This window comes from Rhinolophus hipposideros (assembly GCF_964194185.1).
Source record: "Rhinolophus hipposideros genome assembly, chromosome: 26".
NCBI lineage: Eukaryota > Metazoa > Chordata > Mammalia > Chiroptera > Rhinolophidae > Rhinolophus > Rhinolophus hipposideros.
Genome location: NC_138072.1, coordinates 4,143,828 through 4,288,006, shown reverse-complemented (window position 1 = coordinate 4,288,006; position 144,179 = coordinate 4,143,828).

The window sequence follows — 144,179 nt, the reverse complement described above, 5'->3', positions numbered from 1 at the left end:
CATTGTTGCTCATGTGTCAGCTGCGTTCTGTTCCCTCGTGTGGACAAACTCATCCTTTCCTATTCTGTATCTGGAGAACTCACTTTACCTACTTCTCTGCTAAGGCACTGTTTCCTAACGCACTTACCGGGCCAGATTTTGGCCCTCTCCCCTGTGCTGCCTACATGAAATACTCGCATGGTTCTTTCTATACTATGATGTCACAATTTAGTTACTTACTGTCCAGCTCTCACATGGCTGTGAAATAATGGGGTACAGGGACTATAACTGTTTTTCTCTGTGCCTGACATAAATGTTTTGGCAACAAATTCTCAAAAAAAAAAAACCAAAAAAAAAAAACCCCAAAAAACAACAACAACAACAAATTGTGTTAAAAACTGTGCATCCTGAATCAGCAAATAAATTAATGAGTTCATTACTAAGTAATCAATAGGATGGATAGGAGTCTGTCCATTGGACCCTAATTCTTCTTGTGATATAGAGTATGAAGCGGTCACACATATTTCAGTTACAGTCAGCTAATAGGACAGTACAGGGATCTCAAAATGCTATTTGGAAAATTGCACTTGGTCTCATTAGCATTATTTTTTTATGAGAAACTGAGCTAAAGGTCTTCACAAAAGGTCATACCATAACAGCAGGTACTAGCTTCCTGGAGTTGGGTGTCTTTCTTTTAGAAAAAAAAGCTAATCTTATGAATCCCCATCAATTTAAATTCTAATTTCTCAGACAATAAGAGCCATTAATGATTCTTTAATTCAATTCAGACTATCAGAATAATAGATACACACCACAGAATGCAATGCACTCGTCATCTAAGCAGATTAGATAACAAGTGATGATATGCCAAATTCAACTGAAAAGAAAGCTATGAAGACAACATGTTTTATAACCTTTTCTTTTTTTAAATGGAAATTTTGGTTCTTCAGTCTCTAAGGAAACCTGAAAAACAAACAGATTAACTAATCCTGGATTTGGTTTAGAACAGATTGTTGTGAAGAATACAGTGTTTCAATATGGTGTGAGTTCTCCAATGGTGTAAACACATGGAGTTGAACAATAAGAGCATTGTAGGATGGGCTCAGTGCTGTGTACACTGCAGGCTCAGAAGTTCACGATCTCGTGTTCTCTTTGTCCCACAATTCTGAACAATGAAACCTACGTAGGCTTTTCAGTCTAATAAATACAGAGGAAACTCTACAATAGATTCCATGACAAATACTTAGACTATTGTTTTCTCCAACTGGCACCATCCATTATTTAGGATGATTTCTTAATATTTTATCAATGTATCTGTATCTGAAACATCTTTTCTCAACAACAGATATTATATATAATATTTCTAAATAATTTAGGCTTCCATTTGTAGTTAGAGATTATCTTCTTTCTGGAGTGTCATTCCATAGGGAACTGATTTATTTAAAAACAAAAGACTTTCAGAAGTGACAAGACAATGAAATATTTTTATGAATAATCCCTTAAATCATTATTTGTGTTTTTGTGTGTGTGTGTGTGTGTGTGTGTGTGTGTGACAGTTTCTTTGCTGTGACAGATTACCATAAATTTAATTCTTAAAGTAGCTCAGATTTATTATTGTACAATTCTGGAGGCCAGAAGTCTGAAACAGCTCTTACCAGCTAACATCGCAAAGGCTGTTTCCCCTTTGGAGGCTCTAGGGGAGAATCCATTCCTTGTCTTTTTTGGTTTCTCAAGGCTGCCTGAATTCCTTAGCCCCTGGTTGCAGCATTGTAACCTCTGCTTCTGAGGTTACCTCACCTCTCTGCTTCTATTGTCATATTGTCTTTTCTCTCTCTCTAACCCTGCCGCCTGCCTCTTACAGTGACCCTTGTGATTCCATTGTGCCTACCCAGATAATCCAGGATAATCTCCCCATCTCCAAACCCTTCATTTAGTCACATTTGAAAGTCTATTTTGGCAGGTAAAATAACATACTCACCGGTTCCTAATCCCTGGAAATATCCACCTCTGGCAGGCATTATTCAGCTGACAATGTGCAAGAGCTTTATTGGGGGAAATGACAATGATGGAGAAAGGGAAGAAAAGAAACAAACCGGCAAAGTGGAGACAGCCATCAGACTTCACCTCTGTGAAAGAAGAGGGAGGAGGAAGGAGAACTGGGTGGGAGGAATCTGATCGCAGCGCAGTGCTCAAGAAAGGTTTGCCAGGTCTGTGGGGAGTCCTCAAGGCAATGTTACCTGTTAGAGAGGTAAATGAATAAACATGAAACATCCTCTTGCTGGAAGAAGCCTACATCAGTGCCCCCACTGTGCTCAGTCACTGGTCAGAAGCCGCATGAGGAGCATGGTACAAAGGTCAAGGTGAATCCAGAAGGTCAACAGCTGGAAAGCAGCCCAGACAAGTTTGTTCCCTGAAACGGGATCTGAGTGGTGCATTTTCATAGCCATTACCACGGCTGAGTGCCTTTATAATTTAAAGGAGCCTTTGGTTTTATCTCTTCCAGCTCCTTCTTTTCCGTATTTATATATTCACTCATTTCAGTATGCATTTATATAGTGCCACACACTGAGGCCCAGAATCAAAAGACATAATCACTACCTAGGAAGCTCGCAGTACAGTGGAAAACAAAAAATAATTTCAATGCTGCCCCAGAATAAATATACTATAGCATGACCATACCTCCTGATTTACCCAAGAAAGTTCATTTATGCCTGTTCCCCAGCACCCCATCCAATTAGCACCCCTTTTGATTCTTGAATGTCCCCGCTGGGATCACAATTTATATTAATATAATCACTATAATTATGGGAGCACATACACTTAAGACAGACTGGGAAGAAGGAATAATTAGTTAAAATGTTCTGGGTGAAGTGGAGACTCAGACAACAGAAGATGCAGAAGTTCTCCAGACAGATGGTTGTGGGGGCATGAGAGGCATCCTGGGGGCAGCTGCTGCAAGGGACAAATTTCATACAAACAACAATATTTCAAGAAGCCAATGGCCTCTATCGATAAAGGCCAACATTTCAGAATAACGATACAAGTTACTTCACTTTAGAAATTAGTTTTGAAATATTACATGCTGTGAATCTTTTGAATGAGTGACTACTTAGAATGTGTTTTTTACCAATAAATTATTGTTATATAACCTACATAACCTCCACCTACCATGTTTATAGTAAAACAAGACCGGGTCGTGTATTAATTTTTGCTCCAAAAGACACATTAGAGCCGATGGTCTGGCTAGGTCTTCTTTTCGGGGAAACACGGTACACATATGGTTGTGAACCGTTCATGTACCATACACATGTAGCTGCCATTTTGCATGATTCATTTTTATAATATTTTAGCAGTTAAATCATTATTTTCCTTTTAAGGATATAGGTAATTATAAAGACATTTGATTTCCTCAAATATAAAAAGGGGGACAATGAGAAAATTTTTCTGAGAGTGGATTATTCTATCATTCTATTCAAAATACTTCCTTCTATTTCTCAACTTCACTCCATAAGGACTCACCTACCTTCTTCACTGAAGCCTAGACAAGAATTATGTCTTCTATAGATGTATATAGAACAGTGTTAATAGTCTTTAAATTGTAAAATGTTACCTCAAACACTTTCGGTTAGACAGTTGGTGACATTCTGAATACTATTATTCTGTAGAAATTCTTATTCATGTCAGATTTTATTATACATATCAAATCATCTTAAATTCACCTTGTGAATTGACACTATGGTGTTAATCATTTTTGTCTTTTATTAAAAGATTCTGTTATCAGATAGATAGATAGTTTCCCACAAACTGAAAAAGGGTGTTTGTTCTGATTAGTTTTTAATGAAGTCACTCTCATCCCTTGAAATTGGTGCTTTGAAATGTTGCCATTAACACTTCCTTTCATAAGTGTTAAAATTATAATGGTCCCCCATGAATAAGTGGGAGGTGCTAATGGGCACTTTATTTTTCCTGGGTGCAGAATATCTATCAGAAAAAAAGAAGCTGCATAGCGTTTATAAAGCTTAGTGTTTTCTTATTAACTGAATTTTACATGAATAGTAAAAAGGTAGTGCCATCAACTTTTATTCTGTGCAAAACAGAGGGAGAAAGATAGAATATAAACGTTATAAAAATGTAAAGCATGAGCTTAGTGTTATTGCATATGGATACAAATTATTTTTTGTCTGGATTTATAATGGAATGACCTACCTCTGACATAGTTAAACATTTGTGGACTCTAGGCTTATCACACATTCATGATATACCAGAGACAAATCTATGTACCTATTAACTGTTACTGAGACTAACATAAAGATAGAGCATGAACAATAATAGTTTTAATCGTTTGGGGATGAACTATACCATATGTTTCTATCTGGACCTCTGAGATTGCCAGTCTCCCAGAAGCCTGAACAGCTGCGGCCGTTTTGCAGCTAACTGCTCTACGATGCATTCTGTCCTCCCCTGTATGGACACTGCCTTCTGTTTCTGGCAGTCCACCTGAATGCTCGTCACATTCTCCCTTCCAAATATGTCTGCTTTCCTCCTGCATTGACTTTGCAAACAAAATACTTTCATCCAGGAAAAATCCTTCCAGGTGTGTATCTTTCCAAGGGGTATGAGAGCTGATGATAAAGATTTATCCTTCTGCTTACTTTGTATTCTCCACAAATATTTAGATTAGGTCTAACCTTTAAAAATGTAGCATGCCTTCCCATCTTTGAATAATGGATTATGATTTTTCTCCAGAGTTGCCTTGTGATGCAAAGCATTGAGAACTTGTGAGCCAAGGGGGAGAAGGTTGTCTTTTTTTTTTCCTTTTGTTTGCTTGCTCTTAAAAATTTAAAGAGCTTTTCTAAATCTGAAACGTTTTGTTTAAATATTAATTTTAGGGAAATAGAAACAGAGTTTGACTGCAAAAGAAGAATGGCAATATTGAATAATTAGTGATTATCAGAAAGCCTTTTCTCCTTACATATATCTGACGTGAGTAATGTAAGTTATATAATTATATTTCACATCAACATATATAATCCTCTGATCATTTTATTGGGAAAAGACTGGATATCAGGTTTTTCTTCTTTAAATTTCTTCTCAACTTCTAAGCTTTGCAATTTTAGAAATAAAGAGTGATTGGAAGAATGTAATAGTGTGAAACATAAATTGCTTTTCTGAGCTTTTAAGATCATTAATAATATTGAGAACAGTACCTATGAAAAGAGTGTTTATTTTCCTTTCAGAAGAGACAGCCTGGGGTCTGGGCTCATATATGACGAGGTCACAGAGGTTCTTGGGTTATACTGGGCTAAGAAACGAACACTTGCAAAGCTGTGACATTAGCAAGGATGAGTGATTTCTCTCTTCTAGTCAAACACTTCCTTTAACATGGAAACTACAGTGTTGTCTTCAGTGACCTTTTATCAAGCATACTTCTCAAGCATTGTTGGAAAAGGTTACATCCACAAAATTATTTCCATTAAAACGTGAGGATCAATTTTGTTGTAATGCCCATCCTCCCAAGAGAATTTACCTATCTGAAATGGATGAAAGCCTGGAAAAGGGGAAAGGCAAGAAGAAAGAGGTCTGTTTGAAGAATCAGACTTGCAACTGCTTAAATCATATGGCCTGGTTAACAGTCTGATTTGTTTCACTGTAATTTACCTTTCATCAAACAATGGACGGAAACTTCTTTCCTTGGTTGACATTTTTACTTGGTCTGTGTTTTTCTGCACTTACAAATAATGGTTTACAGTTGCACTACAAAAGATTATTCTACTAAGGGTTGAAAATTGAAGCAAGTGGCAAGCATCCTTGTTTCGTCTGTTAGTTGGTGGATTTCACTCCACCCAAATAATACTTAGCCTCTAAAAGATGGTAACTAGGGTAGAAGGGAGAGCAAGTATTTTTTTTTGATCCTAAGATGAAATATTACTGCTAAATAAGGCACGCATTCCTCAGTTTAGGGACTGGCTGAGTATTTGTGGATAGGAGGAATCTCATGAATGGGGACTACTCGGAACATTTCATACAATTAGCCAGATTTAGGAATCCTTTCTTCTACCTTCTGGAAATAAATCTTGCTAAAATCAGTGAGGAGATACCCTTGATTATTTCTGACTCATTCACATATTTAAGATAAAGACATTTCTGCTTAGACAATTGAAAGATAATTCTACAGTGATGAAATTGCATACAGAGTGATTCTATTATTATTGAATATTTAACATATTTTCCCCAAATGTTTAATAAATAAGCAATTATACAAAAGTGCTGTTTTAACTTTTTCAAGGATTGGTTGACTATATATGTCCGTGAGTTATAATTTGAGTAATGCAATGATTGCTATGTCTAATTTAAATAAATCATGCAACAACATGTGAGTGTTTTCAAATCTTCTTATCCTTATTTTTGTGGATTTCAAATGCATAAAATTAGATCAATTTAATCATAATCTGTGGTTTATGGTTTCCTTATCATCAGTTTATGTGGCCCTCATATTTTATTGTACTTAGTCATATCTTATTAATATGATCCTAAGATGCTAATAAGATACTATACTACACACTTCTGCACTATACTATATACTATACTATATACTTTATACTATACTATACTCTATACTTTATAGTATACTATACTGTGTACTGTACTATACTATATACTATACTATACACTTTACTATACAGTATACTATATTATACTCTACTATACTGTGTTATACTGTATATCCTGAACAAGACAGCCTTAACAGTCCCCTGAGCTTGACTAAACTTTAAAAGGTTCTTCCGACCTCAGGCCCCTGACCTCCATTTTCTTAGACCATTTACTTCAGAAAACTTGAGATGGTAAAGTCCTTCTCTGCCCTGCTGAGATGTAAATCTTACATCCCCTTGCTGTTTTGCAGTCCAGAAATGTCTTTCTCAAGGACCTGCTATCGATCCCTTTGCAATGTGGTCATTAAGGAAGACCGGGCCCCTGCCTTCTAGATACGGTGGGAGGGTATGAGTCTAAGGTCAGTAAGTACTAATTAGCAAACACAGATGGCCAAGTCACAGGGACAAACCGCATCCTGAATGCAGGAACCTAGTGGAGTTTTGGTGGTCAAACTGGGACTGGGTTCCCCTAGAATTTTTAAGTCTCAGACTTGTCCATACGGAGCCTCCCGCATTCTGCTAAGCACAGTTCAGCTTTTCCTATCTCGGCCATGGTTCTTGCAGTGGTTTCTGCTTGTAAATCATTGCTCTGATGGGTAAGTGGTGACTCTGTCTGTCTGCAACCTTAGTGGTCAGTGGGTAGCCCTGTGTCCTCCCCTCTCTGTAGACCCCAAGGGAGTTGTTGATTTGGTGCTCTGTTCAGCTTTTCCATATTGTTAGGTTGTAAGGATGACTTCTAAGCTCCTTACATATGGTCCTAGAAACTGGAAGTCTTTTTGTTTTTTAAGAAAAAGTTTCAACTTGTGAAAAAGGGATTCCACTTCAGGAAATAGAAGAGAAGGAAGAAAAGGAACAAGGAAAAGTGTGTCAGATGGTTAACAATGGGAACTAGGGGCCGACATCAGGGGTTTGAATCCCAGCTTCGCCACACACTAGCCTGCCTGGGGTGAAATCCCCTTGGCTATAAAATTGAGTAATAAGATTACCTATTTTAGGGTGTTGTGGATTTAAGATTTAATGAAACTTGCATATTTTAGAGCAATCCCTGACTCATGCTAAGTACTCTGTAAAAGTTAGCTGTATGTATAGGGTTGATATTAGCTGTTAGTAGAGTATCAGTTTGGTAACTATTGAATAATTTGACTTCCTAGCTTTAATAGTATTTTCAGAGTCCCAGAAAGTGGTGCATCATTCATTTCTAGTATGTTCTTATGAGTCTCAGCCTTATCCACATTTACACTCACTGAATTAAAACCCTTTCATATGTTTTACAGAAAACTATAATGCCAGGAATAGCATAAGATCTTACGTCCCTACCCAACTTCTCACCCTAAGTAGAAGGGTATTTTATAACACACTGTATGGATTATTATATTCACAATGGAAAAACACTGTATGATAGAATCATCTGCCTCTTCAAGAAAATCATTCAACTTTGTGGATGATTTTAATTATGTGCCTTCTAACACACACAGACACACACACACACACACACACACACACACACACACACCACTGTTGTTTAAGTTTTTTTTTTTTTTTTTTTTTTTGCCAGATAAGTCACAATTTCTATCATCAGTTAGTACAAGTAACTGAAAATTCTAATGGAGGTTTTTTTTCCCACCGTCTTTGTACCACTTCATAGTGTATTATTTTTTATACAAAGTACTTTGAACTTTGCTTATTTAAAAAAAAAATTATTCTGGTATCTAAGATATCCACAGTATTGCCAGTTTCATGCATTAACTTGTCATATTTTCTTACAGTCTTCTCTTTTACAATGAAATTAAACCTTGACTCCATAGCAGCTAGGAAACATTTCACAAATCAGGGGGAGGATATCTGGTCAGGTCAAGAAGGTCTAGTGAATTATTAAGGAGGCTCCAAGGTTGATTTTTCAAGCTACAGTTGCTTTTTTTCATGCAGCCCTGGAGTTAAAGAGCAAGGCTTTTGACTGCCATCCCTCCTGATTCAAGGATGGAAAATATTGGATAAAGATAGAAACTTGGACATAGTTACGATGAGGAATTATTTCTTGTTTGAAAGGTGAGGCCACAGATCCCTTAGCTGTTAGCAAGAGAAAAGAGCTGAAACAAGGCAATTCCAAAAAGGGGGTACATTTGAAAATTCACAAAAGAAGTTCATACACAAAACTGAGGTGAAGAAATAGGAAAAAAATCAAGGTAAAAACACAAAAACTGGGTATGTAGATAGAACCATATAGAGTGGTATATCTACCTGGGGAAAGAGATGCTCAGATACTGTGTATTTTCAGTTGCCCTATCACCTAATCCAAAATATAAGTCTGAAGGTATTCTTACATACTCATTGTATCCATCTCTTTGAGTAGTATTCCTTTTTGAGTAGTTTTTGTTTAATATGTAATTTTAGTATTTCAGTTTCTTCTGTGCTCAGTGTTTAAGTTTTGTGTCTTTTTAAGCACATAGCAATGTATCAGGAATTAAGCTATATCACTGGGATTTGATATTTCCTTTCCAATGGTATTCTTTTATACATTAGCCAGTTAAGAAGGGTTCCATGTACATGAGACAACTAATAACGATCTCTGCAAACACTGAGATCTTTTAAAACTAATTATCATGTAAATATATCACATAATTTATGCTTAACATTATTCAGAGCAATCAAGATTAACGGTTTATTTAATGCTCCAGCCATCACTGTAAACATCTGTCACTGCAGTCTGCAGTGAGCTTATTCTGCGACTACTTTCAACATTTCTTAGCTCTGATCTCTTTGTCACGTTCTGCTCCTCATGTCTCCTGCCATCACCATTCCTGCTTTTAAGAGTTGTCTGTACACACAGTATTTCCTCTCACTCACGGAGTAAAAGCTACTGTCACCTGGGGATTACTTTGAGTGGTCAGAGTTCTTTTTTATGACAGAGTGAAATTGTGAAGAGAAACATTTGATGATGGTCAGAAAGCTGATCTCTGAGTAAGAAAACGTTGCTTCTTATAATTTTTAATATTTTAAATTAGTTAGCACCTTGTTGCATTAGGTGATATTAAAAAAAAACGAATTACAGTTTAAATTATTTTCCCCGTCTTTCAGAGTTTACAAAAAATAGTACATGATACAAGTGTCTCCAATTTGGGAACAGATGTAAAACTCTGGTTAAAGGATGCGAACAGCTCTCTTATATTTCAAATTAGTAGGAAATGACTCACAAAGCTGCTTATGATCTGCTTTAGCACAAAGAATATAATCAGAGCTTGCCAAGTCAATCTACTTAGAATTATGGTACAATGTAAGGAAAGTTTGATGATGATGAAGCTAAATCTTATGTAATGGTTTAAAAAGACATTCTTCATCAATACCACAGTAATATGTCAATGTTTTATTATAAGTATATCAATTCATAGTCAAGCATTAATATCACTACACAATCATAAATATACTTTACAGATCTTTTCCAAGCACTTACTGACTTTTTACTTTATCAAAATGAATTGAAATCTTTTTACTTTATCAAAATGAAGTGAATGAATTGAAATCTACACACATATGTGTAGACATATAGAGGGTGCCAAAAAATGTATACATTTTCAGAAAGGAAAAAAAAACTGTATTAAAATTGTAATACTCAATATAGGCCAATAACAAAAGATGAATACAAGTCATGTGTCTACATTTTTTGGCCCCCCTGGTGTATAGAGCCCCCATGTATGTGTATGCGTGTATGTGTGTGTGTGGATACACAGACACAAATTGTATTCAAAGCGAACATGATGAAAATAATTCTGCCTCACACCCAAGACCCACAGTTACACCTAACAGAGATAATCTGGCATAGAAATGAGACCATATGAGACCTCTCTGCTGAACCATTTTCTTCACCTATCTTGGAGACTGCTCAATTCATGTATATACAGACCTAATTATTTATTTTAGTCACATAATAGTATGTTTCATTCTCATGTCATTTAATGTTGATCAGCATTAGGTTTCTACTTACAGTACCACTTATATTGCAAAAATATTATAACTCATCCGTCTTTGTATATACACATTTCTGAAACAAAAAATTTGAAGTGGATTTTTGGATGAAAGCTATCTGTGAATTATTCTCCTGTGATAGAGCTTCATTTATTATCCCACTTACAAGGTATGTGTTTCTCTTTGTTTTCTAACCCTTTTTAGCACTAGTTATTGTGGAAGTTTTTAATCAACTTTTCATTTGACTGAAAGTCATTGCATCTTTCCACATACGTTGCTAGGTCATAATGTCTTCCATTTTCTAATGAGTTATTTATCTGTTACCAATTTTTAAGAGATATTAATTGTAACATGGGTAATACTTAGGATATATCAAATCGACGTATTTTCAATTTATCCTTGCTTATTGTTTCAGAGATGGCAGAGATAGGTCCCATCTAGAAAGATAAATTTATGATTTATTTGATTTTTAAGTAGTCAATGACCTTGGCAAGAAAAAATAAAGTTACTCTAGACAATGTCAAGGAAGAAAAAAAGACGTTCTAAATAAATCATTTACTTAACCCTTAACATTCTAAGAGCCCAACACATATCATGCAGGACAAAAAAAAAGAAAGAGAGAGGGAGGGAGGGAGGGAGGGAGGGAGGGAGGGAGGGAGGAAAGAGAGAGAGAGAGAGAGAGAGAGAGAGAGAGAGAGAGAGAGAGAGAGAGAGAGAGAGAGAGAAAGAAAGAAAGAAAGAAAGAAAGAAAGAAAGAAAGAAAGAAAGAAAGAAAGAAAGAAAGAAAGAATAACAGAAATAAAAACAGAATGAGAAAAGATTGCCCTGAGAACAGTGTCCATTTCCTTATGGCTGGTAGGCGTTGCTTCTCAACGTTGTGTTCTTCAGATGTTACATACATGTTCACTACGGATCCTCATGAAGGAATCTATACATTATAAATGGAATTTACTCTTATTTGGTTACTTAATAATTTTGATCCTAAAATTAAACTTGTGTGCTGTTGAGTTGGGGATTTCTTCTGGCTTCTCGTCCTCCTTCCTTTTCTCCCCTTTATCTGCTCTCTCACTTGTTTTTATCTTCCTCTTGTTGTTGCTCTCTTTAACTCTTACATCCCTGTTCTTAACCATAATATTGGAAAGGGCATGTTTATTTTGTTTCTTTTCATGGGCACAGCTGGGTTGGTGTTTGCTGCCTTCTCGCCTCTGCTGACTTTCCTCGGCTGAGTGAGGCAGGTGTATCTTCTGCCCTCCCACAGCCTTGGTTCCATCTTCATCCCACACATCACCCTGCTTCCTGATGTGATTCAGTAGGAAGGTGCGTTTCTCTGCTCTGCTCCCTTTTCCCTCCCTTTGTTTTTCTGTTTTGTTTTAGAAAGGGACAGTGTTAGAGAAAATTTTTTTGTACCATCTTTAATCTAAAATCATTGTTTTGTAACATATATTATTGTCAAAACAGCATGGGAAATATTCTTCTTCTAACAATAGTATCTTTAATGGATCTTATGTAGGTGCCTTTAAAAAAAATAACACCTTAAAGCAAAACTTTTAATAGTAAATAACAGTTTGTCCATACTGACCAAGGAGAAGAATAAATGTCATGTTCAATGGTTATTACGTTAGATCTGTCTGTAAAGTTGTTTAAAGACAGCTTTAATATGAACTATTTACTGGGCTTTCACTTCATTTTGTAAGAGTGGCAATTGTTTTAGGAGACTCCAGTAACTTGAATGCAACCATTGATATCAAAGAAACCTAAGTGTATACCAAGTACATTTGAAAACAAAGCACATATGAGTATAAAACCTTACAGGTATGAAATTCCATCCATAGTCATGTTGTGAAGACTAGAGATGCAGTTATAAAGCGTCCCATTCTGGCTGTAACTTAAATATGCCTTTGTGTCTGAAACCCCAGACTATCATTTTGTGAATAGTTTCAAATAGTCCCTTATCTCCTTAAATACATTAAAGTTGTCTTGAATATCAAGATTACCAAACTGACTCCTACATTGTGTATTTATGTCATGCATATGTATTTACTTTCAAGTTAATTTGCTAGTTCAGTACCAAATAGATGGAATCAGAGCATCGCTCTTTCTATGTGGTGCAAAAGTAATTACGGTGTAAAAGGTTAAAAAATTGCAAAAACCACCATTACTTTTGCAACAACCTAATACATACATATATATATATATATATATATATATATATATATATATATATATATATATATATATATAGAGAGAGAGAGAGAGAGAGAGAGAGAGAGAGAGAGAGAGCCAAAAAATGTGTACACATTTTAAGAAAGGAAAAAAAAACTATTAAAATTGTAATATTTAATGTATACTGGTAACAAAAGATGAATACAAATCATGTGTATGCATTTTTTGGGCATATATATATATATATATATATACACACACACATACATACGTGTTTATATATTTTTACCAACTGTTTTTCTAGATCTTATAAATAGTATAAGATATGGGGTGTGTGCTAATGTCTTAACTGAAAATAACCAGCTCCTGGCTCTGAAATTCAATTTCCATAAGGTTCTGGAGGTTCTACAGAGTTTATTCCTCAATGACCCCACCATGAGGACAACTCTTTTATTATAATACTGCAGCACTTCCCTGTTATTCTCTTAAAGGCGTGTAAAATTATTTTTGTATACATGATTTATAACTCTTAAATAAAGGCTAAAAAGCTAATCAAATTTACATTTGGAGAGTTCTCATTAACTGAAATAGAAACGTTTGAGGAGTTCCGAAGCCAGCCCCACACGCGGTCTGTGCTTGTACATATCTCATTGACAGCCTTTATCAATGTGAATGTGAAGTTCTTAAAATACGTCATAATCCACGAATTTATAAAGAAGAGAAAATATTTGTGAAGCATCTGGAAGCCTATTGTTTAGAGACAGCCACCGTTACAATGCATCTCTATTGCCTCCCATTTCCCTCTGTTTAAATATGTCAACACAAATATCTGTAATTGAGATCTTATGTTGAGGGTTATAACCTGAAGATGGTGATTAAATTTAACCATGATAGTTTCTCCTGTAACGAATGTCAGAAAACCCATTTTAAACAGCCCTTTACTGTCTTATTTATGGATGCTTGTTAATTGATTCAACCATTTCTTTAGTACCCCATCCTTTTCCTCCCGAATATATGTGTGTATAAGTATGAGATAAACCATTTTATTCAAGGATATTTGTATGTCCTTTTTTGATTCCTCGTGATAAGCTTTTACACACACACACGCACACACACACACACACACAAAACCCCAAAGAAAATACAAAAACAGCCAAACCACTGAGCAATAGCATATAATTATTTTTCAAACTTATGATATATATTTTAAACTTGCTATCAGAACACTTTATAGTTGGCACTTCATATCCAAGGGTTCCCTGTCTGTGGATTCAACCAACTGGGAGTTGAAAATACTAAATAAAAAAAGAAAGTCACATGTTGCTGATGTGTGCTGTGTAGTTAGGCCCAAGATGGCTGCCTCCGTACTGAGCACGCACAGGCTTTTCTTCTTCTCATTATTTCCTAAATAGTATAGTATAGCAACCAATTACATAGCTCTTATACTGTATTAAGTATTATAAGTAATCTAAAAATGATTTAAAGTGCATGGGAGGATGTGCGTAGGTTATGTGCAAATACTGCGCCATATTATATAAGGGATGTGAACATCCCTGGGTTTTGGCGTCCACGGGGGTTCCTGGAATCCATCCCCCATCGATGCCAAGGGAATATACCATTCCTCAAGCCATGAATGGAGGTATTGGTTCTGCCTCATCTTCACTCTAGGTCTTATTTTTATTTTTAAAACTCTTCTCATTGTTAAGACATACGTTTTAATAGTAGAACGGTTGAAAATGTTTTCTCATGTTTAATAGGTATTACTGTTTTTGTGATTTGTGTATCAATAAATTGAGCTCATTTGATGTATTTGTCTTTTGAGTAAATTATTTTATGGCTATTGCCTTGATATACATACTTTTAATATCAGCAGAGTTCCTTCTCTTTTGAGGGATGGCGAAAGATCGAGCATTCATAGAGATTGATGAACATGTCTATCTTTCCAGTGTATCACTAAAGTCCTCTGCTTACTTGTTTCATAACTGGAAATAATGAAAATTATGAAAGCCACCACCAAATGATTGTAACCTCCTATAATCAGGTTAACACAGATTATTTAGACTTCTACTCAGGTGCTTTGTGACTGCAATTTAATTGCAAGAAAATCACACTGTCAATTAAAAACAGTGAAAAGTGGGTCGTGACTGAATGGTAGTTTCTTTAGAAGCAAAGGAAATAAGGTATAATTAATAAAATCCTAATTAGACACTGTGAAAACACTGATAATTTGTCTCCTCTTTTGTTCATCTATAATTGAACATATAGCATTTGAATAATGATATAAATCAAATAGATGCATAAAATTATATTCTGATGAGAACAGTAAAATTATACTTTTGAATTGACTTAATTTTGTTCAAGCTCAATGCTGGGACTTCCTGTTTAAAATAGGATCTTGTTCAGGGTTGAGCATATGAATTAAAAAAGGCTTATCAGGTGTCTCCTGACATGTGAAGAGTAAAGAGAGAAAAGAAAAAATAAAACTTCCTTAGGATTGTTAAACTCGGAGATATAGGCCTGGTTTTGACCTGCAGGGAAAGAAAGTGTGCTATGCCATCATTCTGAGTGCCACTTGTCACAGAGAACAAGTGAGCAGACAAGTCACACATATTGCTTGCATGGTCATACTTCTTTAGGGGAAGCTATAAAGTCCATCCTGCATACTTTTTCTCACATACGTTATCAATTTAAAGAGTTAGAGTTAGAAGGTGACGTCAAGGACAGGTCTACCGGAGAACACTGGAAACCTAACAGATGATACAATTCTAGAAAGGGGACGTTGTTCCAGAGCTGCTTGTAAGAGCAGATAGGAAAGCAATTTCATATTTCAGAATTAGAATTTGACAGACCTGCAAATGTATTGAAAGTAATTCACAGGGAGGGAAAGTGGAAGGGGGGGATTGGATGTGGGCAGGAGGGAAGAAGAAAAGGAGTGAATTATTTGATTTACCTGTTATAAAATTAAATGTTTAAAAAGTATACCATTTGATGATTTCTTGCCCTCACTTCCTCACACAAAAACGTTTACAGTAATCTACAAGTATCTAGAAACCATGTGGGTGTGGTGGACCACAAATATCGTTTGGGGATGATTTTCTTTGTCAAAATGGTCACTCGTACTCCCTTGAAATCAGGAAAAGGAAAAAATACATCCCCTTTTCTAGTGTGAGAAAATTAAGAGGTATTCATGTCTCAGACTAAACAAGAGAAAATGCTTTATTTTCTTTTTCTGGAAAATGATTTCTAAGCTCACTTCTAATTTTAAATAATTAAAAAAATTGCATGTCGCCCACTGTTGTCACTCTGCCAGCCTTCATCCCCATCCCCCCAACCCCCCTCCAGGCTCTCTTTTCCACTCTGTATCCCAAACTCTTCACGGAATAAGAAGGTTCTTCATCTGCTCATGACCCACTGGGGAGGTCAAAGCTTTTTATTTCAGTGACAGAGATCATGAACAAAAACAGGAAACATAGGAATCAGGAAACCTAAATGGTTTTTTTACGCCAAAAAGTGTTGAAATCTATCTGTAGAAAAAAGAATAGACTCCAAAAAGTAAGCAGAAAATTATTATGTTTTTTGTTGTTTTATTTTGGCTTTTAACTTTCTATGTTTTGGGGTAGGAAAGAATAATGAAGAAAGTCAGGAGAAGAATTTTTTTTCTCTAAAATTTGAATTTTTAAAAATGTGTGAACATGCAGTCAAAAGTTGAAACTTAAAATTATCTATCTCTTCTAATGTTTTGCAGATTTGGATCCTGAAGTAATGTTGCATAATTTTAAAAATAATAACACATTGCTGTTAGTCTTATGAATATTTTTAGATCTAAATGTGTCTTGAAACACCTTACCCTAAAGTTAACAAATGAGTATTTTCTAGCAATGTCATGAACTAATTTCAGAATAACCCCCAATGCATCAGAGAAAGATCTGATGCATTTTCCATGGTATAAAATAAACCATTTTGGAAGTAGTTCATGCATTATAATTTTTCTTGCTTCTTGCTTCCTAATTTGTATTACTTGAGGAGTTTGACATTGAAAAAACATATTGTATTTGAAGAAAATAAAGATCACTCTTTCTAGAGAAAGAATTTCTTCCAACTTTATAGTGCATATTGTTCACCACTTAGTAAGAAAGAGTTTGTGCATGATTTAGAAAATGCAGCTCAGAAAACCCCACCACCCAGAAATAACCAATTTGTCTTTGTAGTTCTATCAATTTGAAGTTCGTGTATTTTGATGCATTATTGTTGGGTGTGTACATGCTCACAGTTGTTATGTCTTCTTGGAGAATTGATCCCTTTGTCATTATGCAAGTGATGGGGATGGGGTGGAAGAAGTGGGGGGAGGTTGTTTCTTATCAGGAGGTCAAAAATAGGACTGGTGTATTTCATAATAATTCCATGTAATTTTAATGCATGCTGTCCAAGGAGTCTCACTGTTCTAAGGCCTGTCCATGTATTAACGTACTAGCATTCGAATTAATTAGAATTTTTGCAACAGTCCTATTTTATATTGCTGTTATTATCCTCATGTGTCGATGAAAAATTTAAACCAGAGTGGTTCATTAACTTGCCCAAATTCACACGGCTAATAAAGGCCATGGACAGGCATTACAATTCCTGATGTTATTGCTGGATTATATATGCCTCTTATGTGTTATAGTATATAAATCCTATCTTTCTTACAATGAATAAGCTTCTATTAAATGCGTGTTTAATAGAATCACCTCCTTTCCTGCATCTGCAATCCCAGAGACAATGACCTCCTCACCACTGTTGGTAGCAAAGAAGATGGGGAGAAGCCGTAAAAAATGCCTCTTTTAACAGCTATGTACGATGTCAGGACAGTAAAAGATTGGGGGAGGAGGGTTATCACTTTGTGAGGGGTATAACTCTCTATTACATTGTATTGTAAGTAATTAAACACCTGAACGTAATTTAAAAAACTAAGCTAAACCACAAAAAAAGAAAAACAAAGAACCAAAAACCAAAAAAAACCCTTTTTGTTTCTATCTATTGCTTACCCAACCCAACAATTCTTAATGTGATACCTTCCACGGGTAACCAGCAGGTAACTAATTCTATCTCAATTAGTCCTCTAAAGTTATTTCTGATGTGTACAGTGGCAATAATATGATTTTACATAGAAGAATTAGTTTTACATTATGTAACTAGCATTATATTTTTTACCTTCTCCTAGGACTCTTTTTGGACTTCAATTTTTATTTTTTTTCATTTATGGCCTCATTTTTTAAAAAAGAACATGCTAAAAAAGAAACAGCAGAGTTTTAAGGCCCAGTGACACAGTTTTCACATAGTCCTTTTGATGTTCTAAAATGCAGTTGTCTCTTTTACATCCTATAGGACCATAATATGTTAGGATAACTTTAAGATGATATTTTTTGGATTCAAAGAATTCTCATTTGGTGAGTTAAAGACTGTTTTTTTGTACTAAGGTATTACTATAGGAAATAGACAATAAGTATATTAAAAATAAATTCAAATATGTATGCAATTCATAGATAGTGTGTTTAAAAGTCCTTTGTCTTTAAAAATATGTGTTCCTTTGTTCATTTCACCAAAACCCGGGGAAAGAATTTGACTGCCCCCATTTCCCCTATTGGAGAATTACTGCACAAGCAAGCTAGGAGAGGAAAGAAGTATTTATTTGGGGGAGAATTATGTTTTGATATTAGAATGAAGTTTTTCATGTTGAAAATGATATCGTTCTTTAGCGCCTTACAATGCCTGGGAAGGAAGGGGACCCAACCTAGACAGTTGTCAGGGTGGAGTAAATCTATGAGAAGAATAAACGTGAATAGATGGTGAGGAAAATACAAAGTTACTTCTTCCTTCTAAGCTATTGATTTTAGTTCATTGCACTTATGGTAATTTCACCATTACCTTTCAGTGGAATCATCTGATATAATAATATATCCACTTCTAATTTTCCCATCTTTAAGAAAAAGAAAGTCCCCATACATAAAAGTAATCACTTTTATGTGTAAATATGTTTATGTCTAAGTCCTATTTGATATTTTTCAACTCTTTCTTTTAGCTAATAGATAACTGATAAGCTTCTTAACATGGCCGTCCTTCCCTCTCTAGCCTCACCTGTTTCACTGTACTCAGCTCCCATTTCATATGTAATCTCAGGCTACAATAACTCTTTTGTTATTGTGGTTGTAGAGATATAATTGGCATGTAACACTGTGTAGGTTCAAGGTGTACGTGTGTTGATTTGATACACTTATCTACTCCACTAGGATCACCACCATAGCATTAACTAATGGCCTCTATCGTGTCACATAATTAGTATTTTTTCTTTGTGGTGAGAACAATGGAGGATCTCTTTCCATTTTTTGATACATATTTTGTACAATTTCTTCTCCAGTGTGATATCCTTTTCTAACACTCCCACTCATTTACCCAGCCAACTCTTAGTCATGCTTCATGTCTCAGCTTGAATGACAATTTCTTTTGGGGCATTTCTCTAACGATTGAAGTTTTGATGAGATGCTTATGAAATATGCTTCAAAATAGATACTTTCATACGCTCAATTCCTATAATATTAGCTTCTGGGGTGATGTTAATATTGAGTATAATCCAGTAAGCTAGAAACTACTGGTATCAACGGCTGGTATGTTTCTCCATTGCAGTGCCATTGTAATGATGCTTAACGTGTTTCTAAATGATTCACTGGGTGGGAGATGGAAACATCCCCATGGCAGACCCGCCAGACACTTCGGTGGTGCCCTGCCCAGAAAGATGTCATGCGTGATGTGACACTGCTTTATGTTTTCTAAAATATCTTGTGTTGCATGGAAACTCAGGTGCAAATGCAGTTACATTGGGAGAATTGTTACTACGCATTGTTATCTGTGGAAGCCTCCCAAAGGCAGGTGTGTTTTCTTTACTGAAATGGCAAAGTTCCTGTGTTCTTAGAGACAACAGATTAATGGGAACATACAGTAAGAAAGCTTAAGACAAAACAAAAGAACAGAATGTTCTCCGGGAAGCCTCATAATAATACACTGCATGTGCAGTTCTAGAAAGTCTGCCTTGTTTTTCCCTGTTGCACTCCTTCATGGGCTTGTGATCAGTGCTGTGGCACGTGCTCTTATTGGTGACTTTGTCACTGAGGATGGCCTACTGGTCATTTACAGTGGCCCCTTGTCAGACCAAAGGTCAGAGACGTAGGGATGCGATGCAGTACTCTTTTAATGTAATGGTGCTTGTTACTGTGCTTGCTTAGTTAATATCTAAAGAGAAATCTTTGAAGACAGCACTTACCCAGCTCATTCCAAAAGCAAAATTAGATTACCGAGTTTGCCTTAGCTCACCATTAGGTTTCTTAATGGATTTGGGAAACTCAATAATTCCTTGCTCAGATTAGATTTCATTAGATTTGGATGTCTTTCATACTAACTTTTAAAGATCTGTAGACAGTATAATCAGATTAGAGTCCCAGACTCAATGGCTTACAATATATTATAACATTTTTATTGGCTCTTTACAAGCACCTAAAGTCACATTGAGAAAACATAATACCAAAAGTTCACAAAATTAAATTCAGAAGGTGAGAAATTGGCATATGCTTGCACTGTAGAATTGTTTTCCCCTTTTCAAGTTATTTCTACTTTGTTTTCATGTACTTTTATAAGTTTCAGGAAGGAGAAAATGTGTATTATTTATAAAAGAAGAATAAAATACGAAGGAATAGCATTTAAAATACACATTTAAAAAACTTATAGACACAGACAACAGTTTAGTGGTTACCAGAGAGGAACAGGGAGAAGGGGGTGGTCGAAGAAGGAAAAAGGGGTCAAATATATGGTGATGGAAAGAGACTAGACTTTGGGTGGTGAACACACAATGCAATATACAGATGATGTATTATAGAATTGTACACTTGAAACCTATGTAATTTTACTACCAATGTCACTCCAATAAATGTAATAAAAATAAAATAGAGAATTTACTTCTCATTTTGTACAAAGGTTTTATGATGGATGTGTAGTAATTAAGTGCCATATTAATGCTATCATAAGTGAAACCAATTTGTTTAAGTAAAGAACCAGGAAATAAAGGCCATGCATCACAATATTTCTTTCTAAATACTGACTACAGAGACAATGACATTTTAAATGGAACTGTTCAATTCTGATGCGTATAAAGTTTTCTTGAAAATGATGATTCGAGTTTAATCATTGATAAGCAGAAAACAATAAAGTCAATATCAATTAATGTATTTGAAACGTGGGAAACAAATGGTACTTCTCAGCTTTGTATAGCTCATGAAACACAGTATTCCGTTGTAACTGGTGTGCAAAGCCTTTGGATGGCTACCCATGTAAATATACTTATCAAATTACTTTTAAAACGGCACTCGGATGAGACCTACAAGGTCAATTCACCTTGCAAGTGTTCTCTCTGCAGAGCCCCGCATGGAACTCATGGTTCCCTGGGAAATGTGCTCTGGCGTCACGTTGGTTTAGTTTCAATTTGAACTATGGTTCTTAGGGGTTTTGTTGATCATCTTTCCATATGTTTCTTTTGTACAATAAACATCTGATGTGCTTCGTATCCAGTATGTCCTGAGCATGACGCTGCTGGAAATGTCTGTGTGTCTATCATGGCAGGGGGTGAAGAGCTAGAGTCGGAAGAGGGGACTTACTGCTGGGTGGGGGAAAGGTCACACATATAAACACTGTGGGAGAAGGGATGAAATGGTCCTCAGATTGGAGAGCCCTTACTGCTCCCTAATATTAGATTGGTGCACAAGTAATTGAGGTTTAAAAGGTTGAAAAAAAAATGGCAAAAACCGCAATGACTTGTGCACCAACCTAATACGACAACTCCTGTCACGACGGTTATCCTTAGAAACACTCCACTTTTTTCTAGTTTTTCTGGGCAACTGCTTTTCCTTCTATAAACTGAAAATATTAGCTTTTCATTAAATCTCATGGCTGTCTCTTTTAATGAATTATTAAGTAATCCCAAATCTAAAATGTATGAACTGACCAGTTTTAGGTCACTTGATCATAGCGAAATGTGATCATAGTGAAATATAATCAAGTAGCTTTTCCCACTTGATTGAAAGCAACACCTCCAGTCTGCATTTGAACTTGGGGACCAAGTTAGCAAATTTAAAACTGAAGTGGCAAATAGGTGTATTTTCATCAAACCTCACTGAGCTCCTGCACCTCCTTGATGGTTTTTACATCCGGTCGGACAGGCCCTGGATTTTGTCGTGCTCTACACCCCGCAGCATTAAGATTTTGTCATCAGATATATTCCCTGCTTCCAGATTTGATCTGTCACGTGTGTTCAAGTCGTATTTGTTGACTAAAAATATAAACTAATTCATGGAGTTCTGAACATATTTAGCACTTGTATGTTTGATAAAATGTAAATCATTGACGTCTGTGTTTTTTCCCTTGCTTTTTTTACACTTGTCACACAGTGAACATTAAATGGGTCCCCTGGTGAGATAAAAAAACTGTGTGTTTTAAATATAAAGGTCTCTGCTTACTAGATGTGTGACTGTGGGAAACGTTTACACTCCTCATTTTCTTTATGCATAAAATGAAGATGGTAATATCTATTTTATAATATCTTATGAACACTAAATAAGTTATATAAATCATGTAGGCCAGTGTTCAGTCCATTTAGTTACTAAACTTTTTTCATCCATTCCCTAATACATAGAGTATTTTCATTGCTTTTCAAGAGCAATGACCAGTAAATTAAAGTGTCTAGTTTTATATCAGGTCTGTCATTATTTAAGGTCTGGCTTGAAGAGTGTATCTCTTTTTTTTCCCCATTAAAATTGTATGATGTTCATTTTTTATTTAAAAATCTTCTGTTTAAAAATATTAAATATGATCCTCCTCATATTTTCCCAATTTTTGATCTTATGTTTACATAAAAACTGTATAAAATGATAACCACATTTTTGAGGTGCTGAATAATGTTAATTTTCTAGCTTATTTTATGCCCTGATGTTCAAATAAGATAATTCTATGACTATTACAAAATAGTATATTATTTTTAATTAGTTAATTGAGTTTTGGAAAATGCCATGCTATTCCTACCAGACTAAATAAAATGTCTTTATCAACAGTACATTATGTTCTATTTTTCTCCTTGTACCTTCCTAAGCAGCTTCACAGAACAATTAAGGTACAAATGAATAAAACATGTGTTTATCGCAGTAGGTGAAGAGAAAATGACAAATTTTACATCTCCTTCTTCCCTTGGCAGCTGTCAGACAGGGGAGGAGTTGAGACGGCCAGACAGTAGAATGACCCATCAAAGAGCGTTTAGAAGTAATTGTATTATTTTGGCTTTCCTCACAAGTTTGTTAAACCATACTACAAATGAGAAGACAGAATCTAAATGTATGGGAGTTTTTAAGTATATTCATCATTAAAATTCAGCCATGATAGATGAAAAACTGAAGAAAGTTACATAATTTCGTACTATGGTGTATCATGTATATTCTTCTGATTGAAATAACAGCATCTATAAAAAATGTAAAGGTTCATGTCCAGTTCTTTTTGGATTTATTTAGTGCACAGCTCAAACCAGAGTGAAGAAGCAAAATTCTAGTAGCTACAACTCCGTAAGCTTGGGAAAATGGTGCGAGAAATAATTGGGTGCAAAGAAAATATTATAAAAGGGTTGGAGATTAATATTTACTAATAAATACTAAGGAGAAATATTAAGGGGGCAATGCAATGTGTCCAGTAGTAGTTTATTAGTGAGAAACAAATCCCTTACTTATAGTAATAAAATTATAATCATGCCCACAGGGTAGGGATGTAATAGACACAAGAAGAAATTTGTGTTTTATAGTGAAAAGCAAAAAGAATATATTTAAAGATATGTCATCATACTTTAAAGTGAGGAGTGTCTGCTTATTATATTGAGAAGCAAAGGCGTTAACAAGATGTCCAGTAAAGTCATTAGTTTTAGTGTGTTTAACACATTCCCATGACACTATCTTTTTCTTAGGATGATATTTTGAAAAAATACATATTAAAAGTATATAATAAAATTTAAAAATAGATATCCCTTAGGTAGAAGAAATGCTTGGTTGATTCTCACTACTGCTCTTCGGGTATGTGGGGGTTTCAAAGTAGAGGAGGGGAGACGAAGATTATTGTTTTGTCTTTTCCTAGCAACGGTGAACGTCATTCCAATTGTTGGATGACATTGAGGTGCAGAGAAGGACCTTGAGAAAAGACACACAGTGGCCATGAAAATATGTTCTTGGGGAAGTAAATACCCTGCAGGTCCTTGGTTTTTTAACACACATGTCGTTTTAGGTAGAAATTTGCTTATCGGCAGAGAAATAAACTAAATTATCTGGCCAGCCCCTTGTAGTTTAATAACTGACTTGCACATAAAGAAACTTAACGTGCTATTGGATTGACGTGCTCAAATTTCTCCTTACAAATCAAAGAGTTAAGCAGTTCCGTTATGTGTGAAGTATAAGGTATGTGCCAGACTAAGGTATTGGCACAACCCCAGCTAAAAGTCATGATGTAGCCGTAGCAATGGAATTTACGGGACACATAACACATAAACAGGGGTAAGACAGACCCGAAGCCTTCACATCATCATGTCTTAACTCCTACGACACATTTAAAGTTGGCTTTTGAATGTCTGGGGCACAGAGGAGCAGTAAAGCGGAGGAAGAATGCACCTTTATGAGCGCCGCGTCACGCATACAGCAGGCACTATGGGCTCACAGCATGATTAGGGCTGATGTGTTTCCCAGGGCTTTCAAGGGAGTCATCGATTCTGTGACTTAAAAAGCTTATTATTACCTGGAGGTTTTTGCTTCTGATCTGAGGCGTGTAAATGTGAGATGACTTAATTATAATGACTTTATTGGCAGGTGCAAGCATATCATCTAGAAACTATTACTACCAAGGAAGCAAATACAGTAATTAACAACCACAGGCCTTTAAAAAGCCCCCAGAACTCCACTGGGGGGGAGGTGGGGGAAGAGAACAGAACAAAGAAGACATTTTTAAAAATTTAACAAATTATTTCTTCCCAGCATTATTTATTAAAGATTACCTTTTTATAGTTTAAATTCATGTATCAACAGTTATTAAAATGAATTTCAAAAATACAAAATACTCTTTGTCCCCTAAATATCTTTTACTCTGAGTTCTGTCCTCCGGCAGCCCTCTCATCTTTTCTCTCTATTCTCGTTTATTCACAGGGCACCGGGCTAGTGCAGATATTCACTGGGTTTGAAGTTCAAATCCATGCCGTTTCTAATGCAGTGATATGAGCTGTAGCCGGCTGCCACTACTGTGGTTTGCGATTTCACTGCCTCTAATGCATGCACACACACACACTCACACACAAACTCACACACACACTCACACATTCACACACAAACACACACACACACAAACTCACACACACATTCACACATTCACACACTCACACACACTCACACACTCACAGACACACACACTCACACATTCACACACACTCACAGACACACTCACGCACTCACCGACACACTCACACACACTCTCACACTCTCTCACACACTCACAGACACACACACTCACATATGCACACTCACACATACACACACTCACACATTCACACACACTCACACATACACACATACATTTTCCCCCTCCACTTAAAGGCTCTTATATATCTGCATCTCATCTGAATTAGGCCTGCATGACAATTTTTGATCACTTTGTCTCTGTACTGCTTTATGTCCTTGAATGTCCCTTTCCCTGTCCTCTGACAGAAAATATATGAATCCCACCCGTTCAAACCCTTTCAGGGAGGCTTCTAGAGGAGATATCCCCTACTTTGTTTTGATACAATAGTTTACCTTAAATATTTTATTTGTCATGACTCATAGTGAAGATAATATATTTTAAAAACATATGTACTTTTCAAGTTCCCTTTTTCAGGGTTATTCCATAGTCAGCCAGAGGCATCCACTGGCTCCAGAAATAAACAGGATTTGTCGAAGGAATAGAAAGAGAAAGAAGGAACAGATGTAGTCACCTTTTGACATTTAGAGTACTATTTCAAGACAACAGTCTTGGAAAATGCTGCCTCTTCAGAAGACTTTCTTAGTTCTTTCACCTTCCATTGACATCTAAAGAAGCTTGGTTTTGATCAGGTTCTAGAAGTTGAATACATTCAAGCTGAGCTAATAAGAATTCAAGGTATAAAATACTGAAAATTGCGGCCATAAGAGAAGAGAATAAAAAGCTAATCGTTTTTAGCCTAGACGACTGTGGGAGGAGATAAGAGTCAGAGCAGTGAAGCGTGCACGCTGGTGTCCTGGAGGAGGGCAAGGTGGACAGGCTGGAGGGAGGGCTCAGAGCCAGGGGTCAGCCTGCATCCAGTAGGAACTGGGGAGCAGACTGCTGCCAGGAGGCCTTGTTCCCAGCGGGGCTGGTGGCAGGGCTGTTGCCGCAGACACGTCCTGTGGCACTGGTCTGAGGTGGCGCCCCTGCTGTACCACCATCACTGTGGCAGAAAAACAGAACTGCAACCTTGTTCACGTCTGGGAGTGGGCATGGAAATGTGCTTCTTCTGTGTGCTGCTTCTGAGAGCATCACTGAACAAAACCCCGGCTGCTGACACTGCAGTCACCCTGACCTTTCACCTCTGCCACAGGTTCACAGGCCGCCCACCCCCAGACAATGACTGGCCCTGGAAGAAGGTCCTGATGCACCTCATTCCTGTGAGATGTCTCCTCCAACAGGCGACTCTAGCTCAAGGACTCCCCAGGGGGACGGCCCAAACATTCTCAGAACTGCATCCTGATGGAAGAGTCTTCCTCGCAGCCGTCTTTCCTCTCCTCTCCTGCACAGGGTCAGACTTGCACGGTAACCTGAGCCGTCTCCTCTGAAGTAAAGGATGGATTGCTGCACCTTGAACTTGGGGGCACAGAGAGGGGGCCTAGTAGCTGCCTTGGGTTTGGGAGGCAACACATTCTGTATGGGAACTTCTGCCACTCTGGAGTTAGTCTTAGAGGATGAAAGGGCTGTATGGCCCTAAGATGAAACAGCCTGGCCTAGTGCCCATAAGCCGGTGAAAGCTATGGTATCAGAAACAATTCCCCAGGGGCTCATAACGAGTCCCAGAGGGAGAAGAACAGTGCAGGCCCCTGATTCTGGGGCAAGGCTGAGAAGACTAAAGCTTTGACCACTAGCTTCAGGCATGTTGCTGGTTCCCAGGACAGGCAGAACACTTGAGGATAAGCACCAATGGCCATGCTTCTGCACCTGCCCACTGTGACAGGGGCTCTGTCCCACTCATCAAGTCATGAAATTGGACAGGCCTCCACAGCCCATCAAAGGACAGCCCAGCATCAAGACTGATCAGGACCAGAGGACGAAGCACCCAGACCTGCAAACACGCAGCATACCTGCCCAGGACCCCTCCCCTGGCTTGTACCTGTGGCATATGGGGCAGGGCCTTACTACCCGGTAAAAAGGAGGTACTAGAAGCTAATCTGTTGTCAGACAACCACTCAGCTTCTCAGTGTTTCCAGCAGAGGGAGAACACTCTCCACGGAGGAATCTGGCCTTTTCATAACTCACTTGCAACACCCAAGCGTATCAAAGTAGCCTTGTATTTCCCTTCCTGATGGTGACCCAGGGGATGCTCTCAGTCCCCTATTCTGAAGGAGAACAAATAAAAATCATGACACCCTTCGGGCCGCTTGTGTCAGCCCTACCTCTCACCATTCAGATCCCATACATTGGCTCAACTCCTTTTCATTAACATGTATGGCAGTCGGGGATCCACTATCCCACCCCATCCCCCTATTTTCCAACACTTAGACAAGGGGAATCATCAATAATTGCTAGGGAGTTTCTTCATATCTCAGGGCCCTTTCTCAGAGAAAGAAAAAGTCACTGTATCTCAACCACCTCCTCTGTGCTATGCTATGTCTACCAGTAAAGAGCCTCAGGAAAGAGGGCAGAACTCGCCCTGCCACATCTCCATGACCCCGCATCCACAGTGACATCAGGGATTACAGGGATCCCAAATCAGGAGCATAGGACTGCTGTATCGCTCCTCTCTCCCCCAGTTCCACAAAATGTCACAGTAGGTCCAATGGAGGCTGCACATGGGGTGGGTTGTGCTGCAGCTGAGGAACACTGGCCAGGGGCCCAGCATCTTTCCTAGCGAACAACAAACCGAAAAGCCCTGTCCCTGGGGAGGGGGCAGGCACACAGCAGCCATGTGTGGTGGCCTTGACATCTCCATCCAGAATCTCTTCAAGGTCAGAACAGTTAAGCATTGCAATCTGCCATATGTGACAAGGACCCGCAGGGAGGCCTCAAGCCCAGGGCAACTTCCTCTCCCATTAAGTAGCTGCTTCCTAAACCTGATTGGAGAAGTAGATCTGTGCCGTGAATCCGCTGTAGTCCCAGGAAAACACAGTGCTCAGCTCTTTTCTGCCACCAGGAGAAAACTGACAGTCAGAGCTCAGCTGCTGCGGGCTCTGGGCCCACCCGTTGTCACTCTGAGCTCTCAGTTCCTGGGCTGTAGTAGCCGGTGAAGAGCGATGGCATCACTCATGCAGACCTATTCTCGAGGAACCTCCAGGGGGCGACTGGCTCCACGACTCCCCAGCTACCACCAGGAAGTATCTTAGAATAGCAACAGAATGGCCCCTGGGTAGTGATAAGTTTTTTGTTTTATCACATCATTTTTAATATAAGTGAAATGAAACACCTATTCTATGTGTTGATTAACAGATGATAATGATTAAATGTTGATTAAAATGATTCAGAGTATTGACTTACTGGTTGATAAACTTGCTTACATAATCAAGAGTCACGGAACATTTTTCTATGAGAAACAAGCAGGCCTCATAGAGTTGTTTTAGAGCTGTATTTACAATTTTAAAGTTAAAGGAAATATGGTTCAATGTTACTATTTTACCTCAGAATTTGAAAGCAAATACACATTTTAAAGTAAAGCCTAATTAAGCGAATTTCCTAGATGATGTTGAAATATTAATATTCCACTGCTTTTTTTGTTGGGAAATCGGAAAAACTGAAACGTTACAGCAGAAAATTGCTTATCAGTGTCCTGATTAAGGCTGATACGGTGTCCGAGTATCATAAAGCTGTAACTTATGTTTTTAGCTTTCATATTCAGTGTCAGTGATTACGACTATTTGCATATGACTACACTTAACATAATATTTATATTTTAAATGTTTTCATCAACATCTAAAACACTGCACACATTTGTTTTCCTCTTTGCCCATTCAAGTAAGTAACTACAGACTAGACTTGAGGTCAAGTTGTTACCCCATAACAGAATTTGCTGGCTTTCGTAAGAAGACTAACTGTGTTCCAACCATTGACACTAAAATATAGAGGGCATTTTCACTGTCTATAGCCTGGTGTTAATATAATCTGCTTTAGAATCTTAGGTACCAGGGTATCTCAGCCTATCATTTAGATTTCTTTTCAAAGGAAAAAAAAATGCATAAAAATTGCAGTGCACAACACTGCTGAAAAATATGTATATCAAATGTAAAATATAGATTGTGATCCAATATACACTGTCAAAGATTTAGTAACATTTTTTTCATATCTTGTCAAACAAACAGAGAATAGTTAGAGATAACAAGCCTCACTTATACCGAGTAGCAGGAAAATGATCTCTTTCAAATTGTTTGGAAGTATACCCAACCCTTTGGCATTTTTGTGTTTTTCTATTATTTTAGGGGTTATGCATTTCATCTGATTTTGATGGAGTTGCATCATTGTAGTATTAAAGGATTAGGATGATCTCAACACACGCTTCCTTACAGTTAGTTCTTATCAGGGTTGCCTGTCTTCTTCCCATGATGAAAGAGGCACTGAAATGTGTGAGAGGAAGCAACCTGTGAGCATAGCTCTCCAAAGGACACCCAAGGTGCACTTGATACATTTTCTGTTTAAAAGATCCAGTTCCCTCCTCTCTTCCTTCTTTCCTTTAACCTTCCTCCCTCCCTTACTCGTCGTTGACTATCCAGTCATATTTCTGGGACCAAACAGGGAGGCAAAAGGTGGAAACACAAAGGTTTAGCAAAGTACCTAAAAGGATCCATCTTACAGACTCTCCTTTCTTTGGGGGCAGGTACAAGGAAACAAACGGTTAAGCTGCTGCCTGGCGACATAGTACAAAGTCACAGAGATGTGAAAGGGAAATAGCATGCCAGAAATTATGACGTGTTCTATATCACTTGCACTAAAATAGGCAAGAGGGGCCAAGAGGTAGTTGGATGGGGCAGGTCATGGGGAAGAGGTATTAGTGTTACTATCTGAAATATGATGTCATGAGCATTTGTAGGAAACTTCCACATTTCCAGGAGACAGCCTCATATTTTTTTAAAATGTACAAAGTTCTAGGGAAGACTACGATTTTCAAAAGACTTGCAGATTTTCCTTTGGTTATGGAATCCTTGAAAATGTAAACGAAAATACTTTGAAGTCTTAGTCATTTATGAAATTATTCATAGGAAAAGTATGTTTGCTCACATTTCTGTCCCATTTCTATCACTTATTCATTTAAAACCAGGGTTGTTTGGCCCTTTCCCTCAAGGTTTTATTTATTCATTCATTCATTTATTTATTTATTTATTATTTATTTATTTATTTATTTTTTATTTCATGGAATTTTAAAAAGTAATAAAAAAGTGCATTTTACAGCCAGTGATTAGTCTGTTGTTTTTCTTCTTTCCAAATACGGACTAAAAAAGGATTCAGCATATAAATGTTCAGTTTTTATTAGGTCAGTTTACGTTTTTTAGTTGAGGTGATGTTTTCTACTGAAGAGAGGTAGAGAAAGTGATTTCAAGGAAAACAACAACAAAACAGCAACAAAACTCAGAAATAAATACAAGAGGAAGTTAAGTCAGGAACAGGTGACAGTTGTATCTGGTGACCTCTTTCAAGAAAAGAGGGAGGCGCAGCCCTTCCTGTCATCTCTTTCCCCAGAATTACCCCCTTTACATTTTTGTATGTTTTATCACAAGAAAGTAGATCCTTTGCCTCTTTAATTAGTTAACTTTCAATCTATGTGTTCACATCTATGTGATAAAGAGATAAGTGAATATGTCTTCTACATGACAGTTCGGATTTACAGTCTGAAAGCAAGTACGTTAAATACTAGTTTTCTTTTACCTGTTATCATAATATTTTTTTTCATTATTTGAAATCTGACCAAATAATGCTTCTTTTTCCAAAGTAGCTGTCACTGACAGCTTCCTTAACCCAAGTCTCAGAAGGAATTTGACAAAGCTGTATTTCTTTCTGTCTTTAAAATTTTATTTCTTTCTCTTTTTATCAGTCACTTATGACATAATAAATATTAAAAATGGCAGGAAATATATTTTATGTGCTACTGTTAAAGCATGTTTTTGCTATAAATAAGCAAGCCTGTTTCTCTAGAGCTTACATAGGAATAAAAATTTGATACACTCTCCTCCCCCATCAACAGCTGTGGCAAGAAACCATTAGGGAGTGGTTATGTGTGGTAGAGTTTTCTGTTATGCTGGATATTAAATTAACTGTCATACGTGTTCTGAAGTGTAGAGAAGGTTGTAGGCTTGTGAGGATGTTTAGCATGCTGACATTTCCATTGCTCTGAATACAAGTAGACTTAATTACTGAGTCTTCCCATAGGTTTTTACATGGTGTATTGACCAGCAGCAAAGAGTGTGCTGGTGAAGACATGAAACATCCAAAACTAATGTGGTCTTTTTTTAAAGAGAGGGATCATAGGCTACCTTGAATTATTTTGTAGCATCAGGGAATGTGAGGGTATAGGTTATGAAAAGGCCATGATTGGAAATAAAGCCCGGATGAGTGTGGATGCTGTTGGAATGGGCACAGAGCAGACTGAGCTCCGGCTGCAGTGCAGCTCTTCTGTGATGTGTCCCCAGGGCAGGGTGCTCCCAGGCTGGTGTGGGATCTACAGGTCGGGTCCCCAACCTCGTCTTCCTGCTTTTCCTCTTATTTCTGAGCTCCCATTTATCTAATTTTCCTATATACTGGAATTGCAATGGAGGCTTAGTAATTTTTAGGTTGTGTTATCAGTACTTGGAGTCTACTTCCTGCATAGGCTATATTTTTCTTATTTTTTTTCCTTAAGTAATTTTCTAGGGTTTCAAATCTGCTCTTGAAATCCAGCCCAATATGATACAGCTAATTTCCACTTCCCTAGATCTCTGAATAACTGCCATCCTGGATTTATCTGTACATAATGCCCTAGCCTGACCCTTTTCCATTCTTATGGACTTTAGGAAAGAAAGCTTTGCAATTCTCATGACAAGTCAAGAACTATATACCATATTTTTAGGGGAAAAGTTACTTCTATAATAATTGAACTGTTATATAAATATGTAGCAATGAAATATCAAGTTGTAAGGGTAATTGTTGTTTCTGATTCAATGTTCAAATATCTACATAAGTTTAAATATAACTTTGCTTTTCAAAATTATTCACTCATTCACTTTTTCATACTACAATAACTTGAGAACCTAATATTTGCCAAGCTCCGTTTTAGTTATTCAGGGTAAATCTATATAAATTTCTATACAACTATGGAATATAAATGTGTAAAGATTTCTTCTTGTAGAGCTCATATCATAATGGGAAATGCCAATGAGAAATATAATAAATAAGTTGTTCAGTAATTGTAGAAGCTATGACAAAAAGCAGTACAAAATGGGAATGGGGAGGGCAAGTGAGTATCTGTATTGTGTAGCAGCGATGACAAGTAGAACAAAGGCTTCCTGGTGGGTTCGCATGTTTTAGCATCAGCAAGGGGCCAGTGTGGATGGAGTGAGGGAGGAAACAGTCCTAGGAGACCAAGTAGAGTGGAAAGGAGGTGAGTGTGGCAGAAAATGAGGGGCCTTATAAGCAGCTATGAAGCTGGGATGCTTTACTCTACATGAAATGGGGAGCCATCAGAGGTGCTTCTAAGGGACTGTTTCAGCTGTAGTGTGGGAAATGGTTTGTGGGATGAAAGGTAGAAGCAGGGAGACCTTTTTGAATATTCCTCCAGTATTCCAGGTGTGACATGATGGTGAAATGATGGTGAGATGAGGGCTGTAGTAGTGGAAATGAAGAAAAGTGGTCAGATTCTAGAAATATTTTGCAAACCGGGCCAAAATGATTTTGTGATAGTTTGAGTGTGAGATATGAGAGAAACAACAAGGATGTTTCATCTAGAGTTTTGACCGCTTATCTGGATCTCACCTGACATTTATGAAAAAAATCAACTGATGATATATCATTGATCTCCTAGGTAGTGAAAGATAATCTTATCTCACAAAGTTCAAATCCAATTAGAGGTAAAGAAACATTTAGGGAGTAGCAAAAATTTACATATCTGAGCACCAAATGGTCTTGTGATGTTGACTGTGATACAATAAAATGTCCATTAAACTGGAAGGTCTTTGGATGTCAAGACCAGAACTTACTAAATTATCATTGTACACTCAGTCTGGTAATATGTGATGCCCTCAATTAACTAACTTTTGAGAACAGAAGATGAAAGACTAGACATAGTTCATGGAGGAAATGTCGAATTTGTTTTCTTCTTAAAATAAAAACAGGGTTTATAAAGCAGAAATTCTCATAGTAAAAGGGACAATAAGGGGAACAACAGTAATTTATTCAATAAAATTGTCAGTTTTTTTCTAGTAAATGTTCACTGAGAATCAACTTCATGCCAAAGAGAAGAATGAGGAAGAGGCTTGAAACAACTCATGCAAAGTATCACGTACACTTTGTACTGCTCCTCAACACATCAAAAAATATCACACATCGTTTCAAGCAAAGTACAATTAAGTTCAATTTTTTTTTTCTCGGTTATTCAGACTGGGTGCATAAGCAGCATATGTATACATGCATATGTATACGTACATAATTATATGCATGAGTATATTTATTTATGATTTTATGTCCATGTTTGCTAAGCAGTACACAGACTTTATATAATTTATTCCAGAAAGCAAGTGAAAAGGCCAATAGTTATGACATCAATAGACTTAAAATCGTGGTTACATGTAAATGGTGGTTGTGGACTGTGTCCAAGAACAACAACAAAACAAAAATAAAAATCTTAGTTATTCAGCAATGGTTTATCTATATACTTTTCAATTTCATACACTTTTTTCTTCTCAACTGGATTGCAGCCTACTTGTTGAATTACACTGATAGCTGATTAAGGTTGAAATTGTGCTCCATTAAGCATTTTAAAAAATGCAACTCATATAATGTTATATGCCAATTATACCACAATAAAAAATACAGATTAAAAAAGAAAATTAAAATAGACACCATCCTTAGAGAGAGTTCTTTCTGTTATAAACAACCAAAACCACAACATGACAACATGAATCTTTAAAACTCATATATACCACAGAACAAATCCACGAGAAACAAGGTATAAAAAGAGATCCCCCAAAATCCAATTATATTGTGATTTTATGATGTAATGAGAAGTATACTTATTATTCATTACAATGTTATTTTCCATGTCTTATTCATTTTTCTAATATGCAACACTAAAAATTACTTGCTGAAACACACACACACACACACACACACACACACACGCTGATGGTACAACCGCCAAAGAAGAAAGGTTGGTCACTGGGGCCACAGACACAGACACACACATGGGCCTTCACAGAATAATTATATGAGAACGTAACACTTAGAAAGTTTCATTACTATGCTTATGAGTTTGGAGATTTCCTTACAGAAAATTTAAGTCTCTCTGTTGCATTCAGAGAACTTGTGGTCTCTCCAGGATATATTTAAACGTGATGATCAAAGAGCGTTCTTTCTGAATGTCAGGAGACACAAGTGAGGCATTATCTGCCACCTCATCTTTTCCATGACGTCCACTATTCCTGAGTGAGGGTGTCTGTCCTTCTAACTGTACTGCTCATAAGTGCAGTATCCGAGATTTACATTCTCGAGACTGAGGAAATACATTTCTCTTACTAACTACATTTAGACCCTTATTTAAAGGGTGCCCTGATCAGCACTGCTAATCATTTACCTGGCACTCTTTAAAGAAAATCTTTAACAATATTATTCTAAAATATTAGAGGAGAAAAGCATATGTATGGATGGTGTGATGTTGTGATTTATGATAAAAAATACATATTTGATCTTTGGTGCTGTTCCAGGCATAGAGCTCTTCCAAACCTTGCTGAGGAGGGTGATAAATGGTCTTTTCTTATGTTAATGAGGTTACTTTTGGCAAACCTTGGAATGGGGGCTGGTTGCTGGGAGAATCAACCATGTGATTAGAGGGTTGGAACTTTCCAGGGAGGGGAGAAGTGCTAGAGTTTTGAATCAATCACCAATAGCCAGTGACCTATGTTGTGAAGCCTTCATAAAAACCCAGAAGGAGGGGTTTTGGAGAGTTTCCGGGTTGGGCAACCAGAATGCTTCCATGTCACCAACTCCACAAGGGAAGGGGTTGTGGGAAGTACAGGCTACAACCTTGACTTGTGATTGGCATTCTGAATTGGAAGGGGCCTTTGGGACCTCTGATATGTAGCTTGACAGTCAGAAGCAGAGGTGATGACCTAGGACCTCCTTCCCCAGTTCATCGCTGGGCTTGTTTTCCATTACATCTGTGAATAGTGACTCTATCCGGCCCTGACCTCAACTTGAATTCATCTCAATTTCTGAATCCACATATTGTTTATTGTTTTCTTTCTTAAACTTTGTTTTTCAAAATGACTTTCACTTGATTGTCCCCTTCTCTTTTCCTGGGCTAGAACTTTCTACAATAGCCTGAATCTAATGTTCAGCTACTTAGTTCCTTTATGATAGTGGAGAGTAAAGGTTGGGTGAGGTGGAAATATAATTTTAAAATTTCAGAAATAATTGTGACCACAGCCAGAATATTGTCCTCTGAGCTAATGATTTCTAGACTTTTGGATTTTTAGAGACCAATAAAACATTCTTTGGTGGGTTCATATGAATTTGACAACATTGATCAAAGACTATCAAAAGTGGAACAGTTTTCATCTAATATAATTTCATTTAAAAAGAAAAAAGAAGATTGAATACACAGAACAAAAAATGTCGTAGTTCATTCATTCATTTCACAGGTGTTTCCTAGGGTGTTATTAAATGCCAGGAATAGTTTTAGGCCCTTGCAATATATGTGCCAATTATAGACCAATCTTTTAAATTAAATAAATGTAGCTCTATGAGATATTCAATTGTTCCTTTTGAATTTATTATTTTGTAAAAACCTTGCCATGGAATGAACTTTAAAGATCTGTAAGTGTGATTCTTTTTTAATCTATTTATTGAATTGGGTGATTTTAAATGTCAGTAAATAACAGTATCGAGAAAACTCACTTACCTTTATATTGATTTCTTGCATGAATGTGGACCAGCTAGATGGGAGTCCATTCAGCAATCAAAAATGTTTTGTAGACAGCTTTCTATCTCGTTATCATTGGAGCTCAATTCTTACAACGTTGGACAAAATTGCTGAGGGTTCAGAAAAAGAAGACAAGTAAATAAAAATAGAAAATGTTTACTCTCAGAAAGAGATGACTAGAACATCTTTGGAGTAGTTCTGGGGGGAATGCATATAAAGATTAGTGCATGCTCTGATTAAAAGAAAAACAAAAAAATTCAAATTACCAAGCATGTATTTGCGGATATTGAAATTAATGATATATCTTCAATTTAGACCTCAATTAGAAATTATTCTAGCATATTTAAAACTATATTCAATTTGCAAAAAAAAAAAGAAAATTGATTTTCACTTACACTGTTTGGAATAAATCTAGTGTGTAACAAGAAGAACATCTGCAATAGAATAGTCTCAGGGAAATCACTGAATATACATCTCACAATGAAAGTCTAAAATTAGATATAATATACTTCCTTAAAAAGATAAAGAAAGCTAATTCGTTCTGTCCTTAGAGGCAGTACATCATAGCAGTTTATTTACGGTTTCTCATAAAGTTTTAGGGAGACTTAAGATCTCATTGTCCAAGAAAAACAACTCACATTTATTAATGGCTCAGTATGTTCAGAATGCAGTGCTAAATCTTATGGAAAAGATAAAAATGGATAAGACTTACGCCCTTCTTGCAGAGAGTTCATAGTGTTATGTGGTAGAAAAATTAAAAAGAAAAGAATCGCAATACAGGACAGTGGGTATTAGACTTAGTAAGTCGCAGACGCTTTCATAGAGAAGGTCAATTTTGTGTTGTGTTTTGAAGGAATAGGAATTCAATATGGAAAATGGAGCAGCTATTAGAATGAAAAATCTAGAAAGAGAAAAGCATACGTTCCTCTAGAAGGAGTAGTGGAGAAAGATTTAGTGTGAGAGGTGTATGTGTTAAGCGTTGAAGATTTAAGAGCCATGTCAGAGAACTGGGCTTTAAAGCCGTTCTGTGATTTAAATAGTCCAAAGTGACCATGTAAAGCAAGAAGAGAGGGCTGAAAATAATGCCTGGAGGATTGCTTTTCTTTTTTCATCTTTTATTTTATTATTATTATATGATTATTATTATTATTATAACTTGAGGAGGGAGAAGAGCCACAAAGTGTGCTTCCAAAGAATGATTGCATATTTAGGTGTAGTGCAGGATGGTACATGACAAATGAGAAAAGGAGTTCAAGAATAAAAGTGTGAAAAAAAGCAAAAAAAAAAAAATATGCAGGACACGGTCGAAGGGGTTAAACGCTTCAGAAAGGTTAAGGGGATGAGGCCTGAAAACAGGCCAGAGGAACTGGAAATGAAGGTGGACACAGAAGAACTTCGAGAAAATACTGTCTTGTAATTGGGTGGGTGGATGGCGGATGTCAGGTATTCAGGTATGAATGTAAACAGAGGCAAAAACATACTGTGAAACTGTAGACTAATTCCATTTTGAATATTTTTTAAGATTTGCTGTGCTCCTTCAGGAGAGTTAATTTGGGGAATAGAAAAGATGTGCCCATTTCCTCTTTAACTGAGTGCATCCTTACTTTTCCCTATCAAGGCATTGGGTTTAGGTCCCCCCATGTCATTTCATGGCCTATGTTTTAGGGACTGCCTATTGGCAGTAAAAGCCAATGGCTCAGGCAGTGACGGACGCTGACCTCTGTGTGCTCTGTACTTCGTTCCATAGCTTTTCTTCACACTTGAAGTGACCTTGAAACCACCCATTCCATAAGCGGGGAAAGCAAATGGAGACCAATCCAACTCCATTTCCTTTCATAACAATCAACTGTTTTCTTGAATATATCTTGAGCCTGTAAGCTCTTGAGCCTTTAAATGATCAATTTCAAGAAATATTTCCCCCCCAAAATAAACGTTTGACATACACTGCCTGATAATGCAAACTGTCTCTGAGATTCTGAGATAAACACAAACTTTGAATGTCTATGTCTTATGCACACGTACAAACTGCACTTATCCAGGTTGAAAAAGCAAAGATCTCAGAATGATTTGGGCATCCTTCATTTCGTTTTTCTGGATAATATGAGTGCCAAATTTTAGAACAAAATTATTCTGGTAGCCTGGAAAAAAATAGAATTTCATTTCTTGTTTATCATAATTGATTGGCAGGAAAGAGAGTGTTATGCCATTAAAATAACTCTAAATAGCTGACAGTAATCATTATAAGAGCTATTTGAAAGAACAACTAAGGTGCTGATGCCCTTGAGGTCTAAAAGTCAAAATGTCAACCAGCAGAAAGGCTAGTGAATATTAATTATTTCAGTTCAGAGAACACAGAGGAAGAATAATTACTATCGTAGCAGACACCTTTTCTAAATCTAAGGCACCTGATTTTATGTCAGCTTTTTAATTAAACTGCAGATGTTAAAAGTTAAAAATAGTGGGAACCCCACAGTTTCTTATTCAGTCCTCTTCTTCCTTCCTGTGTGTGGCCCTGGTAACCATCTTTCCCTGAAAACTGTACCTGTGCTATAATGCTGTGTGGTATCACCAGCCTGCTACCTATGCTAGAATTTCTGTCTCTTTAAGGGCTTTTTCTCTGAATTTATCCCCTAAATGTGGGCTTTTGCCCAGCTTCTGTCTGGCCTCTATCGTTTCAATTTCCAAGAAGTCCAAAGAGACAGCTGGCTAAGAGTACGCATGCTGAAGCCAAAGCACCTGCCTTTCCCCGCTCTGCCACTCACACGCTGTGAGATCTTGAATAAATGACACGCTCAGGTTTTCCAATTCCTCTTTCATTTCCCACTTTGTCTCTACTTTTGTTACTCCAACTGCATCATTAATAAAAAGGAAAAAAAATCAAAATAAGCACAATGTACACTTTTTACAATTGAGTGATTGGGGGGGGCAACATTTTATATTTCTTTGTAGCTTTCATGAAAATCTCATCCTCTCTTGTAACTCTTACTATTGTTACCCTTCCATAGCTATTCTTTTATGCTTTACATTCCTGGCATTTTCCTGCCTGGTCTCTTGCTAAGACCTCAATTTCAGCACGCCTGCTCTTCAGTCAGCTGTTTATACTGCAGCTATTAGCACCTCCAGTCACATGACTTAATAACTGGAATGAATCTCTGTATCCCACATGACTCGGTAAGCAGACCTTCTTAATTCTCAAGTCTTCCTTTACAGTATCTCTGTTATAAATTCTTTCATAATCCTTTGAGATTTCATCCTACTGTTCAGCACATGACATTATCCCATGCATTCTTGCCTTAATGGAAGTCTAACATAAATTAGTTTTAGTCTTTTAGACAATGCAAGGACTTTGGAGCACTTAAACCACATTTATCACGCTCCCAGGCATTTGTGCATTGCTGTCTGGTAGTATATAATTGAATCCCAAAATATATCATTGTTGTTTTTTTTTTACACAAATTAATTTGTATTTATCTGAACATTATCCCTTTCCTTTATGCCTTCCTGAATTTTCTTGTGTCCATCTGGGATCATTCAATTTTTCCAATGAATTTTTTCAAAAATTGAGGTTTCTTTTGTTTTGTTTTGCTTTTATTTTGTTTTTTGCTTTTATTTTGCTTTTATTTTGTTTTGCTTTAGGTTCACAGCAAAACTGAAAAGGAGATACAGAATCACATATATGCCTGCCCCCACACATGCGTAGCCTCACCAATTTCATCATCCCCACCAGAATGAGACATTTGCTACAACTGATGAATCTACAGGAACACATTATAATCACCCAAAATTCACGGTTCATATTACGGGTCACTTTTAGTGTTGTGCATTCTGTGGGTTTGGACAAATGTACAGTGACATGTATTCATCATTGTAATGTCATACAGAATACTTTCATTGCCCTAAAAATCGTCTGTGCTCTGCCTGTTCATCCACCGCACACCCCTGGCGATCCCTGACCTTTCACAGAATGTCATGCATATAGTTGGGATCACACCGTACGTAGCCATCTCAGTAATATGCATTTAAGATTCCTCTGTCTTTTCATAGCTTGATAGCTAATTTTTCTTTTAGCACTGAATAACATTCCACTGCCAAGATGTAACACAGTTTATTGATCCACTCACTCACTGACGGATATCTTGGTCAGTTCCAAGTTTGGGCGATTAGGAATAGAGCTGCTATAGACATCTGTGAGCAGGTTTTGTGTGAATGAAAGTTTTCAGTCCCTTTGTGTAAATACCAAGGTGCAAGGTGCATGATGGATGGATCATGTGCTAAGAGTATGTTTAGTTTTGTAAGAAACCTCCAAACTGTCTTCCAAAGTGGCCGTAACATTTAGCCTTCCCACCAGCAATGAATGAGCCTTCCTGTTACTCCATGCCCTCTCCAGCTTTTGGTGGTGTCAGTGCTGCAGATTTTGGCCCTTCTAATGGGCATATAGTGGCGTCTCATTGTTTAATTTGCATTTCACTCATGCCATATGATTTTGGGCATGTTTTCAGGTGCTTACTTGCCATCTGTATATCTTCTTCAGCGAGAGCCATGTTCCAGTCTTTGGACCATGGATTACACCTAAGTTGATTCTGAGCACAGACTAGCAAACTGGAGAGACTCTTAAAGAATTTACAGTAAATGATTCTTTATCATAAAACATGTTAATGTTTAATGTTAATGTCTTTATCATAAAACATGTTAATGTTTCTTGGATTTCTTCACAAATCCAAGAAAAAATAAGCGTTTAAAATCATTGAATTTAAAATTTCTATTTTAAATTAGACTCTGTAACAAGTTCTTGTGATAAAAAAATGAGTAAAGCATACATATATATCCCAAGACCAACTCCTTTCTAATCTTTTATCTTTTGATTTGTTAGTTATAGTGCTAATTTTTAAATGTAAGATTCACGATATGTATATTCTGTTTTCCCTGAGATTTTTGGTCTTTGCTCTTTTCTGAATATATTTAATGCTAAACAGAAATCTTTCTACCATATTTTCTTCATTCTGCTTTATTTTGAATCATATCTTCCCCATGAATTGACCTTCATATAAAATTTCAATCATTTGTTTTTATATGTACTGCGTTTTCTGGATTTTGATACGATGCAAATGTCTTTTTTCCTTCAAATCCAAATGATCATTTGCATATTTATAACATTCGTAATCCATTCTTTTTCTTGCAGTTTTGTTGGAATCGTTTTATATCATCACTAATGACTCTTGCTACAAAGATTCTGAGGCCTAACTGATTTTCCATGTAGGGATGACTTATTATTTATTTTTGCCTAGACCCACATTTGATTTCTCCTTTATGATTAAATTCGGTACATTCACTTGGGTCATTCTTGTCTCCTCACTGATACACTATGAGGCATTCAGTATAAGAAAAATCTTTATTGGAGTAAAGAAAAATTTCTCTTAGACAGCTGAATGTGTTTTCTCTTCCATTTCTTTTTTATTCTATAGAAACACCAGTTATACCCTTCTCAATCTCATTTGTCTGACTTGCATAATTGACTAATCAGTAACCATTCTTATGTGATTATAATTAGTCTCCTTCATTTCATTCTTTGTGATTTCCTCAAGCCTTACATCATATTACGGTCTCAGTTGTTTATATTTTGATGCTTATCATAAGGCTTACCATGCTGTTGACCTCTTTAATTACTCTTACATTTCTTTCCTAGGATGCCAAGCTGATGCTTTTTTTCCCCCTTTTCAATAAGCCTTAAGACCTGTTTCTGCTGTTGATTTATTTGTGACTCTTTCTCAGTTTTGAAGAAAAACAAAGAGGAGCTGTTGTCCAAAACTGTACTTTAATCAGCGTTATTGTATAAATTGACACTATCGGATAATCTACCTATCCTGCTAAATTGATAATAAGTTCAGAGACAGCACTGGCTATTCCATCCTGGTCTGTCATCAGCACTTTTGCAAATGTGCGATTTCTATCATAGTCTGAGGTCAAGGCAATTCTCTATTTTCTACGTAATTTTTGTTGTTGTTGTTGTTGTTATTCTTGTTGCTGTGTTTTGTGTTTTGCACAAAAGAGGGAAATCATTCAGAAGACTTTATTCCTCTGTCTTTAAACAAAAATTATGTTCCGTAAAATACTCAAACTGAATGGTGCCTTAGTGGGCAGTGGATTGAATCCCTCCATTTTACAGATTGGAGAACTGTGGCTCTGGACTTAATGGCCAAGCTGGAAGCAGAAGGCAAGTCTGCCAATTTTTAATCCAGCAGTGGACAAAAAAGGGATTTGATGGAAAGTAACCTCACAGGGTGGTCTGATCATGAATTCATAACTGGGCAGATTATAGTGGGTAGTCACGCTCCAGGAATCTAACTTTCCTAGTAAAAGGTTAATCTATGGTTTAAGCCAATCCTATCCATGGTTTCTGTGCCTCTAGGTGAACATGCCTTTGAAATGCTTTTCAGACCCCTCAGAAGCCAAACCACCCTCACAAGAGTGCATAACCTTGCCACCTACCCTGTAATCCAATCCCCACCATCTTGCTTTCTCCTGCCTTCATGTAACCTGTCTTATCTTCCCTCCTTTAGCCCAAATGTGTGAAAGAAGCTGGAAACTGTGATTCTGGGAAGCACTCCTCTCAGTCTGTTGAAATCTTGCTTCTAGGCATGCAATTCTTCTGTTAGGCTCAAATTAATTTCTTTTTTTTTAAATCGCTACATATTGGGACATTCTTACATCAAAACAGTGCTTATCTCACTTTACCTGACTAGTTTTTGATAGAACAAACACACCTGTTCCTCAGAGGACATTTCTGTTGTATTCATAGGCAAAAATAATTTTTGGTATCTATTCATCTCAGTCCTATCGCTGCGCCTCCTCTTCTCTCAGACTATGCGTCACTATTTAACTTCCTACCTTTCTTTGGCTTTATAGGAAAAGCTGACTGTTTTGGATAAAGGCAGGAGGCACTGATGGAATCACAAGCTGCACATTGTTTAGTTTTTCTTGGCAGGAGAAGAACTCTTAGGCTTTATTTTTCCGCAATTTTGTTTTATAGTAGAAGATGAAGATGGAAGTTTAACAAATGAATCAACAGAATTCCCATCCGATATAAAATTAATTTTTGAATCTAGAAGGTCCAGTGTTAGTTCTGAATCCATAATCTAAATAGAATCCATTTCTGGGTTTTTTGGTGTGACTCTATTAGAAGCACCAGACAGGTCCAGCTACAATGTTTCCATCACATGCTGGGGCTCTCGCCTTCATAAATGCAAATCTTTGTGATTTTCAGTCATCCACCTCTACCCAAGCAAAGGAAATCAAATCTAAGAGGAAGTAGTGTCTGCCCTTAGACCAGAGGTTAAAGCTTTATTGTTGGCACTGCACTTCTCAGGCTTTGACCCATTTTCAATATTGAGTTCTTTAAGTTTAACTAAGTAGATTTGTGCTGCTTGTTCTAATCTGAAGGTCCTGACTTCTTAATCATTGCCTGACCCCACTGACCTTGATCAGATCAAGATTCTCTACCCACTTCCTTCCTACCTGGATCTAAGGCATTCTCCTCTGTATTACACTTGCCCAGGATTTGATTGATTGACTGCTTAAAATGCTACTGTTTCAGAGTCCTTCTCTACAAGACGCATCGATGTCCTGGCGTTCTTTAATCGGTTTCAGCCCAAAGAACAGCATGACACGCTTCTCAAAAAATGTGCCCAGACTATTTTTAGAATTTTACATTCCCTTTGGAGACTTTCCCTTGATGCTTCTCTTTTCCGAGTTCTATCTAAACATGTTGTTATGAATACAACTACTTAATCTTTTAGAGGTCTTCATTTCAATTGAATTATCGATTGCTATAAAGCCCCTTTTCTCTCACGTGAATCTATAAACATAGTAAAATGGGGTTCTCAGAAACCTGGATTTTACATCTTTAATCTATCTGCTTCTTACAAATATTTTATGATTCAGTACAGGCATCAACATTTTCAGAAATATTTTCCTGACTTTTTGAGGCTACCTTTTTCATTTCAACAATTGTGTCTCCAGTGATAGGTCTATCAGTGTCTTTAATAATAATATGGTAGTTATATCTTTCTTTTCCCATTTCTTTCACATTACTGTATATTCTTAGAAGACTTAGTCATCTTGATATTCCTGGCACTTAGCATGATGTCTGGTATAAAAAGTGTTCAATAATTGTTTGATGGACAATTGAGTAAGTCAGTAATGTGAGTTCAGCTTTAAGCTCTGCCATTGCTGTAGCCAAAAAGCAGTTGAATGAGGTGAGTTGTAATGTCCTTCCACATCTGAAATCCCATTCCTTCATTTTGCAGAAGTTTGAAGTATATATATATATATATAAAATAAGAAACTTAGAATTTTAGAGTTATGTCAACTGAGTAAATATTCCAGACAAAAATCTGTAGAAGTGAGAAATTAATGGTAAACATTAATGGTGAGACATAATGGTAAACATAAAACACAAGTAAGTGCAATAGATACTTAGTAAAATAATTGTGAGGGGTTATGCATGAGGTGGCATAAAAACTGGACCAAGAAATTTAATAGGATTTGGATGGAAAGGGGCTAGAAGTAGATGACAAGATTAGGAAAGACATAGGGAAGCATGTTGGCTGCGTAGGCATTTTATAAGTAAGTTGTAGTCAAAAGTGGCATAGTTCCTAGAGTTATTTTAGAGAACTAATAATTGAAAATCACCAACTTAATTTAAGCAGTAGTTTCCATTTAATGTCTTGTTTATTTACCGAAAACTAATATTTTCTGTTATTGCTATGGCATGCATCAGCTACACGGGTGTGGAAATAATAATTACACTACTATTAAAATAGTCTGAACCATGCGCCATCGTCATACTGACATGTGGGTCTTATTGCTATTTTTCACTTTTCAGAGTAGTCTCCCACATTTTCTAATTTTTGTTTTTGTTGTCTCTCTTTACTTACTTTCTTTTATGGTTCATAGATTATAAAGATTCTGTATATGCTTGTGTGTTTCTGTGTTTTTTAAGTTGATGAGAAGTTTTGTGAAAGCTGTCCATGTTGTATTCAGAACGTCTGGAAATCAAAGTAGTTTTAACGGAAAGTCTCGCATTTTAGAACCAAACTATGTAGGTTTGCCATCTACCTTCAGACATTTATACATAAGGTTTCGTTGGAAATTTCAATCAACCAATAGTAAGATTGTGTTTGTTTTATTGATTAACAATATGCTGAGCAACTGCCATTTATTTGACAAAGTAGATAATTAGCCTGAATTCCAGTCATACTGGTAGTGGGAGAACAATCATTCTTTATGTTTTTCTTCATATATGTAGAGTGGTGATGACTTTTTTTGTAAATATTTATGCATTTTTAAAGCACACATGTTAACATGTAGTAATTCTTGAAAAAATAATATTTAATAATCATCTGTTTATTTTATGTCCTCAAGATATGTATAGATTCCAAAGTTTTGGCACTACTCTTTGACTTCCCTTATGTAACCACGGTATATTTCATTGTGTTTGTAGATGAGAAAGACATTTACAAGAAAATACATTAGTAATTAATTGAAAATTTTGACCTGTTTCTGATTTCGAAGTTTCTTGCTATTTCTAAATGCAAAATTCTTTACTAAGGCTCAATTTTCATATCATTGTTCAGTTGTCACTCCTCGTGTTCACCGTGATTTTTGACTTCCTTAGACAGATAATTTTGCCCTTGAGATATTAAGTCACTTTCCAGCATCCTGTGAAAAAGCCCACATCTGCTCAAATGATGGACACTAAATCCCATGCGGATTTGCATTTGTGGGAAAAAAAAATATCCTCATGGTTATAATTTTATTTTATCATTCAAGCATGGCTCCGTTCTTTCAACCAAAGTGAAGACAGATCTGTGCTTTATTCTTATGCCTAAATAGGATATGTCTAAAGAGAAAATATGGTGTTTATTGAGGATTCTATAGCCAGATGGTGACCTTTTTAAAGTTTTGAGTAAATATTAAGGGCTATCGGACTTTAGTTTTTTATTTAGCCATTGAGACTATACTTGTGCTATCCCTTTACTTTCTTTGATAACTTGTGCACATTTTCTCTATTGATTTTTTTAACACTAACTGGGCTTGCTTGGATTGTTGATTTTTCTTTCTTAAATGACCAAACTGGAAAACTAGGTGAAATCAGCAGCTTCAAATTTTTCACATACCATTACCTATGTTTCTCTGTTCAAGAAAGTTCTTATCGGGTGAAGATGCAAATTGTTATACTTACAGAAAAAAAATATGAGTAATGAGTCAATGTATTGGGCAAAATCTGTTTGTTTGTTTTTCACCCTAAAACTCATTGACATGGATATGTATTGGTGATGTACAAGAAATATTTTAGACCTGCACTTTTCAATATGGTAGCCAGTCACATATAACTGTTTTGATTTAAACTTCTCAAACTTAATGCATTTAAATATTGTGTTCCTCAGTGGTAGTAGCCACATTTCAAGCATTTGGGAACTACATGTGGCTAATGGGTACCACACTAAATGATACATAAACAGCGTATTCCCAGGGTGGCATAGAGTTTCATTGGATAGTTCAGTGAATCTTTTCAGGAAATATATATATATATATATACATATATATATATATATATGTATATATATATATATATATATATATCAATTATTTAAAAAAAATTGAGCTATGATAAATACTCTAAAAGCTGTACATATTTAATGTGTACAAACTCTTGAAGATTTTGAATGTAAGTATACATCCATGAAACAGATATACCATATCTGATGCCCAAAATTTAACCATTACCACTCAAAGTTTTCTTCCTCACTTTTTTTCATATATTTATGTTCAATACTAAACTTAGACCCGGTGGTGGTGGTGGAGTGAAATAGGTATAATAATATAATACCCTCACCTGCAGGGGCAGTGACATACGGTTGTTTTTTATCTGATAAGAACATACAACATAACAAATCAATTCTTACAATTTCTTTTCACTCTTTAGCAGTATTCACTGCAGCTGTTCCCTCCTACGATCGTCTGTATATTATAAAATCATCTAGACATGTTTAACATTTTGTCTCTATGTCGAAAAAAAACTAAACTTTACAGTTTTATGATCAAGTTTTATTTTTATTTTTACTACCAGTTATAATGGTTTGTCAGTATTTTCTCATATGAATACTTCTATCTTACCAATACTTTACATACTTGTATTTACACAAACCTCTTTATTTTGCCCTTAAATTTCAATATTACTTTTATTTCCCTGCCATGGACAGAATCTTAGTTCAAACTCATTTTTTTTTTTCCTTCAGAGCTTCAAAGATTTTGCTCCAGTGTCTCAATTTTGTTCAGAAATAAATCAGTGGCCAAGGTGACAGGTGTTTATGTAACAGTTAACCTGTTTGCTGTTTTTATTGTTTTGTTCTCTCAAAAATTTTTAATAATTTGAAAATCATTATTGGAGTTCTTACATTTTATCATTTTGTATTTAAGTATATATTTCATTATGTTCACTCTATGCCACCCCCACCCCCAGAAAAAAAAAATCTCACTTTTTATGCTGTTATTCCTTTGATGATGTCTACTTCTCTTTTCTTTGGTAGTTGCATTTTTAAACTACTATGAGCCAAATGTGGGGGTTGCTGGTTTTATAATCTATGGCTCTTTCCTTTTACTATATGTTTATTTCAAATTTGCTGCCCAGTGACTCAAACTGCAGCTCTGCTTTTCTGCGATTAAGGTTCAAATACTGAGTTTTAAAAATGATTACTTTGACATTTAAAAACCCCTTCATTTTTATCAAAAATTTTACCTAAGCCTCTTCTTTGATTGTAGATAAATATCCTCATACTATTTTTATATATATTAATTTTCTTTTATTTTAAAACTTTGTTGTTTCTTGGAGTAACTATTTTGTTATTGGGGAAAGCTTTCCAAACTTTCAAGCTAATGGTGTTCTGTGGATGTCTGGTGGTTCCTAGTTCTCTGGAACCACGTTAGATCGTAGTTCCACCTTTGATCAGCTGGACTCCATGACCTTGGGGTCCAGAATGCACATCCTCAAAGCAAGTGATGGTTTGTTTAAGAGTTGTTGGACCTCTGTCCACAGTAGTGATATGGGATGTTAGATGGAGGACTAGGAAAAGGGAACTTCTCAACGAGAACCACGAGTCACCTCAGTGCCTGTTGGATTTCCATATCTGTTTGTTTATTTGCCTCTGTCCTACCACCCACATCTACCATCTACTTCTAATCCCTTTTCTGAGTGCAAAATTTGTTTTCTGGGGCTGTCACTTCTGATATGCACCCTTCCTTCTCTGCAGTGCTGCTGTGAATGCATATTTATTTGTATGCTTTTCTTCCCCAGTGATATTTAGTTAGAATGAGAGGAAGGTGAAGGCAGGCATTTGCTTGTCTAACATGGATGAACCTTGTCCTCATGCTTTCCCAGGAACTAAAGCATAGATAGTACAGGTCTCCTATCTGTTGGAGGTTGTTTTTGTTACTGTTCCTCTTATTCTGGTGGTTTTCAAATTATCAACTTTTGTTTGGGCAATTAATTCACGTGATTCGATTAAACTTGTTTCTTAGAGGCACACGTCTGTTTCTCAATTACAAGACCCTAATCATATATTTATGTTCAATAATAAATTTAGACCCAGTGGTGGTGGTGGAGTGAATTAGGCGTAATAATGATGATGTACGATTACATAACCCCACCTGCAGGGGCAGTGACTTACGGCATCCGGGATGAAAGGTGATTCTTTTCTAGTAAATGACTCATCAATTATGTTTTACAGTCTTTCCCCATATTGTTTTTATGAGTTACAGAACAAAGCAAATCTTACCACATTCCGCTTTTAAATACGAGTGATTAGAAGAGATTCTTAACTTTACAGGTATTACCCAATATTATCAGTATTAGATTATTGCTTTTCAGAAAGAAATCTATCTCCTGTTGAGGACGTGAAGCAAGAACTGAAATGAATGCTTAAAAAGATACATTTTGTACACTTTTCTGGAAGCTTACTATCACTTCTTCATCGGCCGAACTTGACAAGTGAGTCTATTAAACAGAGCCTGATATTATATAATATAAAAGATTGCATTTTAGTGTGAGAATACTTTTGACAGCGACACTTATAAAATGAATATCGTATAAAAGAAAAAAGACTTGAAAGTGAAATTAGCTTTACCAAATATGTCAATGCCCATCTGTGATGACAAATATAATTGAGCATTTATTCTGATGCGCATTTGTTTGTGGTTAACAATACAGCAACTTGAAATCAAGAGTTATAAATTGTAGTCTCTTTTACAAATGAAGAGTGATGAATAACATTATCTCGAATAAGAAAATAAGATCAAGAACTTTAGCTGATAAACTAATAGCACTAAAGTGAAATGAATAGATTTTTCGGAAGCTTAACCATTTCTTTTATAATATTCTCATTATAATGAAAATGCATAAGATGGTTTTAAGAGCAGATTTATAAAATGCAAGTCTAAGGGACTAGACTATCTGGATTAATGGATCTTCTTGTTGAAAACCTGCTTGCTCCTCTCCAACGTTACTGCAGCATTGAATATATTTTGAAGTAGTGACAATTCATGTAATTTTCTAAGACATTTTTTTGAAAGGCTGTAGGACATTGGAAATATACAGGACTCTCGGCAGAATGTTGGGTTTCGGGAAAGTGAAATAGGGAAAGGAACTGACATGAGGAAAATTCAGAGAGGAAACTCGGAAAGAGATTGTCATAGTTCTTGTGCATTCTGCCAACCATCGTCAAGACAGTTATGGAGAATCAAGTGATCCCTCACACAGAGTGGCAGGGCTTGTCAGGGGGACGTCCATCCTGTCACTCCCAAATGAATGATCGCTCAGTTGCAGAAGTAAGTCTGTGGGAGTTAAACGAGTAATGACTGATGCTTTGTGAAATATGGCAAGTATATAAAATCTATTTTAGGTTCTTGGGAGCCAAGATCTTGCTGAAAATGAGTAAGGGGAAATGAAGCATATGTTTTCTTTTTCCTGTAAACAAGTGGTAAAGAGGCAAAGCATTCTTCTGCATAATAAAAGCAGAAAAAAATGCGTGTTTTAAAGGAATAAAGGTCTAGTCTGTCATCACAAGTAGATGCTGCAACGATCAGGTAAAAGGTCATGAGAAACTTCATAATGGTTAAAGTGCACAGAGAATACCTGACCTGCTGATCATTCACTGATTTGAGCATCCTTAAAAGTGCACCCCGTATGTTTTGGGTATATTCATACAATGCGGAGGGACTGCACAGCATGGTTTACAAATTATTCTTGTAAAGACGTTCCCTTATGTAAGGAAGGGTCTCGATCTAGTTCATTTATTTTTGAATGAGAAGAGTAATAAGTTTAAGGATTCCATAAGGAAGCAATGTAATATATCCAGAAAGTACCTATAATAGTGATTCAAATTCTTCAACAAATAAATGGCAATAGAAGAGAAAAGAAAAAAAAAGATAGGCATAGATTAAGAGAGTTTGAGACATCACATACAAGTGCACTTTGTAGGTCTTGTTTTGGTTTCTATTTGAATGAATCAAAGCAGAAAAACATTTTAGTTCATTGGAATTAATTTAATTATGGTCTAGACATTAAATATGTTAAAATATTGTTATGATTTATTTTGCTAGGTTTGATAGTGACATTGAGATTATTACAAAACAAAACAACAAATTAATATATTTGTGATGTCTGTTGAATTACTTGTAAAATAAAAAAAAAGCTATCTGGAATGTGTTCAAAAGTACTCCAAATACAAAAAAACAAAAAACAATAAAAGAGTGTGGGGAGTGGAATATAGATTAAAAAAAGATTGGAGAATGTTCATAATTCTTGAAGCTCAATGATAGATCTAGGGTTTATTATACAATTGCTGCTACTCTTATGTAAAGTAAAAATTTCCATAAAAAAAAAAAACTGAGAAAAGACTCATTACCACATAGAGAAGCAATCATTTGACTGACAGTGGATTTCCCAGCTGCAGTAATAATGGCTAGAAGATAATGGAATAATATCTTCAAAGTGCTGATGACAAATAGCTGTCAACCTCAGATTCTCTAGTCATTTACATATCACTCCAAATTGAACATGATGTAAAAGTCTATTACATTCAAGCACCAAAAATTTACTAATAAGAGAGGCTGAGTCCTAGTTAATGCAAAAGCGTGATATCCAAGGGCAGTACAAATATATTTCCAAACCCAGAGTATTGGATGTGAGGGAGTGGTGGTGTCGTCACATTCTGGCCTGTTCTCCCACAGATCTTGGACACACTACATAGAAAACAGAGTACTGTTCAAAGGTTATTGGGCAGAATACTACTAAAGTCAAGATTCCATTGGAAGAGGATCCCTCTGTGAGAGTTGCACACATTACATTTTGAGGGGAAACGATAAACTTAAATCGAGCAAATAGAAGATGATTACATAATGAAAACGATTACAGGGACTGGCATTAAAGTAACTGAAATTTGGATAAGGATAAAAGGACAGATTTGGGAAACATTTAGGAGGTGGGATATGAAGAATTTGGGTAATGTTTGATTCAGAGTGTGGGTGAAGTCTAAAGAAGATATAGGAGCCACTCTGGATGAGCCAGGAGTGAGAAAGGACAGTATTTTAGGTGCCACTATACTAGTGACAGTGGATATGTATTTCCAGCTGGAACAAGAAAAGAAGATTAAAGAGGGCCCTGAAGACTGTAGTCATGTATAAGCTGAGAATAGATGGAGGACATTCAATGAAGGCTCAGATGTTTGCAGAGACATGATGAAAGAAATGGGAGGGAAGGGTAATCAGCTAGGAGAGTTTTAACTCATCAAAGATATATTTTTAAGTTTTAAAAAGTTTCTGAATCACTCAAATAAAACATCAGTGAATTTCTTTATAGAATAACCCCCCAATGTAATAAAAACCACCAGTAAAATTTAGGTATGAAAGGAAAACGAGAAATTTTCGGCACAGTAATTTTAAGGAGTGAGAGTGATAGCTAGAAAGGAGTACAGAGTCAAGAGTTTTAATTTTGTTTTGTTCCTGTGTTCTTGTGAGAAGTTAAAAAACAAATCCAAGCAAAAGCATAGATTTCACTTTTAGGGGAAAAAGAAGAAAGAAACCGTAGATCAGTAGATGTTGCAAATTCAGGAAAGAGAGAGGACCGATTAATTAAATGTGTAATTTCCAGTAGAAGATGACAGATCAGATCAAAAGCTTAGGTGGGGAAGTTAATCTTTAACTGTGATACTTCATTTAGGCCTTAGAGGTTGGAGAAGGGAAATGAGGTGAGAGAAAATACGGAGGTTTCTTCCTAGACGTGAGCAAGCATGGAGGATTGAATGGATTTTCCTGTGAAGTAGACTAAAAGAGATAGGCTAGAAAAGTGTGACCCAGCAACAGAGGTGAATATCTGATCTGTGGCACCATTTCTAAGAAGCACTCAATAACTTATGAAGTGAAGCTAAATGAATGGGTTTGGTGTTTCTTCTGCACCATGAGGCGAATCCCCCCAGTGCTGGAGAATAGGAACAGAGGCTGTGATCAGTTGACCCCAGGCAGCTGAGAAGGAAAGAAGAGTTTTGAGCATGGTGTCGAAACGGTGGTTTACGGGACCCACTTTCAATTAGAGAAACAGGTAAACAGCATAAAGGTGAACTAGGAAGGGTTTTCTGTGAGGGTGGACAGGGGACTCTACCATTGCCACTTGACTACTGAAAGGACCCAAAGTATATAAAATGAGAAATACCTTACCAGTCTGAAACTGAAGACGGTCTCCCAGGGATAATCATTTATAATTTTTTGAAGGGAAATTCACGCGGTCAGTATGTGACGGGATTTAGTACCAGTCTTCTGTGTCCACCTTCCTCATTTTTCTCTAAAATCTCCACATCAGAACTGGATTTGGAGATAATGACATAGTAGGTGTAAATAATGATGAATTGCAAACCACTGATGTAATTCTAGTGTCCTCTGGGATTGGGTCAGGAAGAAAAAGTTGATGTTTCAGTAAATTTCTGACATACAGCTAGAATTTGTACTTAATGACAATCCGTTTCTGCAGTAGTTTTTTGAAATAGTTGTCCAGTAACCCCCAAATGAATAAAAATGCAAATACGTATGTAAATACTTACAAAAAATTATTCTGACAGTGTTCCCAGGGAGCTGGAAAATAGGTGTCTTGAGTATGTATATATCTGTGTATTTGCATATTTATGCGTTGGTACGCTTTCCATTTTACTATGATTTCATAACCAGTTATTAATTGTGAGTCACAGATGAGATTGTGGGTAGTCGATCTAAGTCAGGATATTTGTAGCTTAGAAGCAAAGAATTTTAATTTTAAAAGTTAAAGTTATTTTCTATTTTGCTATGTATGTAAATACAATCATTATGAAGCCACAGTGGTGTATTATGGTGAAAACACAGCTTTTGAAGTTGGTTAGAATAAATTCAGTTCTTTCCTTGCCCCCTATTTTGCATGACTCTAGGCAGGTGGGTTGACATCTCTGAGTGGAGCCTACCTCATCTAATGATCGATGTATTCTCTATAGGGCCAAATGGTTATTAGGGGATGGTGACAAAAATCTTACTCTTCTATGTATAAAACCCAGATATGCATATAGTACCTAAACCTCTATACACTATATATGTGACATTAAAATTTTATGGAAGAGGAGATTAGAAAAAAATGTATGAAATGGCTTCTGGGAAGAGGTGGGTGATAATGAAAATAAGATTCAGAAATACTATCATTAATCAACATATCTATAATACTTAAAAAACATAACGTTTATAATTATACACGATACCACATAACTCAACAAGAATTACTCCGTTTATATTGGAACACATTTTAATTTTTAACACATTTTAATTTTAATTTTATTTTCAGAAGAATTTCTAGGGTAACAATGATTTGACCCTCATGTATTAGCTTCCTACAGCTGCCACAAGAAATTGTCACAAACTGTATGGCTTAAAATAACAGAAATATAGTTCTGGACACTGGAAGTCCAAAATTAAAGTTTCAGCAGGTCCATGTGCTGGTGAACAATTCTTTTTAACTTAATTAGACGATTCATTCACTGATTTGAAAAATAACTTTGAGTATCTATTATACGCTAAGATACTCTTAGTATCTGAAGTTTTAGGTTCAAAGCGACTTCACTGAAACTGAATATTATAAACTAAAGTGTTAAATTCTTACACACGCACACGCACACACACACACACAAACACACACACACAAGGGGATCTTATGTGGACCTGTTTCATCAATGTATCTTTCCTTCCTATGTGTCTTCAAATCTTTCCTCTGTAGATTACTCTCCCTCTGTCTGTAGCATCTTAAATCTCAACTATCCTTTGATCCTTATAGTCACTCACTCTTATCTGTTTCCTTCATGGTTTCTATGCAATCTAGATCAGCAGCAAAACTCCTCAGGTGTCACATTTGCTCTTCCACATTTTCCATCCCCCTTTCCGTTCACAAGAACTGGGTTCTACAGAATGAGCTGTGTCCCGAAATGACACGTGTCACCTCTGGGCCAATGCACAGAAGAGACAGTGAAGAAGTATGCACGGGGGCTTTTCCCTGCCAGCAGGGGTGCCTGCCACTCCATATGCTGAAGCCTAAGTGACCTGTGGTGACTCTGGAATCAGCACCCACGTCCCAAACCCGTCACTGTCACATGCTAAGCATGTGGTTAGAGAAAACCAAGCAAATCTTTGAGATCACGTATGTGAGTTAGTGCAACATAATGTAACTTATCCTGACTAATATACCAGCGATCCATCATTTGATTGATCCGGGGATATTCTCTTTGACCCTTGTTGTTGGAGTTGAGTACAATCCCACACCAAAGCACTACTCTCTCCCCTTATTACATGTACTTTCTTCCCTCAAAGCTCTCATCTCTTTTCATAACTTCAACTACCAGTGCTATGATCTGCCCACTCCCCCATTTATCCAGCCCAAACCTCTCTTCTGACCATCCCACTCCATGTTTCCTTGTATTTATCAGAAGCTCTCGTGTCCAGATGTTTTCACCCGTTATTTCTCCCTGGGCTACATTTTCCTTCAAGGTCCTTGTCAGCGTTCGTCTTCTCCATTGAATTATTTTAAATGTTCTCTTCAACCACAAATAATAAGTTGTTAAATTATATTGCTGCTATTTCATAATTATTCCCTTTTAGACCCGTATCTTGAACATCGGTTCAAGCTCCATTAGGCTTATATTTAACGGTTCCACATTGTGTACAGAATAAAATTTTAAAAACATGTACACACACACACACACACACACACACACAATTTAGCAGTTAAAGCTTTTACAATAGACCTTCAGATCCTGTCTCCAGCCTCTTGTCTGCACGTGGCCTGTGTTCCAGCCACACCGTCCATTGCACATTCCATGAACACAAGGCATTCTAGGCTAGAAACATGTGAGAAGATCATGGGACTTGGTTTTTTCTCCATTTCCTTGCTCCAAACATATCTAAATATAAATAACCTGCCTGTCAGCACTGTGCTGTAGAAAGATGATTTCATTCAACAAAAAGTCATCGACTCCTACAGAATTTGGTCCTTGCATTATAGGCTTATCACAGTGTTCCCTACGTTTTAGTAATTAGAATGTTTATGGATTCTCTATTATTATGTGGCTTATAGAGAACAGCAAGGAATGCCTTAATTTTCATCTGTTTTTCACAGAATAGACTGGAGGCAATAAAGCTATAAAATTGGAGTGAACATCTTTATTAGATCTATAGAAATTACAGTATAATTTCTTGATAATAATTATGTGAGCTAGACCCACAATCTGTTTAGATGCCATTTATAAATTATGTGTGGGGCAAACACATGGATGGATTTTTTACAACCTTCTCCCCACCCCCACCCACCCCTGCAAATGGAATAGCCAATGCTGTTCTTGAAAATAAGTTACAGTAGAGCAGTATGGGACATAAAATCATTATTATTATTTTTTATTAGAAAGTCTATCTGTCACTATTTGGTGAGTGCATTTCTGTATCTGTCTACCGTTTAGCCGAGCATATACCCTTCCTAATAATATGCTTCACCTCAACAAATGGCACAATATACGTTAAAAATTAAGCTCACTACACACTAGGAGAGACCATTATACACTACTCACTAGAACCAAAAGACTGACGACACCAAGGGTTAGCAAGGACATCTGTGTTCAGAGCATATGTGTAGTATTTAATATGGAGAACTGCTATTTTACTCATACATTCTAGCTACGCTTACAGAAAGACAATGTTCATTGACTCTGTTGATAAAAATGAGGGCTCATAGTGTGTGTATGTACTTGACATTATTCTAGTAATTCATTTCTATTGTATTAATACAAAGTATTATTCCATGTATGTTATATTAGAAAGAACAATAATATAATATTATGCAATATAGTAAATAGATACATATAAAGGGTATACTAACAAAAGTGATCCGTTACCACAGATAGTCTGGAAGCACTCCTCAGACCCACTGAAAGGACCCACGCATGGCATGGCTTGGAAGTAATTATTGCTGACAGAGAGAACTGGCATTCTAGGAGTTCAGTGATTGGGACTAAGTTGATAATCACCATGTATCACTGAGGAAGATGTGTCTGAGCCCTGGTGCTCTTTCAGTTATGGAAGCAGTGTGTTTATCTGAGTCATTTACCATGCACCTAGAAAACTTGCTTTTAAAAAAATCCATAGTCAGAGCCATCTTTTTAGCAAATTCAGATTTCCCAATGATTCCCACTTACCACAGAAATGACCATTCTTGAAGTGTATGTAATAGACTGGTTTAAGGAAATAAGGGATAACAACATATCCTAACAGGAGAATTATAAGAAATAGTCTAGTTTGTGTGTTTGTTCCTTTTGGTGGAAGATCATGCTCCTAAAAGATGGAATGTATTTGTCCTATTTCCTGGTGAAAACCCAGCTTTATTAAACATAGATGACATGAAAACAAACAAGCTGTATGAATCTCAGAAAGGCACACGTTTAAGATCCATGATCAGATTGCTCAGATTTCTAATATGGTCAAATGTATCTGAGTATAATTTTTATTCTCTCAACTAATGCATACGGGTAAAAATACTTAATCTCACTTTATGTGTGGTTTTATGGGACGTAGTGGCGCTAATTGGAATCGGACTACTATGGCCATAGCGAAATATTTTGTCAAGTCTTTGGGAGAAAAGCCATGCTAGTGTCAAAATTACATCTTGAGTGGTATATCCTATCATCCACTATTCTTATTCAGAGTTCTTTAATGTGATGGAGTGTCCAATTTCTTTTTATTTATTCATATTGAAATCACAGGCATTCTCTGGAAGGATAACATATGCTCTGAATGGTCCATTACTCTCTTACATTTATTCTGTTACAGTCCAACTACCCGTCTGGTGATGAACGGCTGGAGTTAGTGACACTCAATTGCATACCATGGCCCACTTTTAAAGTGGGTTACTTTGTCCCCCAAATCATTAGCTCTGATGATCTGGAGATGTTACAAATGCTAGTAGATATTTCAGGCTTATTGGAGGGATAGGAAGAAAAGAGTTCCTAGCACTTATGGGTAAAGCCTCACAGATTCCATTTCCTCATTGTTCTGCCATTCCTTTAGGGTAAGTGAATGGAAAAAGCATTTCAATTATACATGTAATGGAACTCTCAGAATCTATGATGATGGAAGCTAAGTTTTTTCCACCAGACAAGGGGAGTTGAAATATCGAAAAATCGAGACAAAAGCAAGAGAAAGCTGGAGGTGGCCATGGAGCACGGTAGTAATAAGGTGACTGGCTTTGTGAAAATTTTGTTGTAAACTTGTATTTTGTGTTAGTTTTCTTTCTGTTGCCAGTGAGTATAGTATGGTGAGTTTATAAGAATTACCTGCGTCCAGTTTTCACCTTTCCCAATTAGTATGCATGGCACTATTGCCTTTACCATTGGGTTCACAGAACAAAATGGGCAAGAATACTGGACCTGAATGAAATCACAGAAACACTATAACAAATGGTCACAGGTTGCAAACTGGCAAGATATACTGAAGTTCAAGGAATCCCCATGAAACATGGACAGAATTGCCATTGCCATGTGATAAACTCTAAGACATAAACAGTCATGTCAGTTGACTCTAACATATCTCTAACTTCCTGCACTGAACAGAACCTTTGAGTTGCGACAGGGACAACCCCATACACTCAAGGTAGAGATATGTGGAACCACAATGGAGGTCTCACGAATAACAGTGCCAGTATCAGTCAATGTTCTTCATGTGCAGGTGTAACTTTGGACAAAAGTAAATGCGTGTGATCATCCTGCTCAGAATGTCTCTTTGTTACAATGTCACATGTGCGTTCCAGAGTGTGAGAGTTCTTACTTGTCACTGCTGCCACTCAGGGAATTCCTTTCCAACCTTGGGGGCGCCAGACTTACATTATTATGAATGATGGTAGCGACACTTTACCTTGGCTCACCCGCAACCTGGCCAGAAAGTGCCTAAAATGCTGATGAGTCACATGTAAGAGTCAGAAAAAATGTAGTCACATAATTGTCACCTTTTCCTACTCATCATTTCCTGGAGGACAGGGATTATGTTGTTTTCTTACATTATCTTCATTTCCAAGCACATTGTCAGTAGTAATGGCCTGTAAGTAATGATTGTACATTTCACTGAAAACATGGAAATACAACAAGTACTACAGAAGACTTACTTTTTCCGTATCTGTCAATTTCCATCATAGAGGATTAGGGCTAGACTCCAGGAAATGATTGGATTTAGAAATAAATTCGAACACGGGAGAAAATGTATGAAAGGGATAGAAAGAAACACAAAAAAACTATTGGATGCTTCCTAGTCAGTATTCCTGAGCACAGTTTTAGGAGTTGATTTCAAAACCCTAATTGCATAGGATTACTCCGGCATGTCACGTTCCCACATGATATATTCTGTATACAAAGAGTCTGGTACAGAAGAGAAGCTCCCCAAATAATTTTAGACCAATGGATCGATACAGAAGAAAAGAATGAAAAGAAGAAAGGAAACTGATAGAAAAATACTCTGAAAAAAATTCCGTAGAGAAAGAAACAGGGAGAAGAATTTACAGTGAAGGAGCTAGACTACTTTGATTCCATGTAATATATTGGTTTTCATATGTCAAATATATTAAAGTGAAGATATACATGTATGTATATCTTCACTTTATATGTATATATATAGTGACAGAGAGGGGAGAGGGAGAAGTAGAGAGATAGATGGATAGATAGATAGATAGATAGATAGATAGATAGATAGACAGACAGACAGACAGACAGACAGACAGATAGATTTTAAATAGTTGATCTCCTAATTTGGAACAAATCAATATTAATTTCTGAATTGACAAGTTTGTACAACAAAAATCGAGTTATCACATGGTTTTGCCTCACTTGGAGATTTTCATTGCACTTTCCAATTTTACTTTAAAGTTTACTGAAAAAGTGTTTATATTTTCCAAGATGAGTTTGTTGCATGGCAGTTAGGTATGTTTTGTGTTATGGTAGATAGTGCGGGACTGGTTGTCCCGAATGTAGGAAATCATTCACTATGGACGCCTAATCTTAATTAGTTACCTGCTACACTGGCTTTCCCTCCACTATCTTTTCCACTCTGGTGCCTTAAAGTGACAAGCAGTGACGCTACATGCCTGCCCAGGGCTTTACTTGTCAAATTGAAGTCACAGAAAGCATAGCACCTTGTTTTGGATGTAGCAGGATAAGATAAATCTTGTTTTTCTCTACTTTCTGTTAGCAGCTAACTGCTTTCGGGGAGGCAGGGGGAAGGCTTTTTTCAAACTGAATACATAAAATCGGGGAGGTTGGAACTGCAGAGGGTCAGCTTGCAAAGGCTAAAGCCAAGTAAATTAGCAGCTGTGGTGGCGTAACAGCATGTGAGGAATTTAGGAACTCCATAGCCTTCCCCCACCCCTTTTGTAGGATTTAAGTTAAAGAAGGAAAAAGTGAAACTGTAGCTCTCCTAGGAACAGAAGGACTGATGGCTGTTTGTGGTTTCTGGTTTGGGGACTGAACTGACCTTAACAATTTATATTAAATAGCTCCTTTACAGTGAACTTCTAGTAATAGGTTAAAAAACAAAATAATGATGAATAAAAAATGTCATTCACACATCAAAATCTGGATAGTACCTGAACTTCCACAAAAATATAAAGCACATAATAACCAGGCAGCTATTAGATATTATTCAATGCTCTATAATATTCATTTTATAGTACATGTTTCTGTTCTCTTATGATATGCTGTATAATGTGTGGTTTCCAACTCCGTTATGCTTTATGCTTAAAGTTGAGATGAGAATGCTGGCTACAAGAAACGTAATGGCAATTTACAGCTAACATAGCATATTCACATACACATAAACAGACAAAATTTATATTCTGATTTTATCCCATCTCTCTGCTGAGTGTGGGGCTTACTTTAGATCTAAGATTCTAGAACATGCAGCATCTTCTACTTGGACACAATAAGACAATGTTCCCCTTTACATCATTGTAGTCTTTATGTAAATAAGGCTAAATCCACATTTCCTGTCCAAGTCAGTACAACGTAAAGATCAAATACTGAAGTATGTTTGTAAAATATCCCTATATATTGCCGTTGTATTCCTCCAATAAGACTCTGCCTGGGTCCTAATTATTTTCTAGCTCTGACAATGTTGGTTTGACTCCTGTGACCCTGAAGAACAGCAGATATTAAGAGATGTGCCTTGTGCTCTGGAAAACCACTATTGCAAACACCCACCTTCCCTGTGTGACGTAAAGACTCATGGATGCCCGCTTTGTTTACCTGCGACAAGGCCAAACACAGACCCTTCAAATTCCCATTCTCTGCTTTATAAATGATTAGCAAAACTTGTCCACATTGATTCATTGGAGCAAAATGCTTACTAACCACACTTGGCGAAGATATGCTCCTGCCCCCAGCCCACCCCCACCCTGCACAGGGTAACGACTCATCTTTAGTAGGCTCTACTGGAAAATAGGCTTTAGGGCAAAACGTACTGTTCAGTCACACCGGTCTTTCTTCCCATTTCCCCCTCACCCCCTACAGTTCTTTTTAGGCTATTTACTTCTCTCTATAAAAGAAAATCACTTTTTTTTTTGCATAATTATTGAGACACTGAACAGTTTTGATCAGAGAAGACTTCTTATTGCAACAGACTGTCCTATACAGCCTTTCCCACATTGCAGTAACCCTTTTCAATAAAATCTTTCCTGCTCGGTCCAGATTTGTTTTGTTTTTGTTTTTGCTTACTAGATAGTTCTCTTATTGTTTCAATTGAACGTCAATGTATAAAATATGATATCTTGACTCAAGTTTCTCTTAAAATGTCAATTCTATTTTGGAAGGCTTGGATAACTATTTGCTAATTTATATAGTAGAATGATTATGCATTTCGGAGTTAGGTGCATGTAGTAAAACTTTAATCATCCTTGCAGATTTCATGAGAGCTCATGTTATTTCTCATCCAAAGTTTGCAAACCCAAAATCAAATTTGAGGATGGGGGGAAAAAAGATGCATAGAATTGTGCATTCTCAAAGGACTCCTCAGAACTCAATACTTCTTAACTCCTCATTTTACAAATGAGATAATATGAGAGTGCAGAGGTAAATTCTGTCACCGAAAATAATATATCGAGTAAGAAGTGGAATCCCGGAGATGACGTTGATTATACAAGCCACAATTATTATATATCACACCTGACACTAAAAATGACCTTCTGGTTTCCTGCAGAACCGCTTAGAATCAGTCAATCTCCGAGTTCTCATTCATTATTTCATGCTTTGTATTGAAGTATAAAAGACATTTAGGTAAGTCCACATGTGAGAATTGCGTAGGATGCTGCATTTTCACAAACATCCCTGAGCAAATCGCATCCTTTCAATTGATTGTGTGCCCTTCATTTTAAAGCCAAGTCTTGAGACTGTCGAAGGATAGAGCCTCGTGGAGGCCTGGAGAATATCATTCCTTTGTCTACTCACACGCTGTGGCATTGAGCACACTGGTGTTGGAGTCACGATGTGCCCGTTGTCAGTGTCACATTAGGATGTCGATTAACCTTTGAAAACAGCGTACCCATTTCTAAAAGAGGGTGTCGCCCCTCACAGACTCCTGAAGAGATAAAGGAGATAATGTGAAGTGTGGGACAGAAGCTTGACACATAGTGGACGCTTTGAAAAAATTCATTGTTCTCAGGACTCGTCTCGGGACCGTCTCAGTCACCTGAGGAGTCACTTAGGACCCTGAAAATAGCCTGCCTGAGAGCAACCTTTCCTCCAGCTCTGTCTTTCGTGCCCCTCACTCCCATGGAGTGCCTCTTCATAAGGGGTTTGTCCCTGCCCTGAGCAGTGCTAACTGCCTCATCAGATGTCTGATTTCTCACCTTGGAGAGGTAGTCAGCCCCACTCAGCAGTCTTCTTATTTATGCCTAATTGTCTTCTTTTCACATTTTCCACAGTGCCAATTATTATTTTTTCAAACTCCTCTCAAACCCTTCATCTTCTTTTGGCCCTTTATATACAGAGAGAGGTCCTTGCAGCACGGGTTCCTGAAAATATGAAGCCCAGCAGCTCTTTGAAGCCTTTGGTATCCCCCCTTCACCCCCACTGACACCCGTCCCATCGCTTGATGGCCTAAATCTTAATGGTTCTCCTTCCTTCTGGCTGATCACTGGTTTCGAATCATCGTTTGATTCCACATAAAAGTGTGTCTCTCACCCCTGCTCTTAATTAACCCCACATGCTGATATTCTCATATTTGATGTGCAAGCTCCGCCCACTTGTCCTGACCTGGAACTGCCTGCCTCAGCTTTTCTGACTTGTTTCTTTTCCCCATTTTCATGGGATAGAATTAAATCTATGGCATTAAATCCAGAACATGTGGAACAGAAATGGGGGCACTTTGTGAAAAAGAGGAGAGATTTGAAATGCTCCCTTGGGATGTTCAGTACCTATTCTGTAACAGATAATAATAGCATAGTTATCTGTGTCACTTACCTATCTCAATATTATATGTGAGAAACAGTCTGGAGTTGTGTGGTTATTTGATTAGAAATGTATGGTTCTGAAACAAATGCTATGATAGTTCTTTGGAATTTTGGAGTTACAGCTGAGTGATCTGACACTAGAAAGAAATTTGCTATTTCAACCACACCGGTGCTGTACGACTTCAGAGCGACAACTGATAAAAGTGCCGGGGGGGGGGGCTATGTGGCTATTATCTCTATTATTATTATTTACACTCTAGGTGTGAAATATCTTTTTCTAACAGGGAAAGACAAAAATCAGAAAGTTTCAGCTTTGTAAAGTCACTATTAAGAACTTAACGTTTCAAATGTATGCAGAAAAAAAGCTGAGTGTGCTTCAATAATATAAGTAGGTATTTTGGGTCATTTATGTGTGACTGCTAGTGTGAGCAGATAAGGATAATGAAAAAGTGTCAGGAAAGTTGGGGTTGGGGGCCGGGAAGTGATAAGATGGGAGACGTGAACAGAACAGGAGACTTGAGAAAGAAGCCCGACTTGCTAAGATCTGGACACTCCCAAATGATACGTGCAGTGCATTTCACAAAGCAGGAGAGCAGGTGACTTAGAAATCCATAAGCAGGCTCAGCACAAAGCAACTTAAAATGCCACACTTAGACGTTTGATTTCAGAAGAAGAGAAATTTATGGTAATTCCCCATCATGAACAACCATTTGTTTCTCTCTTTATAAAAACCTCGTGTGACAAATCCCACTTGGCTTCGAAAACCAGAGCTAAAGCTTTGTTTGCAATTGAATTAGTAGGTGTAAAATGTGTTTTGTTACATATAATCGGTAACTTTTCAAAATGTTGCAATATCTGTAGTAGAAAACAAATCATTCTTACTTCAATATAGCTACCATAAACGGTCTTTAAACTGAATATACTCATATAAAGCTTTGTGTCTATTTTGCTATAATTAATGTGTTTTTAAAAATACATTCAAAGGGAATTTGGCATCTCTCTACTACCCCAGAGGCAAGGGTTTGAGGCGATACGAACACATTTTCATGGCGATAAAGACGAGATTAGTAGGAGAATTTTTTCCCTTTTGTTGGGACACTGTCGAAGGGATTTTTATGTTTTGTGTGGTGTGAAGCTTGATGTCCCCCATGTTTATCTCCACACTACATAATTTATAATAACATTATAACCTAAACTTTCTGATCCAATAAAAATGTTATAGAAAATTAAGAATAAAAATTGTCCTGGACATTTATTTAATGTATGGATAGGTCAGCTAAAAAGTGTACTCACTAAATTTCCTTGTTTTATTTTTTAAATAACATGATTAAATGAAGTAGTGCTATTTAACACAATGCTGTAGAAGACCGTTTATTCCTACTAAGTTCTTAAAGATAACCAAAATACAACAATTTCAAGCTATTTTTCTAGTTTCAAGAAATGTGCGTTTCATTATCCTGTACCACTTGGACTGGGTATGAAGTAGATTGAAATGTGTTGCTGTTGATTTACTGTTATCATGACCACTGCGTGTAGTTTTCATCCCCAGTACCATGTCTATTTTTTCCGCTATGCCTGAAACTTACAAAGAATAAGCTCTTTTCTTTTCTGTTGAAAATGTGAGCCACAAACAAAACAAAAACCATTTCAGTTAAAAGGCAGTCAGACTGGAGAGAACTGAATGAAGTAGTCAGGAAATTACTAAATCTAACTGAGAAAATTACCTTTCAAAATACACACGTGGACAAGATCTGTTGAACAAGCTACTGGTTAGCAAGTAAAGGCAGCATTCAGTTGGCTGATTGGAGTTTGAATGTGAGATGTGCCAAGTGAGGATATGCGCTGGTCCACAACACGTTTTTCCCCAAGAAGAATTGTCCTGGTTGGTTGTAGTCACTGTATGTGCCTGGCTCAGAGGAGCATGGTTCAGTTTACTAACTCTTCAGAGTCCCTTTTGTTTATATTCTGAAACAACAGTGGGTCTTCTGGTCTCACAACAGCATGCTGCATTCTTACAGAGACCTAAATGGTTACTAACATAAAAACAAACAAACAACAACAACAACAAAAAAAAACACGCTGATTGACCTACTTAAAGGACCCTATCTCATACTTTGGGAATTCTTTTGTCTTTATTTTATAGTTGTTCTGTTCTTTCACTTATTTTGTGTGTGCCATTTTAAAGTCATCTCTCAGTTACAACAATTGCCAGTTCTGGTGGATATAGTAGCACCTTGGTTCAATGTGATGTGAAATTTTAAGCTAGCATCTCTTAGCCAGTCTCACCGGAAATGATGGTCTTTTACAGAATGATTCATCATATGGTGCAATGGAAAATGCATTTTCAGTTTAAATATCAACAGGCAAGTTTCTCTTGCCTGCAAAAGGAACCACGTGCAAAACTTCCCTCCACCCTAAGTATAACATAGAGTTCAACGGGTGGAAATGTTGATAGGTTTCCTGAGGAAAACATGATGCAAACAAAACACTTGGCAAAGAGAAAGAGAAGCAGTCAGCATGAAATAAATTTTGAAATATCTCTACCTGCACCACTGCCTTCTTTTTATTCAACTTGGTTAGAAGGCAAGAAAACACATCCATATGTATTTCCCCAGAACTGTCAACAGCAGAGAGCCTGGAGGATAAAGCAACAAAAGCAGTCATAGAAGCAGGAGAGAGTAAAAGTATGGAGAGCCATTCAGTTGAAAGGTGCAGCTACCCTGCAGTGACGTGGCAGGAAAGGGCATGTAGCGGGTATCCCCTGCAGGTTACCCTAGCAGGTATCCTTCGTGCTGCCAGGAATATGTCATGTACTCACTCACGATGTAAGAATGTGGCATGCTTTTGTGAGACCAGAGACCCACCGCCATTTCAGAATATGAACAGATGGGCTCTGAGGAGTAAACTGAACCATGCTCCTTTGATCCAGGCAGGCACAGGGAATGCCTGTAGGGTCTGCACTTGCTACATGCACACCTTCAGCCTCCTCTAGGATCCGTTGACCCAGAGAAGGAATGGCCTGCAAAGGAGGACTGCTTCTTTTCAATTGGGCTCAAGTTCACAACCGGAGTCTAGCTGTCGTTGCTGGCATAGGCCTCCCGAGCACACTGCATTTCAGGGGAAAAAGCCACACACCTAGGCGCCCACCTCCTGCACTGTGTCATTGTAATCTGAGGTGACCCTTATAAGGGAGTTCCTGGAATTGTCTTTCAACCAATGGGCAGAGACTGCCCCGTCCAATTGGAGCTACATAGCTATAGCCTCGTTTGCACCTTTACTGACCAATCAGAGCCTCTCCATAACCACCAATCAGAACAGGTGATTCCAACCTATCAGGACAGTGCTATTTGGACCCGTCTTTGCAAATGTGGAGTGCTCATTTTTTAAAAATGGACCAATTAGGGACCAGACTGACCTGGGAACTTTCTCTGTAAAAAGCGGTCCTTCCTTCGTCTCGACAGAGGACACTTTGGGTTTTCACCAAAGGCTGTGCTTCCCCAGTTACAAACTATTCACCTTAATAAAGTTTCTCCTTTCTCCATATCCCAGATTAGGGACTCCTGCTAATATTAGCAAACTTTTATTGACAGAGTTTTCCAATGGTGAATCCTAACGAGAAACCATAAGGCATTGAACACTCTGATAATGGAATAGGTTGTCAGAGAATAAAACAGGGTAAAGAACAGTGTGTGTGTGTGTGTGAGAGAGAGAGAGAGAGAGAGAGAGAGAGAAAGAGAGAGAGAGAGAGAATAGAACTGGAAGACATGTGGAACACCATTTTAACATATCTTTATAAATAAAGGTAAAACATTTCATCTTCTATATTTTTCATTCCCAAAATGACATTGTTGAAATAGGATTGAATGTTTGGGATATTTGGGTAGATTATTTGCCTTTTTCAGAGTTTAATTATTGAATGTGTAGTGTAATAAACACATTTTCTAACTTGTACATAACCAACCTAAATATAACTTATTTTTTTGTTGACTATTTCTTAATTATCTTAGGAAGTTGACACATGTGACAGATGGGTATGACAGAAGGAATAGGAAAGATAGTCCCCATTAATGAAAGGCCCATTAAAAAGAAACCATTTGACTGTGATTAAGTTAAAAGGGATGATCAACTAATTGGGTCTAATTGTGCAGAAATGACTCTATTTTTTTTTTTATTTGTGCAAGATGGATATATTTCAAAATTCTGGCTCTCTCCCAAATCTTAGGTGCTATGAATATTAGCTTCTGGTTTCCATAATGAAAAAATATTACTATAATATGAATTAGAACATAATGTAGTTGATGTTTCCTGCTAAAAGCATACAGTAATTTCCTACCATATTGGGGAAAAAAATAAACACTGGTAAATTAATTCAGTTGTTTGTGTATCTACTGTGTGTGTTTATGTAAACCCACACACTAATTTAAATTTCGAAACAACTTTGTAATATGAGGGCTATTATTATTTCTTTTTCATAGATGAACTATTACAGAACAGCGAGGTGAGGAAATGCCATATTGCTAAGATATGGTTAAGCAAAAGCTGGAAAGAACCCGGAAAGTCTTTCTACAGAATCCTATACTGGAGCATTATGTTTCACTGTTTCACTTGGAAATATAAACAAAACATACCCTGTAATTTTAGAAATTCACAGCATACATTCCAGGGAAGTCCAAACCATTAAACATGTGTTCAGTGACACTGCAGGCAGTGCATGCATTAATATTTTCAGGGACTCAAAAAAAAGTTATCAAAGAATAAAGGGAGTGCGTTTTAACTGGGAAGTTGAAGGAGCAAAATCTAAATGTTATCTGAAGACCCCTACGGGTTCCAAGAATATTTCAGGGGATCTGCAAGGTTTGTCCTTATCCCATCGTAGACCTGTGTGAGGGTGGATTCTCTTATACTCAACCAAAACAGTGTATCGGTAACTGATCAAAAAATTATTTTCCCAGTTTTAATTTTTAAAATGGTAGATATCATTATATTAAAGCCCCAAAGCAAAAGTTTTTAGGGATTCTTAAACCAAAATGGGAGATGATGTAAGGATTTAGAGCAATAGGAAAGGTTAAAGAAGATTAAAACAAGACAAACACAGCAAGGAGTAAGCATGGCTGATATTGGTTGCAGTGAGAAGGCTGGTCTGAAAATTTACTGAAACAAATGTCTCATGTTTGAAGACAGTGGGAAATGACTGGTGGGATGAGGCAAGAACACAGCTGAAATATTTAAAACAGTAGGGTGAAATGTTTATTATGATTGCATTACCCTTTCTTATGATGGAAAACATTAGGTTGGTGCAAAAGTAATTACGGTTTAAAAGGTTAAAAATAATTGCAAAAACCGCAATTATTTTTGCACCAACCTAATACTATGATTTAATGGATTTAAAGATTGAAATAAGGTCTTGCGAGGCATGCATTTATTTGTATTCTGCTTAAAGAGAGGCTGATAAAAACAGTTATTGATGAAACTTATTAAATGGATTCTGCCATGGAAGTCAAGATAGACTTTGAATAGGATTAAGATTATGGTGATGGGATTATAGAAATAGGACCTAATTCTAGGCATATGAAAACGTAAAAGTTGCTAATACTTGCCAGAGTAGGGCAGACGCTAAAGAAGAAAGAATAAAAAGTGAATATAAGATTCTGAATATCGACTACTGGAATAGATATAAACATTTTTTTTCTTATTCTGTGTGTAACTGAACACACTTCACGATTTTTACAATGTTCATTGATTCCAGAGCTATCATTAAAATGTTCTTTGATATTTTATTACACATTTTAGAATTCCTCTTGCTGAAGGATGTAAAAATCTAAGCAAGTTGTTGATTAAAATATTCTCTTCAAAGAGAAACACATTTACATTTTGTGCAGCTAGTCAATGATATTTCAGGATGTGAAGACTCGGCCAATAAAATTATGCAAAATAATTCGATCCCTGAAGTTGAACCTAGGGTTGGACTACAAATATTTAATAATTTGTAGAACAGAGACACCCAACAACTAGAACGGAGGTGGCCTAAGGAACCCGCATCGCCGAGTCAAAGTGAGCAATTGAAATTGAAGCCATAGTCTGCAGGTAGGTTAGCTCTGTGTCATCTATTTGAGGACAGTCTGGAAAACCTAACTGAAGGGAAGTGACTCTTCTAATGTTGTCACCCAATGAAAGCACCATTCGTAGGACTGAAGCGTATAGTCAGACAGGTTCTTTAATGGCCGGCACTTGAGCTCATACTCGTAAAACTGACTTCCAGAAAAGATGATGCTTTTGTGTTCCAGTTTACATAGAGAAACTGACGGCAGTTTTTGAAATGTAAGAGCCCAGTGAAAACATTTACTACTTTAACATACATATCAATGTATGTATATAATATATAGCATTATATAAGTATTACATAGTGTTATATATAAGTATTATATATAAGTATTATATATTATATATGTAACAATGTAGACATATTCTGTTTTACCTGTGTTAATGTGTGGGAGGAGATCAAGTCAGTGAGAGCTTAATTTCCTTTTAAATTCTATCTAAAAAAGAATGACGTATGTTGATGAAGTTCAAAACTGTTTATTCATGTGTGTTCAATGAAGAAAGAAACCTGGGGCTAATTTCATTTTCTGCCTCTAACTCTTCTAGATCTGAACTCTATCAGTTTTAGAGTAGACAGCTGTAAGTTGGTAATCCTAATTAGAGAGTCTGCTGCAACTGAGTACGCGTGTGGTTCAGTATTTTTACAATATCAAGAGGCAATAAGGGCACAGATGCTTTACCCGTACAGCCTGCAATATTGTGTAGCCTGGAACAAATCACCTAACCTCTCTAAACCCCACTATGCTCATCTGTAAAATAAAAGGAGTAATAGTAACTACCTCATGAATTATTGTGACGAATACATTTATTTATAGAACATACATAGAGTCATTGCTAGATAGATATACATACAAATGACATATGATTTATCATTAATAAGCATTATTATATAGTATTATTTAATCATTTAAAATGTTTTTCTTTATGAAACCAAGCAGTTGAGTAGTAATCCTTATCACAAAATTGTAATATCCAGACTAGGGGCTGTTTTGTATTTTTGGCAGCATTCTCTCTCTTTCTCACTCTTGATCTGCCCCTCCCTGCACCCCACACAATTTAAATCTCCTGCACCTTAGTAGTAAGTACGTATATAAATAAAATTTCCATCAGTGGGATCTTGAGATTACTTGCCGCTGGGGGCAATATAAGATGTATTCAGTATCGTTGAATTTGGCTTAAAGTACATCAACATATAGTAAAACAATCTGCCTTCATGTGCAATTATTTTCAATAAATCTAAAGCTAGTACTAGAACAAAATGACATTAAAAATATTTGACTGGCACCTTTTGACCACCTGCATAGACTGCCATCCAAGGAACTATAATTCCCTGTGGAACCACTTTGTTACAACTGTTCTCTTAACCAAAAATCCAATATTTTTAGCAAGCCCTTAAGGATATGATGACATTTATAAAACTTCTCTTAGAAAAAAAAATATGCATATGTCCATACCAGGAATTGTTTGTATATGATGCTCGCTCGGTTTGAAGTCTCCCGTGGAAGCCATCTGTGTACCTGATCTATATTGAGGAAACGAAATAGGGAAGACATACTCCTTTTTACTAGTTTTTAAAGTAAAATATTTAATAAAATAATCTATTACATATTATATTTATATAACCATGTAAAATATTGTATGCATATTGTATATACAATATTTTGAATTACATGCCTTATATGTATATTGTATATATGATAGTTGTATGGAAGTATGTGTAGGATATACACACAGATGTGTGTGTGTGTGTATGTGTATACACACACACACATACATATACATGGAGAGACAGAAGCACAGAGAGAAAAAGATTCTTTGGAACTCAGACAGCTTTTCTTCAAAACTTCTTGTGCCATTATTGTCTGGGTAATGGCTTAATATATGAATGCTACTTTATTAGTAAACACATCATTTTAAATAAGAGAAGTCGCTATTTTTTTCTTTAAGAAGATGTCTTAATGATAATATTATATTTGGCAGGAACATGTCATCAAATGTAGCCAGCCTCTTAGAGGTAGGACAATCTTTTAAACCCCTGCGTTTATTGTTGCCTTTACTCTTTCTAATCATCGTGTGTGGAGTTGCGGAAGACAGCGTCCCGAGTTTGGTAGTTCAGTTATGGAACATTAGTTGTCACTTCTGTATGTTGAACTGTTAACCCACATAGACAATGTAATGATTTTAAAAAGGGAAAGTAGATCTTCTGTTTTCTACGTTTCTTAAAGTGATTCAAGGGCAGAAAACAAGATATATTAAAATACAATCTGTGTTGGTACCCTGGTTCCTTCTGCCATTGAGATATGTGTGATTCCCTCCTCATCACTGAAATGGCACTGGCCAGTCTAGCACACTTGAGTGGATTGCTTTGTTTACAAATGCATCACATTTTTAATTTAAGTTTACCAGTAGCTCATCAGTCCCCCGCTCCCTTTTTGTTTAGTGCAGGAGTTTCGTGTCCCTGCTCTGTCTGAGTTAAAATGTGGCACTGTAGAAAGGAGAACCCTGCTGCTGTCATTCGCAACTTGCAAAAGGCCCTGGCAGGTCCCCACTGTTGAAAAAACATATCCCATCGACATAAAAAGCCTTAAGCAAATCTGCAAAGCCATGGGATCCTGTAAGAAAGAGAATCGCGATGCTAGAGATGGTACCATTGCAGTTAGGGCTAGTCATGTGGGAGCTCCATTTGTTACCCAAATGATAAAAGTTAGAAGCATGCCAGCGCATGTGATCTGACAGTTCAATACAGGAATAGCTGCTTCATAAGTCAGTTTTGTTTTACTGGGGAAAAAAAAAATTGCATTCATTATTCAAGGCACTTTAGAATGTTTAACTATGCGTTAACTAATAAGGAAGAAAACATTTGCTCTCCTAAATAAAGCCAGAGAATAACACTGACATATATTAGTGATCCTTATGCAAACTGATAGAGGGAGACTTAAGGGTGCCAGTCACGCCGTTAAGCTCAGCCCTCAGCTCAGGCTCCTTTCTGAGTCCGAGCCTGGTGCACTATTCACTTTGGCAGAAGCAAACACACGATCTGTCTCTTTACTATACCGTCAAAATCCAATTGGTGGAAACATCATTTTACGGTTTTCTTCTCGTCTTTCTCGGAGGCCCTGTTAGGTACTGGCACACAGTTGGTAATTTTCTCTTTCTAAACTTTTCCTGTACCAACCAAAGTTACACGGTTTAACAGCTGTCATGGGTTTTTATATGTGTTTGTATAAATAAATCTGTGATGATTTCCAATATTGTTGATGATGTATGAGGAAATACTGAATCTCTATTACCCCGTTTTTGTAAGGGAATTCATACGTGACAGCCAATGCCTTCAAGTGCAGCAGCCTGGAAAAAATGACAGAATTGTAATGGTAAATATTTCTAATGTATTTAACTCTATGATGTCAATGAAGTGAAATGTATTTTTCTAAGACGCTTCTGAGTGAGGATTTGTCTGATATTTTCCCGAACAAATTTGGTTCTCTAACTATTTTTAACAGCTTTATTAGATATCTATCACACACCACACAATTGAAATGTATACGAGGATAATTTCTAGTATATTCACAGTTGTACAACCATCATCTCCAAAAGAAAGCCCATACTCACTTAGCAGATACTCGCCGCCATATCTCTCCATGCCCAGCTCTAGGCAACCACTAATCTACGTTCTTTATAGATTTGCCTAACCTAGACTTTTAATATACATGGACCCCTACAATGGGGTTCCTTGTGGATGGATTTTTTTTCACTTAGCATAATATTTTCCAGGTGTATCCACATGTCATACTTGATTTTTATCTCTGACTAATATTCCATAGTATGGATATGCTACCAATTTTTATTTCAATATTCATCAGTTGATGGCTATTTGAATTGTTTCCAATTTGGGGCTATTATGAATACTGGTATGAACATTTGTGTACACGTTTTTGAGTACAGGTTTATTTTAATTTATCTTGTATGTTTGCGATTCTCTTGGATTTGTGCCAGGTAGAATTGCTGGGTCACATGGTAACTTTCTGTTGAACTGTTGAGGAAATGTCCAACACTTCTCCAAAGGGGCTGCAGCAACTTGCAGTTCCACGAGCAGTGTATGCGATTTCAGATTTCTCACACCGTCTCAAACGCTCGTTAGTGTGTCTTTGATTACAGTTTAGTGCGGTTTTGCTTTGCGTTCTAACTTATTCAGTTTTGACAAAGTTTAGCTTTATAATTTGATTAATTTTTTAACAAAATATGGCGTAGCTCACTTTGTATTTAATCTCTCTGTGCTGTTTATCTTCACTTTTTAGAGATGCCTCATCGATTTATTTTATTTTATTAATTCATTTTAAATACCAGCTGCATGACTGCTCTCTTTTCTCTTCCTCTGGGGTGCGTATCGTGTAGACCTTGCAAGTTATGTTTCTAATCTCCAGTATTCTAATTTTTTTTTTTTTACAATAGCTCCATCTCAAGTCTTTTGTAGGCTAAATATCAGAAAAGAAGCTGTTGATATTATCTTTCAAGCAAGCTTAGTAATTTGCTCTGCATCTTTGTCCATTCTAATCATTACCAAACACACACACACACACATACACACACACACACACACACACACACACACACACGGTGCCAAAAAAATGTATATACATTTTAAGAAAGAAAAGAAAGACTGCACTGAAATTGTAATACTCAATATATACCGCTAACAAAAGATGAATGCAAGTCATGTGTATAGATTTTTTTGGCACCCCTGGTATATATAATCATTCTAATCATTACCTCACACACACACATATTTCCATTGAAAATGTATATATATATATATATATATGTGTGTGTGTGTGTGTATGTGTATATTATACATATTTCCCCCCCATCATAGTCTATTCATGTTTTATTGATCTAATAAAGTTCCATTAGCCTCAGAAAATAATGACATTTATTTAAAGTTGTCTTCCGGTTGCTCTATTTCTTATTCATATGCATGTTTCGCTGTTTCTTGAGGTTTTCTTTACTTTCGAAAAGTATTTGTTCACTTAAGACTTTTTAAGTTGAGAGCATCGGTGAACTTCAGCCTTACATATTTATATATCCTACATGAAGAACAAAAGCCAGGGCTTCTACCACTTGCGTTTTGGCCACTTTTTTGTAAGAATGGAGGAGGGATTGGATGTGTCATTGATGAGTTAATGGCCCATAGTTTGGGAGGTAGTGCTCTCGACTTATCTTAGAGTTACCAGTAGGTTGGAGTATTGCTGTTCTGCACCCAAATGTAGAATACGGGGCTCCCCTATGGAGCCCCAGGGTCCCCAGAATCTCTGAATCTAGGATTGGAGCACCCTTTGACCATATCCAACTTCTGCAGTATGTCTAACTTGGAAGAGATTTCAGTGTCGTTTTCTTCAGTAGGAGCTTGACTGATTTTTACCTTCCTAGGATGCTTCATATTTTCTAGTTTTGTTAGAGTGTTGTCTGTGTAGTCCCAAATTTTTAATCTCATCTATAAATTTTAAGAATATGGCTCATAAATGGAGGCCTGTAATGGATGATCAAGTTTCTAATATTCTCTAGTCACCTAAGGAAAAATCATTCAGGTAAATGGAAAGACCATTACATTATAATTGAAATGAGAAAGCATTTAATAGTATATTCAGATAATTAGGTGAGTAAGATAGATGAAGAATTGTTTTCCTAATTTTAGTTATGGTTCATCATAAAAATATGTACACCATCAATTCTAGAAACCAGAACATTCAGATTCCTATGATTTAAACAATGTGCTTTATTTCAGACCACTTATATCTGTGTCACTAATATTGATTAATTACTATTATAATTATGTGATCTGAAAGAACATTTTATTTGTCAATGACTTTGAAATTGTTTTATGTCGTTGAATGGAAATGATAAATGTGATCTCAACAGTAACTGAATCCAACAATGATTTCCAAATCAATGAATGTCGTAGGTGATTTAATTTTGAATTTCTACATTAAACATACTTTCACATGTACTGTACGTATTAGTGTTCTCCAGAGAAGCACAATCAGTAGGGTACATGGTTACATTTGAATCTTAAGTCACTATAGTTTTCTTCTGATGTGGGTAAGTCAGATATAACCATTTCCTTTATAAGGAAACTATGACTTGTGAGTTAGGGAAAAGTCAGCCAACAGACATTCAGGGAGAGGCAGGACACACACCCAGCTCTGCGCAGGTGCACCAGCACCAAGCCTGTGGGACATGGCCTCTTCCTTCGAATGACAAAGGTGTGCTTGCAAATGTATTCATCCAATAGCAAGGACTCATTTATCACAGAAATCTCCTGTAATCTCTGAAGACCAAGGACAGGAGAAAATAGACTACTAAACAGATAGGGTGTTAAATGATAATTCAGTAGTAAAGGGCTTGGAAGTTAAAGATTTTAGTGATGTTGTTTTTGTTTGAGCAGTTCAGGGGCACTGCAGCACCAGGAAACAAAGTTAGGTAGTATTAAGAAATTAAAATAAAGCATTAAACATAAATAATAATAATAATAATAATAATAATAATAATAATATATCCTATGAGATACCCCTTTTTAACAAACTATTAAAATATTAAAAAGTGATGACAAAAAATGCTAAAAGTTTAATGAGTTGGACATACTCATATTGCATCAGATTATAAATTGATATAATCTCCTTGGAAATGTGTTTGTAAAGAGGTAACAAATATGTTAAAATATCCATATTCTTTGGCTTGAGTCAGTAACTTTATTTTCAGTAGTATTTCTCAAGGGAAGAATATAGAAACAATCAAACCTTCTATAAGACTTATTTTGAGATTTGTCTTAATCTTTAAAAAGTCTTATTTTATGTTTTTAACATGAACTATATTTGTAACATCACATTTTTAAATTGTTTATATAAAATCAGGAAATTGGGAGTAACCTAATTATCCAAAAATAGAATGAAGTAAACAAAAGTATAGTCAAAAGAGTAAATATTATGTAGCCACTAAAATCCTTTGTGAAAAAAAAAACAACATAAAATTGCATTTATCACATTGAGTGAGGCGGAATTAGACAAAAAATTACATACATATATGTATATATCAGCTACATAGAGAGGCAGATATATATATATATATATGTATATATACATATGTTTGTGTATATATATACATATGTATGTATATATATAATCACATTAATTTAAAATTTATTTGGAAACCAACCGAACAAAAATAAAGCAAAACATTATGATGTCATCTTAGAAACGAAGGTAAAGATAATTTTCGATTTTTATCCTGTATATTTTCTCCATTTTCCAAATTTCTAAAATAATTGTGCGTAATTTCAACAAACCTTATCTATCATGCTGCATAACTTTTATAGGCGTTACAAGGTCAATAAGCTTTTCCTAATTTTTTCCTTTCTTTCCCTGTTGAAGTTTTAGCTTCTGAAGTTGATGTTTAGCTATCAACGATCCTTTAGAATTCTTCACTTAAAAACATAAAATAAAAATCTGAATCCATAAATTCTATACTGCCGCATTGATTCGAAGAGGCACTAGGGAATTCTGATGACCTAAGACAGGTTTTCTTTCTTTTTTTCCCTTTGAAGTTGGTAGGTTTGTCTTCATGGGAATTTGCCTTTCATTCTTGTTGGAGCACCTGAGTGGAAACTGCTGTGATGTATGTTCGGGGCGAACAATTCTATGTCAATGAATTCTACTCAGATGACATGGGATGTGGTACCAGAGTAGCTGCATGTCCTTGGTAGTCTCCCCACCTAACATAAAATTTAAAAACTGCTTTAAAGTCACTAAATGTATCTGCTCACAGTGGAACTGGATCTGATTCTGCATATGAGTAGACCTGATGTTCTGGGGAATACTGGCATAAGTTGGTGGGGTTTAAGCTTCATCTAAACCAGTGTCTAAAGTGAGGGGTCTCCTCTTTATATGTACTCTAGAGTGAGGTACTGTCAGTTACTATATATATTTTTATAAACCTAAGACTGGCATACTCTTGAAAATCGTAACAGGATGCTTTCAGTGCTATGAAGCCCTAAGGACTTACGGGGAAATTATCACCACCTCCTTTAAATTACAGTGTATGTTCTAATTAATATGATAGGGATGGGAAGAAGCTGAAACAATAGATGTGATGTGTGGCACATCAATTAATGTGAATAAATTATATTTTAATGTTAATTTTCAGAGAGTGTGCACTTAGCCTTAAGTTGAAAATTGGTTACTTAGATCTAAAGACACTTTAGTAGTGTGTACATTAAATGCTCGATTTATGATGAAATCATAATCTGCATGGTGATAGACATGAAGACACTATACATCCAGATAATAGATATTTGCTAGACTCCATCCACTATGGAGCAGGACCCCAAACTGGGAAACTGCAGAAACAAAGGAAAGAGTTAGGCTTTGCTGTTAGGCTTCAACTCTCTGGGATACCTGGGCCACTGACACTACACCTCTCCCCCAGTGCTTTATGATGGATTTGCCTTTTCATCTGGGATTCAGCTCTGGGGTACGAAGCACTGGGCTTTTTCTCAAGATCATTTTGCATGTCACCTATGCCTGCATTCCCGTATGTCCCCAACTCCATCCATTCTACCCCAACTTAAAAACAGAGGAGAGAAAAATCACCTTAGCTACCTTACAAAATGTCATTTTGTATCATAAAAAAATGCTTAGAACACAGAAGGCAGTCAGAAAATATAACTTTCTTTATCTGCATGTCCATTTTAGAGTTATTTGATATCTCAACTTACTTATGAATTGTCTTCATGTTAAACGATTGCAGTCCTGTGTCTGGTCCTATATCGAAACATTTATTTCTCTCTGAAGTTTAAAGGTCTAGAGAAGAAAATTTAAGGATGATAATAATATAACTATTATAATTAAGATGACTTGACCTTGGTATATTCATATTTTCAAATAATCACAAAATAGGAATTCTAAAAAGGAAGAAACATGAAATGACTTTTAGTTTTATAAAATCATTTCCTAAATAGGAATATTTTTATTTTAATTTTTTTTATATTTTTTATTCCCATACCCCACCCCCTGCCCTTTGGCAACGATCAGCTTGTTCTTTACATCTATCGGTCTGTTTCTGTTTTGTTTTGCTTATTTATTTGTTTATTTTGTTTGTTTGTTTTAGGTTCCACATATAAATGATATCATACAGTATTTGTCTTTCTAGGAATATCTTTAAAGAAAAACAGAAAATTAATAGATGAATTTATATAAGATGTCTAAAATACCATAGTTTATAGACTTTCGTATGATAATAAAATTTTACTAAAAGAACTTGTGTTATGATTTGAAATGGAAAATAATATTTGAGAAGATCAGAAAGTAAGCTATAAAATTAAGCTGGATGAATGTTTCATAACAGTTGAATGGCCTAAAATCAACGATATTTTAGGATGCCCTTTAGAAACACAAACCGGATGAAACAGCAATTTCTGTTGGAAAGAAAATCAAATTCTCCCACTCTAATGTAAATGAGCAGAGGATTTCTCTGAAAGCTTTTAATCCACTCCAGCAGTCAATCTCCTTACAGGGAGAGCTGTCCTATTATTTAGACATTCTAAGTAAAATTGTACCTGAATTAATAGTGATTGCATTGCAATACAAAAATAAGAACTGGTTTGTATGTGTAAATTCTGCTCCTTATATTGTGGAAGGAGTATGTGGTCAAGTCCATTACAAAACAAAAAAGGTTTCTACTGTTAGCAAGTCCCTTCTAATCATAGCACAGAAATAGTTCTTTCTGGTTTAAGTTTCCTAGTGCAACCCACGTTGTGCCAGTGGGTGGGGATTTGAAAACCTTTGTTCAGTTCTGGGACACAAGTGAGTCAAGACAGTTATGGAGTACATGGAGCAGAATTCAGGTTTGCTCTTAGAGCTGTGCTTTCCAAGGACTCCACCCTTTTTCTCCCAACTTCTCCTGAGTAGCCTGCTGGACATCCTATCAGTATTCCTTAGGCTCTAGGAACCCAAACACCTGCAGCAGCCTCAGGGCTCTATGTCCATGATGGGGATCAAAGTGTCCATGATGGGAAGTGCCATCTTAATGGTGGGAAGTGCCATCTCTATGATGGAGAGTGCTGTACTCTGCATCTGCCCTCCACATTTTGGCCTTTCCTGCTTGTTGCCTCAGAGAAGTGAATTAATCCTGCTCACTGCAGTCACTCTGTGCTGACTCAGGAGATTTGCCATCAGATCTGATTGCAAGCCAGCCTCCCAGCAGGACGCCCTAGATGAAAATGAGGATGTTTGGGGACATTCATTCTGCTATAGTAAAATGCCATACACTGGTGGCTCATCAACAACAGGAACTTCTTTCTCAGAGTTCTGGAGGCTAGAAGTTCAGTATCAGGATGCCAGCCTGGTTCTCTTCCAGGTCACAGATTTCTCCTTGGTGGAAGGGTTTAGGGGACTCTGAGGGTCCTCTCTTATAAGAGCATTAATTATCTTCATGAGGCTCCATCCCCATGATCTAATCACCCCCAAAGACCCCACCTTCTAATACCATTACATCGACTGTTAGGATTTCAGCATATGAGCTTTGGGGATACAAACATTCAGACCATAGCAGGGGAGGTGACTTGTCTAAAGCTTCTGATAACCCAAATTTTGCCCAGCCACCCCCTGGGCTACGTAACTGGAAATGTCCACCCTTCATAATCCATTAGGAAGTGATCATTTCAGTTTCATTCCCAGACACTCCAGCCTCAGAATAGTAAGTTTTCCTTATAGTCCTGACAGTTGAATTTGTGGAAAGCACTTTCTGACCTCTCATTTATGCTATGCAGAGTGCTTAACGTCTGGTTTGGTCTCTTTAAGCGTCTAGCTGACCTTTATATGCGTGTCCAACATCATGCAAAAAAAATAATAATTACAAAAATAGAAATCATGCCCTAGTGTGTTTGTTCTCAGCTGCACAGATAGGACTCTTAACTGGTCACTTGCAAACAGTCACTGAGAACTTCTTTCTGTGTGCAAGGATTATTATGTTCTAGGTTTGAGCCCACACTGAAAAGTGCTGGTCTCTGTTGCCGGTTGGAATCCCTGGGATGTCTGAGAGAAAGTTTCCAATGGAAGCTTCTATAAGGTACTCCGAAATGGGGACGACCTTACACAGTTCTCCCGAATTGGGGAAAGGTGGCAAGGAATTTTTACCCCAGGTAGGTCAGTCATTGGATGCAGACCACCCTGAGAAGGGGGCATGCCCTTGAGTGAGGGTGCCTGTAAGTGAGTGTGCGCTTTTCAACAGAGGCTGTTCCTCTGTTGAAGGTCGGGATATAGATGATAGATAGATGGATAGATGAATGGATGGATAGATAAATGACAGGTAAATGATAGATTGATAGATAGATAGATAGATAGATGATAGATAGATGATAGATAGATAGATAGATAGATAGTCAGTCCTTCATATCCATACGTTCTGCATCCATGAATTCAAACAATTGCAGATTGAAAATGTTCTGTTGTTGGTGACATGTACTATGTATGTAGTTAGGCGTATGATGGCTGTATCTATACTGAACATGCACAGACTTTACTTCTTGTCATTATTTCCTAAACAATGTCATATAACAACTGTTTATAGAACATTTATATTTGTATTGATCATTATAAGTAATCCAGAGGTAATGTGAAGTATATGGGAGGATGTGCGTAGCTTATAAGCAAATGTTACACCATGTCATATGGGGGTCTTGAACGTCCATGGAGTTTGGTATCCACAGGGGGTCCTGGAACCAATCCCCTATAGATACCAAGGGATGATTGGATTGGTGGATGGATGGTGATGGATGGATGGATGGATGGATGGGTAGATTAGATAGAATATAGATCCTTACTAAATTATTATTGCATTTAGCTATCTATTTTTAAGAACTAAAACATAAATTACAAAAGTTCATCCTTATTGATAAAACAGAAAAGTCTAGATGATTCCTCAGTGGGCTCTATTATTCATTTAGTGCATTAAAAAATTTTAAGATAGTGAGAAATTCTGTCTTGATAGTTTTTATGTGAATGGCTCTATGTTCTATGTGAGTTGGCCAAGTTAATGGATTTGACCCTTCTTACTAAAGGTAATGGACTGATATCAAAGCTTAAGTAGAAACGAAAATCTAAATGTCTATGTGAAATACAGATTTGAATATCCAGCTGGTGATAATATCACTCTAAGTTAAAATTAGTTTTAGTTCCTCAAAATGTATGATTTTGACCTTCTCCAGAGTTCCCTTATGAAATTCATTTTATCTTTAATGAAAAGAAGAATGTTAGACAATTTTAACACTCACGAATCATAAATTTTGGTCTTCCATATATTTTACTTTGTAGCTCAGCCCAAGAAGGCAAAATGGTTGAATGGTTAATTATTTCTGTAGTTCTAAAGTGTATAATTATTATCTATCATTTTTAATCAAACATTTTATGTGATTAATTTTATTGAACATTATTTTATTAGTAGTCTTTTGAATTTTCCGAATTTATTCAGAATCAATGTGGCACATTGGGAATAATAAACTAATGGTATTATTAAACATTAGAATAATTCGTATTTAATTCATGAACAATACAGTTCGTTAGTAATTTCAGCATGAGAGTTGCTTTACATGACATACCTACTATGCAACTTGCTTTTTTAAAGTGCAAAGTTTAAACGGGAATGTGGTTAAGTATATGATTTGAAGACAAAACATTAATGCTAATAAATGACATTAACTTCAAATATGCTTGCAAAGAGAGGACATTTTAGGAAATATACTGAAATTCGAATAAATATAAAGCATCAGTTGCTTTAACCTAAAGTTAAGTTTTTCCTTGAAATTGCTATTGCTGAAACTTGAAATGTATAGCAGTAGACCAAAATGTATTCTTTAAAACTTTCTTGTGCTCATGCCAAGAGTGCAGAACATGGTAGGTTTCCTTTCCAAACTCCAACAAACGTATCTGACAGGCCTGGCAACTCAGACAAATTTTGGAAAGCACACAAACTCTCACACACACAATGGCCGTTAGAAAATGGATGCATTCTGAAGCTCTTTTTCATTGCTCTTTGCCAATTTGCAAGTAGTTCCTTTTTATAGATCTTTGGAACTATCTTTGCATGCAACATTTAAACATTTTTGAGAATATGTATGGCTTTTAATGATGTTTCTATGAAAGATTGTAGTTACGGCCTCAATATTGTAAAAAGTAAAGATGAGTGTGTGTTCATATTATCAGTTATTTTAAAAAAATGAATTAACTGCCATAAAATTAAGCTTCCTTGAAGAATATAGCAAACATATTTTAGATAGCTCATTTGGAACTAATGAATATAGGACAATGCTTAGACTGTTTTAGAAAGTGAAAAATATACAGAAATATCAACTGTTTATTTTGTAGGTTTGAGTATTAATTATTGAAAATCACAGGAGTAACTAAAAGATGTGTAAGTTTTTTGTTTTTGTTTTTTTAGTGATTTAGATAATATTACTTAATTTACAAGTATACAAATACGAGCCAATGTTGCAGTGTATTCACAGAAGTTAAGTCCATATTATCTTTATATCTAAGGGAAATATATTAAACTTTAGAAAGAGGAATATATCTTAGAAAAATATTAGAAAATGTTATTTGATATTTAATTAGTTTTCAATATTCATCTTTATATTACATTCTTAAGGATTAAAAAAGAGCAAAAACAAGAAACTCTCTGCATACAAATAAGTATTATTTGGCATTTTGCATTTATTTAATTCACAAGTCATTTCCAAGATTTTTTTCTGAGGCTCAATTGATGTTTACCCCAAGACTACAAATTGAAATATTCTTCATCACTGACTTATTTCTTACAGAGTTTTCTATTAAGTTGCAGGGATGATTAAGCAAAATAAATTGCTGCTACTGAGAGTCAATTTAAGTAATTTTTTTTTTCATTTTCCAATAAGCAATGAACTAAGTATTTGAAATATAGATAGAAGATTAAAACAAATCCAAGCATATGTAAGATTGTAAAAAATAAACTATAACTCAAAGAATAAATTCACCGAAATATATGCTCTGTATAATCAAAACCTGTCTGAAAGAAGAATCGGCCTTTGCTTCTAAATGAATTATTTTGATGAATTATTATCGTAACTAATTTACTTACATTCTGATACAGAAATCTTACAAAGAAATACTAAGAGGGTGTGTGCCTAAATTTTATCTTGTCTTGTATTCATAGGATTTCTTGGATCTATGGTTTGTTGTTTTTTAAAATTTTTTGAAAATGCTCAGACATTTTCTCCTCAAATATTGTATTTATACTCTTCTTTTTTCTCCTTATACTGTGAGATGAAATACCCTTGTTAGAGGTTACACTGCATGCCAGACATCTTCTGGCTCTTTCAACTCAAAGTCCCCTTCTCTCGTCTCCTTTCCATTTCCTTTCCTTTTACTCCCTCCCTTCTTTCCTCTTTTCTTTCTGTAATGTTTCCATAAAGTGTTTACTTTAGGACAATTACCCTTACAGATTCAAAGACGCTGTGACTCTTTGAGACTTAAAATGACCCTGGAGTCACCAATTACGTATAAGCAGAAAGGAAACTCAGAAGTTGCTCAGCTGATGAAGGAGGGCAAATTTTCCAACATCCAATATTATTTGGCAAAAATGGTAATGAAGAAAGATGACCACACAGATGAGGGAGCAAAAAATATGCAGAGATAAATGGGCAATGTGCCATTTTGTAGGAGAAAAAATTAGAGATAATAAATATTTCCTATGCCCAAGGTAACATTCACAGTCAGTGTCTCTCCAGTAGGATTTCTCCACCATTCTGCTGTTTCCCACATGCCTCCTTCCCTTTAGATAGTAGTTTGTGGAATCTTTATAGTGTTTCTATTTCTCTAATTACACCAAAATCCATGACATTGAGTTGATGCTATCACTGTAAGGATTGTTTTTTTCTTCTGTAAGGAGATGAGTGTAGTTTTAATGGGAAAAGGAGAGTGACCTAAAGGGTATTTGATGATTGAAAGGGATGATTGTAGGTCATAGTACTATGGAGGAGCATTTCATTTTTCTTTCTTCTAGGCATGAGGTAGGACAGTACTCCCCAAGGCCCGGATATTAAGTCTGGCTGAGTGATTTCCTTTATCCAATGAAATGCAATTGGAAGCACCATCTGTACCTGTGCTGCATTTTCTGCACAAGTCAGTGCAGGGTTGGTCATACTCAATTCACTTTCTTTCCTTCATCATTACTGACTGGATTTCTGGAAGAGTTGCTTCCAGAGTCTGGTTACCAGAGAAAGTACACCGCAGAATATACACCTAGCTGAACTGTGTATGCAGTGTGAGCCAGAAATAAATCCCCGTTGTTTTAAAACACTGAGATTTGGGGTTGGTATTTACCACAGCAAAGTATGCCCATCCTTATTGACATAATTGTCTTACCTTATTGATACTCAGCTTTCCCTAAATTTAAAAATTTCCCAAATTGCTATATATTGTGATGTTCCTCATCTAAATAGAGCTTGTGTTTTAAAGTCAACACAACATAACATACTTCCCCTTTCAAATTCATTATTTTATGAATTCACCTGAGCTCTCACATCCTGTTCCTTTTTTCTAAAATGAGAATGTCATCTATTTATTCCATTATCATAACAAATTACAATTATCCTATATTAGTAAAGGGTTTTTACTTTTTGATATCAGATCATTTTTTTAAAAACTGATTCCCAACTGAACACAAGGGTATAATTTAATTTCTGCTGACATCATAAATGATATGACTTCAGCCTAAGTTGTTTATGAATGACAGGAAAACAATTAAGTTAAATCATATCCTAAAGATTTACTCCAATAGAATAAAAGTTTTTTTTTCTTTTAAAGTATGTTCTGTTGAAATTCAAATAATGCATTTTCTTTATAAAGAGCAGTGAAGCCGCTTATCCTCCCTACAGAGTCATGATTTCATAAGTAAGATTTAGACAGTGTAAAGATATTTATGTGATGGTAGGAAGAATTCATTTTCACATGACTAATATATGGTCACGGGTTCTATTTTAAGGGTATTACTCTTTTGTTACTTTTCCTTTACTAGTCAAAAGTCTTTGTAAAAATCACAAACCATATCATACAGCATCCTTTTTCATTTTGTTAATTACAAATTGAAAACATCGTCACACATATACAGAGAAACGCTGACATATTACATTATGATGAATTGATCAGAAGATCAAGCAATGGTCAAATCACATTATCATGTTCTAAATGAGGCAAGTGCCTTGCCTTTCTAAATATTATGTTAAATCTCTTCTTTTACAAGCAGCAATGAGCACTTTTCCATAGGGATTCCATGAAATTATGGATACATTACAATATTTTCTGTGTCTAAAACAATTCAGGCAATGCAGTGAACTAGAAACCTCACTGTGTCAATGCCTCCTTTTAAATACCTTTTAATTTTACACCCTCCTTTTCATTTTCATTTCCAGTACTTCAGTTTAATCCTCAATAACTCTCTCCTTGTCAGATCTATGTACTTTTCATTGTTTTTATTTTTCTTCATCTCTCATGTACACATCCAAAATTTGTAGGACATACAATATTATTAAAGATATAGGAGTTGAAATAAAAAAATATGATGGATGTTTAAATAAAATTTATTACAGTAACAGACTCATTGCCATTAATCCCCCTCAAAATACTCCCCTTCGCTTCAAACACTCTTATCTCATGGTTCTTGCCACTTTCTGACTTCATTCTGGAAGTCCTCTTTCATGAGTGTCTTTAGTTCATCCTCCATCATGACAACGCTCTGTGTCACACATTGCTTCTAGTATGGCAACTTCTTTCAAATAAAAACATTACGGTGTGTCCTCATTGAACTTATTCACTGGATCTGGCCCTGTGTGTCTTCTGGCTCTTCCCCAAAGTCAAAATGACCAAGAAAGGAAAACGTTTTGAATCAATTCAGGGCATCCAGGCAGCCACGACAGCGCAACTAAAGACACCAAAAAGGACTTCCAGAACTGCTTCAGAAAGCAGCAAGAACCATGGGATAAGTGTGTTCGAAGCGAGGGGGAGTATTTTGAGGGTGGTTGATGGCAATGTGTCTTTTACTGTAATTTTCTTTTCTTTAAATTTAAACATTCACCATCGTTTTTGATCATACCTCATATTTGTAACTCCTTCAAGGTCCTGTTGCCCATTATTCCATGGAGTGGGAAAAATGCCAGCTAATAAAAAGATTGTGTGTGTATATCTATATCTCTGTCGCTGTCTTTATCTCTGTCCTGTAAATATCTATATCTATCATATGTCAGTCACTTATACCATGTTTCCCCAAAAATAAGACCTAGCCAGACAATCAGCTCTAACGCGTCTTTTGGAGCAAAAATTAATGTAAGACCCAGTATTATATTGTATTGTATTATATTTATTATACTATACTATATTATATTATAGTGTACTTGGTCTTATAGTAAAATAAGTCCAGGTCTTATGTTAATTTTTGCTCCAAAAGAAGCATTAGAGCTGATTGTCTGGCTAGGTCTTATTTATGGGGAACAGTATGATGTATATATACTATATATCATATATGTAATATTTTCTTTATCTGTTTATCTGTTGACAGTGACGTCATTTCTATATCTTGGCTATTGTGAATAATGCCACAATGAACGTGGGGGTACAGAGCTCTCTACAAGGCCCTGCTTTCATTTCCTTTGGGTGTACACCCAGAAGAGGGGTTGCTGAATCCGATGGTAGTTCTAGTCTGAGTTTTTATTAGGTTGGTGCAAAAGTAATTGCGGTTTAAAAGGTTAAAAATACTTGCAAAAACTGCAATTACCTTTGCACCAACCTAGTAGTTTTCTGAGGAACCACCATTCTATTTGTCCTAGTGGCTGCATCGATTTGCATTTCCATCAACAGTGCACAAAGTTTCCCTTTTCTCCACATCTCCACCAACACTTGTTATCTGGCGTATTTTCCGAAATGGAGTTGAAAATCAAAACTGAGCCTGTCGGTTTAAAATCTCAATCTGTCACCTAGCTCTAACAGATTTAGGGACAAAACTCTAGGGCATGCAGGCATAGAATGTAGTTTTCTTTGCCAGCAAGGCCAACTTATATGTCCTGTTCATTACTCATTTGCTGTATATGATACCCCAGTGCAAAGGGTTAATGAATTGATGTTTGCTATAAATTGACACTCTGGGCTCTGTACTTCAAGCTAAATTAATAATAATAATAATAATAATAAATCAGAATCTAGCTAGTGTTTCTTTTTGCGACCTTGTTGAGTTTTGACGTGTGTGTTAATTATTTGAACAATCTCTCTAACTTAATCACCTCCCAAAGTACTTTGAGTTGCACAAAGTTTCAGTAAGGTCCAGCAGCATCCATGACTCCCACAGTTCATTTGCACAGACCAGTTGTTCAGAAATGAAAAGTTTAGAAACTGTGGACTCCTTGTGCCAATGCATGGACAGCAAATGTGAGTGTGGGTGCAGACGATTGATGTAGGAGTGTATTGAGCAGGATGGAATTTTAAAATTCAACCTCATGACTCTGAGCCTACACTCATACAGGGAAACCTGTTCAGTGGGAAACAGAAATAAAACGTTAAGTTATAACACATAGAAATGTATGCTTCTGGAATACTAAAGGCAAACTGCAATTTACTGCATAAACAAGGTACGCATTCTAAATTTGCTAACCTGGGCTGATATTATTTCCAATCTTGACCCAGTTTGCTGTGGCCAGATGGGTCAGTTGTGGGTTAAATATTGGTTGACATTTTAAGAAAATAGTCCCTTATATCATTCATTTTTAGAATGTAAAATTCAACTATGCGGGTCACAGAAACCGTTTTTCATAAACTCCTAAAGTCTTTTTCACTTTTATCTACAAACACTTCGTGAGTTCCAATATAATACTGGAGTAGAAGAGGAGCGACACAGCTTTGCAAAAACTAGAAATTCTGGTGTGAATAGAAGCCTTTATCTCTGGTTAGTCTAGGGGAAGTGTTACACTGATGAATGACTTTCAATTCCCCTACTTTCCTCTCCTTACCATTACAAATTTCCATTTGGTACCCAACCCTCCTGTCTGACATAGTGTACTTCTCAGATTGAAAAGTCCCATTTTGAAATTTCCTGTCAGTAGTAAATCAGAGCAAGTTTAGTCTGTGTATAATTTCGGTCATTTTCTAGCTTGTACAGCACATTATTGTAACTAACATTCTGACTTAAATGTCTTCATCACTGAAAAGTTGCATCATATTAAATGATGAATCTCTCATAAACTAGAAGATTGCCTTTTGTGGAGTTTCAAGCCTTCAAGGACTAGAATCCAAGAATCTAAAATCCTGAATTTCATTCCGTGAGCTTTAATGTAAATTTGGAGTGGCTATCTTTTAGCCAATGGTACGATGTTTTCCCCAAAATAAGACCGGGTCTTATATTAATTTTTGCTCCAAAAGACACATTAGGGCTTATGTTCAGGGGATGTCATCCTGAAAAAATCATGCTAGGGCTTATTTTCCGGTTAGGTCTTATTTTCAGGGAAACACGGTATAACAGATTGCAAACAGGGCAGATTTATTATGCCAAGCTAAAACATAGATGTGACAAATTTCGTTCCCTCTTCGTTTTCAAATAAAAATCAAATAATGAGGGAGAATAGATATGTCCTTTTTCATCACTTGAAACAAAACAAACAAAAACTGAAGATAATAATTTTAAAAAGACATAGATGAACAGGTACCATATGCTGGAAATTTAAAAAAATATATATGTGTTTATGTATTGGTTTTCTTAATTTGCAGTCTCTTCCTCCAAAATTAATGAGGTATGTGTGTTGAGTCCGTGGGGAGCCTGCTGGCAACAGAATGTGCATCTTAGGCAGTAATCCTATGCATTTCCCTTGCATAAGGGAAAACAACTTGCATAGAAATGAAGAGACCAGCAAGCAACTCAGAAGTGCAGTCCCTTCCCAGCCTGAGAAACAAGGTGAGAATCTCCCAGTTGATACCTGGGCGATGGGGAAAGAAGGGAACCATGAACTTCTCCAGTGATCCACCTGAATCTCCAGGAGCAGTGAGACTTCCTGCTGAGCGGTGGGATGCAGCTCATAGCAAACAGAAACATCTGTGAAGACACATCTGCAGTCGTAGAGAATGAACTGAGTCACGCGTCAGCAAAAGTGGGAGGAAACAGGTCCTTGCAATGTATGACTGTGTCACCTTCCAGGACTTTGCCTGGTCGGAGCAACATTTCCTTCATCCCATAACCTCCTTCCTCACGAACTTTCAGTGCAAGTGATTTGAAAGCCACGGCATGTGGACTATTCAGGAAGCAAACATCATTTGGGGGCAGGATCTCATGGAGTCAGGTGTGCAGCAGAGGCACCCGCAGACACACAGGATGGGAGGACGGAGCTGTGAGAGGAGCCTCCCTCTAGCCCTGCTTGGGCCAGAGTGACAAAATGGGAATGAGAAGACAGGGAATAACTGTTGTGCTACAAAAAATAATAAATAAATTTAGAAAAAAGCTCATGACAGTTTGGGTGCTCTCGTGACCCATGCCTGTGTCTCCAATACCACAGCGCCTAGAGCACCTTCCCCAACACTGCTCTGTGGCCAGCGCGACTGTGCCACGTGATGCTCCCTGACCCTTTGTCATGATGGCTGTGACAACAGCACAAGGTAGAGGAGAATGTTAACCTGCCTGTGCAGGTGGCGAGTGCCCCTGGAACAGGATTTCCCAGATCACCCATCGGATATGCTTCTGTGCAGGTTGATGAATGTCGTTTTAACCAGAGACCGCCTGGAGTGGTTAGGCCCGTGTCCCTTGGTCTATTTCCAGCATAGAAAATGGATTTTTTCCCAAATTGACTTTAATAGCTCAGAAATGCACATTTACCCGTAAGAAAGTGTCAGCTTGCAAGGGAAGGATTTGCAACGGGTAATAGTGTTTCTGAGGCATTGACAACCAAGTAACTGATAATACTAAGAGTTTTAAAACTGAGTACTGAAATATTTACCTACTAACTTCTTAGGATACGTTTTTGTCTTTTTCTTTTCTTTTTATTGACCATATGGGTGCCATTTTGTTATGAAGTTCTAAAAAATAATTTACCCCTTTTTCAATGGAGGTTTCTGCCTATTTCTTATTTATTTGTAGAAATGCACCATATTTGGGGGATAAAAGTACTTCGTTGAATAAACGTGCTGGGAATTTCTACTCCCACCATTTGAGTTACATTTTTTTTCTCTCTCTCTATGTGGTGCCTTCTTGATGAACTAAAAGTCTTCATTTTAATATGATCTAATTTGTCATCTTTTTATCATATGGTTAGAACTTTTGTGTCCATTGAATGTCGCATATTCCAAAATCAAAAGCTAATGTCCTATGTATTCTACTAAAAGATATAATTTTACCTTTCAGTTGGGATCTGAGTCCTTCTAAAATAGACATTTGTGTAAGCTAGGGGCGACACACATTTTTTTCATGTTTATCCAAATGACTCAGTACTATTTACTTAAAATAATATTATTCCTTACTCCCACCCTCCAGCCCTCCACTCTGGCCCCTTCAACATTATGTGGCACTTGTCATTAATAGGGTAACATATATGTGTGACTCCGCTTCTGCACTGTCTACTCTATTCCATAGGTTAGATATCTTTGTGCCGGTACAATTGTGCCTTGTTACTATTGCTTTATAATAGATCTTGGTGTTTGATGCCGTAAGTTGTGTAACTGTATTTTCTCTCTCTCTCTCTCTCTCTCTCTCTCTCTCTCTCTCTCTCAATCTCTCTCTCTTCAGGATTGACTTCTTATTTTACCATTTTTAATCTTGTATGAATTTATCGATTCAGCTTGTCACATTGGGTAAAATAATTTTATTTATATTTATATTTGGATTGTAGTGAATCTATAGATGCATTTGGAGAAAATCAAGTTTAAAGTTTTCTAACCATGAACTTGAGCTAGACCACTCCATTTGACGTTTTATAGTCTTCAGTGTAGAGATCTTATACATTATTTGTTAATATTATTTCTGGACTTTGATTTTTTTTTCCTGTTACTATGTCAATAGTAAGATTTTAAGATATCTTTGTTTATTGACAGTTTATATAAATATACTTATTTTTTTCTTTTGGCTTTATATCCAGTAGCATTGCTAAAGCACATATTTATTCTGCTAAGTTTGTCTGTAGGTTCTTTCTTATTATTTTCAGGTATCTAATTATATTTGTCTGGAAATATGTCTTCCTTTTCAACTTCTTATGACATGTATTTCTTTTCTTGGCCCGTTATACTGGCTAGACCCTCCATTACAATGTTAAATAGAAGTGGAGATAGTGGCCATCTTCGCTTCATTTCCAATTCTAGGTGAACATTTTCAATAATTCAGTATGTCACCATGATCAACAGAATTCCATTAGGTTTTTATACATAATCTAATTAGATGAAAAAAGCTCCTTTCCACTCATAGTGTCGTTAAAAGTTATTTTTTTAAATCATAATTTGCATGATGTATTTAGTCAAATCTATTTTCTGCATCTATCAAGATAATTGTTTGTTTGTTTGTTTTTTCCTTTTTTTTTTCCTGTTAATGTGGAGAGTTACACTGGGTGATTTTTGAGTGGTGAACCAACAATGTATAATTACAATTAACCCTACTCAATCATAATCTATATAATATTTGAGGATAGTTCTTGAACTTCTCCCATATGTCTGTAGGAGAGCTTTTCATTAAAAGCTTATTTATGGTTGATGCAGCATCTGATAGGGTCTGGAAGGGCCATCATATTCTTGATAACTTGGAAATCTAGCCTCCTTCCCAAGATTACAGCACTACCTGAGCACATGCTCATGATGTCATCCAGCTCTTAACTTCTTGATACCGGAAGTGACACATCTCAGAAATAGTAGAGTCCATTGGCCCAGAGCAGTCACAATACCTGCCCACCTGCAAAGAGGGGCTGACAACATGAAGGGATGACTGGTACTTGGTGAGCATTGTCCTGCCTCAGCTAGTCTTCCCACTCCCTACATTCTCCCGACCTTTGGGCAAAACTCCTATTTCACGTGTTTCATCAGTATTACTGAGTTAGCTCAACATTTACATTTAAATTTTTGGTCTGTCGGGCTGTCATTTACTTTAGCTGGCATACTTGAACTCATTCTAAGTGGTTAGATGTCTTCTTAACATCCCATCCCTACAGTGACTTTCAATACATATTTAATTTTCCACTAAAGCACTTTACGAATCTTGAGTTTAAATTCCTTATGTAACATGTATCCCCCACACTATATGGTTTAAAATCATTTTCCTTGGATATATTAAATATACAACATAAACCTCTTTTATTTTAAAAAGTACTCTGTAAGCTTAAAAATATTAAAATATAAGAGAAATATTATTCCCCACAAATGCATTATAATTCATTGATGTCAAGAAAATGTTATTGATCACAAATTATTCAAGCAATGGACTGCTAATAACCTCAGTTTTCAATCCTGAGTGATACGATTTTTGTCTCCTTGGAATTATATTTAGAGGATAAGGTTTCTTTCTGTTAATTCTACTTCACAGTATAGAAGTCTATTCCTGTTAACTGCATTGAGCTTGTCTAAGTAATATTTTCAATGCTTTGGAAACCATAAGTTCATGAGGAAAATACTCCTCTTGCATTTATAAAATTACTAACATTTCATCATTGAAATTGCAGTATGTCATGGTGGGAAGTGCTAACAACCAAACGACCCACAAACAGGAACATACAGCCGCCTTGCTTTAATAAAGGAATGCTATTGTTTAAAAAATGTCATTTCAGAAATGAGCTTTTAAGGGAGAGCCATTCTGCCCTTTCTTTTTGTCTCACACACACATGCTAAAGACCTTTATTCATGTCTGTTAAATGCTGGGTACTCTGCTGGGCACAAGTCACACACACACAAAAAAAGTACATGATATAATCTCTGCCATTAAGCAGATAATAGTCTAGGAGGAAAAATTAGATTTGGTCACAGAAACACTAATTTCAAGCCGTTATAAATTCTGCACCAGAGATATACTGAGCCCATTAGAGGAAGAGCTTAAGAGACCCAAAAGGATAAATGAAGAAACACATTTCCTTTATGACTTGGTCACATTTTAGAGTTGCATTTTCACTTTTCTGTATTCAGTGTCTTTATGAACTTTTCCATCACTTCAAAGAACTTGACGTTTCAGGGCAATTCTTAGTCATTTTGAAATTCCTCCCATGCACTCTGCTTTTATCGCTGGTGTCTGCCACGGGGTGATGAATGGTTGTTCATTAAGTAATGTTACCGCGGCCAGACTTTTCATGCATAAACAACAAAAGAAGAACCAGGAATATGACTGCTTAAAATTTTCACTGGTTCCTTTTGATAAAACACATATATATTTTATATGTCATGCAAGTTATTTAGCTTCAGTTTCTACATATACTATGTAAACATATATTATAAATGTTAATGAGTAGTAAGTAATTCTCAGAACAAATTGTAAAGCTTCTTACTAAATTATGCTGGGATCAGTTATTTTTTTATGTTTTCAGATTTATCGTTCTCTAATCGTTAGGTTTCCCCAAAACATATTTTGTTTGTTGGCTGTATGTCTGCTCTGTTTCAATGCCTAGTTCACCCTTTAACATGCATAAACATCTTAAAAATAATGTTCTATATATGATATATGTCCTTTCTGTTTGAATCTCTTTGTTATTTGCTATTTATATTGTTCTAGGACATATTATCTTGGTCTGGTCAAATTGTTCAACTCTTTATTTTGAGCTACCTATTTAAAGAGAAATAATTCCAGTTGGTTTGTGCCCTGTCTACTCTTAAATCCCTTAGCCAAAATCATTTCCTTAACTCTGTTTTCCATGGACTAAACTAGTAGACTTCAAACTTCGGTGTGTGTTAACATTGTTTGGGGTCCTGGTAAAATCAGTCCTTAAAGCTGGGTCTGGACCCAGGAGCATGGTACATTACAGGCGATTTTGAAGCAGGTGATTTACATGATGTAGACGATACTTAAAGAAGTACTGAGATAAGCGAGAAATAGTTACGTGTGAATGCATTGTTAATTAAGCAAATTATTTAATATCACGGCTTTACAATTCGTATGAAGGACAAATACTGTGGTAGGCAGAATAACGGCCTCTTCAGAGACTCCCATATCCTAATCCCGTGAATATGTTATTTTACCTGGAAAAGAGAAAGGAAGGTTGCTAAGGAGCTGACTTTTAACTAGGGAGCGTATCCTGGATTATCCAGGCAAACCCATCACAAGAGCCCAGAAACGTGGAAGAGGGAGGCAGAATAGAAGAATCAAGGGGATTACAACTCCGGAGGGAAGGTGAGACAGATACAGCATCATTGACTTTCAAGATGTAGGGAAGGGGTCAGAAGCCAAGGGCTGTGGCTGCCTCAAGGAGGGGAGAAGGCGGGAGACAGAGCCCCCAGAGCCTCTGGAAGGAGCACAGCCCCATCCGTGATCTTAGTCCTAGAGACGTCTGCTGCTCTTCTAACTGGCAGAAGTATAAGCAAGGAGGTTTGTATTGTTTTAAGCCCCTAAATTGGTGGTAATTTGTTACAGTTGCGATAGAAAACTAATGTAAACACACGGTGAGAGTTTTTTAACAGCTAGTAACAGGAACATGAAAAGCAAGTCTCCTTCCCCATGCATCCCTACTTCCTGTGCTACTTCTAGAGGTAACGCCTTTTTAATCAGTTTTCTTTTTAGTTTTACTGGTATTCATTTCCAAATATTATTCTTATGCTTCTGTTTTCTGATTTTCCGAATTGAGGCACCATCGATGAATCACTCCCTAAAATTATAAAAATTAAAACAATAAACACTTGTCTCCGGCTCCCATTATTTCTTCTCTTCTGACAAACCGAAAGCTTTATAATCCATTCTTTGTTTGGATTTATGTCTGATCACATTAAATTCAACAAATATCACTAATCACTTGTATTTCAAATAGATATGTTAAGATTCTAATTTAACACTCCACTTTTTTCCCAGCCTTCCTAAATCTGTCAGATTTAACACTATATTTATAATATCTAAATTGTTAATGTTTTAATGATTTTGTAGAACTATAATAATTTTATGCTCCACAGATAAATAAATTGTAAACATTCACCACAAAGTATCAGCATTTATATTGCCAAGAGCAACTAAACATGGTTGGGTCAATTAGTTCCTTCATTTTTCTAATTTGAATTTTCCCTAATTACTGAATATTAATTTAAAATTGGCATTACACGCTCTGAGAAACTTAGTGTTTTTAATAAACATTATATAGAGAGAGCTAGATATAGATATGACATATCTGACAAAAAAAGCACAGTGTCATAAGGTAAATGAAATACACTTTTGCAAGGTATTATATTTAAAATTATAGGGCCAAAATTAACTCATAAGTAGTCTAGAATAAATTAGGAATACATATCCTAACACCTAGTAGGGGGAAATGATGAAAAGGAGGAATAGTCAATAGAGGAAATAGAGTAATAAAAAATATCAAATTAAAATAATAAATGTAGGGGAAGGGATATAGAAAAATTATATATACACACACACACACACATATATGGTGGGGTAAATAAAAAGAAAATAGCAAAATGTTTAACTGAACTCCAAATCTATCAGTAATTATATTGCACATGAATAAGTTTAAACTTTTTAGATATTCCAAATGTGGACATATCTCATTACATAATATTAATATTACTATTGATCTCTTCTGGAAGGCTTAAGCTTTGGAAATCTGTAAAAATCATAGTGACTGATAAGTTGCTCACAATTCTAATATCATCTTTAAAGCTTAAATTTTATCATGGGAAACACATATCACTGATTTCCTTGAAGTGACACGTTCAATTCATTCGTTTTTAAACAAATGTCTGTTAACTCCATCATAGTTTGGCCATCATGAATTTTTCCAACCTAAAATGGTATTCTGAAAAGTAAAACTCGACAACAAGGCTGGTAAAATAACACAAAGTACCAGTTTGTCAAATCAGACACACAAGTATAAGAAATTTCACAATTCTAATCATTCTAATAATTTGGCGTATACAAGTAATTCCAATGCACAGAGAGAGCACAGAGGAGGCCAGGATTTCAACGCCAGCTCCCAGTTCCTTTCTCACCATGTTTGATAGGTTCTGGCCCGTATTTAACATATGAAATCACTGAGTGAGGCATGAAGTCTTTTTACTTACACACACACACACACACACACACACACACACACACAAGTCATAAGAAACCTCCATTTTTTTTTTTTTGTTAGTGCAATAATTACATAGTTTACATGAAAATTCAGGGAGTCATGTCCCATAAACCCATGGATCTTGGGTTGATTCCAACCCAAACAGACCAGATATTGACTCTCCACTGATAAGTAACATTATATGTTTTCCAGGAGGAGTATCATTAGCATGTTTTAAGGGGATTTGAGTACAGCAGTATCCTTCTTATTTTCCCTGGCTGTCCCAGATAAAGTGACAGAACAGATTGCTGGAGTACCCCTAATCCTTTTGTTCCCAACTGAAAGGTGAACGGGGGAGTTGTTAATCTTTCATCTTTAAAAACAGGTAATTCTATATTAATGAAAGTAATCAAGATTAGAAATATTAAAGCTTCCTAATTGAACTTATGGAGTGATCCTTTACAGGAAACTAAATTTTAACAGAAATATCACACAAGGGGGGAAAAAAAGACAAAGTAAATATTTGCATTGCGGTGTACCTGCATGCATATGTTTATATATGTAGGTTTATACAGCATTTTGACTTGTGTATGTATTGATTAAATAATTTTTTGATTGTTTTCCATTGAGAGATGAATGTAGAGAAAATTATTAGTCTGTGCACCGAGTTTTTCCTATAGAATATTGCTAAGTGCACCTTGCTTTTTAAAAAAGAATTCTAAATAAGATTCACTACGTTTGAGGTTTAGCTATTCAAATGCATTTGCTTTAAATGCATATGTTCTTCTTGATATTTAATTTTTTAAAACATTTTTACCAAAATAAGTTTGGAAACTTAAACCTTGCCCTGCCCCTCAAAAATAATTGAAGCTCCTATATGTTTACTAAGCGATAAGACAAAATAAGTTGATGAAAAATCAATCCATTGCTCTGAGTTTAAAATCCTGGTTACCAGAGGGGATGGAGGTTAGGGGGAGGGAGGGTGAAAGGGATTAAAGGGGCCCTTTGACAGGTGCAACCTAGACTTTTGGTGGTGAGAATACTGTTGTGTATATGGATGTTGAATTATAAATCATATGGATGCTATACTCCTGAAAATTATGTAATGTTATAAACCGATGTTACATCAATAAAAAAAAATAAATGAGGCATGTCAAGAAGCTGATCACTGGATCAGAGGCTACAGTGACGTTGGCTAAGATGAGTACTGGGAACAACTTTGAGTTTGACAGCAGGTCACTGAACTGGACAAAACAATTTCAGTGGTCTGTAGAGAAAAACACAGATTTCTGTGGACCCAAAGGTGAAGGGTCCAAGTGAAAACCTGAAGTTTAGTAAAAGCCCATCGAAGCGTTTTGCTGTAAAGAGAATCAGTAGTAAATGGAAGATCACATTCACTTATAGAATTTTTATTTATTTGATTGAAGCGTATTGGGGTGACAAGTGTTAGTGAAGTTACGTAGGTTTCAGGTGTACAAATCTGTAATACATCATCTATATCTCACATTGTGTAGAATTTTATTTTTTAAATGGGAGGTACAGCACTGTATTTCTACTCTGGTAGGAATGATGAGTAGAAAAGAAAGCTTCAGGATCTGGGAAAGCGTGGAATTAGATGGAGAAGCAGAAAGAATTCACCCACTGTAACCGGAGGGGAGACAGCGTATGGGGGTAGAGCGTCCATGGCAGAATTTTAAGATAAAATGATACTTCATATACCTACTGATAGTTTTTATTTATTTATTTTTTTCAGTGATGTGGGAACCAAAATTTTGAACTGAAGGTTGGGACTGGGAGTTTGGAGGTTTGCAGGAAGAAGAGAAGGTGTGATAGACTAAGGATAAGAGAAAATTGTGCAGCAAAATGTAGGGTCATCAGGCAGGTCTGGGGTCAGAAGGAGCAACTGAGATGGTTCATTAGCATCACTGGCCTGTCTCCTGTGCTGATTCCTCTGGGACCTACCGTGGAACCTGGCACAGGGCCAACATAAGTCATTTTGGGAATGAAAGAAATGTACTTATCATTATTGATAGATGCTGATAGTAAATGGAAGAAAGTAAATGACATGAAAACTATTCAAATAAATGACACATAGAAGAAAATTTCCTTAATGTTATAAAGAGTATTTATCCAAAGAGAAGAGCAAAACTCTTAGAAAGTGCCAAAAGCCGTATTTTAAAAATGTGGCTGCCAATTATTTGATGACCACGTGTCATTAACAGGTGGAGTCCATGTTCCTTTCCCCAAATGTGAATGTGCTTTTGGTGGGTCCACAAGTAGAACGCTCTGGAAATGATGTCACCTGGCCTTCGGGGCAAGCAATGAAAAGTAATAAGGATCTGCCCTGCATTCTGGGATATGTGGTCCAGAAGCCTTCAGGTGACAAGTAAGTGATCTGAGGTGCTGAGCTGTGAGGATGCCCTGCCTCGAGGAAGCCCACGCAAGCTCACCTAGTAAGAACTGATGAAGCCCATTTTATCTCTATTAGGTCCTCATCCTATAAAAGTTATAGGGATCACAATTCTATTTTGGGTAAAATGCATGTTTTCAATGAGTAGAAAGATTAAATGTCAGTTTGGTGAGAGCCATCAAACACATTACAGTTTTCTGAAAAGTTGTATAAATGATGATCAAGGGCATAGCGAGGCTTTAAAAATTTCAGAATTACCTCTCACAGAATTCCTAAGGCTGATGGAAAGTTCTGGGCCTTCATGAACCTTCACTGGTCATTGTTAGGAAATGCTGAGCGAGCGGGGAAGGACACGTAGTACTCCTATGTTGGCACTAAGTAGTGTGAGTAGACTAGAGAAATGAGAAGCACGGAAAAGAAAGCACTATGTTTAATGTTGAGAAACCTCCATCCCCCGCCTATTGTGGAGCTATGTTCAGTTAAATTACTTGAATGCAGCATAAATACAGTATTTTCATATTGACAGAAGTTTTGTTTCTGTTTGAGGTAAAAATTGAATGGGAGACTTCTTATTTCTTTTTTTCAGTGTACTGCATTACAGACTAAGGAATGATCTGAAATTCTTGTCACACACCAATTTCCATCCCTGTCAAATCCTAGCTTCTATTTCTTTCGCCTCATAAATGTTCGGGGGAAAAAAATTCACGACTTTCTCTCCTGTGAAGTCACATTGATGATGATGCATCTGAGATTATTTTCTTTGATGCTGCTTAAATGGCAGTGGAATGTTTATTTTTAAAACGTGGGTTTGAAAAGTTAACACTGCATTTTTATTTGATTTAATCTTTCATTTTATGATGAAGAATTTGCATTGCCAATAACTTTGCTTCATAGTGTATTGAGTAGCATGGAAAAAAATCATATAGACCTTTTAGAAATTATGTCGGTGGAGTTATATTTTGATTCACAAGTGTTGGAACGTGGGGTGGTCATGACATCAATATTCTCTTATTTTGTGATTCCTAAAGACTGGCAAACCATTGTATGTGCATACTGTAGAAAAAAATCATTTTTTTCAAATGTATACATTTATTTTTAGGCCAAAGTTTGAATCATTTTTTGAATGGTAAAAATGAGAATGATTGTATATGAAGCTGACGTTCATGGCATATAATAATGGTATAAAATTCTACCGGCAAGTTAGTCCTGAACTCTAGTATAAAAGAGAGAATACTTTCTCTACCTCTTTGAGCACTGCACTGCTCACTAAGAATGTAAAAGTGACAGTGACATGGCCTGTCATCTCTGCCCCCACAGTCATTTTCTCGTTGGTTTATACAGCAGATCGACATACGTGATGACCCATAAATAGCATTCTAAGCAATCTGTGTTTCCTTCTAATTATTGCTAGATAGGTATGTGTATACATACATACACTTTTAAATGTTTGGAGAGATTTTATATATATTATATACAGAAGGTGCCAAAAAATGTATACACATGTTAAGAAAGGTCAACTGTGTTAAAATCGTAATACTCAACGTATACCAATAACAAAAGATGAATGCAAGTCATGTGTATATATTTTTGGCACCCCCAGTATAATGTTTTAAAGAATTCTAGATGTGTGAGATATATATTTACACACACACATGATCAGAAGGTAGAATCTCCTAGGTACTCATTCTTTGAGAGTCATAAATTACTGATATTATTTAATGGACTTGTTATGGTTTCCAAACAATTGGTGGACTTACAGATAAAACAAAGTGGAAGGGATTTTAACCTCATTGGCAAGAAATATTATTTTACCCTAAGCATGAAAAGTGATAGATTTATTTCATTCAGTGTAGAAACTATTTTTCAACTATGATTAGCAACAAACCCTATGACATTTTTTTTAATATAGAATATATGGCAAATTCAGTCTGAGTAAAATGAAGAAGTCCCCAAAATAATACCTGGTATAAAATTTATAGCTTATTTATGATTTTACTAATAGCAGTACAGAAAAGGATAAGGCTATAAGAATGTTTTAAAATAATTCAAAGGGTTAATGAAGAAAGGAAAGAGTGAGAAAAATATAAGAAAGCAAGGTTTAGAGGATAAAACAGAAAACAATGCCAGAAGAGGAAGACATCTGTATGCTAGATAGATATTTCTATAAAATGACACACAGTTACAACATTACCAGTGGAGAAAAATATTTTGAAAAACTAATACAGAAGTACTCTAGGGAGAAAGAACTAAATATATGTATTAAAATTCCAGGCAAATATTCACGGTTTCGATCAGAAAAGGGGGTTTTCACACCAAAAATCTTTCACATGTATCTTTTTTTACATATTTTATTATTCTAATAGTGTTAACAGATTTTGATATGTACACAATTGCACAAAAGTTGACATTCATAAGACGTCTAGTTATTCGCATTAGCGTTTCCTTAGGCTATGAGTTTCAAAGTTGAATAGCAATACACTCACTTGTAGGCTTCCTGAAATTGCGAACATGTGGAATCTATCCCCAAAAAAAGGTAAGTCAGAACAGTTAGGCATATTTTTTGAAAGCGTCCCCTGTGATGACCATGTGACTTAGAGCTGGGATACATGGTCATGATGACTCTGCACTCACATCCTTAATCTTTTCTCAGTAGCTTCCACACCCACCCCCACCCCGTTCCATCCAGTGGTCCAAGTCAGCCTGGGGAACACACATCATACATTCCTCTCTCACCTCCGATACTGGCCACAGCACCAGATCAGTTTTCTTCCTAAATATTTTGCACATCTGGCATTTGTTACTCGTTTTATGTCGCTACTGCTGACACATTGCTAACCCATCCGCTTACAACCAGCACGAAAATGCCCTTCCCCCCTCATTATTTCACCTGTTACCCAACAAACGATTCTTCACCCTCTAGTTAAGGTGATTCTTTTAAGGAAAAAATAAAACATCCAATCAACACATTTTCTTCTGTAAAAGTGTCTTATTAACATAACAAACTTCAAAAGCATTACTACACATAGGATTATTATTATAATTAAGTCATATAACTTTTATATTGTGAAGCAACATGTTGATTCCTTTTCAGGAAAACAGCAATGCCTGTTGGACAATTGTATGAACAGTTTCATGTATGAAACATTCTCTTTAACAGAGAGCCATGGTAGGTTACTATGTAAATTATTCCATATTGAACAAGAATTAATATCAAAATAACCTGTTGCATACAAACACATACATACACTGGGTTTCTATGTATTTTAAGATGACTGGACTATCATTACGGTATTATAAACATTGTTTGATAAAAACTGGAATTAATAAGCATTACGATTTTGCATGAAATCACATATTTTATGCTGGACGTACTCTTAGAGTTCATGATGATTTCACAATACATCGATGCATTTTGGTATACACTGAGTAGCTATTTTCTCTATAGACAGTTTTGTAAGAAGGATACTCAGTTTTAAAGTGATCTTTCAATTTAGCTGCTTTTATTTTTATTTATTTATTAATAAGGTAATGTCCTAATGATAAATACACATTTGTTCTATGTAAATGATATGTTTTCCACTTCGCACTCATTTGCCTTTATCATCTTTTAAGCCTGTGGCTCTGGGATTTGGAAAAGGTAATTAAACATAAGGCCGAGGGTATTTTTGTAGAGAAAGCACCTAATAATAGAGGTTAATTAGCTGCTTGAATGGCTATAGGGCTGTAATGAAAAAACCGCACAGGGACACATAAGCCATTAAAAACAGAGCAAATACATTAGGATCCTAATACACACCGAATTTTATAAACACCACACAAGTATTTCCTAGGAGTCACACCTCCAGTTTTAGAATCCAGAAGGACTGGATCCACAATTTTTAAATTAGGATTGTATATCTCATTTTACAACTTACTTTCATGGTTGTTGTTTTTTTGTTGCTGTTATAATGTGTTCTCTCTTTACTCAGTGGTATCTGGTAAAGTTTTGTAGATTTTTGCCATTTACAGTTTCAGATCTTAAGCCGTAGTGCAAACGTCTTTATAGTCTATTTTTAAGAAAAGTTGTAAAAGAGGGACAAAATTTCTGTAACACCTGTGATTATAGTGTGTAAGTTAGAAGTTTTAAAAGTGGCCCCACAGTTCATATTACTGGCTTACTACAATATTTGTATATAGCATTAGAGGTCAGCTTATGTAGCATGATATATCTTTCCTCCCAGCTAACCTTCTGAGAGATTTTACTTTTCTGTAAGTTGGTTGTCTGAACTAATAGACAGACAGACAGACAGACAGACAGATAGATAGGCACAGGTATCGCAGACTTTTTACATATGAACACATATATTACCTGGTTTATATGTTTTTAAATTATTATTTCTAGACATACACTTATTTCAAATTTAAGTGAATGGTGCATGGACTAAATGTGTACAAGATATATGTTGTAAAAAGACTCTTCAAAAGGTACTAAAAAGGAAAAAAGAGACTATACCTAGCCTCATTTTAGACACTACACTAAAGATCTTTAGTAAATATTCTAATATTATAAAAACATCTTGAAGATTAGTAGTAAAATTGTTAAGTGGGAAATGAACTATGACATTCATATGCTCAAATACATATAAATTCTGTATAAATGAATCAAATTAAATAAAAGATATATTTCAAATATATTCCAAATGTGACAACAAATGTATTATTTTCATCCGTACAAGTAGGATATTTCTTGACATTTCAAAACTTAACCAGTTATTTACCATATGAATAAATGTGATAATCCTTTTGGGTTAGTGTATTCAGACTTCAGTGTTCACATGTGGCAAAAATGAACTGTTAGATTCCCTCCTATTAGAACTGTGCTTTAGAATACCGTATTTGAATTATTATCAAAGAAGTACAACCACAGCCTTGGTTGTTCTTTCACAGAATACCTTAAGTATAAAGCTGGGACCTGAGCGAATACAAATCATCGGGAATCTCTGACCCTGGCATAATGCAATAAAAATTGCTAATGTCCAAGAAGATGACAGGTGCATTTTATAGCTGCAAAAGTTTATTTCTCACGAGTATACAAATAAATACACCTTTTAGTGATCGATGGCAAGGAATACCAGCAGTTTATCACGTTCTTTGGAGGTCTCAGTCATTTGTGCCCATTAGATGGTAAAATGTACTCAAACATAATCTATTTCTGTAAATTGGTGATTCTCCAGTTCCAGTGGGTGAGAAAGGGAACAACATAATGATTTTTTCAGAAGTCCATGAAGTTTTTAAATGTTCTGATAAATGCTAGGTCATGATTTAATGATTACCTTATCAGAAAGAACTGATGACAATAAATAAAATATAGTATTAATTTATTCAGAATTGTATAAAATATACATTTTTACTGAAGAATACTTCTGAGGTCAAATGATAATCTTTCTCCAAATAATAATATCATCTTCTCAGATTCTCTAAAGTATATGGACTCATTGTAACATGGGAAAATTAATTTTCAAAACATTTAAGCAAAACACCCAACTATTTTCTCTCTCTCTCTTTGTATGGTTGGCCACTTCCTGGTGCTATATTATTTATTTACTATGATATCGTGTTATAAGAAAAGGTAAGCTCCATGAGGCAGGGTCTTTTTCCATTTAATACCCTCAAATAATCCCACTTTCTAGAAGAGTACTGAAAATATAGTAGAGTTTCTAATATAATTTTTTAAAATAAAGAATGAATTTAATTTTCTCACTCTTGATTCTATTAGTTGATACAATTTGCCTACGAAGTAAAAGTTGTCAGGAGTTATAACTGGAAACATGTAAGTAATTGCAATTACTGGATATATTTACAAACTCTTAAACTGTTTGAACCGAACTACAGCTGTATTGAAAACATTGATTTATTTTTAAGTAATACTGGCCAATCCTAATATTTGTGTGCTCTCTTGGATTATTTCAAGAAATCCTGTGCATGTAGCCACACTCTGGAGAAATTTCCAGAACCTTGAGACATGGTCTGTTTGGGATACAATGCTATGGTAGCCTTTCAGTTTTACTTGTTTTGTGTTTTTTTGTTCATGCGACTAGTAATTCTATTGGATAATATTGTAACTTCTCTTGATAGAGTCTTTAATAACCTAATTATTGATGTAAATTGATATGGTTACCTATAGATAGATACAATTATGTCACTAGATACACAGGTATGCCACTGCCCTTTACACTCAGTGCCCATTACACTCAGCAATGTTCACAATTCTGTATCTAACTCGTATCTACCTCTTGTGTAATTGGTAAGGGCTCAGTAATTTTCTGTTAGGTGAATGGATACATGAACGACAGTAAACAATTCTCATACTGTGTTTCCCTGAAAATAAGATCACATCTTCTATTAAGTTTTGCTCCAAAAGATGAATGAGGGCTTATTTTCAGGGGATGTCCCCTGAAAAAATCATGCTAGGGCTTATTTTCTGGTTAGGTCTTATTTTGGGGGAAACATGGTAGAGAGAATATCATAGCAAAGCTTTTCTTTGTTATTTAATATATGTTATTAACTTCTAGGATTCTGATCCTACAGAATAGCAGGACCTACAAGAGCTAATAGTAATACCAGTCTATGAGTTTTACACACACTCTGTGCAGTATACTCTAAAAAATAAAATAATCTCCTCCAGATGGCAAATGATTATTTTTCAACAACCAGGAGTTACTATTTTATGTTTATTCACTTATTTTAAGTATAGCTGACATATTAATTAGCATAAAACATCCTTATCTCTATTATCAGACAAAATTCTAAGTAGTGCAATTCTTATAAAGGATTTCGTAATTGTCTTAAATAATTTTCAGTTCTGATATGAAGAGCTGGCTAAATGACAAATAGCACAGCTGTTTTCTTTAGCCATAAACTTGCAAATATTGATGTCTCACAAAAGTATGCTGTTTGTCACAAAAGGAATTGGGTGCATGGCTTAAGATTGCTCAGGGCAAAACTTTTAGTGGTGCTGACAAAACAACTAAATGTGATTGCCCAGATGATCGTGTTATCTTCATATACAAAGGACATCCTGCAAAATATAGATAGAATTGATAGAACACAAATGAAAATACTTATTTTACCAACAGGGTAGGACTTGTGCCGATTTTAACATTAAAATATATATGTATATGCTAGTTGCACATATCCTCATTAAAATGGAAATTGGATTTTCATTGAGAGTTTAAAAAATAACAATTTTGGCCAAATTCTTTGTTGTATCCATCTATCATGTGTGCCTGTAGCATAATTATAGCTTTATACCAACTGATTTTCTTATAAAAATCAAAGGGCCTCATTTTTCCTTCAGTACAAACTATACATACATATTTGTGAGTATTATATGAAAAAAGTAAAAGGTAGAATTCTACTTAGTGTGTTTACTTCAAATGTTAGCTACTGATAAAAATGAAGGACATATTTAAAGCCACGTTTATGTAATGCCAAAGCAAAACAATACTAACTGTGATTTAGGGTGATTCTGTGTTCCCAAGTTTATCTTCACAAATGTTCCTTTTTCATAAATTGCACTTGACAAGCAGATTTTTTTTTTTTAAAGTGTTAACACTGTTACTTTAAAACAGCTTGGAAGGTTATTATGATAACAGCTCTCAAAAATGTCATAAAATCTTAAAACAGAATGTCAGGTAGAAAGCTCACAAAGTCAAAAGGTTAGGATTCTAAAAGCTGCCAGAAACTATGTGACACGTGTTTTAATTTTGAGTGAAAATACTCCTTGCAGCTTTTTATTTTCAATTGATTTAAAAATACGTATGTAGGTAGGTTGTTAATTTTCCATTTCATGTGAACTGCAGCAAGTTAAACTTGAGAATCCAAATCATATTTCTAACCACAGAATTTTACAAAAAAAAAAGAGCAGGTCTTAATTTATGTGTAATCTCAAAGTTTCTAAGGTCTGTTGTATTCATTTAAAAATCTTAGGAAAAGTTTTGGCACTAAAGCGCAGTCTTTAAATCTTGGCAAAGATCCTAGTATTGTGACATATCTACTTGCCTCACTCTTTCATAATAATATTTTCATGTGCAAAATGAAAGTGCAGTAACACACATGAGTATAAATACTCCCTAGAACCGGCCCTCACTACATACTAAAGATGTTTTGGTCGATACCACGCTAAGTACAGTAGCTCCACTATGTGATTACTCTAAGTTCTAGGCAAAGAGGTGCAAAGAGCGAAAAAAGAATACCATCAGATTCATCATCAATATTTTCTACTCTTGCTGATCAACCCTGGGGTTAAAACTGTCTTCGAAACTCTTCGATAAACGTTTTAAACCGTAGTAGTGAAGACGTTATCAACCCAGTGTCAGCCAGGGCATTGCTAAAATAGTCTTCTAATATGGCAAAAATGTTATGGATTTATTATAGGTCTGGAAGGAGCCTGAGGGAGTCTGAGCAAACCAGAGGTGCATTCGTTTCCTATTTGAGGAAATATTCTTTAGGATAGAGTTTGTATTAGCTTTCTGGACCTACTACTAAAACCTGAGTGGTTTCAACAAACAAAAATGTATTGTCTCATAGTTCTGGAGGCCGGAAGTCTAAGATCAAGCTGTTGGCAAGGCTGGTTTCTCCTGGAAGCTGTGAGGACGAATCTGTCTCAGGCCTCTCTCCTCCTACCTTCTGGTGTTCAGTGGCAATTATTGGCACTCCTCAGGATTTGATCACCCCAATTGTATCACCCCAATTTCTGCCTTCGTCTTGACATGGCTTTCTTTCCACATGTGTGTCTGTACCCCGATTTCCCCTTTTAATAAGGACTCCCGTCATACTGGATTAGAGGTCCATTCTTTTCCAGTGTGACCTTATTTTATTGAATTACATCTGCCATCGTCCTATTCTGAGAGGTTTGGGATTATGACTTCACTGTGTAACTTGAGGCATGCAAAATTCAACCCATAACAGTGTTCTAATTGCTTTCAAACCCCACTGAACAAACAGAAGAGGAGGACATTGAGACCACACCTAAGTCATAAATGAAAGGTCGTAGGTTCTTAATGGGCAGTGAGGTGGGGAAACAGCCACACAGGAGGACACTCAGGTTCATGTTTGGTTTTTAATTTGGAGACAGAATGTTTTTCTTATTTTCTTTTCAAAGCCTCCAGTCTCTCCACTTTTTACTTTCTAGTACTGCTTTTTCAGCTTCACCTAAGTCTAGTCATAGTTTTGAAATCTAAAACAATAACAACAAAAATTGGTGGTAAAACAAAACTCACCATAAGCAGCGAAATGAAAGCAAACACTTAAATTCTTCAAATTCTTAGGAAATCTTTCTGTATTTCACTTTGGTGAACACGGAATCTTCATTTCTTTGAACTTTTATTACATACAGACTTACATACGTTGCATTATGCTTTCCTTATTTTGATCTACATGTTTTATACAAATATAAAACATTGACCCTGTGGTTCCTGTGAGAACAGAATAGGTCAGAAATGTAGAGAAAATACATCAATTGTGTTGTGGACTGAATATTTATGCCCACACAAATTCCTATTTTGAAGCCCTACCCCCAAAGTGATGGTGTTAGAAAACAGCCTCTTAGGAAGTAATTAGGTCTAGAAGAGGTCGTGAGGGTGGGGCCCGTGATGAACTCAGTGCCCTTGTAAGACTAGAAAGTGACGCTAGAGTTTCTGTCTACTGTGTGAGGACATAGCAAGGAGGCAGCCATCTGTAAGCCACACAGAGAGCCCTCGCCTAAAGCTGACCTGCTGCTGCTCTGACCTCACACTTACCAACCTCCAGAACTGGGAGAAGTAAATGTCTGTTACCTAAGGCACCAGGTATATGGTATGTATCACAGCACCACAAGCTGATTAAGACAGATTACTACATAATATAATCCTATCACATAAGCATTGAATCGTATAGTGGAGAATGTTTCTGGGAGATCTCCTTTTGTTCGCCACAAATAACTGTTATTGGTACAGGTATTCAACAGAATTGAGGAAGCATAGCGGAGCTCAAGAGCCCTTGGTGACTTTCAAGTGTTATGTTAGAGATAATGACATTGGGGCACCACATAGTGAATATTTTGATCAATGACACACACCTGGGATTGTTCAAACCATGGTCATTATTTCATGAAATCTTTTCAATGAACTATAGTAATGTCTGGTTTAATATCTTCAAATAAACATGTGATTACTTTTGTCATTTTTTTTTTTAAATTACAAAATAGAGGAACTATGTTTCCAATTCTGATGAAAGGACCATAAAAATGTTGCCTTAGCAAATGGATACCCAGTTAACTTAATGTATGTAATATCTGAGTAATTGCTTCTAATATTAAAATAATTTCATAGTGACATTGCTTCAAATGGACTAAACTGCATTTTATGCAGCCCATCAATAAGCAAATGCCATAACATCTTACCATGTATAAATATAACCCTGTACAACACTTTCTTTTTATTTATAGACAACTGTATATTAGTATTTTACTTTAACTTCATCCATCATAGTTTATAGACAACACATGAAATCTCCAATGAGTTATGATCAGAAAAAAGAATATAGATATACTGTATGTCAATCTCTCCTTTCCTCATTAGTATAGCAGCTGTTAGGCTGAAAGTTTGAATATTTTAGTGTTTATTCTAGGTCACTTTTATAATTTATGAAAATTTTGGTTGGAGATTCCCATATTCCCCTTTTATTTTTCAAAGACACAAGATAAAAAAACCTTAGATGAATTACCTATTATATGATTAAAATATGACGACATACACAATGACTAAATAACTGAAAAATATAAGTTGCATGATAAAATATATCCAAAATATGAAAGACAAAAAATTATATTTCAACATATAACTATATTATGATTTGTTAAAATACATACGAAGAACTATGTGACACTAAACATAGAATATAAAGGGGACCTATACATCTTAACATTTTAAGGAAAATAATACATATTTCAAGCATACTCCTGAACGAAAGGCTTAAATTCTCTCTTTGTACACTTACGTAATTAATATTCAGAGAAAAAACAAGTAAAATTTATGTGAGAAGGAGATAGAAAGTTTTTAAGATTATTCCAATTTTCATGGAATAAAATAGTCTAGAAATACTTAAAATATAGGAAGAATATACTATAGAGTGATTTGTCTTAAAACAACATTAAACTACAATGCAAAGTTTTTGTTACTGATACAGAAATGGGCATACATATTAAGTAAGAAAAGCTTTAAACTGCAGACACCGTCTCAATTATATATAAAATGTGATACAAATAATATTTGAATGAGGAAATGACACATATTAAAGCTAATTTTGGATGCATTACATAGTTAATGTTAAAAAATCAGTCATGAAATAACAGGCATAACAGGGCACTATGGCCTGCTTTGATTGGTTCCCATAAAAAGGTAATTAGAACCAGTGATGGAGGAGAGTGCATTAACCTTCCCCTCAGCTTGATGCAACTTTAGACAGAATTCTTCCTGACTTACCTCCTTGCCTTCTTTTTCTTAGAGCATTTACTTTAGGAAACTTGTCATTGTAAATCCTTTCTCTGTGCTTTTGAGATGTACAGCTTTTTAAAAGCCTCTTACCTGTTTTAAAAGCCAGGAATGTCTTTTTTTAAAAAAAATTAATTTATTTATTTATTAGTTTCAGGTGTACAAAACAAGGTAATACTTAGACGTTCATCATTTATATCCCTCATACTGTGAACCCCCCTCCCCCCATCCACTATCCCTCCGACCTCACACTGAACCATCACATTATATATATAAAATTATAGTTGGCATTCATTAATGTTTAGCTTCTGGTGTACAATGCCATGATCAGGTATCCACAGTATCCCTGAGGTGGTCTCAGCTGGTAACCACAAGATGGCCTCAGGGTTTTTTTGAAAATTAATTTGGGGAAGGTATTCTATAATGTTGTAAAGATTTTGTCAGGAATGTCTTTTTGAAGGGCCTGGGAGCATCCCTTTGAAATATGACCTTCTTGAAAGATAGGGTCCTGGTCCCAGTTTCTGTGGGAGGGTCTGAGCCTGATTTCTGCAGGGAGGCAGGGTTGCCTCGCTCCAGGCGGTCAAACTACCTCCAGTCAGGAAGTGAAGAGAAAGTTGAGAAAGTTGAGAGTGGGGGGATTATTCAGCAAACACTCACAGAGTAAGATCTCGTCCTCACCTCCACCCTGGAAACCAGACACTTTCTATTTTGTTTTGTTTTTAAGAAGGAGTTGAGTTCAGTTCAGACTTCGTGTTGGTAACTGTCCCCTATTGCAATAGCCCGAAATAAAGCCCTCCTGGCCTGTTTAACTTTGGTTCAATGATTGCATTGACACAGATTTCAGACCAAGCCCAGGGGCTGATTGTAACCGTTGTAAAATTGCAGAGCAGATTAAGGTCAACTATACCACATGTATCGGGACACCCACGCGAGGCCAGGACATGGAAGTCGTGACAGATGTGCAGTAGAGCACAATCATACAGTATTTCCAAGACAGAGGTGCAACACACGTGTATTACCTTAAGGGCACCAATAGTAGTAAAATGTAATGAAATAATCTGAAAGCATTTATTTTAAAATGGGGCAACTTTCTCTGTTCAGGGAAAAAGAGACGTAAGTTCAAAAAAGAAAATAAATAAAAGCAAAAAAAGCACGTCCTGGTGTAGGAGAGAACTCAGGGGCCTGAATATTGATGCCCAGATCACTTCCTCAAAAGACTCTTATCCGGAACTAAGCTTTGTTCTTCTCATGACATGCCAGTTTCACAAGGTTGCTTGTTTTGGGGGAAAACCACAAGAAGCTTGGATTGAAGTCACGTCACTATTTCTGTGTGTGCATGTGTATGTGTGCATGTGTACACACACGTGTGTGTGTGAATTATCTCTCGCTAGTTGACTAGTCTGCCCTTTAGCTAAGCAATGAGAACCTGCCTGTGACATAGAAAAGGATGTAGGCTTTTCCTATTTGTATAGGGTTGGATTCTCTCTGAAGGTGATTTGTTATTTGCCCGGTTTTCTTCTAACTAACTTGCGGCTTCTGAACTTTCCCAAAAGTTAAGGGATGGCAGGGGTAAAGTTTATAAAATTTGCATGAGATGAGACTAGGGTAGTATGTCAGGGAATTGAGAGGTCTGAGTTTGGGATATGGTCATACCTAGACTCATGTTTGCCCAGACTGTGACGTATGGAAAAAAACATGATGTTAATATGAAATGGTTTTGCAAGGTGTTAGGTTTGTGAAAAAGTAATTGCAGTTTAAAAGGTTAAAAAAAGATTTTGCGAAAACCACAATTAGTTTTACACAAACCTAATGGAAGCAGCTTTGCATAAGAAGTCAGGTGACCTGACGTCTCACCTCTTTGGCTAGCCAGCTGGAGGATTTTTGGCAACTTAGTTTTTAATTTTTATATGACCATAGAGATCAAACAGTTTACTGATTCTTAATATTAATGCTCTCATATACTTTCTTTTTTTTTTATTCGTATGATAAAGGCTTCTTCTTTGTCATAATACATGGCTCAAAGTAGTCTTCCATACGTAATCCAAAATAGATTACATATTACATATACACTTAATTTTCCAAAATTCCTCTAATTACCTTGCCATTATCAAGTCCCTGGGTTAATTCATTTATTATCTTTAAGTGAGAGAATGAATGTTACTTCCAGTCTCAGAAATTTGGCCAGGCAGAGAAGGTCAGTTCCTTTCTTTTGCAAATATAGTGCCTCCAATTAAAAACAAACAAAAGGAACAATAAAAATGACCTACCCTGAGTAAGGTTGCTCATTAGCATAAATATCTTTAGTTGCCACCATTTTTCTTTATGTCTAGGCATTGTTTTGAAACTGCAATTTAATTTACAGACTCTCTAGTATAGAGAGTATTAAAATGTATTCACAATATATGTGTATAATTACCATTTAAATAAAAGAATGAATGGTGATCAAGAAATGTAGCAGGGGAAAAGTAAGCTATTTTGGAATCAGTGAGACAAGTACTAATGAGGTAATAATTTTCATACTATATTAATTCATTCTGTCTATATCAGCAAGATACTTTTAATAGACCAGGCACATAATTGAAAGTTTTTGTACTACAGCACTGTAAATATACTAAGTAACATATACTTTTGAAGAGACTCAGATGTGTTTTATTGGATTGTCACATTTTTAGATTCAATTAAGTTTTATGGATTTGAATATGAGACTTTATATGGACCACATTATAGGGAAAAGTATGTGTAATAGAGGTAGAGAAATAAACAAAAAAGTAAATGTTGAATTTCTTTGCTTCCATTTTAAACCTATAGGATCCCAAGGAAATATTTTCGATTGTAAATATTTTGAGAGCAACATACTCTTTAAATACATGGTATTAGAGAAATGCTGGGTTAGCACATTATTTTCTGGGTTAGCACATTATTTCTTAGGATCCTCAACTTCCCAATTTTTCCTAAAGAGGTACCTGAAAAATACGCAATGTTTTAAAACATAAAATACGTATTGTGTTACTAGTCTAAACTCACATAAATTCAGGTTTTTTGCCTTCCATTCATTTATTCCCTTTTATGCTTTGTGTATGTTTGCTGTTTTTAAAATCATTTAAAAAATCAAAGATATTAATAGGCATCACTTATTTTTACCTAAAATAATTTATCATGGATACTTTTGTTCCCCCAGGAGGATTTATTTATAGCCAAATAGCAGCAGATAAAATTGTCCTCCTATAAAAAATAAAGCAAAACAATACAAAATGTCCATAGAATTTGCTAACAGCCACACACCAAACTTGGGCCTCTGATCTGGTAATTATTATTGCCCTCTTTAATTCCTTGTTCAGTTATCATTTAGCCATTTACATTTCTATAACCGTATTCAAAGAGACTAAATTTTTACAGTATATGTAATTATGAACATATTGCAAAATTAGGGAGTACAAGAAGAAGAATTTTGACCAATGCTTTCTTGGTAATTTAGTCACTATAGTGAACATTCTGTCCCATAAAACATGCATGTTGTGATAATTTCTTTGTTAATACATTTTATAGTAAAGTGACAAAATTCACCACCTCACTACTAATTGCAGATATTTAAGTTAACATATTTAATTAATAGAAATCTTATTTTGCTGATATAAATCTTAAGTGGAAAGATTGCCTTCAAAAATAGTAATGTTCAAAACCAAAATTATGTAATGAATTTCTTGCCTCTGCGATGCTTATTTCTTAAAGTGATCAGTGTTGTCGTGTTTTCAGTATTTAGACATTTTCAAATTTAGGTTTCTTAAGTGCCTTCTAGATTTAACGTAATTCATACCATACTACACATGATTTTAAATGTCTTCACTGTTGGCAGTCAGAGTCATTCTTCAAAACTTGCTCACTTTCAAATAATTAGCTATTGGATAATTAAAACATTCTTTTCCATAGAACACACACATATAAATACACAAAGATATACATATTATAGTCCAAAGAGAACTGGGTATACATGAATAGAAACAGCTTCTTTTCAAGATAAATGTGGAAAACATTGGTATTTAAGTAAAACTGTGGTAGGCATACAGAGGTGAAATGTCTCGTTATTGAACTGGGAAATAGTTGAAGATTGGATGAAAGAAGTAGCTTCTGAATGGGACTTGAGAATATGGAAGGCTTTGTAATATAATGTGTTATTTGTGAAGAAAATTAATCGCACTCTTTTGAACCACATCGTAATCAGAGGATATAATGGATTAATAATATTCTTTTTTCTGACAAAAGCTCTGAAAGCTGTTTGAGCTTAATGGGTCCTGTTGAATATCACCACACAATGCTTAACGACGTGAATGGCTTTGCGCCTGGTGCTATTAACTGAAGTTGCTTTTAGAAATATATTGGATATTTTGATTAGGGCAAAAGTGAACACATTTTAAAGGAGACCTCTTTAAAATAACATCAGTGACCAAATGTACCTGGCCTTTGAATGTCACAAAATGTCATTCTCATCTTGAAGCACTGAGTGAGAATAAAGTTCTCTTTGCCGTGGTTAGAAAATGATACTCATAGCTCCTTCTTTATGTATTACTGTCAACAGAACACCTAGTAGAAGTCTATTTTTATACTACATCAAAGGAGCCACAATTGCTCTTCTTTCAGTATTACAATATTTTGTTAAATATTTGCATGTATTTTGAGTTATCGAATATTAGATCCAAGCAGAGTGTACTATCATGGCCATTCCTCGTTACTCATAGATGTGCAACCATCAGAATAAAATAGAAATCACTCCATTTTTATGTATGAATTGATTCTCTCTTTTGTGCTGAACAACACTTTTCTTGGTGAAGAACAAAGGATTGAAAAATGCAGCTTGAGAGGAACTTAAAGTACAGTTAGTTGATAAAGAGAACACGCGAGACAAGGCACGCATTGCCTTATGGTAAAGAATCTGTGAGGATCTTAGACTCTGAAAATAGCTAATGATACACAGGGCAGAGTTACTGTGAAAGCCAACACCTGGGAACACTTCCAATCCTTACCTACAAATAAGCACGACTAGTGAGCATGGTTCGTATTGGAGGCAAACAGGTACAAATGCAGAGGCAAAAAGTATAAAATGAGGCTGTTTGAAGAAAAATGGTACATAACATGATTTAATAAAAAGACTGAAGGGAAAGCACGCTGAATGTATTGAGTACCTACTAAACCTCAGGGAAGGTGTTACCTGGGCTTTGTTTATTGTTATCATTAAAGTCTGAATGCACCTTCTAAGCCCACACAGCTAACAGGTGGCCAGCTGGCTGCACTGAGATTCCATTTCAGGTTCATTACTAGTTGTGATTTTGTGAACCGTTCCTCTGGTCTTGCCACTGGCTCTGACATTTATATTTGAAATGGAATGGCTGTGATTATGAAGAGATTTGTATCATCGGACAGAAGCATAGCTTTGTTTTCAGGATTTGGATTCACTCTTTCATCTTGTTTCCATTATTTTCCACATCGTAGCAACTCATATATTCCTACATAGGTGTGAGTGAAAATAACAGTCAAATGTACAAACATAGTATAAGTGTGATGAGTTATGCACTAGATATTTAGATAGGCCTCTCGTTGAGTGTAGCCTTCTTCATAGAAAAGGTATCATTGTATCTCGGTCAATACTCAGGCTACTTCAGTCGAATACTGCTGTCAGGAAGGGGTCTGGTGATTGATTTTGGTGTGTTCTTTCCTTGCATCAAGGCAGACCGGAATACGTAGGATTCTTAATCCAAGCATATCAGTCAAAAGTAGATCATATTTAAGTAAACACAAAAACATTGAACATGCAAATCTCCGATGCCTGAAGGTTATTCAATATTGTACAGTGTCAGTTATGTTGCATATTTTTGAAAACTATTTTGCTGTGCATTCAACCTAAAATTCCTTCCTTACTTGCCTACATTTGGTGCAGAATAACACATATTTTCTACTTCAAAAGGGCATAAAGAGAGAAGTCATTTTCAGGCATGGATAGCAGATAAAAATTCACAACACGTTTTCAAGAAAAGTAAAATGTATTGCATGAAACTATTCAGTGTTTAATAGCTGTACACTATTTGGGAATCATACATAAATCTGAATTTTTATATTTTAGGCAAAGGTAATATTAATTGTCTGCTCTTGGCATATCAATTTTATTAAAAACCTGAGTCCTTGGACCTCAAAGTACATTGGCATTCAGGATTCTGATGGTCATCATAATTGTACTCTGTAATTATCATAGTTTATAGAAGATGATTATTTCTGGTTGTCATGGTGCAAGTAACAGTACTAATCAAGAATTAAGAATGGAAGACTTGATGGATTTATAACTGTGTGTGCAGCATGTTTATACATTATATGAAAATATGAAGGGAAGTTTCTTGGCTAAAGCCATCTGATCATTTGTTAACTAGATGCTTTTCTCAAGTTCTATTTTCTGTCTACACATGACATGGATAATGCTAGGCAGACAGTTTTAATATACACTTAGAGTAATAAATGAAAAATAAAACCAAACTTACCCAATGCCTCACTATAATTTGATATGGCCATATAATTATATGTCCATATAATTTGAAACCCACATATATTAAACATTCAGAAATGTATTTATAACTCTGTGTTTCTCTAAGAAACATACTGGTAAATAAACTACCATTGATTCATTAGAACATAGAGAAACAAGTGAAAGTGAGGTCACTTGTTTTCAGAAAAAAGTCCTTATCTTTATTTCTTGAAAATTATTTTATTATTTATAATGAAAACAAATAAATTCTAGAGAAAGCCTGGAGTTAAAAATAAAAATATTAGAACCAACAGTAATTATCTTTCCAATAATGAATAAGGCAATTTAAATATTAACACATGATGAACGTAAAAATTTGCATGACAAAATCATGTTTTATATTATTAAAATTAGGTCCATCAAAGAAAGAGAGGAATGGAATTGAGGAAACATGCCAAGAAAGAGAGAAAGCTCATAAATGAGAACCTGCATGGGTAGAGATAAGCTCAAGTTCAGAGGGAAAAATTAGTTTGGATTCCTTTGAACACTTATTTCCCCTCAGTTTCTAATTGACACTCCGAGGTATGTCTCACCAAAATGAGTAATGTGTTATGTAGTACAGAAAGGATAGTGCCAGAGAAGTTCTTTTCCTGATCATGTCAGGATTAAAAATAGCAGTTTAAAATAATGGTCTGTGTGTATGCCAATTTCAAAATGTCAGTTTCTATCTGGCATGGTGGATAAAAAGGAGAGAAGAACGATATGGAGCAAGACTTCACAAATAGGAAAAATAACTTGAAATAAGTATATAGGAACTTTTCTGATATTAAAAAAAATGCTGCTGTTGGTATTTAAATACACATAATTATCCATCCAATATCTAGTTAGTCCCATTCTAATTCCCATTCTATTAAAGTTTCCAGATGAAGTATATTAAAATGTGAAATATATATTCTTAAAAACAGGCATAATGATTATATTTAATACATTTTTAATTGTTTAGAACATAATTCAAGGTATATGCATAAAGTTTATTGAGCATTCAGCTTGCATTAATTAAATGATGTAGGTAGAGATGGAAAGGGATTGATTTTAGCATTGTGATTTCATAGATCCAAATTGAAGAAGGTAAATCATTAGCCAAGATGCTTTATGATATTACAGTAATTTCACAGAATTATTTTGTATAGAGTATATCCTATTATTAACATCCTTTGTGTTATTATTATATAACTTGCAGTTGTAAAATTATATTTACTATGTATTAAACCTTTTCGGATGCAAAAAAACATCCACTGAATATTGTCTATACATATCTGCCAAAGTGCAGGTTTTGGGGTGATTCATCAAGGAAGGTAAAGAGTGGAATCAGAAGGTGCTGAACTCTGGCTGAATGCCCTTGGAGGTCCTGGCTTTGGAAGCTAAGCCAGGGCTATTGATAGAGTGGTGGGAAAGATCCCCAGAAGCCAGGCAGTTAAAGTGGTTCATTCAGAACTAGATGAGTTAACACAAAACCTGAAACCAGGAGTTGGAAATGAGTTAAACAGGTGGAGTTCAGCAGGAGGGGGATTGCCCATACATGCACGATTGCCAAAATCATTTCCTGCCAGAGGATCCGGTGCTTTCCTGTCACATATCCTCTCATTTCTGATTAACACACTCGTATTCTGAGTGGGCGAGCATAAAATTCTTGTTAGTGAGGAATACACCCGTCCTTACAATCTGATACTCTTCTTCTCAGTGCATCTTTCCATTTTTCATACTTGAAGTCTATTGACGAAGGTCATTAATCATTTGTATTAAATGGGGAAGTATTCTAGTCCAGAAGCATAGAAAAATCCGCTCAGAAAATGGCTACGTATTTTTAGAAAGTGAGAGTGGGGAGTCAGAGTAATTTCAGAAGGAAATGTTTGGTCATACCTATGAAAGCATATTTTGCATTTGCATTTGCCTCCATAAACGCTGGGTATATAATGCACACGGGTAGGGAACCCTTGTGTATGATGCAGCCGGAAAATGAAGTTTCAGTGCCACCTCCTCAAATGATTGTCAGAGGTTTGATGCCCATCCCATTCAGAGAAGTGAAGATACATCAGGGTCCTGTATCACACTCCCCATCTGGGGGCACTCCACCAAAAGGGAATTAGAAAGAATAAATCTACATAATGCAGGTGGATATATTTGGGTAGTTCAAAGGATACAATAACAGGGGCAGTTAATGCTTACATGGTGATTATTTTTCCTAGCTACATTTCTAAGCATTGCATGCACACACAAACATGTATACATGCACCATATATGTGTGTGTATATATATGTATATATATGTGTGTATGTATGTATGTATATATATATATATGTATATATATATATATATATATATATATATATATATATATATATATATATTCACATTTAATGTTTCTAATGACTTTGTGGAATAGATTCTTTTATATTCTCTGTTTTAAAGCTGAGAAAACTGAAGGGCAGAAAAATTGTTTCCCCTGCCCAGAGGCAAACAGGTAACCAGGGGCAGAGTTGTTATTTGAGCATTGTTTGTCAGGCTTCATAAACCTACTGCCAGCCAACCCCCATGCTACTTTCCTTAGCTTTAAGTCAGGAGAGAATGTGTGTGTAAATTGGCAAGTACATGTTATCATGCATACATAGAGGGAAAGGCCAAGAATGGCTAAGGTACTCTAGAAGAAGAACATGGCAGAAGCCTTGCTTTATCAGCATGCCAGAATTCTACTCTTAGATTTATATTAATATTATAGAAAACCCTCCACATGTATACCAGGGAATATGTTCAAGACTGTCTTACAGACTTTTGTAAGGGCAAAGCTTTAGAAAAAATATCAAAGGCATTCCGTCGTAAGTTGGGCACATCTATTATGGTATATTCATACAAAGCTATACTCTAAGCAGAGGATTAAATAATATGCATGGATACATCTTATACAGTTAACATCAAATGAAAGAGGCACGTCATCAAAAAATGAATTCAGTTATTCTATACATGAAAAGTTTCAAAAGAGTTGATATGTATAACATATTGCTTAAACAGGCAAACATGGAAGATAAGCCTATAAATAAAAGCCTTTGACTCGTTATTACAATAGTAAGAGTAGTTATTCAATGGGATGAAGAATGCTTTTGCAATGAAATAAAGATTTCTAAAATAAGGTGTTTTTTTAAATTTTCTTAATTGATTTATGATTGTATAAGTACTCACTTTACCATTTTCCTTAGGTGTACATGTATATGATATGTATTTCTCAGTATACATTTCACAAAAATTAAAATATATATATATATGTATGTGTATATATATACATATACACGTGTATATATGTGTATATATATATGTATATGTGTATATATATATATATATATATATATATATATATATATATATTTATAGGGACAATACCTGGATCACTTTTCATTGTTTTAGTTTCTATTGTAAAGCACTTTACAATTATCTTAATTTTTATGTTTATATTTCATGTCTAAACAAGGCACTGAATCTTAGAGAAAAAGGTCAAATTATATATATTAAACTGTCGTTTTTGAACTTTGTGTTCAATATATATTCAGGTGTTTTCAACAAACCTTTTGTTGCTTTCGTAATGTCTTAAGGTAAAGAGCCCCATAAGATGTATTATATAAAATCCCCTACCTTGTTTATTATTTTACTATTTCAATCAATTTTCTGGTTCTAATAGTGAAGCCAGAAAAAAAAGAGAAGTTATATAATTAAGGAGGCTTATCAGGATTATGGACTTTTGCATTCATTTTGCAATTCTTTTTATAAATATAGGCTAAATCTGCAAGATTGTCTAAAGTTATTATTTTTAGTGTATTTTTCTTATACAAATGTTTAAAATATTTTAAATATCATAATAAAATGTTTATAAAATATAGCTGTAGATAGTTCACTAAATAAACCCACTATTTAGCACATGTCATCTATTGGACATTGCTATATTATTTTTTGTTATGAAAGCTAAAATACATTGAAAAGTAGAGATGTTTTGATAATTAAGAACTTTGAGATATTTTGGTGTCTCATCAGTGATTAAAATATATCTATGAGTGTGCACATGATAAAGGATATTGAATGCTTATGTAGCTAATTCCACAATACCCTCAAAGAAGGTTTATTAATTTTTAGTGTGTTCATAAATCAAAGAGGTTTCATTACAATTTTACACGTTGGCAACTACCGTTATAATTTCAATAATTATTTGTATAATTATTTGATGAATGTCTATGTCCCTTAGTAGAATAAAAGCACCATACGAAGAAAGATTGTACGTTTCCTTTAAATCAATATCTTTCAAACACATTTCATGAAATGAATGAAGTTAAACCACAGAGAAAAACATATTCAGGTGTAGAAGTCTTTACATTTCTCAGACGTTAATTTACTAAAGCTTTATTAAATTACAATATTGCATTATGATTTTATATCCCTTTATAATATGTAGGCTTATATACACATGTTTTATTCTCCAGTCTTATAACAACCTAGAAACTTGGTCAAGACTATTATTTGCGTTTTAAAGGCAATGTATTGACTAATCCAGAATCCTTGCATCTTTGCACTATGCCAGAGTTTGTACTCAAATAAATGTCTCACACACAAAAAGACTAGAATCATAATAATAATTCTTTTTGAGTTACATGCTTGCTATTAACACATTGAAAGGTAAAAATCAGATTACTTGCTCAAAATAGATATGTTTATAGTACACTTAGTCCTGAAACTCATTATTAAGTTATAGGCAAATTTATATAAACTTTATAGATTATGAAATTCCCCTTTAGTACTATTTGAGAGTTGAGAGTTCTATATAAATGGTATTGACTTTAACAAACAATGTTTTCTGCATCTCGTGAATGAATACTTCATATTTCTATTTATTCTGTTAATAGAAGGAAGAACATTGATTGCTGTTTATGTGTCAAACTGACCTTGATTCCCTGGAATGAATCAACTTGGTCATAAAGTATTATTTTTACATATTGCAGAATAAGGTTTTTTTAATATTTCTTTAGGATTTGCATATGTATTTTAATGAACAATTTTAGCAAATAAACTTTCTTGTATTTCCTTTTTATTTTTATTTTGGTCAACACCATTGTAGTATAATTGACAAAGAAAAATTGTATATATTAAAAATGTACATCACAATGTTTCATACGCATATAAATTTTGAAATGATTTCCACCACCCAGGTAATTAACACATCCATCATCTCACACAATTACTTTTTTCTTTCTTTTTTTGGTTCTGTGAGAACACTTAATATCTACTCTCTTAGCAAATTTTAGGTATATAATACAGTATTATTAACTGTAGTCAATGTGCTGTAATTAGGTTCCCAGAACTTACTCATCTTATAACTTCAAGTTTGTACTGTTGGGTCAATATCTCCGCTGTTAACCACCCGGAAGCCATGATTATTTGGGATCTGTTTTGCTTCCATGTAAATTTTAGATAGTTTTGCCTATTTCCATGAAAAATGAATGCCATTGGAATATGGATAGGGATTCCATTAAGTATGATGTTAGCTGTAAACATCACACAGTTAGTTTGTTCTTTTAGTTCCTTCAGGTATAAAGTTAGCTTGTTTGTCGTCTTTCTTCTATTTTAATGAAGCCATTATTGCTATAAACTTATGGGAACATCCCATAAGCTTTTTCATGTTTTGTTTTGTGTGTTTTTTACCCCAATTTTATCTGTCTGAAGATACTTTTTCCCATTTGGTTTCTTTGTTGACCCATTGGTTGTTTGAGAGTGTGTTGAATGTGGCTCTACCTTCCCAGCTGCGGTCAGGGAACAGTTCTGACTCCCCAAGGACCTGGTGGGAGACATGCCATTTGTGCCTCCATAACCAGGTCTGGAGACTGTTGTCTACCATGGACCCTGAAATAGCTCTGGGAGTTCCATCTGAAACCCAAACTATTTAACAGTGATTTTCCTTTTTGCTGGTCTTTTAGATGGGGAGTTGACCATGAAAATTTTCCATTAGAATTGTGGGATGGAAAACAGAAGGAGTGAGAAAGAAATGAACGTAATTCTATAATTTCCAGCAGTGTTGTGAACTAGAAAGCCTTAAAAATCTCCAACTCTAAAACATCAAGTAATGTGCACAGTATCACAAGCATCATTTTAAATACATAAATGAGTTCACAGTCACTAAAGAAAAACAATCCCTGGAGGCTAAAAACAAAAACTAAAACAGCAAACAAGGCTGTGAGTTGAAACAGAAACTCTTGCTGACCATGTCTGTAACAAAATATCTGCATTTTAAACAGTGCATAATAGTACTGCAAAATGTAATACATATCAGACAATTCTTAAAAAATAAATAGCATTTCTCAAACAAATGTATTAGGTGGAGTTAAAACAGAAATTAGAATAAACTGTTTTAAAATGCATATGTATAAAGATTGGCTGAAAAATAATCTGCTGAACTCAGGTAAAGGAAGTAAGAAAAAGATCAACAAGACAATCCAAAGGCAGTAGGAATAGGAAAATTGAAAGCTCAAAGACAAAGTTAATAAATGGAAAATAAACTCAGAGATTAAACATAACTAAACATTGTTTCGTTATGAATACAAAACCCTCTGTTAAGGTTGGCCAAAAAGAAAAAGAAAAAACAACAAAAAGAAACCAAAAGCTATTTTCAAAATTAAATTTACCGTGGTAACATTGGTTAATAATGTAATATAAATTTCAGGTGTACAACTTTATAATGCATCTGACTACTATATTGTGTGCGTCCAACCCAAAGTCTAGTCTCCTTCTGTCTGTCACCTTGTATTTGACTCTCTTTACCCTCTTTGTCCTCCACCCATATATGTCTCCCCCTCTGGTAACCACCATTCAGTTGTCTGTGTCTAGAGTTACCACGTGACCCAGCACTCCCTCTTCTGAGTATCTACCTGAAAAATTTGAAAACATTTATTCATAAGATATATGTACCCCTATGTTCATTGCAGCACTATTCACAATAGCCAAGACATGGAAACAACCTAAATGTCCTTCAATAAAGTTGAAGTTCATATACACAATGGAACACTATACTGCCATGAAAAGATGAAATGGTGCCATTTGTGACAACATGAATGGATCTTGAAAGTGTCATGCTAAGTAAAATAAGTCAGATGGAAAAGGACAAGAACCATATCATGAAACAAGTGGACAAACAAAAAAGGTGTACAAACAAGAGAATGACTTTTAACCAATGGATTTGGTATATGGATAGTTAAATAAATTTGGCAAATTGGACAATTTTATCAAAAACTAGCAGTTACTAGAAATGATTCAAAAATAGAAAACAATAAATATGTATAACATAACTCCACTCAGTATTTAGTAAATTATATGCCATTATTGGGAAAGCAAAGATTAAATTAAAATGATATCAGAGATTCAAAACCTCAGAAAATACATTTTCTGAGAGAATAGATTGAGTAGAATGAGACCTGAATTTAAAATTTGAGCATTCACATTGATCTAGAAATACTTAACCAAAAAAGAGAAGCACACAAAAATGAAAATATAATCTTTAAAAATATAATAGAAATCTGACTATCTATGAAATAAACTTAGATGGTTAAAAAATAGGTCTCATTAGCGTAATCTGCATAATGACGAGATAAGTATAGGAAATAGTTGTAAATCTTTAGATTGAAAACAAAATGCATTCCAAAGGTTTTATTACATGTTAAAATCATTGGCATGCAAGTGTGTTTGGACACAAGGCTAAAATAGATAAAATATTCTTGTACTTGAAAACACGCAAGGTATCCTATTTGGGTACCTGTCCAAACAAAGCACTCAAAAGTAATTTCTTAACAGCTATTTAAGAATAAAACACTCTCAGGATGTTGAAAGTTTTACCTTAAAGATCTACAAACTGATATGTTAACTATTTTATATGTTAGTCTAATGAATCAAAAAAGTAATTACTTTCTCAATAAGCTTATAAAATTAGCACAAGTCAGCTTACAACTAAATACATAATATAAAAGATATTACAGAAATATTTAATTGTTCACTCACAGCCCTCCCAAAATCAGTAGCAAATTATATACAATGAATTCAGTAGCTTGTTAATACATTGATAACATAAAACCTAAGATTTTAATATATAATCTCAATATATCAACACCGTATGTCAAAGTATAAATACAATAATATGATAGACAAAGAAAATAACTTTCATAAAATCTATACACTCCAAGTAAAAATACATTTAAAACTAGAAATAAAATTATTCTTTTTTTAATATTAAACGGAACAATATCTACCTTAAAACACCTAACATACGGAGAAAATTGAAGAAAACATTAGTTAGGCCCATTGTTTTATACTTTTTGATCATTCAGTTATTTTAAACGTCACTGTGCGAATGTTTTAATACTTCCCTTTTTCTTTTCCTTTCTTTTCCTTCCGTTTTTCTTTCCTTCACTTTCCACCTGTGCAACCCCAGCTGGAAACCTGATGTGTGTTCTTTGAAAGAATCTTACTTAAGCAGATTATGTGCCTAGCTCTATCTTAATCTCAGTGTTTGTCTCTATATCTAAATTACCCATCTAAATACTTATTTAGCTAGCTATCTGAAAACATGCTTACCTATTCGTTTCAATTAGAGTGTAGACAGGAGACAGAAACCATAGCAACTATTTTAAAAGAGAAATTGATATCAATAACCATTACCTAGGTATATAGAATTATAAAGTTAAGCAAAAAAAAAGAGGCAATAAAAAGGAGAGAATATTAGCATATCACAGAGGTAGCAACTATAGAAAATAGCACTCCTAAGGCTGGGAAACAAAGGAAAATGTTAAAAATAATAAGGACTAGACTCATGGCAGAGAGACACCATGGAGGGCAGTGTTGTCTGAGTTTCAAGGAAGGATCTTTGGGGGTTGTAACCAGGTTCTGTGAAGAGATTGCCAGCTGGGTGATGTTTAATCCCCCGAGGGGGCTGAGTCTGATTTTACAAGTTTTAGAAAGTTGCAAACTGTTCAACTGCAGATATCACAAAGGAACTGCTGATGCCAGTGGAAAGATGTAGGGCAAGCCAGAAATCAACAAAAACAGAGAACAGACAGGGAACAAGCAGGAAGACTGAACTCCCCCATTAGCCGACCCAACGTGGGACAACTACAAACCAGAAATGCAGTTTGCAGAGTCCCAGCTCAACAGTCATTAGAGATTAGCTTTGGTGCTAAGAGGTGATCACTTAGTAAATGGCACTCTCCATGCTTTGGGGTACACGGCATCTGTATCCCACTTCCACTGAGAACGGACACACAGGCTAACAATGGTTTCCTTGCTTCTGGCCATTTCCTTGTCAAGAAAAAGTGAGAAACTGTTTGTATCTCTTTCAGTTCCGCACTCCCCAGATTTCTTTCACCTCCCTTCTTCAGGGCCAGCTATCACTGCTGCTGTGATGCTACAGCTGTCCACTTCTAGTGCTAGTGTAGCCCAATAGAATGTATCTGAGAATTTTTACATGCTAATGTAGAAAAAGGATAGGTTAATAAATGTTTACTAGGAAACAAGTAAGTTACAACTCAAAATTATGCAAAAAGCAGCAGATAAAAACCACTTGGGTCTCATGGCAGATTTGAAACAGGGTGTATTGAGGAAAACTGTGAAGCCTGGCCCTAATAAATTGTACACGGTCCCTCCAACTCTCTTTTCCGCCACATTGAAGGGTAGCAGAGATGGTTTACATCCATAGGCAATGCTAGTCGGGAAGAAGCCCGTCCTTGTAATGCTCTAATGCAGAGAGCAGGGGACATCTGCGACTATGTGAAAATTAGAGCCAAGACGTGACCTCATTACGAAGAGGGAGACTGGAGACCCGTAGTAGACTTCAGTAACACACATGCTGAGCCAGTTCTCATTAAATTACGTAAGAGAGCTCTGAGCCTCCAGGACCATCCGGATTTGCCTGCCATTGCTCACCATATGCCAAACTGAAATGTAAACAATAAAACAAAACAAAAAATAAAACAAAAAATTAAAGGGACTGAAAAAAAGCAAAAATTCATAAATGACTGTTTACGTGACATTGGGTAGGAAAGAACTTAGTGAGTGTAACACACAAGGCTTATAGTCATATGAAAAAGTTGATTCTAAATCAGCAGATAAAGTGAAATATTGCTAGGATATACTGAACTCTGTGATAGCATCATGTCTTTGTGGCCTTTTCCTCTATTTTCCTGACATTCCACGACTAGCATACATTTCCTTTGTTATCGTGAAGAATAAAATGGGCATTGTTTGCTGTATGTTTTTGAAGTTTCATGTCAAAATTATTTGTCAGGTAAGTATTTTCTTACGACTTTCAGAGGACAGAAAATGCCAGTGTGGCATGCACTAAGCATAATCTTAAGCATTAAAAATGATCAGGATATTCCAAAAATGGCCATTGCAAAGGAAGGAGAAGTTAGAAGCAATATAAATTGGCGTAGTCAGCCTAGTATTCTGGAATCTGCCCGGAACAAATTGGAAGGGAACTCACTCGCTGGAAGACAGCCCCTGCTTCTTCCCACTCCAGCCGTATGGAGAACCATATGGTTGTAATCGCCCTCAAGTCTTTTCTTAAATGTCGCCTTCTCTGGGAAGTCTTCCCCGACCACTGTCGACTAAACATAACATCTCTCCTTTTGTTCTTCCTGCCCTTTACAGCTTTACTGTTTACCATGCCCTGACCTGAGACATTCATTTTATTTGTTTGTTGTCTCTGTGCCCCACTTGATTATAAATGAGAGCAGGGATTGTGTGAATTTTATTCGCTGTTTTATGCCGAATGAATAGAAGGGTACAATGCATGTGACAGGAAGTCAACTAACATTTTTGAACGATTCAATAAATGTTAAAATGGTATGCTGACTGATCACATTCTAAGTTTGGAGAGGTTGTGTGAATCTTTCAGAGTAGTTTCCAATGGTTTTACTGTCCTTACTAAGTAAAGGGCTGTCTGGTCTTTGGTGGCAACAAGGTGAGATACTGAATACTGACAATTGGCAAGTATGTTTCCACTGTGACAGTAAAAGATGGTCTACCATGGTGAGGCCGACATAACAACAAAAGCAAAGAGGGTGATAGGTTAAAAAGAGAAAGCCCAGGGGAGCACTGAGTTGCTTCTTCCACTCATCCTGAGAGCTGGGCTGTGTGTGCCCTTGCCATGGTTTATTTATAAAAACAACATAGTCTCCTTCTGTCCATATTAGAACGTGTGGGCTACTGTGACTTTCGACTAATAGATTATTGACTGAGTCTATAAGAGTCGTATAACGTGCTAGGAGAATGTAAAACTATGAGGCTTTAAATAATTTTTAGTATATATAAGAAGTAAAAACTTAGATTCAAATCAAGTGAAATGTATATAAGTAATGAGATCTATAGAATCTCCATATTGTTTTCCATAGTGGCTGCAGCATGACTTTGTATCTGTCATTTTGTAGGTAATATGGCAGGTTAATGTGGTGTGTCTCTTGGCTTTATTGAGGTATGATTGACAGACAAAAGCTGGTATATATTTAAGGTGTACAGTGTGGTATTTTGGTATGCATAAACCTTGCGTAATGGAGGTCTGCAAGATTAATTTTTAAATATGATTGTTTCATTTCCTTCAGAATCTATTTCGTAACCTTCAATTCAGGCTGGCCTTGTGACTTAATAGAATGTGTTAGAAATGACACTGGTTGCAGTTTTGAGCTTAAGGCAAAGGAGACCTTGCCAGCTTCTCCTCTCCAGCTCTCTCCTTGCTGGAATCATGCGGTTACAATGGCAAGAGCCTAGGCTAGCGTGCTGAAACATTAGAGGCCAGGGTTGGAGAGGTGTTCACGCTCACCTGCAGCTTGCCAGCTCCCAAACACTTCAGAAAATCTGTCCTGGGTTCAGTCAGGTACCCACAGCCACAGTCTTCTTACAAGATAAGCCCAGACATGACCAGAAAAAGAGCCCCGCTGACCTACACACGCAGAACTAAATATAGGGTTGTGGGATTAAGCCACTGTGTTTTCAGGTAGCTATTGTGGAACAAGAGATGGTGGTACAGACAAAATGTAGTGACTGTATGATGCCATGAGATGTCACACAGGGACCTGCTATGCCAGGTATCAGTCTAGAGAACGGGACCCCTGGCCCTTTGCTATGAGATTTTAAGATCCATGACCAGAAGCAGCACCAGCCTCTCTTGTATTGGGATAAGGGACAAGGTACAACGGAATTATTATGACAGAACTGAGTCTTGGCTTGGAGTGAGTCCCCCCACCTCAGCATTCATTGTTGGGAGTGTACCAGCCCCACCGTGCAATCAGGAGCTCGAGTCCAATGCATCTAAATAATGTGTGTGAACAGTTGCTTCTGATCTGATCCCACATTAATAACATTGATGCTATTACTGATATTTAAATTATCGGACTCAGTTTTAGGACATTTTGTACATTATTTCATTTATTAACGAATTCTTTACTATCTAATAATGTATTCAAAATTTAAGGGAATCTTTAGTGCAAAAAGAGTAATAATTACATTTTAAGATTTTAGAAGTTTGAAACATGAAAAAAGAATCAAGACGTTTGGAGGCCTCAAAAAAAAAAATCAGCAAAACCTTAGGTCATTAACGATTGCAATTTCATCTCATTCTTTCTCACCTAGCTATATGATTTTTAATTAAACTCTTGCCAGGAATATTAAAGTCTGATGTTGATGAGGTTGAAAATGCTTATTTATTAAGGAATATGGAAAGATTTCTTTATTTGTAAAAGTTAATAAGCAAGTAATTTTTTCACCGGGTCACCAAAATTGTCTCCATGATGTAACCAATTTAATTTTAATAAAACTTTACAAGAATATTGTATATAATTTATAATGATAAAAAAATAGCCAACCACAGAAAAGAAGTCATGCGACTGAAGGAGAGCACGAAGAGAGAAAAGAGGACCATGGAGCCTCAGGGAAAGAGATGTTATATTATGACACCAATAACTCTCTGAGTTAGCAAAGATGGAATCATGGAATTTGCATAATTTTGGTGACTGGGTTTAGGGAGAGCTGGGAGATATCACCTTTACATGGGAATTAGATATAAATTCTAGTACAAGATAGTATAAAAGCAGCTTAATAATGAAATACCTGTGTCTCTTGGGTCATTAGTGTACAGAAGCGTTTTAAGAGTCTACCAAAATTTTTAAATGTTCTTATTAATTTTAAAAAAAGTTGTTGGGGTGACAATGGCTAGTAAAATCACATAGGTTTCAAGTGTGCATTTCTATAATATATTATCTATATATCGTATAGTGTGTTCGCCACTCAGAGTCAGTTCTCCTTCCATCACCATATATTTGATCCCTTTACCCTCCTCTACCTCCCTCTACCCTTACCCTCTGGTAACCACTAAACTGTTGTCTGTGTCTATGAGTTTTGTTTCTTTGTTTGTCTTGTTCCTTTGTTCCTTTCAGTTTTATATCAATCTTGCTCATCCACTTGCTTTGTAAAGATAGAATTGTTTTGCGTTAAGTGATACACTATGTATTTCACAAAACAAAATATTTTCTAAAGAAACTGGTTTATCCCAATAAGAAAAGCAGGGTTTATTGCAAAACAAAACATGTGTTTCTGTTAAAATTGTTTTTGCATAGAGAATGGAAAATATTTTAGTGAAAGGTCATGATTTGCTGGATATAGTAATTACATGACTTTGAATAACATTAAAAGTGCACTCTATTACCTGAAAATGAATGCTTCTCATTTTATTTGATTGTTGTGACTCGATTCTTTTTGTAAACAAGAAGATGTCATGTAGTATCTGCTGAATTTGCAGATGTTAAGAGAATGTGTCAATTCGCAGTAAACGTTTTCATCAGGCTGAATCAACGTGTCGTACATTTCCTGTGTCGTATGGAACAAGTCTGCCCCATTACCGGTTCATTATTGTGCTGAACATTTTATCTCATTAACATCATGTACTCGCATCTTTGCTTCTTACCATAATTTTTGTAGGTTGAATAAAATATAAGTGATTAAAAATGAAGACCAAGTTCATATCAGTGCCTAACACATTGATTGACATTCAATAAATTTGGAATACTTAATGAATCACTACAAGTCTATCATTAGTCACATTATAGGAATTTTATATCTCAATTTTTATGTTTTCATTCTAGAAAATGTTACTGTAATTAGAAATGTGATGTTTCAGCTCTTCATTTTGTTTAATCCTCACAAAACATACTGAATAAAAGAAAAGATAAACAGAAATAAATTTGTTTTTTGCACATGTTATGCCTAAAACATAATTACATACTATTTTATAGTTCTCATTCTGGGAGACAGTTTTTTTTATCATCTCTTTTTCAGCAAAGGATTAAACCAGTTAAATTATTTGCTCAAAAATATTTGTTCAGTTATTTTAAGGGGAAAAACTGGGATTTGAACCAGTATTTTATGTTTCCACTACTTCTTTGTGTAGGTCATTTAAAGTAAACACCAACAGTGCAAACAGCTAATAACTGATTTGACTGAATGAGGCTTTTATAAAGCTTGAGTGACACAATCATTTATACCAAATTTCTGTATGTTTCTTTTGAATTCTCTGTGGCACCAGGCTCTCAAACAAAGTTTTGTTTTATTAAAATATGCTGGTTCATGTTTTTTTCACCTTTTATACCGTTATTTCTTCAGTCAAAGAATTTCCTACACCTTGAGCCATCTAAAAATGACTATCTGCCATAGTGGTTGCATTTTATCCTGACTTGGCAGTTTTACATAACTATGGAATGACTTAAGTGTCTTTGATGGTGTGACCCTAACATATGGCACTCAAACATAAAAATTGTGAATGATGTTGAAAGAACTTGTTTTAAGGGCTAGAACTAGGATCTCTACCATGTGAAAGGGTAAAGCTATGTAGGAAATTGTGTGGATAATTCTCTGGCTTTTCTCATTCATCGTGCATGGTATTAACGAGGGCATATTTCCAGAAATAGTCCTTATAAATTAATTGAGCCCATTGACTGTTTGGAAGAGTACGTAGTACAAAGGAAAATGAAGGCGGTCTTACGTGATACAAGAAGGATGGCAGGGCAAGTGGTTTCCCGTGAGATGCTGGTCCACATAGAGGGTGCATCCTCTCTCCTGGGCCACTGCCAATATTAGCCTCCAGGTTCTACAAAAACAAAACCAGTCAAAACAAAAACAAAACAAAACACTTTCAGGTCCTTGTGAGATATCGCTCCATTAAAAAACAAACAAAAACAACAATTAAGTTGGTTTTCAAATGTCTAAAGTCTGTTACCATATCTGTCCCATGGGCCATCAGAATGTATGCTTTGCATTCCAGTTTGAAAGCTTTTTAATGTATTTCAAGTTGAGCATATCATTCCAACAAATGTGAACTACTGATTTTCATTATCATTTCTTAATTTTGTTAATGTTGAGTCTTCATAGCTGAGGAACATTTTTAGAGAACTATTTTATCAGAAAATTTTAAAAGTACAAAACTCTTTCATTTAGTGTATAAGAAGTGAGTAAATGAGCAAATTCATATACTGTTATAGTAAAAGGATATTAAATAATATAGGCATGACATTAATGAATTTCACAAAAGGTGATAGATGTGCTTTACAGAGCAAAGGGATATTTTTGAGCAAGATGTCATGTTATTAGTGTCCCATTTCTGTCTAAGTAGGTTTCCTAGGTTTAAGAACGTTTAAAACCTCAGACTTAAATGTAGATATGACAATTTTAAGCATACCATTGAGTCATGTGTACATTTTTTGACATTTTGTGGTATATAATTTTTTTTCAACTTTTCATGTCCCAATAGCTTTTATTTTATTTTTTTTAGGGTGCCTTCTTTTTTTTTAATTTTAATTTATTAGTTTCAGGTGTACAAGACAAGGTAATAGACGTTCATCATTTATATCCCTCACACTGTGAATCCCCCTTCCCCCATCCACTATCCCTCTGACCTCACCCCGAGCCATCACATTATATATATAAAATTATAGTTGACATTCATTAATGTTTCATTTAAAAATAATAAAAACAAAAAAGGAATATACTTAAAATAATCAAGGAAAGTGACACCAACAAGAAAGGAACATATGCAGCAAATATGAACCCAAGTATAACTCAGGTCAATTTCGTAGCAGAAAACTAAGACCTGAAAGTGAAAAACATCGTGTTAGTGAAGAGCGAGTTTATGTACATATGAGTAAAACAAAATAAGTCAGTGAGTTTTTTGCAATTGTATGTAATTTGACCAAAGTAGAAACTACAACACAAAAGGATAGTCCAACGACCATATGGAAAACTAATATACATCCCTTAAAATGTCCATGGTACCCACCATTTAGCGTGACCTGATTAGGTGGCATCCAACTGCAGTGGTGACAGGATGTGACTAGCTTGATTATGTTTTGTAATGTAGGACTGTCTCAGCAGACCAGAGATAGACAGGGGTTCTCCTGCCAGTGTAGCAGGAATGAAGAGCCTGGGATCTGAGTGTGCCCTGCAGCCAACATCTAGCAAGAAAACAGGAACCTGTTTCCTATAACCACAAGGAGATGGAGCCTGCCAACAACGTGAGGAGCGGGCAGAGAATTTATTCCCAGTCCAGACTCTGGCTAAGACCACAGACTGCTGACACCTTGCAGGCTTGTGAGACCTTGTGCCAGTGCTCAGCTGAGCTGTGTCCAGACTCGTCACAGAAACTGTGAGATAAAAAATGAAGGTTGTTTTAAACCACTGTGTTCATGGTAATTTGTTTTGTACCAATCTATATCTAATACATAGCCCCTGGTTGAAATGGTGAAGAATGTGACATGTAGTTGGTCTATAAAGTAATTGTCATGATTTCTGGAGCTATTTGAAAAACCGCCTTCATACATGGGAGTGAACTCTAAGTTCAGGATACGTTTTGATAGAATTCCACTAGCATAGTCTATATGTGATGGATAGAGGTTCTGTGCTTATCACTGAGCTTGCGGCACCCTGTAAGCACAATGTGAATTGGAGCACATCTATCATTCACATCCAAGCCAGCACCTTGGGAGTGGGGATTCTGAATGACTTGGAAGACATTCGATTAATTATTTTTATTCTATTTTTCATTTTATTTTTGTTACCAAAAGCCTAAGAGAGTATCAAATGAGGTTATAAGACAAAGTGAAGAGAATGTAATATACAGATTAATACAGCTAAGCTCTTAAGTGTTACTAGAAAACATAAAACACAGAAATGCTAATGTCAATGAGATTTAAATATAACACTATCAGTTCTGACAGAGGAAATAGACAAAAGCACACTTTAAATATTTGAACAACAGAATTAATAAAATGGGCATGAAGTGACAGCAGATGATTAAAATCGTGTTGGCCTTCTTTATTTAGGAGTTTTTATTATTATTTTTTCCCTTAGTTAATAGACTATATTTCTTAGAGCAATTTTAGGTTTATAGTAAAATTGAGCAGATAGTTAAGTGAATCCTACATGCCCCGTCTGCCCCCACACACACGATTTTTCCTATTTTTTACACTTTGCATTAGTGTGGCACATATGTTACAATTGTTATTGGTCATTGAGTTAAACTAATATTGATGCATTATCACCGATGAAAGTCTATGATAATACTTGATGTATTATATACTCTATGGATTTTAACAGATATATACTTTCATGTTTCCATCATTATAATGTACTAAGAAATAGTTTCAGTGTCTTAACAATTTCCTGGGCTCTAACAATTCATCCTCCCACTTCTCCTCCCAGACCCTCATCTCCTTACTGTCTCTACATTTTCACTTTTCCAGAATATCATATAGGTATAACCATACAGTATGTAATCTTTTTAAGTTGGCTCCTTTGACTTGGTGATTGGCATGATGTTTCCTTCATGTCTTTTCAAAGCTGGAAAGCTTATTTCTTTTTATCATTGAATAATATACCACTGAGCGGCTGTGTCACCGTTTGTTTAGCCATTCATCTTTTGAAGGGTATTCATTGTGTTTGCTTCCAAATTTTGGCAATTATGAAAAAAGCTGCCATAGACATTTATGTGTAGGCTTTTTTTATAGGCATACATTTTCAAACTCATTTGGGTGAATACCTAGGAGCGTGATTGCTGGATCACATGGTCAGGATATGTTTAGCATTGTACAAAACTGCCCTAGTTTTCCAAAGTGGCTGTAGCATTTTGCATTTCCAGCAACAATGAATGGGAGTTCCTATTGTTCCACATCCTCACCAGCATTTGGTGTTCTCGGTGTTTTCTGATTTTTACCCATTCTAACAGGTGTATAGTGGTTTCTCACTGTTCTTTTAATTTGCAATTTTCTCTTTATATATTTGTTGAGCATTTTTTCATATGCTTATTTGCCTTCTGCTATCTTCTTGAGATGCCTGTTCAGATCATTTGTCCAAATTTGAATTGGGTTGTTTATTTTCTTATTATTGAGTGTTAAGAATTCTTTATATAGTTTATGTACAAGTTCTTTATCAGATATGTGTTTTGCAAATATTTTCTTCCATTCGTTGGCTTATTTTTCGAGTGTCATTCACAAATCAGAAGTTTTTTCTTTTTTTTATTAAAATTTATTGGGGTGATAATGGTTAGTAAAATTACATAGATTTCAGGTGTACAATTCTGTAATACAACATCTATATATCACATTTTGTGTTCACCACCCAGAGTCAGTTCTCCTTCCATCACGATGTATTTGATCCCTTTTACCCTCATCTACCACCCTCTCCCTCCTTACCCTCTGGTAACCACTAAACTATTGTCTGTTTCTATGAGCTTTTGTTCCTTCATTTGTTTGTCTTTTTTCTTTGTTGCTTTCAGTTTTACATCCCACATATCAGAGAAATCATATGGTTCTCGACTTTTTCTGTCTCTTTTATTTCACTTAGCATAATAATCTTAGGATCCATCCATGTTGTCGTAGATGGCACTATTTCATTTTTTGTTATGGCAGAATAGTATTCCACTGTGTATATATATCACATCTTCTTTGTTCAGTTCATCTACTGAAGGACACTTTGGTTGTTTCCATGTCTTGGCCACCGTAAATAAAGCTGCAATGAACATTGGAGCACATATATCTTTACAGATATATGTTTTGAGATTTTTTGGGTAGATACCCAGGAGAGGGACTGCCAGGTCATACAGTAATTCTGTTCTTAATTTTTGGAGGAACCTCCACACTGCCCTCCATAACGGTTGCACAAGTCTGCATTCCCACCAACAGTGTATGAGGGTTCCTTTTTCTCCACAGCCTCTCCAACACTTGTTACTATTTGTCTTGTTGATGATAGCCGTTCTGACTGGGGTGAGGTGATATTTCATTGTCGTTTTTATTTGCATTTCTCTGATGATTAGTGATATTAAGCATCTTTTCACATGTCTATTGGCTATCTGAATATCCTCTTTGGAGAAATGTCTGTTCAGGTCCTCAGCTTACTTTTTAATTGGACTGTTTATTTTGTTGTTGTTGAGTTGTATGAGTTTCTTATATTTTTTTGGATATTAGCCCCATATTGGAGACACACCATGTACAAAAATCAACTCAAAATGGATCAAAGACTTAAACATAAGACCTGAAATAACAAACTGCATAGAAGAAAACATAGTTACTCAAATTTTGGATCTTGGGTTCAAAGAGGATTTTATGAATTTGATCTCAAAGGCAAGGGAAGTAAAACCTAAAATAAATGAATGGGACTTTATCAAACTAAAAAGCTTCTGTACAGTAAAAGAAACCACCAACAAAATAAAGAGACAGTCAACTGAATGGGAGAAGATAAATGCTATATCTCTTACAAATACCCATTGCCCTGGTAAAGTAAGAGCTTTGTTAATTAAATATGCAACTAAATATTATTTCTTTGGATAAGTGATAACACGGGAATCTTAAAGAAAAGAGTTTTCATTGTCCAATGGCCATGATAGTAAATAAAAACCAATAGCAGGAGGTAACAGGAACAATGAGGTGAATTAATGTTATCCAGTCGTGGAAAATAAATCCCACTACCAGCCCATCCAGACACATATAACACAAATATCATCTTTGTTTTGATAAAAAGATATGGTTGTACCCAAGAATAAAAATGTAATATTCTTTAGGTAAGGACCATCATATATATATATATATATATATATATATATATATATATATATATATATATATATATATAATGTTTTTATATTCTATCTATTTGGCTGATAAAGCTTATTAGGGAAATATCTGAACACCTCACTCAAGGACCTCAGATCCTTTAACTCAAGGTTTTATGTTAAAATATTTTGAATGCAGTTACTAACCCAGCGTCCATTTGTTTTGTTTTGCACACTTTAGCCGGCAGTATCGATGTCTGGAAAGTAATTGACTTGATTACGTGTAATATCCTTGAAAGCAAATTAGAAATCTGTGTGCCAATTATTAGCTGTGGAGGACTAATATATAAACACCCTTTCCACTCTTATGACAGTTTATTTTAGATGTAAGGGATTTGGTTCCTAAATAACAATTTGACCACTCAGTAACTACCCTTTAGAAAATTTCAAATATATTTTTCAGTTCAGAATTGACTGGAGGTATTTTCTGGTAGATCAACCATTCAGATACTTGAAATTAGACTTAAAGAAGAAGGGAATTCTAGCTCACAAGCTTAGGAAATAAAATGTACAGTCAATAAATAGTAAATAACTTAATGCTGAAAGTGGCATATGGTGCTAAAAAACTAACAAGTTGACAGTTGGTCATAAGCGAATGTCTATCAACTGACATTCAATTAGCATATATTTAATGTCTTGAGTATGTTATAAAATCAATATTGTTAACATAAGAGTTTTCCTAATTTGGAAATTGTTTATAGAATTTTATAGAAGTTATTTATAGAAATCTGTAAACTATTACCAAAGTAATATATATTCACACACAAGCATAAACTTAGTTACTCAGTAAAGGGAAATATAATTTACCATAAATGCTATTTCAGCTGTTCTGGGTGTTTGTGTAGACTTGTGAATAGTAAGCGATTAAATGCTTGTGTTTTGATGTGGTCAGAATATCTTGTTTATGTTCTATCATACTATTACTATCGTTAGCAATGGTAAAAAGTATAAAATACAATTAAACATTGACGTACAATAATATTATACCAGAACATAATTCAAAGGTCAAAAGGTGAGAAATGGGGGTTCTTGGCTAACGTTGTCAGTAGACAGACAATAGGGGGTCAGCATTTGGCTTGAACGTTAGATCATGACTCTGGATGTAGTAACTACATGACTTCAAATGACATGTTAGTATTAAAAGTGCACTCTATTACCCGAAAATGAACGCTTCTCATTTTATTTCATTGTCATGACTCAATTCTTGTTGTAAACAAGAAGATGTCATGTAGTAACTGCTGAATTTGCAGATGTTAAGAGAATGTGTCAATTCGCAGTAAGCGTTTTCATCAGGCTGAATCGACGTGTCATGCACTTCCTGTGTCGTATGGAATAGGTTTTCACTTTTACTGGTTCATTACTGCGCTGGACATTTTATCTCGTTAATATCATGTACTTGCATTTTCGCATCGTACCATCAGTTTTGTAGGTTGAATAAAATATAAGCGATTAAAAATGAAGACCAAGTTCAAATCATTGCCTAGCGTTGGTAGACATTGAGTAAATTTTAGTTACTCAGTGACTCACCAGAATGTCAAGTTCAATCTTAGTTACAATAAAGGAGCTATGGATCTCAACCTTTATGTTGACATTCTAGAAAAACGTTGCCTGAGTTAGAATAATAATCAATATAAATGATAACTAGATAAAATACAGGGAAAAGAAAGATGTGTTTTTAATAACATAGTTCAAACTCCAATCACCAACTATAATGTGCAGAGTCCAAAACCACTACTGACTTAATTTGCCATTTAAAATAGGATATTGGATTTCCTTTTTCATTTCCTTTCATTTTTTTCTCCATTTGTAAAGTTGTTATTTTTAAGTGCAAGATTGTGGTTCTCATTAATTTGGTCACCAGGAAAATTTCAAGAGCAAGACCCTTGTGTTAATGCTTTAATTTTTTTATTTTTTTTTTTACTGCTGCAAAAAAAAACCCTGCTGTATAGAACTATAAAGTTGTATTATCAAAGGAATAGTCATGACATAGGCTATATTTTGAAACTTTTTTGAGTTTAATATAAAACATAAGTTATTTAATTCTGGTCACCTAGTAGACAAAAATCTGAAAAAAAAATATATAGGTGAAATTTTAATTTAATAAAGATACTAAAGTGTACTCATACTCAATACAGAGCATTTTTATATATTGATAATATTTATAGCTGCACTGAAAAAAAATATTTTTAAGTCAGGTTTACTGAGTTTTGACAAAATTTGAGTAATGGTCACTGCAGTCACGATATATAATGTCTCAATACCACAAAAGTTCCCTGAGACCTTTTTCAGGTCATCTCCTTCCTTTATCCCATGTACTAACAACAAGAATGTTTTGCCCAAATAATTTTGCTTATCCAAGCATGTCTCATAAAGGGAATCTTACAGTATCGAGTCTTCTAAGTCTGGCTTCTCTCACTTAGTGCATTTGAGATTCATCTCTGTTGTTGAATGTATTAGTAGTTTATTCTTTTTAATGATGGATAACATTCCACCTGTACCATAGTGTATTCAACCATTAAAGTCAAAGACATTTGGATTGTTTTTATTTTGCTTTAAAACACTGGAAATCTTTTCATATTTTATATGGACACACATTCTTGTTTTTCTTGGGAAAATGACTAGTCGTAATGCAGTGTAATATGGTAAGAATACATTTTAGTTTATGAGGAATAAGTTTTACTTTATGGTCCAATTAATATTCCATTTTATATTTACATCCACACTTTCTCTGTATCTTTTCAATACAACAAAGTTAAAATTGGGCCCATTGTATTTTAATGCTGATTTATTATTCTTTAAAAATCTGCCTTGTCCTTTGTTGTGAATAGTTTTTTCTATTGTGTTTTCAATGGTGTTTTTGTTTTCTGTTTTTTGTTAAGATTTTATTGGGAAAGGGGAACAGGACTTTATTGGGAACAGTGTGTACTTCCAGGACTTTTTTCCAAGTCAAGTTGTTGTCCTTTCAGTCATAGTTGTGGAGGGCGCAGCTCAGCTCCAGGTCCAGTTGCCGTTGCTAGTTGCAGGGGGCGCAGCCCACCATCCCTTGCGGGAGTCAAGGACTTGAACTGGCAACCTTGCCGTTGAGAGTCCACTGGCCCATGTGGGAATCGAACTGGCAGCCTAAAGAGTTAGGAGCACGGAGCTCTAACCACATGAGCCACCAGGCCGGCCCCTTTAATGGTGTTTTGATAAACAGAATTTGAAAAATTTAGTGAAGTCCAATATATCAATGCTTTGCAATGCTAGACACTAGGATACATGGAAATATTTAAAACATGAAAAATTTAAAACATGGAAATAATATTGTCCTGATTTATATATCTAGCTAATTATACTGTATATCTATGTGTATACCTGTATTTAGATTTATTTATCCACACAAATCTAATTAACACTTTCAATGCTTGCCTCAGACATCACAGAGGTGTTTTTTTTAAACCTCTTCTTTCCAAACTTGGTAAACGGCATCATAATACATGCAGTTGCTCAGTTAAAACTACCCGGTCCCATTCTCTATGTATCATGTTTCCTCACAGCGCATCCCACCCATCACCAAGTACTATGAATTAGAACTACAAACTCTGAGCCTTCCTTCCATTTCCTTCCATCTCCACCTCCATCATCCAACTTCTCCCAGCTCTCCTACAGCTGTTGATCGACTGCTTGTGGACCGTTTACATTTAACTTCTTTGTTTCTAATCAACTTTCCATACAGTATCATGAATGATATTTCTTTAGTGTTAATTGGGCATGCATTCCAATTGGAAAAATTATGAACTTCTTATCTCTACCAGTAGTTCAGTCTTAGGCTGTGTGGGTCCCTTTCTCTTCACTCACATGTAGTCTCAATGGTTTGTTAGTTCCTTAAAAATACAAGGTGTTTTTTTTCTTTTTTTTTTCCCACCTGTGCATATTGTTATATCTCATTAGAGGTTTTCCTTCCATTTTTATCTTGCAAACTCTTCTTTCAATGAGCAGGTGTCTCTCCCTTACCAACATGCGACAGTCTCCACGGTCTTGTGTGACCATTTGTATTGCAAGACACCCTCGTGAAGTAGGCTTAGTTTCCCACTAATAAAAAATCCCAGAGATAATTTCAATGCCAAAAAGATAAAACAGTGGAATATGGAAAATATATAAATCAAAAAAAAAAAATTTAGAACCAGTAAAAAAGAAACATGTATCACTTTTTTTACTCTTTTATTGTTTTTACCCCATCCCCGGCCTCTCCCCTCTTATCAATCACGTGAATCAAAAACACATTTTATCAATCACACAGATAAAGTAAAACTATTTTATATCCATCCTGTGCACAGGTAATTTCATAACAGCTGGGGGATACATATTTTAATTAACTTGTGAGCACTCTATTGGGTTTACTACAACATAATAGTTTAATTTTGTTTTCTCCCCAAACCGTAGTCACCTTTACATAATTCCCTCTTGGAAGAAACTATAGGACAGATAAAAGAAAAGAAAAAAAAGAATCATTACCACATGTTAAGAATTTTAGGGACGATTACTGCTCTCTAAATGTAACCTGCTTTATCCATCTGTTGGTTGTAACTATTAATTCACAGACACAGAAATAATTTGAATACATTTCCTTTATGAGTTCTATTTGGATTAAAGGACAATGACGATAAATTTCTATTTAAAAAGTGCAAGGCGAAAACATTCTCCAACTTATTCTCTATGAGATGTTTTCGAGAAACTGAAAATAAGTATAATTTAATCCCCATGTAAATCTCTCTATACCCATAAATATGAAATGTTTAAGTAAGCAGCAATTGTTTCACAATCTATAATACATGTTCATAGAATTGTTTGAAAGGGTTGTATTTCATTTAACCAGAGAACACACACCCACACACACGTACGTTTAATATCTCTCATCTCTCTATACTTGTCCGTTTTGCACTAAGCCTTTAAAGAAGATATGAATCATCACAGAAGGACAAAAGTGATTTCCACCTCCCTGTTTTGGCCCACCTCAGAGCCTTCAGCTGTCCCACCTCACTGTTCCACTGGTTCTGGGGCCACTGACCATCTCTCCTAAGGACCATCCAATTATTTATTCTTTATCTTTTTGGGCACTTACTCTCATTTGACCCTACTTTCAACCTAGACTTTCTCTTGGCCGTCATTTGGGAAATGGCTCGCCATCTATTTAGGCTTTGTGGAAACAAACACCAGGTAGCCCTAGCTTTCTGAAAGGGACTGGATATGATTCCAAACACAAAAAGAGATTGAACTAGAACAGTGTGCTATGATTTAGCATGACTGTTCAGTTTTGAAGAAGAGTTCCACAGGTAGCTCAGGGTAAGTGGAGGAAGGTGAGATGCTATTCCTCTCTTTTGCCAGAGAGATGTAACTTCTCGCTCTGTGGTAGGTGGAAAGAGAAACTAGAATTCTTCCAGGCACACCTTTACTCTCCATTTATGTTTACACAAAAGCAACCTGAAATCCAAGGCATCTTTCCCCCCCAGGCAACTCAGTGTTTCATAATATATCACAAATCGTAGCTACAGAGCAACTCCTCAACACTAGAATATTGTGATCTGAGTGACTTACATTCTTTTCAAACAGTACAAAATAATACAAATTATTGGGAACAAGACTATCCAATTGCAGGATAGTTCAAAACTAAAACAAAAAATGTGGATATTTTATTCATGGTGAAGAAAGTCAAGTGAATCAGACAGAGAAGAACACTGAAAACAGAAGTGGCAGGCAAAGTCCCACCCATGGAATTTTGGTTTTTGAATATGTATTTGAATGTAAATTACATTTGTGTCTATTCCTCACTGCTTTTAGAGATGAGGGTACTGAAGCCTAACTCATTCCACGATTTACCACCATAGAACATTGAGTGGTGGAATCAAGATACTCCTATAAACAAAGGCAATTACAAGGAACAACATAAAATATATGAATAGATTTTTGCTTTTTGGCATTAAGAGAGACATTGCATTGTAAGAATTCTCTTTTTCAATGAAGGCAGATAATTGTCCACTGGGCCCTACTAAAGAGAAAATATTATTTTTCTCTCTGAAAGGGTATGAAATTAAATCATGTAGCTTGAAATAATCAATAATACTAAACTCTTAATTTCACAGATGTGAAAGCAGTGATTAGACAATATATGGAGAGAAATCTAAAACGAGCACAGCAAGACAGCCTGCCTATCAGAGGATTCAGGAAAAGGTAGAACACCGGTACCCTCTCTGCCCCACCCCGTTCCCCAGACTCCAGAACCATCGTTTCAGAAGACAGTTCCTAAAAGCAAACTTCAACGCCCAACATGTTCTCCAAACTTGTGGCCAATGTGTTTGTTTCCCAGAATGTTTCTGGAACTACATAGACATCTCTGTCTAAATACCTTCTCCATTCATGATCACCATCTGATGCTTGGACTTGTTGCCTTAATGTTTTGCAGAGTTAGTTAACCATCCGCTTCACTTTTGTCTCCAACTGCCTTTTCTGTGCTTGGGTTCAGACACAGCCTTCATGATGTGGGGGTATCAGCTGACTGGGATTCAAGTCTCGCTTCTCGACTTTGGATTCCGTCCTTCCTGAACTTATGTGTACCCCATCCCGTCCCATCCAGACACCTGGATGTGGGGGAACCCTGAGGTCACTGGGTTCTTTTTTTATTTTTATTTGTTCTTGAAATGAGTCTCCTTCTGGACCTACTGACCTAACAGACTTTATGGAAGGGCAAGAAACCTACATTTTAAAAAGGAAAAACAGAACTTTTGGCCCTGGGTCATCTCAACTTCAGTGTTAATAGAATATACAGAAATTAAGATGCAGTTTTGAGTCATTTCCTCTCCTAAATATAGATTCTAAAGTAAAGAACACATAACGTTCATTTATAAAACAAACATGTGGA